Source organism: Chinchilla lanigera, unplaced genomic scaffold, assembly GCF_000276665.1.
Source record: "Chinchilla lanigera isolate Chin_1 unplaced genomic scaffold, ChiLan1.0 scaffold00048, whole genome shotgun sequence".
Taxonomy (NCBI): domain Eukaryota; kingdom Metazoa; phylum Chordata; class Mammalia; order Rodentia; family Chinchillidae; genus Chinchilla; species Chinchilla lanigera.
This window is the reverse complement of record NW_004955449.1, coordinates 9,332,932-9,446,459: the sequence shown is the minus strand read 5'-3', so window position 1 is coordinate 9,446,459 and position 113,528 is coordinate 9,332,932. Positions and strand designations below refer to the sequence as shown.

The 113,528-nt window shown below is 37.3% G+C and overlaps 1 protein-coding gene across 1 annotated transcript; it reads right to left on the bottom strand.

The window, feature by feature from the left end:
- Positions 1–46,410: 46,410 nt before the first annotated feature.
- Cobll1 (cordon-bleu WH2 repeat protein-like 1) lies at positions 46,411–105,744 on the bottom strand (the record flags this gene model as incomplete). Its single annotated transcript, XM_013518787.1, is given in 13 exon segments — positions 46,411–47,077; positions 52,872–53,048; positions 54,874–56,426; positions 59,445–59,539; positions 60,552–60,783; positions 64,357–64,494; positions 65,897–65,971; positions 66,411–66,564; positions 83,271–83,507; positions 83,618–83,715; positions 90,020–90,248; positions 92,052–92,253; positions 105,556–105,744. Coding segments are annotated over 13 exon segments (3,460 nt in total), but the record flags the coding sequence as incomplete, so codon positions are not given.
- Positions 105,745–113,528: the final 7,784 nt, after the last annotated feature.

Sequence of the window (113,528 nt, the reverse complement as noted above, 5' to 3'; positions counted from 1 at the left end):
ATTTTTCATGTGTGTTAGAATTTGTCTTATATAGATGGGTGCTCCTATATTTGGTGCATAGATGTTTATGATTGTTATCTCTTTCTCTTGAAGCTTCCCCTTCACAAGTATGTAGTGACCTTCTTTATCTCTTTTGATTGTTCTTGGTTTGAAGTTCACATTGCCTGCAAACAGAATAGCTACACCCGCTTTTTTCTGGGTTCCTGTCATGTGGAATATTGTTTTCCATCCTTTAATTTTCAGTCTTTGAATTTCCTTTTGAGTTAAATGTGTTTCTTGTATACGACATACAGTTGGGTTTTGTTTCCTAATCCACTCTGCAAGTCTGCTTCTTTTGGTTGGTGGATTGAGACCATTTACATTGATGGTTATAACTGATATGTACTGGCTTATCTTTGTCATGCTATTCTCCTGCTGTTAGATCCTCCTTTTTCCCTCTGTTTAATTGCTTGCTCTACTTGGAGGTTCCTTTCTGTTGTTGTTCTTGAAGTTGTGGTCTGTTTTATCTCTTTCTAGTATATCTTCTAGTACTCTTTGTAGGATTGGTTTGGCGCTCATGAATTTCTTCAGTTGTTCTTTATCATAAAAATATTTTATTTCTCCATTAAATTTGAAAGAGAGTTTTGTAGAGTACATTAATCTGGGTTGGAAGTTATTTTCTTTAAATACCTGAAATACTTTACTCCAAGCTCTTCTTGCCTTGATGATTTATGTTGAGAAGTCTGCCGTGATTCTGATAGGCTTTCCTTTATAAGTGATCTGTTTCTTTTCTGTAACAGCTTTTAATATTCTGAGCTTTTGTTGAGTTTCTGGGATCGTGATTGCTATATGTCTGGATGTAGATTTGTTTTGGTTTTGATTAACCAGAGTTCTATATGCCTCACTTACCTGGATGTCTGATTCTTTTCCATGCCTGGGATATTTTCTGTTATTATTTCTGCAAATAGTCTTTTTATGTCATTTGTGGTGACACTTGCTGTTTCATTAATACCTATTAATCTGACATTGTTCTTCTTTGCTTCGTCTTGCAGTTGTTGAATTATTATTTCCTGGTTCCTTGTTGTTTTTAAGTGATCCCTCCTTTCATGTTCATTAGTAGCAATGGTGTCTTCAAGGTCTGAAAGTCTATCTTCAGCTTTCAATAGAATTTTAATTTCCTGGATATCTGTTTGCATCTGTTTCATACCTTCTAGTTCTTTTCTATATTGTTCTCTGAAGGTTTCCATGAGTTGTATATGTTCTTCTATTTTCTTGTCAGTGTCATCTTTGGATATGCTGAACATTTCTTTCACTGTTGTTGTAATTTCTTTTTTCACCTGAGACATTATTTCTGATCTGATGTCACCTATGGCCTGATGGAGTTGTTTCTTTACTTCAGTTGCTATCATTTCAGAAATTTCAGGTGTTTGACTTCCAGGTTTTTCTGTGTTGATGTTTCCTGGACTTGTTTTGGGTGGTGTGGAAGTCTGGGATGGCATTTTGTTCCTTCATTTAATCATTTTTGAAGATCCAGAGGCTCCCTGGAGTGCAGCCTCACTCTCCTGATTGTGTGTGAGTGGAAGAGGGAGAGTCTGAAGATTCCCAGTGCTCAGTGTAGCTCCTGTGCTGGGGAGTGGTGGCAAGGTGAGGTCCCAGATGCTCCCAGCCTTTCTTGCATTCATTTGGCTCCCAGCAGTTTGTGGGAAGGGCTGGGGAGGCTCACTGGCATTTCTGAAACTGTCTGGGGTTCGACCCGGCTTCCACAAGAGTAGTGGGGATGCAGGTTGTGCTCACTGAGGATTCAGATATTGCCCAGGACAGAGCCTGCTTCCCACACTGGAAGGGGAGGCATGAGGGTGCACTCCCCGAGGCCATTGACTCTGTTCAGGTTTCAGCTGAGCTCCCAGGGGGGTTGTGAGTTGTTCTGGTAGTGACCACCAAGGCCCCAGAAGTTTTCCAGAGATTCACGTGCCTCACACACTAGTGGGGGAGGCACCAGACTGGCTCACCAGGGTTCCTAAAGGTGCCTGGCATTCAGCCCAGCTCCAGCAGCCACACTGTGGGTGTGGCCAGTGGCCACCAAGGCCCCACAAGGTGCCCAAGTTTCCACCTGCTTTGCATGCTGGTCAGAAAGGCGCTGCCGAAACTTACCGGGCTTCCTGAAGATGTCCGGGGTTCAGCCCAACCCTGGCAGACACATTATGGTGTGGCATGTAGCCACCCAGGCCCCAGAGGGTGCCCGAGGCTTCACCTACCTTGCACACTGGTCAGGGAAACGCTGCTGAGACTCACCAGGCTTCCTGAATATCGAAATTCATTTTTTAAATTGAAAAGAAAACTACATACTTCCCCAGGGAGTGAACTCTATTCATCGATCGAGGAAGCACAACATTTCTTGGATGCTTCTCAGAGTACCTGTGTAAATTAGATTCAAACTGCATGCACTGAGGCCTCTAAGCTCCAGATGGCTTTTCATGATTCTTCCACCAAATTTTAATATGAAAGTGTAATGGAGCTATTTGATATCTCAATTTCTATTTCTTTCAGTGGCTGGATATAGTTCTTTTCTCATTGATTTTTTGGGGGGAGATGTGAACAAATTACGTATCTCATATTTTAAAGAGCAATCCCAGTAAGTCTAAGAAATAACTCACCTTTGTTGAATATCTAAAGAAGAACCAGGACTAGATTTTAAATAGATAAAAAGAAGCAGAAGCATAAAGATTGGGTTAGTAGCAAGATAAAATAGACGTAAAAAATCCCCTTAAAGAATATTCTATAGGAATTAATAATCTCAAGCAACTATTTTAAATCAGTAATATGCCACTGTGTGAGACCTAAGGAAATAGGACAGTGTACCTAAAGAAATGCTAATGTATTCCTCCTTCTCTCCAGATTCTCTTGGCTTCTTGTTCTAAGAAAGTTGAATTTTCCAAGGAAATAGAAATACCTGCAAAATTCCAACACTTATGTAAGAAAACTCAGTGTTATTATTTTACCCCATTTATAACAAGTATACAGATCCTTAAATCCTGCATTCTGTGGATGAATAATATCCTTGGCTTCAGTTTATTTTTTCTTGTCCTCTATATTGACCTTAGCTTCACTCTGTAGATTTTTGCTGTTCCTGTTATTTTTATTATTATCTTGCTGTGTTTGTACAGGCCACCCCAAATCATTTTTAGAACCTAGCAATGGACAGATGGCCATTAACAAGAGCTGTAAGAAGGTATAATGATTACCATATACTCTTCAGGTTTGTGAGGGGCTACATGACCCACAGAGTGAGAAAACATTATTTTGTTAAGACTATCTTGTTTTGTATTTTTTCTCCTATTCATGCCTTGCCTACGTGTCCTAGGAATTTCTCTTATTTGACATTAGAATGTCAGAGGGGTAGAAGCAAAGTACAGATAAAATTGCAACCTTCCCTCTGGTTCCAAACTAGTACTCTTTTAAATCACATGTCATATAAAGTCTGCATTTCACACATCCCTTTTCAACCTCAAAAGCTGTATAAAAGGGGAGTTTATCCAGTGTGCAAATGGTGCCTAAATATTATGTATGCTTTTTGTTTAGAAATAAAATGGGGAATTCATTCCATTCTTAAGCTATAAGTAAGAATATACAGTCTATAACATCTGATATTCTAATAGCCTTGTCTCAGCCCACAAGAAATTTAAATTGTATATTAACAAACATAGGTATACTTTATAAAACTATAGTACACAATTTAAAAATACACATGGAAATAATGATATTTCTTTTATCTTGACACTGAAATCTGGTTTTGATTCTGAGCTGCTACTTTGTCTAGTAGCAGATACCCAGCCAAGTTTTTTCTTTCTTATCCAACGATTTCCCTTTGTCACATAAAGATTCATAAATCGTGCTCAAAATGTACCTCTCAGCAACATTGCCAGCTTCACCAAGAGACATCACTTTGTGCAAAGATCTGTGGTAAGCATCCCTCCCTTTAAGACTGATAGGAGTGTTTAGTAACCTCTCCTACAAATTCTTTAGGGAGTCAAACAAAATAGCAGAAGAGCATTCTAAGCAGCACCCTGGGCTTGATATTTCATACGCTGTCATTCTTCATTTGTTTGTGAAGAAAGTCTATCTTCCTCTTTTAGAGTTTGACCCATCAGGGTGTAAGGCCTGAGTTCATCAAGCATTTGAATCTTCTCATGCTGATTCTGTATTGCTACTTGGCTACACCAGTATAGAGGGTTCAATTACTTTGACAGTATACCAAAGACCTATTTCTCTGGTTTCAGTTTTTGGTCACAGAGGTGTCAAAGTCATGAGTTTTATTCATTCATCTAAACAATTCTAAGTCAGGGGCTGGGGATTTAGCTCAGCAGCAAAAGTGCCTGCCTGGCAAGCGCAAGTTCGTGAGTTCGGTTCCCGGTACCGGAGAAAAACCAAAAAAAAAAAAAAAATTCTAAGTCAAATTTCTGAATCTGCAAAGTAGAGGACTAGACTGGGCCAAGGTGTTAGCTCCAGGACTGTGAGCTCTAGCAAGGCAGAGACTGTTTTCTTGTTCATTACCCTTTATTTTAAAGTATCTGAGCCACAGCTGACAGTTGATATAGCTGAGTGACATACTTTGACACACTTTCTCAAGCTTCTTGATACCATCCTACTGGCTCTCTTCTACTGACAGCAATCACCCTACACAGAGTTCCTGTTCAACTCCTTGGTGAACTGTATTATTCCTATTTTATAGGCAAGAAAGCCAAGATTTAAAGTAGCTGTTAGGTAGTGGTGGCAAGGAGCAACAGTCAGAGACTGAGGCTGTGAGAAAGATCAGGTTTTATTCACCTACATGCAGGCTGACATCACAGTGATATTAGCAGCTATCTGGAGGGGAACTGGTGTGTATGTAGGATTTTGGGGGGTTAGGGTCAGAATCTCAAAGAGTCTGGGTGAAGTATTTGAAGTCAAAACCATACACAATCAGTGCAAGTGTGTATATAGAACTGGTGCAAGTACGACTTCAAGTCCCGTCCTAAATGTCTTTATTGCCCTTACTTCTTGTTTGCAGAGGGCAAGCAGTTGCCAGTAGTGTCAAGTCTATTGTTTGTAGTAGTCAGCCCAGGTCTCTCTCAGGTCACTCTCAGGCCAGGACAGACAGTAGCTAAATAGCTCTCCTCTTATCACAAAGCTAGTAGAGACTAGAATCCAGCTTTATAAAATTCCAAAGTTTATACCCTTTCCATTACATCATTGTTAACATTAAGATAGAGATCCTGGAAAGCTGAAACTTCTAGGTAAACCTTCTTGAAAAAGGCATAATTTGAGCTAGGTTTTGAAGATTGTATAGAACCTCAGTCTACAAATAGAACATATTATAACAGCAGATTTTAAGGTGCAAGATAGTGTATGCTATGTGGGGGGAATATTAAGTGCAGGGGTAAAGATCGTCATTATTGTATAAGCTATACATTTTAGAATGATGAGAAATGAGCCTAGAAAAGTTTAAACTTTTGAAAATCATCCTACAAAATCTGAACATTCTTCTATATATGATCAGAAACAAAGGTGCTTAAAGAATATTTGAACCATGATACCATCCTCTAGAATGCTGATTAATGTTAATATATTCATCAAATTGGAAGTAAGGAGACTAATTAAACTATTGAAAGCAGTACATGTGACAATAGAACAGAGGGGCTGCAGCTAAAAAGGAAAGGGAGGATTCAAAAAAACTCTGAGCTTCAAGAAGAGCTAAGGGGAGGAATGAAGTATTAACAGACCTGCAGGAGTTAAATTGACAATAGAGGAAGTTCAGGCTTTTAGTTTTTTAAACATGAAGTCTGCAGTGCTTATAGAATATCCAAATGTAGCATGCATTTGAAATGTGAGCTTCTAGCTTGGAAAGTCTCAGCTACCATCATCTCTTTGGGACCTTTCTGCAAAGAGGCAACGATTGAAATCATGGTGTAAATAATATTATCAGAGGCAAAGGTAGCAAAAGTAAAGACTTGAATAAACCTCAGGAAGGAATATTTAGGAGGCAGAAAGAAGAAGCCTCAAAGTAGACAGAGAAGGTGTGGTCAGGAAAGTAGGTAGTTATTACTTCCCTCAAGGGGTTATTTCTGCTAGTTTCAAGACTGAGAACTACTGTCTTAGTTTAATGATAGAAGATGATGAAAATAGCTAGAAGGAAGGAAGTCTGTAAATATGGATTAGGCCAAGGCTAATATGATGAGCTGGGCAAAATTTTTTTTTGACCCTTGACTTTTAAAAACTCCATTTTACAATGCTACATAAAATCTGGCTTATTTTCCCTGGTGTTTTCCTCTTATAAAACTAGGTTGGCTAAGGCTAGGAAACACTTATACACAGTGGATTTCTTAAAAAATATTACTAAAAAATGTTTAGAAATAGTATGCTAAACCAAATTTCAGACTTCATAGAATGTGAATCGGGTTACTAGCAATTGTAGTAATAGTAGATTGGATTGAAACTGCATGACTTTAACTCAGCTACATCACTTTAATTTCAGCTGTTATGGTGCTCTCTTATTTTCCTGCACCAAACTTTTGATATTATAAGTTTATAGTGTGTGGAGTAGGGATACACATTAAATATAAAGCACACATCAAAGTTTGAATTGTGGTTTTTTTCCTAGCATGCAATATTGTCATAAGATATACTATCATGATACTGGGCAGTGGAGATAAGGTTCACCTCCCAATCAGCCAGGCAATTATGAAAGTGAAAAACCCATGCTGTACAGTATACTCTATTGGTATACTATGATGTGAAACATGTTCTAAATGTATTAAATGGATTTTTTTACTTATATTTTCACCTTATGATGGGTGTTATAATTTATATCTAAAACATCAAAACATCCCCTGTAAGTCTTATCTGTTTAGAAGATGATTGGCTCATGGGATTGCTATTTTTAACAGTGGATTTATCCACTTATGAATTCATAGCCAAATGTGCTGTTGAGGATGGGTTGTAGGGGTAGTCAAAGGAGTTCAATTATTGGCTGTAACCTGGAAGGGTGTACAATTATCCCTGGCTTCTCCTGTACCTATCAGCTTTCTAGTCACCGTGGGGTGAGCAGCTCTCCTCCCCTATGCACTTCCACTATGCCAATTCTGTCTGAAGCCAACCAACTAGAACTGAAGCCTCTTAAAACCATAAGCCAAATTTAAATCTCCCCACCTTTAAGTTGCAGGCTTCAGGTATTATGACCAGCAATGGGAATGTTAATACACATAATTGGTAAGAAAAGTGAGATTACCACCTGACCATGTGGTTCAGAACCTTTGGAATTGGTTTAAGAAAGAAGTTTGGGAAAGTTTGGAATTGCCAACTCTAGAACATTGTACACCAAGCTTTATAGGCAATTCTGGTTGGAACTTATGTCATAATACAAATATAAATGTGGACAGTAAAGGCCAGGCTTACGAGGTTTCAGATTCTCAGATGGGAATAAGGATTTTGTTGGAAACTGCACTAGAGACCATGCATATTACATCATGGTGAGGAATTTATCTTCATCTTGCCCATGTCTTGAGACTTTGAGGGAGACTGAGATTAAGGGTATTGTATTAATCTCACAAAAATTTCAAGACATATGTACTGTGGGCTGCTTTTAGCAAGATCTATAGTGAGAAGAGGAAAAACACAGATATAAATGATTTGAAGAATTTGCACTTCTGCCAAAAACAAAGTGCCCATCCAACTGGGGTCAAGGAGCACGAAGAAATGGTTGTTAAAATAATTAGCATTTAAAAAGAATACTTTGCATCAGAACAATAGAAAGATGCCTTGGGGGCATCTCAGGAAATGACTAGACCTCACCCTTCCTGGACTCCAGGATCTAAACAGGTGAACTTCTCTGAAAGACTGCCTAGAGGAGAGAGTGCTCTGAGTCCTTTCCACATTCAGGGCAATGTAGGGATGTGAGCACCCAAATTCTGCCATCCAGTCACTCAGAGGGTACTGCTACAAGGGTCCAAGAGGATTCATCTTGTTCATACTGACAGTAGTCCATAGCATCATCTAGATGATGCTGGTTTTTCATACATGCAGACTGCAAGAGCTCTGGGTTCATAGAGTCTTCCATTCAGATTTTAGCAGAAGACTGGGAGACCAGGCAAATGTATGGCAGGGTCACAGTCCCTGCTAGGATCCCCTGAGAGGGTAGCGCTTAAATGTATGAGAATGTAGCCAGAGGTACAGTGGAGAAAACAGGAAGTGAGAAATCCCAGGACTGTGGACTATCTGCTGAGGAAACTGCCATACATGAGTGGAACCAGCCCAGGAAAGAGGTCACATGAACTGCAACAAGCAAGGCCATACAGGTGGGACTTGCCAAGCCCTTTGGAACTCGCACTTATCACAACTTGCCCCAGGGGCAGACATTCAGCTACAGCATCAAGTGCTTGCCCTCCTGGCTTTTGGTCTAGCTTTATTCTGATTCCTTTCTATTCCTCTGTTCTCCCTTTTGGAACGGGAATGTTTACCCAAGGCCGTTGTATGTTGGAAGAAAGTAACTTTCTTTTTGTATTGGTGCAGGGTCTCAACAGCTAAGAGTTTACCTTAAGTCTCAAAGGAGTCTTTTGATTTGGACTTTTCAGTGATGCTGGACCTGCTATAACTTTGGCAACTCAATAAAGATGGACTACATGCATTTTGTATAATGAGATGGATCTGAGCCTTTTTGGGGTAGAGCTATGCAAAATGATTAGTACTTTAAATGTCCCCCAAATGTCTCACATGTTTGGGAAGAGAATAGATCATAGGGCATTGTACTCATCAGTGAATACATCTACAGATGAGTTCATAACTGAGCATGCTTTGTTATGGTTTATATCTCAATGTCCCCCTAAATCCTCATGTGATCATAGCTGGGACCTCTGGAAAGTGATTGCATTATACAGTATTTACTGCTCATCATATGTTCAGATACTATACTGGCATGTGTTAGTTTTCCATTGCTACAACTAAAACCTAAAATAATCAGTTTATACAGAGAAAAGGTTTATTTTGACTTCCAGTCTTTGAGTTATTATCAGTCCACAATTACACAGACGCACTGCTTTATACCTCTGGTGGGGGTGTTCAATGGCAATGGTGGGATGTAAGTGGCATCATGGCCAGCAATAGAAAAAGTAAGAGGTAGAGTCCTGCAAGCATCTTTAGGGGCACACCCCGAGTGACACAAGGCCTCCCAATAGGCCCATCTCATAAATATACCATTTCAAAATGTTTTAGTTATTTTTTCTCTTGTTGCTGACAAAATACCTGACCCAAAATTAAGGAAGGAAAGGTTTGTTTGATTGCTTATTTATTTATTTATTTATTTTCCTCTTTGAGACAGTGTTTCACTATGCAGTTCAGGCTGGCCTTGAACTCACTTTGTAGCACAGGCAGGCCTCAAACTCACAGCGATATTCCTGCCTCTCAGCCTCCCGAGTGCTGGGATTATAGGCATGTGCCGCCATGCCTGGCATGAAAAGTTTTATTTAGCTAACAGTTTGTGGAAGTATCAGTCCATAATTAGCTGTCTCCAAGGCAGGATGGCACATGGCAGAGGGCAACAGTTCGTGGCAGTGGAAGACAGTAAAAGGGGCAAAAAGGAAGGAGCAAGCCTATATCTATCCTTTATACTGTATGAAGGCTGCCTTCCCTAAAGCTACCTGCACTCACGGCCCCAAATCCCAGCACTAGACAATGAAATGATTGCAAACTCTACATTTAGCCACCTCTGAAAAGCTCACTCCCTTTTACCACATGAAGCTTTGGGGGAAACATCCAGACACAAACCATAACACCCAAAACACTACTATTTGGGGACCAAACTTTAACACATGGACCTTTGAAAGACATTTTAGATCTAAGTTATCACATTAAGCTTTAAAGATATGAAAGTAAATGTCAGAAATCATATCTATTCTTGGACAGCATGTAGTCTGGATAAGGAACAGAATTACTAGGCATTAAAAAATGTTGAAGTGGATGTGGTGGTACACACCTGAGATCCCAGCTACTCAGGAATCTGTGGCAAGAAGATCACAAGTTCAATCCTAGCCTAGGAAACTTAGTAACTTAACAAGACCCTGACTCAAAATAAAAAATTGAAAAGTGCACCAGGGGTGTAGCTCAGTGGAAGCTCTGGGTTTAATCCCCAAAACCACACCAGTAAAATGAAATAAAATAATTTGAACCCTAAAGGACAAAATATAAGTACAATAGGCAAATCTAAATAAAGCTTATTCTCCAAGTAGAAGAGGAACATTTCAACCAAATGAATAAAGGCATAAAGAAAAAATATTGCTTGTTTGTGGACTTTGAGAAGACTTGATTAAAAAGAAGTCTGTGTTGGGAAAAAGTGGTAAATGTGGTTGGTCAGCAAATGTGAACATATCATCAAGACATTGAATGTTAGGCAGGAGCATTTGTTTGAGCAGAAAACTTGGAATTATATTTACTCCCATCTTTTTCCCCATATCCCAATTTGAACAGAAAATAAAATACTTCTTTTTGTTGAATAGTTTCTTTCTGAAAATCTTCTATTTGTAGTAATGACAGTCAAAAACCCTCTGAGGGGATGTTAAGAATAGTGGCTGAAACCTCACACTAAGATTTTTAGCATTTATATGAGGCTTTTTTCTTTCATAACTTCCCTCTGCTATTTTTAAACTTAAATAATTTGGTTTGGAAGAGTGAAATAAAGATTTTTAATGAGAGGTAACTTTTTCTAACAATGAATGGATTTCTCATGTCAGCTCATCTTAGAACACAGCGACTTTCTCAAGTAGCATAAGCAGCTTGTGGTTTGTTTAAGAATTTAGAATAAGAATATATTATATGCACAAAACAAGCTTCTAGTGCACATTAGTAAAATCTTCTATGACTTGACATTGAGACATTGTGCTTCATATTTTTTTTAGTTTCACAGAAACTTTAAGAAGTATTACCATATACCTTTTGCAGATGAAGAAAAACTGAGTGGTATGGCAGTGCAGCAAGCACTTTAGGTCAGAGGTCCTGAGTTTGAATCTTCTTTTTAACATCTACTGCTTGTGAGACAAACAGTTGTCTTAGTTGCATTTCTCATTGCTGAGACAAAATACTCAACACCCAAAGTTAAAAGAAGTTTATATCAGCTCATAGTTTGTAGAGGTTTCAGTAGATACTCAGCTGGCTTCAACACATGGTGGTATGGCAGAGGGGCATTGCAGAGGAGAAACAGTGCATGCTAGAGCAGGCAGGAGTCAGTAGCAGCAAGCAGTAAAGCAAGCCTCCCTTCGCTTTTATCCTATCCAGGCTACAAGCCTTTGGGGGTGCACCCACACTTCCTATTATCCACAAACAGAACTACGTTAAAACAATCAGTGAGCTAATTTAGTATCACACCCTTAATCCCAGGATCACACACCCTAGATCCAACCAGCTCTGAAAAGTCAGTGCTTTTGATATATATCCAAAAAATTACTGCCAAATCCAATGTCGTGAAGATTTCTGTGGGGAAATTTCTACTAAGAGTTGTAAAGTTTCAGGTCTTGCACTTAGGTTTTCACTTTATTTTGAGTTCATTGTTTTATATGTTGTAACATAACAGTCCAACTCCACTCTTTTGCATGGTATTATTTACTTTTTTCCCAAATCTTTTGCTGAAAAGCCTGTATGTTCCCTCTTCTATAGCTTTGGCACCTTTAAGGAAGATCGTTCAATCATTATCCATTGAGATTCCATATGAATATTATATTTTTAAGAGTTTGTGAAGGGTTTGTGAAGGGTTAGGTTAATTTGATCATTTGGTAGAATTCTCCAGTAAATCCACCTAGTGGAATTTTGTTTATTTGAAGATATTTTGTGTTTACCTTGTGACTTCTCAGCTCTACTGACTATTCTAGATGGTGTTATTTAACATTTACATAAATTTATAAATATTTTTTTCAGCTTTCTTTTTGCTGTTGATGTCTAACTTCATTTTAGTGTGATCAGAAAAATACTTTGTATGATTTTCATCTACTTAATTTTTTAAGACTAATTTTGCACTCTAACCTACAGTCTATGCTGAGAAACCATACAGGTACACTTGAAAATTATGTGTATTTTGCTGTTGTATGGAGTGCTCTTATATGTCTGGTCTAATTGGCCTATGTGTTTTCAAATCCTCTGATGTCTTGTTGATCTTCCAAGTGTTTGATCTAACTCCTACTGAAAGTGGTGTATTGTTATCTGTATCTATTATTGCTGTCTATTTTTCCCCTCAATTTTTTAATGTTAGATTCATATATTCACTACTCTTCTGTTAGATACATGTATATTTATAACTGTTATATTTTCCTGGTAAATTGACCCTTTTATTATTATGTAATATCCTTTTTTGTCTCTTGTGATGATCTTTGACTTAAAATATATTCTATTTTCTATGCTAAAAGAATGACCACCTTTCTTTCTTTTAGTTATAGTTTGCATGCAACCATTTTTTCCATCCATTTGCTTTTATCTTGCATATGTCATCATATGTAAAGTTAAATTTTTATAGAGAGCATATAATTGGATCCTTTTAAAAATCCATTGAATTATGCTGTATCTTTTGATTTTGGAGTTTCATTCATTTATATTTAAAGCAATTACTGAGAGAAGGATAGAATAAAATGGCTGGATAAAATTATAATGATAATCTTTACAGAGACATCAATTTGAACAACTATCCACATATGAACAAAACCTTCACAAGAGCTAAGAGAATAAAGTGCGTAACCAAAATACTTAGTTTTAGCATAATAATAAGAAAAGGTGCACTAAAAAAGGAAAGAGAGGATAGTTTTACATTACCCACATTAGCACTCACTGAGGCAGCACTGTGGAGAAAGACTGTCTCCTTCAGGGTGAAAGGGAAGTAAATGAAGGACTGTGCAAGAAAATTTATACCAAACCTGCTACAGGAAAACCCAGTACCAGGTAGAACACCTTAGACCTTGACACCAAGCCAGAACCTGCTACAGTGTCTCCAGAATTGCCCTGGTATGAGCAAGAATCCAGGGCCTTGATGGGATTGACTAGAGTTTTGGCCTCTATCATCAACAGCTGACTATGGCAGCCTTGGATCTTGACTAAACCTCAGCATCAGCCCAGCCATATAGGCCACAGGCCTTAAGAGCATTCCAGTACCACTAGCCTCAGTGGCCATGGGGTTCTGGTGTAGCAATGACCAAGGAATTTGACATTGGCAGCCCTGGATTAGGGTGTTCCCTTGTATTTGAACAACTAAAGTGGTCAGAGTCTTAGAGACCATCTAGATAGTTAAAATGCTGCTAAAGGAAGCTCTTAAAGCCTCACTGTGAAGACTGGATTAGGTATTTGCAGACATCAGTGTATGGCTATAAAGATCAAGATCCATCAAGAAAAAAGAATATCACCAAATAGACAAAATACAATAATGAATAACTCAAAGGAGATGGGGAGAGTACTGCCTGACAAAGAATTCAATGTACCTGTCTGAAAGAAGCTCAGTATCATTCAGGAAAATACAGAGAAATAATTCAGAAATTGATGAGGAAAAAATTGTAATAATAATAAAAATAGAAATCCAGTGATTAAAAATGGCAGAATAGAGACCAACAGCAAAAGGGAGCCTTTCTGGTACCTTAAATTGATACACCTAGAAAACAATAATTTGGTGAAGAAAATAAAAAAGTAGCTGCCCAGGAATCAGAAGAGATCTGACAAGAAAACTAGAAACTATGGAGAAGCTGGAGAAATGGGGCACAATGCAGAGAAAAGAACAAAGCAGTCTGGAAAGCTACTCTTGGCTCCCATGCACTGGGAGTTTTCTCTGCTGACACAAGGTAAGCCTGGAGAGGGTTACAAGCCCCAAGGATAAACTATGGACAGGACATAATTGGGCAGAACTAGCCCCCCCAAAAGTCCTTAGCTATTGTAAACTACAAAAACAGTGTGGAGTTTTGCTCTGAAAGTGACTTTTTCCTCATAGCAGGCTACAGTTGGAGAAGAAATCCAGTGCAGCCATATTTGAAGGAGGTTAATCAGGAACCATTTTAGAAAGGGATTAATTATTGAAGACTAAACTACAGAACTACAGAACATTTATACTTCAAAGTTTCTGGAATCACCCTATTACACTGACAAGGTTGGAGATGGCCAGATCAAGAAAGACAGGAAAGATATGGGACCTCGCCCCTTTGTGGTGAGAGGCAAGGCAGGTCTTTTGTGGCTCTCAGAGGAATCTGGGTCTGCAAATGATTTCATTACCTGCAGGACATAACATTGGGTTAATAAAACCCATCTCATAATTTTCTACACTAAATTTGTACTTTAGCATAATAGTAGCCAGGTGTGCATCACAGTGGCCATGTTTGAAGGATATAGGAAGCAATATTTTTGTTTATTCACTTGGTATGATGAACAGCAATATGTGTACATGTATGCAAAAGTGTCAAACCAGGATTTCTACCCATATTTACGCTCCATCTAACAGGTTTTGTGTGTTTACCTTAGCATCATCGGGGGTAAAATACACCCTCACCATTCTTCTGCTATGTGGACATGTACTTTACCATAATAGAATGTGGGTTTAGTTTGACTTTTTTCTGGTACAAGTAGCCCAGTTCAGTACAATGGCACACAGAAAACCGGATTTTCAAGTTTTGGAGGAGATCAAAAGTGAATCATCAGATCATTCATGCATGTAAGATGAAGATGATAATGACTGATGTTGCCATGTGAACCAAGTTGCTATGATAGTGAAATGGAGCAAGAATTGACCAAAACAGACACAGGGAATACAGACATTCTTGATTTACACAACAAAGAAAACAGCAATGTGAGTGCATATTTGACTAGTTGAAATGTTGCAAAATGATCATGCAACTAAAGGGAATAACTCAATGTTAGAACTAGGTCCAAAAATATAGTGAGGATCTTGGCAGTAGTAAAACCTATTGGACAGAATGCCAGCACTGCCATTCATTGTTGGAAATTGTAACAGACAAAATGCTACAAGATGTAATGAAATACATAAATGCTGAAATACCAGAAAATATGTTCTCTATACACCAATAACCATACTCAAAAATGTATTTATTATGACACCTCAGTAGCTGAACTGAAAGCGCTCATAGGTCTGCTATCCTTAGCAGGGCTTTCACATGGTCATCATAAGAATGTAAAAGATTTATGGAAAAGTAATGGCCATGGGCTTGCAGTTTTTAGAATAATGATTACATTGAGGACATTTGGTTTCCTAATAAAACCACCTTCCAAAAAAGAAAAAGAATTTATAATTCGGCTGCTATCCACTTATTGTTGGGGAGACGTGTTAGTAATTGTTAAGCAATTTACACCATTTGAATGCATGACTATTGATGAACATCTTGTAGCATTTCATGTTCACTGTAGCTTCAGGCAGAATATTCCCAAAAAACCTTCAAAATATGGCATGAAAATTTATGCCCTGTAGATGTGAAACTTATTATGCTTTAAATTTAGAAGTTTGCCCTGGAACTCAGCCACCATGTCCTTATTCATATAGTAAGAAACTAAAATGATGTTGCAAACAGACTTGTTGCTCCCATCTCCCAAAGTAATTGAATGTAACATTTGATGATTGGTTGTTGATGAGTTATGCAACAACTATGATGTCATTTAAAACACAAGCACTAGTCAATGGTTGTGTTTTACTCAATTCTAAACATGTGTAGCATAAATAGTTTGATAGTTTGTAAAGAAAATCACAAGTCCAAAATGGAGAAATTTTCTTAGAAAATTGGGTGTGAACTAAAGAGATCATTTACAGCAGAGGAAAAACAGAATGTTTCTGCCCAGGAAACTATGCCAAAACAATTGTGATGCACACTGGTGAGCTGACAGGTGAACAGGCAGAGGCAGCCTCACAAAGATCTACTACAACACCAGTAAGACCAAAAAGATGTCAACTGTTCCCTACAGGAAAGGACAGGGAAACAAAACATATGTGCTATCAGTGTAAGTGATACTTATGTATGGAACATGCTGATTTCATGTATGAAGACTACCTTGGTTGTGACAGCTGAACTAAAGATTATTTCTGTGATAGACATTTTTGTATTTACATTGAAATTCACGTAAGCTTTTTCATTTCTGATGTTATCTTTTAGGTTTTGTAAGCAGGTAAGCAGCTGGTGTAAAAATATTGATATCCATTCTAAGCACTCACTACATATTTGATACTTTATTTTATTCATATATTATTTTCCTGCAAAAATGTACATTGTGCAGTAGAATAGGAAGCTCCTGGCAAAATAAGACAAGAAAGGTAATAAGAATAACCTGCCACATAGGAAAGAAAAGCTAAGCACATGTGCTGTCAGAGTAAGCAAGGTGTGTGTATGGAACATGTATGAACATTGTCATGTGTGAAGACTGCCTTGGGTGTGACAATTGAAGCATAATATTTTTGTTGTAGAGGTCTATTGGTATTTTTATTGTAGTTTATATAGGAATTTATTTCTGTTGTTACCTCTTAGGTTTTGTAAGCAAGTACATAGCTGATGTGAAAATGTTGATATTTATTCTAAATATGCAATACATATTCAGAATGTAATACTTTATTTCATTGATATTATATGTTCCTATCAACTGTATGATATAATAATGATATAAAAAGAATGTCCTGAGAAAACAGGAGCTAATAGAAGACATTAATAAAAAGCTAGCTGAGCTAAGCAAAATGATACCAAATTACTAATTTAACAAAGAACTAGAGTCTGTGAAAGCATGCAAAAGAGAAATCCAAGACATTAAAAAGTCTGTTGAATGTATGGGCAAAAGAAGCCACCGGTGTGAGAATAGAGGCAGAACTAGAACTTAGGGTTGATGCAGAAGACCATATACTCAGAGAAACTTTAAAGAAAATAAGAGTTCATGTTAAGTAAATCCAAGAGTCGCTAGGTTACACAAAGAAGACTAACATTAACTGGTATATGTTATAGTTAAGAAGATAGAATAAAAGCCTTGAAAAAATATTTACAGAAATAATAGCAGAAAACTTTCCAAATATGGAGAAAAGGTTTAACACAGATAAGGGAGACATAGAGAACCCTAAATAACCATGATCACAATAGAACTACTCCATGACACATCATAGTCAGAATCTCTGAAATCCAACGTAAGAACAGAATTTTAAAAGCTGTTAGAAAAAAGCAACAAATTACTTATACAGGTAAGCCCACTAGAATTACAACACACTTCAACAGAAACATTAAAGGCCAAGAGATCTTGGAGTGAAGTGTTTCAAGCTTCAAAAGAAAACAACCTTCAAGTCAGACTGATATATCCTCCAAAATTATTATTCAAAATTGATGGAGAAATAAAGTCGAGGGGCTGGGGATTTAGCTCAGCGGCAAAAGCGCCTGCCTGGCAAGCGCAAGGTCATGAGTTCGGTTCCCGGTACCGGAGAAAAACCAAAAAAAAAAAAAAAAAAAAAAAAGAGAAATAAAGTCGTTCTACAAGAGAACCTTAAGAAATTCATAGCCACCAAACCAGCACTCCAAAAATTCTTGAGTATATCCTAGAGACAATAAAGCTATAAATGTCAAAAAGTAAAAGAATAAATACACAAGGCACAGTGAGCAATTAAGCCAAATGGGGAAAAATGAATCAACATCAGGAAAATGATGCAATGACAGGAATAAATCAGTATCTTTCAGTAATAATTCTCAATGTGAATAGTCTTAATTCCCAACTCAAAAGACACAGATTGGTAAAATGGATAATAAAAACTGAGATGTACTATAGTATTATTAATGTCATAAAAGCAATCTGAGAGTTGGCTTACAGAGAAATAGCAACAAACATGTGACCCTGTTAATATTAAGCAAAACAGCTAAAGTAGTATCACCCCAAGACAAATTAGATACTAAATACCAATAACAAATGCTAGGAGACTGTGAGGAGAAAGGAACCCTTTTTTTTTTTTTTTTTTTTTTTTTTTGGCTTTTTTCCAGTACCTGGAATTGAACTCATGACCTTGCGCTTGTCAGGCAGGCGCTGTGCCACTGAGCTAAATCCCCAGCCCCAGAACCCTCTTTTATCACTGGTGGAATGGTAAACTGATACATCCACTGTGGAAACCAGCATAGAAATTCCTCAAAAAACTAATAACAGAAATTCCATTTGACCCAGCTATTCCTATTCTAGGTTAGAGACACCCAAAAGAGTTAAAGACACCATACCACAGTGATGCATGGAAACCCATGTTTATAGCAATGCAATTCACAATAGCTATATCTTGGGAAAAGCCTACATGTCCGTCAACAGAAGAATGCATGAAGAAAATGTATCTATATACAACAGAGTACTACTCTGCCACAAAGATGGATAGCCTATGGATGCCCCTTAAGACCATAATGTTAAATGAAGTAACTCAGGCACATCAGTTTAAATACTGATGGTGTTATAGCTTGTGTCTAGATGTCCCCCCAAAGCCTCTTGCAGTTATTATAGGTGGAGCTTTTTCAGAGGTGGCTGGATCTCTTTCTGGCAATTTTAATTAATTAATTAAAATAGTTATTGTTGGAGAACAGCTTACTGTACCACTTGTTGTTTTCTGTATTTCATGTAGTTCTTTTGTCTACCATTTACCCTCTTGCTACCTTCCTTTCTATTTAACTGAATTTTTCACAACAATACACTTTGATTGTTTTCTCATTTTTCTTTGTGCATTTTCTATATGCTTTTTCACTGAAGTTACCATTGTAATTATATAAAATATCTTATAAATTTAAAAATAAATAAATGAAAATAAAAGTTACTTATGTATCACCATCATAACATTACAGAATGTAATCCCCATCATTCTACTCCCTACTAGCCTATCATATTTGCTGATAAATTCATTTATAACTGTGTAAGACCTGTGATGAATTGTTTTTTCTTCTTGTTTTCAAATTTTCATTCTTATTTCTGGTGGTGTTTTTGGACACCTCTTGTATAAAGAATTTCACCGTGAGCATCTTTGCATTTATCAAGAGTAGAGTCCTTTGAGATTCTTGAATTTGGAAGACAATTTCCTCCTTCAGAATTCGGAATTTTTTTAAAAAGTAAATTCTCTGTCCCATTCTCTCTCTTCTTCTCCTGGAACTTCTGTATTGCCTTTATTGTTCTGTCTGATGATGTCCCGTAAGTTCCTTAGGCATTAGTCACTTCATTCTTTTGATATTATCATTCTTAGTAATTTCAAATGACTTGCTTTTGAATTTGCTGATTCTTTCTTCTACTTGGTCAAGTCTTAAGTAAATTTTTAAATTGTTATTTTGTGCTTTAGCTCTAAAATTTCTTTTTGGTTCTTCTTCTAGTTCCTATGTCTGCTGCTTTCTCATTTTCTTTGCATTGTTTTAAAATTTTTTTAGTTATCTGTTTTCTCTTATAGCACACTAAGCTTCCTTAAGATAATTATTTTAAATTCTTGCGTGAGTCACATGTTTCTCTTTCTTTGCAGTTGGTTTTTGAAAATTCATTTACTTCTTTAATTTAGCCATGTTTCCCTGTTTCTTTATGTGCCATGTCTTTTGCTGACTTCTTCATTCAAAGCACCTCCACTTTTCCCAGTCTTTGCAGGTTGACTTCATTCAGGGGAAGATCTTTTCCAGTCAACCAAACTTGATATTCTGGTGGCCTCACATACCTTTTATAGAAGTTTCTTTCCTGGACTTGTGTGTATAATTTCTCAGTAAGCAAGGTGTGTAGGTTTCTTTTACAAGAATTTCTAATCTCTTTCTCCCTCAAGTGTCTATTATCTATTTTTAATATTGCACATCCTCTGGCACTGCCATAATAAATTGAGTTCTCTTTTGTTCTCAGTTACCCAGGCATTAAAAGTGTACTAGTTCCCTATCACTGCTCCAAATTAGTAGAGACAGAAACCAGTTACTCTGGCAGCCTCCTCGGCAAATTGGAGGTTGGATGCATAGTCCATTCCTAGGAGAAGCCGTATACGGGCTTTTCCCCCAGATCATATGTAAACTATCAGCTTGGGGGCGGGCCTAGCATGGGTGAAATGAAATGGCTTTCTTACTCGTTCAATGGGGCTGTTCTTGAGGTTGTGCTTGGCTGGAGTAGTTCAACTTCATAATCACTTCCTAGCATTGTCACAAAGGCTTTCTAGATTATATATTAAGTCAGTTTTGCTGTGGGAAAGTGACATTTGTGGCTTCCTCTTCTACTACTTTCTAACTTCACTCCTAATACTACTAAAAGTTATAATAGTAACCCTTAAAGCAGATACAGAGAGCTTGTGTGAATGAAAAAAGAAAATTTCTGAAAGGACTCATCAAAGTCCTGCTAAAAGGGCTTTATCAAAGGATAAAAATGTTAATTCTTTCTAAAAAAAGTTTTGTTATTATTATTAAATAGAAAAGTTGCAATTCTGTGCAACTTTCAAGGATAAGGCACTTACTAAGAGGAAAGCAACAAAAGTTTTTAGAACCTAACTTGGAAAATGTTATTTCACTCTAAGAAAATACCTGATGTAATTAACTTATAAAGGTGAAGGTTTTTCTTGGAATGCTGCTTCAAGTCTATGGTTGGTTGTGCCCATAGCTTGGGACTGTGACAAGGCAGAAAATCATAGAAGGAGCACAGGGAAGAACAGAACTGCTTTACTCATGGCCAGCAAGCAAAGAAAGACAAGGTGTCAGGATCCCCACAACCCCCTTTGAGGGCTTTCCCCCAGTGACCTTCCGCTAGGCTTAAGTGCACCTCCTACAGCGCCTACCATATTCCAATAACACTACTTGGAGGATCAAGCCTTCGAAGCACAGCTGTTGGGGGATGCTCACTCCCAAAGAATGTAGACCTAAAATGGTCATGAAGGTTTGTCCCTAGTGTATTAGACTTTGCGTGTCACATTCACAATCACATATTCACTTTCACCTCTTCCACAAAATCCAACACTTTTTCTCCTGTTCCATCCTTCATTTTGAGTAAAAACAATGCTATTTTACAGTAACTGGTTTACAAACATCTGTGCATATCTCCTCTTTTACCCTCAACTGTGAGTGGTCAGGGATCTGATCTTTTTCTGTTTTCATCACATAAATGTATTGGGGAAATCTATATTCTTTTTTTTAGTTTTGCTGTCCTTACCTTCATACTGTCTCTACCACATACCTTTTTCAAAACTCAGCTATGAATAACAGATGGACATACTAAAGTAATGCGGGCCTTCAGCATCTCACATACGGACATTGCTTTCCCCAGAAATTGTTCATCTTGCCACGTGACACCGAGGCGTGCAATGTCTTCTCATCCACATCATATCTATTCATACTTGTTGTCTAGATACAAGGGTTGATCAAGACATATGGTGAGTGTTTAAATAACAAACCTTATTATAGTAAAAGAAACATTGCCATTAACCTCCCTCAGAGTACTTCCTCTCACTTCACACTGACTCATCCCATCATTCTTGCCACTTTCTGAACCAGTCCTGGAAGTTTCTTTTGTGTCTTTTGCGGTATGATGTGAAATATGGAGTGCTGCTGCTGAGCATCATCCAATGGAAAGCCAGGAGCCTAAAAACACTATGGTGGGCTCACACCCACCTTGTTCCCCAGCTCTGGCACCATGCAACTTCTGGCTCTTCCCCAAAGTTAAATAATAATGAAAGGCAAACATTTTCAGTCAACTCAGGACATGACATCAAGGCAGCCACAATAACACAAATAAAGACATTCAAAAGAAGGACTTCCAGAACTGCTTTAGAACCTGGCAAGAATGATGGGATAAATGTGTTCAGGGGAAGGGGAAATATTTTACTAGGGGTTAATGGTCATGTGTCTTTTACTGCAATAACATTTTAAAACTTTCAGCATTCACTTTTTGATCGTTCCTCAGATTTTCTCTCTTCTTAAATGCATTCAGAACCTTCTTTTCACCTTCCACTCCTCATCTTGCAAACCCATCATTTTTTCTGTGGAACCTTCCTGGTTGATTGCTTGCTTTTATTCTTTGCTTTGTTTATATCTCTGCTCTTGCCTTTCAAACAGCGGTCCATTGATCAACAGTATCCAGAGCCAGGGCACTTTAGGGGAATCTCAGGCCCTTCACCAGACTTGCTGTATCATTACCGGTGACATAAGTGACATAAGGGGGATGCCCAGGTGCCTCCATGAAATATGGAGAGCCACCGCAATTGACATTACCCAAATTTTGGATATCAGTCTTGTACAGTGAACTCTGAGTCCGTCTAGATGAGAGCCACTTATTTCATCTTTGAATCCTATAGCACAGTGTCAGTTTATGCCAAGCAGCACATGTATGTTCCATCAATGAAACAAAAATTGGAAACAAATGGTTCAGAGGTTTCCTAAGGACAAGCAACAAAGCTGGAACTCCATGGATCACTGTATCGAGACATTTTTAAACCACTGTGCTATATCACCGTGCTATATTTTTTACAAAATGTCTTTCCATTTCAACATCCCATAAATGCTAAATGAAACACTTACAGTTACAATGCTACTTAAGTGTCAGAAAAGACTCTAGAACATGAGGGTTTCATTTGACACTCAGTTGAACATCTTTCTATTGTGTCATTTGGCCTGTAATAGAAGGACAAATTGAAGCTGGGTGTGGTGGTATATGCCTGTAATCCCAGGATTTTTTTTTTTAATCCCAGCATTTGAGAGGTTTAGGCAAGAGGATCTCACTAAGGCCAGCCTAAACTGCATAGCAAGGCCCTCTTTCAGAAAAAAAAAAGGAGAAGTGGAAAACACATTAGTGGAACTTCTAACTTCTCTTGTCACAATTCAGACTTTAAAAAGCATCTCCCATAATGAATATATTCATTTGTATTTCTTGGTGTGTGTCCTTTTAACAGGCCCTGGATTACAGTGCAGTAAACCAAGATCAATGACCATGTTTATTTTAATGTAAAGGCAGAGGCACTAACTAAAAGTCAAAAACAAAAATATAAATTTAAGAAATAATTAGAAATATGTTCAGTTTTCCAATAGGTTTTTTCTTTTTTGGCACAATATATAATTTGCTTGTATCATTACTTATATTTTTATAGTACATTTGTTTGAGTGTGTGATACATAGTGAGTTAAAAATTATATTTTCAGTAAGGTACTCCATTTTGAATATTTTGGTAAAAGTATGTTTATATAATTACCACCAATGTATTTTGATTTGCTTTGTTTCAGTTTTGAAATTACACACTTAGTATGCTATAAATGGCCTATTAACCATTATTCATTCATTTATTACATGTGCTTTATGTCTCAGACACTGAGATAGTCTCAGTCATCACAAAATTCTACCTCCAAGAATCTTATGTACAAACAGGGAAGATGGTCAAAGAAGCAAGCAGCTACACAAAGCAGGACTTACACAAAACAGGATTAAACACAGGTTACCTGCTTATGGTGTGAATGTTTGTGTTGCCCCCACCCTCATATGTTGAAACCCTAACCCTGCACGGGATAGTATTAGCAGAGATAGCCTTTGGGAAACTAAAAGTCATGAGAGTGGAACCCCCACAAACAGGTTAGTGGCATTATAAAAGAGGCCCCAGAGAGACCCTCACTCCTAGCAGAGAACTCTTCAAACCAGATAACACACCTCACCAGGCACCGAATGTGTCTTGATCATGGAGGTCCTGGGGAGAATTTCCATTGTTTGCAAGCCACTCGATCTATGGTATTTTGTTGTCGCAGCCTAAATGCACTAATATAGTACCCAAAGGCATCTAGTAAGAAAAAGGAACTGGCCGGGGTTTGAAGACCAGAAAGACAATTTTCTTGGCAGAGAAAAGGATTATGAAGCTAAGTCCTAAAGAATGGGTAGAATTTAATAAGCCAAATTATGTAGAGTAGAAGACTTCTCAGAGAAGAGAGTTGCATGTACAAAGACCCAAGACAAGAGGAAGAAGGAAACAGTGAAAATAACTCCACACTGTTCAGGAAGGGTAGAGCGGAAGTCTGTTGGTCCTGAGGAGGGAATGTTATGGAGAATAGTCGAGGCTGGAACCAGACAGGAAGACAGGAGCAAGGCACACTGAGTGCATGCAAATGAACTTGTGTGTCATTCTAAAGAATGTGAGTACTCACATGAGACACTTGTAGTGCTCTTCCTTGCTCTGAACTTACCTCATTATTACAACCGCCATGTGTTCTGGGGACTGTTGCTGTGCTCATTGTGACAGATTTTAAAAACCTGAAGCAACAAGAATAAAACTCTTTGCCAAAGTTGCAGTTATGTGGTAATGGAGCTGGGATCCTTAAGGCAGCAGGGAGTGGTGTGATGTAATGTTTGTTTTGTAAAGGACACTCTGACTCAAGCATGAAGAAAGTACTGAAAAGACATTTCAATAATCCAAGTGAAATTGGCTGAGACCTGAACTAAGTTGAAGCACTGGAGAATAAAAGAAGTGATGAGTAGAGAGTTATTGAGGGACAAGGACAGGATTTAGTGATGGGCTGAGAACTTCTGAGGTCAACATGGACTCCTCTACACAGAGCCTGTGCTCCAAGTTTGAGGACTTAGACAATGAAATATGCATGCTTCTCTGGAGAGTTCTTTTTTAGGAATATGTAAGATTGGTCTGAATACATAATGTGAAATAAAAAACCCTGGAAAACAGAGTAACGAACTGACAAAAGAGTCTTCATAAAATGTTATTTGAATAAGACAATAAGACATGTCCCTTGGAGGTTGATATGATGGAACCCTCAAAAATGACATGTATTTTTCAGCAAGTTTACCTTGCTAGACCAATCTTGATGCTGGTAGGTAAAGGCCATTGAAATAGTTCCTTCATGAAATCTATAATGTCCATGTAAGTCATTAATGCAATCTTTATCTTCATTTAGCCTTATTAAATTACCAAAAAAGAGTCTTTTGTTTATATACTCATAAAACCTGAACCACATGTGCAAAATTTAACAGCACTAGACAAGTCATATCTATATCAACATTTTTGTTACCATTTAGGAATACTGTAATATATTTTGCTAAACTGGATAGATGACACTAATACAATAATTATTAAGTATATTGGAGTATAGAAGAGGTTTAAAGAACAATAATTCTAGAAGTAGTTATATAATTTATGCATTATTTGTACATCATTTATACAAGTAGTTATATTGTTTATACATATTACTTGTTTATTCTGTATAAAGTATATATTTATACACACTTCATCCTTCACAAGCAGGGGTGTAGCTAAACACATGTCCTCTTGGTTCCAACTTCAGTCCCTACTGTTTGGTTGAGTGTAATTGGGTAACACAACTGATGTTTTTCTTCTTTTCTTGCATCTTAGTTTTCACCTCTAGTAATTGGGAACAATAATATACCTATGCCATGAAGTTAACCAATATATATATGAGTTCATTGTTATGATGATCATATTATTCCTGGCCCCCTGAGAATAATTTTAATACAGGAGAAGCATGCACATTTAATCCTCTTGCTTTTTTTTCTCTGTCAGTTTATTATGCAGGTAACCATTACTAACCCCTCACCTACTTTTTTGTTTTTTGTTTTTTTTTTTTTCTTAAATCTTGGTGCATTCTGAGAAAACTAAAATTTTTTCATAGAACAGTTAGGAAGTTTACCCTTATCTGTCTGTAGTAAATCTTCAACAGGCCAGTAATCTTCAGTTGTGTTTGTGTGATAAAATACAACCACTGTGGGCTGCCATATTGGAGCCCTAGTACAACTGGTTGCAAAACAATTTCTGAATGTATATCCTGCAGAAGGAACTTCTCCATAACCAGGGAGGCAGTCCCTCAGCCAGAGTGTGGTAGATAGTTTGCTGTAAGCTTCACTGAAGTCTTGTTTGGGTCTGGTGTTAGTTTAAAGAGATTGGAGCACACCCAGGACCTCACTGGGAATTTCCCTTTTACACTGACATGACTCAGCTGGGATAAATAGAACCAAAGGTCTCCACAAATATCATGCTGTTTGACATACAGCATTGGTGAATGGCTATTTCAGTGATATGATTTCTCTCTCATAATCTTTTTTGGAAGTTTGGACAAATTCAACCTCAAACTGTATAAATCTTGGCAGAATATCATTTTATAAAAATGGCAGATATTATCCTCCGAATTAACAAGACACTGTTTTGTTTTGAAAGTTCTGTGTTATTCAGATAAGAAGACTATGGGAGCCACCATGAATGAAATTTCTGAAGATTTAGTCTTGGTTCAGTATATGTTTCCAAAAGCTTGACTCAGGAGATTCCCTGTATTTCCCTTCTGAAACTCCTTAACAGATACACTAAAGGGAACACCAGCCAACTCTAGAGTGACATTACATTTTCCTCCAAGAATATTTGTGTAATTTCTCAAAAAGGAGAGGAAAGATTTCGTGTTGGCCTGAAAAGTTTGGATCATCCGTATAAGTGACATGTAGGCCACTGAAGAAATGACTCAGATGAGGTGAGTTAAATGGAAAGTCCCCAGATTTCCTTATAAAGAACCTTGGAACTAAGTCTTTCATGAAAGAATTTCTGTAGTCACTCTTTTGGGATTTCCCACGTCACCCTGTTGGGCAGGGCGGTTCCTGAGTTTGTTGTTCTCTCGTCTACAGGCTCTCTGCAGACCTGTGTTGCAGTTGAGAAAGAAAAATAAGACTAAATGAAAAACAAATTTCCAATTTCCTGCTCTCACAATGAGAAATTAGATGCATTAACACTAAATTTAACAACTTTTTCAATAATCTTTAATTTTATTTGTTTATACACACACACATGAAACAATCTATTGGAACTTCAAAAAGTTAGCCAACTCAGTTGATTGAGGATTTCTTTAAACTAGTGCACTAGGTACTGCCAAGGTCCTGGGCATATGGCTCCACCATGTGCATGAGCTTCTGTGAATAGCACTAATAATAATCTTTTTAAAAGAAAGAGAAGGAAGTTAAAGGTACAATGAAAATCAGAGAGCAGAGGCCCACCCCTCCTTGCAAATGAGAGAACTAAAGAAGATAAACATATCAGAGCTAGAAGTTTGGGGCTCTATTAATGTAGTCTGATGAACTAAATCTTACTTTTAATTCACCCAATCATTTTAATGATTAAATAATCAGATCAAGTATGTTCAAATGGTTTTTGCTTTACTTTTGTGTACACATAAGCTAAGCCTCTTTATTTGGGAGGAATTCTGTTGTGTAGAGGTGGAGAGACAGGGCCCTACTTCCACTGAAAAACTGGAAAGAACATTTATCACCTCCTCTTACCTGAAGAGCTAAGATGTAGCTATGTCATTTAAGTCTTGCCAAGGGATGCTCAATGAAAGAAAGGTAGGTCTGACTTAGATGAGGGAGCAAAGGGCAATCAGGAGTTGTTATGGAAGCAATAGAGCAATTCACTCATATAGTCAACCATAGCAGCAAGTGTTCAGGCCAGCAATAGCAGCAGCAAAGAGCCATTGGTGTTACTGCTACTGCCAATGTCTCACAATGCTATGGCAAACAGAAACACCGAGATGATACCCAAGATCTGGAGGCAGATTTATTTATGTCGACTGGCACTGATCAGGGTCATTCCCAAAATATCAGGCCCTGATCTCTGGTGGTCTAGGGCTTGTATTGGATAAGCAAGCAGGAAGCACAGAGGCAGAATGTCTTGTCAACTGGGGATTGGTTCTTACAATATGCATCATAGTGGCCGGCTGTGTAGCACAGTGACCAACCTTTTCAAAGAGACAAAAGTGACAGGAACTGTAACCAGAACTATTACTGGGGCAACTAACAATCTGAAGTGTACTGCCTGGGAGGAGGGGATCTTCTGCTACAGTGAGACTGTTCCTGATATGTGAGCTTAGATATATGAGCTTTAGATACATGCTTCCCATTCTCTAATTTGGTCCCACTTCCTGAGCTTTGTTCTTTATTCTACTGTAGACACTCTGAGCTAAACTATATCCTTCCAATGTCATCCTTTTCTAGTCAGTACTAGAGTTAGTTTCTCTTTAAATGAAGACTTTGATATAAACAAAAATTGTTACCAGTAGTGAGTTTCAGAATACAACTTGGGAAAGGTTGGCAGGATCCAGGTAATTCTGTTTGGCTTCATTGGGGCAACAGGGATTTCAAATCCTAACCATTTTAGGGATGCAATTTAGATCTACTTGAACCTAACATGCAAAGGTCAAACAGCTAATGTATCTCCTATAATCACCTGGAATGAAATAATAGTACCCTGTGGTTGTCACGGCATGTGGCTTACAAAAGAGGACACGTGTAGGTCCTCCAGTCGCCAGTCTTTGGATTAGCACTGTGTCAGTACCAGACATTAAGCTTTCAAGTGGCTCCAGCCCAAAGTCAGAGTCATCTCTATGCTTAAAGATTGCTTAGCTAAAGCTGCAGACATCACAGAGCAGAAATAACCCATCCCCGCTGTGCCCCACCTCACCTGCAGAGCTCATGATTATAATAAAATGTTTATTTTGAGACATTAAAGTGTAGGTTAATTTTTATGCAGCAAAGATAATAAGTATGCAAACTTACACTGACTGAGTGGATAATAGGTTCATTGGATGCCCAGGCACTCAGAAAAAAACAAAACTGGAGGATTATAGAGGGAATTTGGGAAAAGGATATGTTGAAGGGTTATGACCTCTGTAATGAGCTTAGAAGGCTGACTGTTCAGCCTTCCATGTTTATAAATTCTCAGATTCCATCAACCTCGGATTGAAAATATTTGAAATGGACAACTTGCATTTGTACCAAAAATGTACAAACTTTCTTCCTTGTCATTATTCCCTAAATAGGTTTAAATAGGAGGATATGTATAGGTTATATGCAGTACTGTGCCATTTTATGTAAGGGATTTGATCATCTACAGATTTGGTATCCTTGTGTGTGTATGGAGGGTGTTCCTGGAACTAATCTCCCAAAGTTTCCAAAAGTGACTCCCAATGTTTGCCAAAAATATATTTCTCAGGAAATTATATGTTTACCACAAGGTCTTCAGTGTAAATAATTTGCACATTCAGTAGATACAGGTTAAACTTCTTTCTCAGCAATGCCAGTGAACTCATAAATCAAATGTTCATGATGGAAGGAATGAAGAATTTTCCTGGTTTCAATAACATAGTATTCTGATCAAAGGTGATAAGAGTATGGACTTGATGAATGATCCACTTTCTAGAAGCAGTAACCCATCTCGAGCTCCTGATGAGCATTTTACCTAGGGAAAAAGTACTATTGGGAGACTACCACCTATGGCAGTGGTGAGCAAAAAGACTTCCCTGTTACAGTAGGTATTTATTCTGGTTTTGTATTTTTGTGTGGGATTTTTAAATTGTTTTGCTTTGCTTGACTAATCATTTTTCTCTGTCATTACACTATCTGCTGTCATAAGGCAGGGCTTGATATCTCATGCAAAATTGCTTCAGTTTAAACAAAACAATGTTCTAATTGTTTCTAATGTTTAGAGAAATAAATGAGGTCATGGGCTAATGTTTAAGGGATGGTTTGGTGTTATCACATACTACATTACTCAGAAGGAACTGGTCAGGGAAGATGCAGATGAGTTTTACTCAAAGATAAACATCTTAATGTGTTGTCCTGCAAAATATCGTTTATATTCTGAACAGAAGATGATCACATGGATCTCTTTTTCCCCTCAGCTGTTATGCACAGGTCTGGAACTCTATGGTTGGAAAATGAGATGGACATTCCTCAGATTATACCTACTGACTCACCACTAATTGTTTACTGTCTGTCCTTCTGATTTTGGACTCTGATAGAATAGCCAAAGAAGATGAATTCTCCCAACATGGGACATAGTAATACTCCATGAAATTGGAAGCTAAAGTCTGCCCTGGTGAAGAAGAGTTCTTTATATTCTAGGTAATTGAGTAAAAACTTTTTTTAAATTGTTAATACTGTTAATGTGTGACTGTGTTGATTCATTCTCCTTGCTACTACAGGTAGGAAGAAAATATCAATGGGTTTATACTGCACTTACACCCATCACCTTACCAGATCAAGAACACTGACCACTGAGAGTCAAGGTGAAGGAAAGTATAAGCAGGAAGAGTCATAAAATTCCATTAGTCCCCAGCTGAAGAACATGCCCAGTAATACCTATATTCCGGGGCTGGGGATTTAGCTCAGCGGCAAAGCGCCTGCCTGGCAAGTGCAAAGTCGTGAGTTCAGTTCCCAGTACCAGAGAAAAACCAAAAAAAAAAAACCCAAAAAAACAAAAAACCAGAAATACCTATATTCCATTTTTGCTACATTCTGTTGCTGTGTTGTTGGTGATGGAGACTTGGTTTCTTTTTGCTTTCTGTTTTTGGATTTTGAGGTGTTTTTTTTGCAACCAAGAACCAACTGGTAAAATTTCCTAATTGATTATCAATCCATTTTTCTGGATAATGACACAAAAAAGCAAGTTTCATGTTAAATTTATATCTCATCATAATCATATAAATTTGCATCTCTCATGTTACTCTCAACTAAACTACTCTACTTACAATCATACCTCTTAGGAGAAGCATTTTATTTCAGGTAAATAAACATCACTTTTTTTCCAAATAGAATTTATTTGATCGAAACATTTCATGAAGTAGTGATTTAAGCCTGACGATTCCCCTATTTTCTACATTTTATAGTTGTAGGGACTGTACAACAATATTAAATTGTGTTTTATTATTATTTTATTATTAAATTGTGTTTTCCTAAGTTATTAAATTGTGTTTTAATAACTTATTAAATTGTGTTTTCCTAAGTTTATCTTAGTTTGTTGAAAAGAAAGTTTGTGTTATTATCTTTGTCTTCTTTGTAAGAATCTTTTTGGTTTTTGTTTGTACTGAGTAACCACTTTAAAGATAATGATATACAGTGTAATAACTGTTGTTATTCTATAGTCTCTTGGTTATGAAAATGTTTTATTTTTTCATAAAATAAAAAGAAAATATTGTTTAACTTCATATGAAATCTTTTCTATGCCAACCATAAAAATGGTATTTCAAGCCAGGAATTGTGGTATGTGCCTGTAATCCCAGCACTCCGGAGGCTGAAGCAGGAGGATTGCCCGTGAGTTCGAGGTCAACCAGGGCTACAAAGTGAGTTCAAATTAGTTCAAGGCTTGAATTGCATAGTGAAACCCTGTTTCAAAAAGACAAAAAAAGGAATTTCAACTAGTTTTTACCATGACATTGAACTCATTTCTTAATTATTCTTTTTTTTTTAATTTTAAAGAGTAAAAGAAGGATAACATAGTAATAGGGGAATTTACCGAATTACAGACAAAGTGGTAGGACATTATCAATGGTTGTTATTTTACCTATTGGTATCTTCAAGATAGTTTCTCAGGAAAACAAATAGACAAATAATAGTGAGTTACAGACAAAAATGGTAGGAAATTATCAATGGTTGTTGTACTATACTTTGGTTTCTTCAAAGTGGTTTCTAGAGAAAACAAATAGAGCTATACATGAGTGATCAATTAAATAATCATTGACTATTCTCAGTGGTTGTTGTTGGAAACACATAGTAATAAACATATATCCATTTGTGAAATAGCATAGGAACAATACAAACATTACAGAGTTATGGACAGACTGGTAGGAAATTATCAATGGCTGCTGTAATACATGTTGGTATCTTCAAAGTGGTTTCTCAGGAAAACAAAGATATGCAAGAAAGATCCAACAAGTAGTTACAGCCTAAGGGTTGTGAAAAATAGCAGATTACCTCCTCATCAATGACTCCTTTCATTGAAGTGTGACAGCTGGAAAGAAGGTCAGGATTGAAAAGAAGGACCAAGAGACTAGCACCAGTGTCCAGCAATAGTCTGTTTACTTTTTCCTCTATAGTCATGATTATGCAGGGCTCCTCCTTGGAGATAACGGTCTGGCCAGAGGGAGAAGGCAGAGTATGCCTTAGGCCCCTTCATTCCTGTTGAAACAGCTGGTAGGAGGCGTCTGAACTCTGGGGCCTTCGCTTCAGAGGGCAGTCCAAACTCTAGTGGTCACCTTTGCAGTCAGGACATGGCCCAGGGACCTTCTTAGGGCAGTCCCTCTTGAGGTGGCCTGGCTTTTGACAGCAGTAGCAGATGAATGTAGTTGACAAGTTCTTCTTGGGACCCCGAGAATCAGACTTAGGGTCTGTTTCTCTTAGTGCTGCAACAAAGGCAGCTGTTTTTTCTCTGTCTCTTTGTTTTCTCTCCTTGGCCTCCTCCTCCTCACGGCTATAAAATACTGAGGAGGCAATTCTTACTAACATCTTAAGTGAACTATCTGGGGTAAAAGCCATTTTTTGTAGCTTTTTCCTACTATCTGGGGCTGACTGAGTAATAAACTTATCTTTATGAATAGTTTGACCTCTACTGAACTGGGATTCAGGGAAGTATGCTTTATCAGTGCCTCTTGTCTGAGAAAGCAGAGGGTGTTCTTTCCAGCCTCCCAGTGGATTGGGACCCCACAACCACTTAGTGTCCTCTCCCCAACCATCAACACAGGCGGCAGGAATATGTGGATGAAGTCCTCGGCCCACTAGTCAGTATCAGCACTATCAGTTGCGAAGTGTCCCAGGCAGGTAACCTAGACACGTACCTTTTCCATGAAGGCAGTTCTTCAGAATCTGAATATTGGGCACCCATGTAATCCATGAAGTCTCGGTGCAGACCTCTCCAGAGCTCCACGTGCTCCTCCACCACAGCTTGTACAGTTAGGGGAAGAATGGCCTCCAGGGGGTCTCTCTAGGTATTGCATAATGTCCTCCTGGTTTCTAGCTCCCGAGTGGTTCTTGCGTCCCCAGTCAGCTCTACCTCTGAGTCACCGGGTGTCGGTACTCTCGTGTTCTCCAAGTCCTTGTTTATCAGCTGCTCCTCCGCTGACTCCAGACCTTTCTGGCTCTCAAGGGCAGGGCCCAGAGTGACCAGCTGTGTGGCATGTTTTCCCAGAGGTTTCTCCATGTTGGGATGGTTCATGCCAGTCTCCGGGCAGGCCTATTGTGTGGGTGCTTCTCTGTGGCATGGCAGTTCTCTACCACGTGGCTGCAGTGAGCCCAAGGTCTGGCATGTGTCTCTGTGCTGCTTCCCGGGCGCCTGCTGCCTGCCTTTCTGGGTGCCTGTGTGGCTAGGGGCCAGGCCTGAAAGGGCCAGCATGCCCCAGCCACAGGGCCTCCTGGGCGCCTGCAAATATTCTTTAATAATAAACTAATAGAATCTGGAAGTAGAGCAATACTCCTTTAGTATATAGTTATGTAGCTTATTATTGGGGAAATGAGTGTCAAAGTTTAAGCATTTATTATTGTTAAGAGAGATTGTAGCTCACTATATTTACTACATTAACATAGAAATATTTTGAGCTATAAAAATTATAATCTGCTAGAAATGGAAATAAGCATTCTCTACATGTTAGAATTATTTGCATGGGGTCTCGGGATTTAGCTCAGCTGCACAGCACCTGCCTGGCAAGGGCAAGTTAGTGAGTTTGATTCCTGGTACTGGAAAAAAAATAAAATAAAATAAAGACTTATTTGCATAGAACAGGAAAATAAGTACTTGAATGATAGAAACTTTGGATCACACAAAGAAAATAATACAAGGATTTGGTGTTGGAATCTTCCAACATAAACTAGTAGTTATGTAAAAATATTATTTCAGTATTTAAAGAGTAATGCATAACATAAAAATGTTCAACTAAGTCATTAAAATGATTTATCACAGATATTTTAAGCATATCTAAACATTTCCACATAAATTAAACATGATGTAATTGAGTGTTACATTAAGCAATGTACCACTATTGATTCATATGGAAATCACAGAAGTTTTACTGATTACTACCCCTTCACTGGATATTAATGTAAATGTTATAGGTATTTTCATAAGAATTACACTATAAATTAACTTCCATGTACCATTTCAAAGGTTGACAAAGTCTTTTAATATTATAATTTTTATGTGGATTTGGACACTATTTGGGACTCATATACTATTTAATTTATCAGTAAGTACATTAAGGTTACATTAAGTAAAATCATATATTTAAATCATTCATTTTCCCATGCTAACTTTGTGTTTATCACCACATGAACTGTTGTCTGTTAAGACATCATGCTTTTTTATGGTTATTAATATTCCACTGTTGTATAAAAATAATTATGGGATTAGGCTTTTTCTAATTTTGGCCTTTGGGCTTCCTAAAAACCACAAAAATTATTTGGTCCCTATTTATTTATATGCAGGTATACACCAAAAACAGTATAAGGCAGATTGCTGATTTTTTACATATAGAAAGATTAAAAATATTCTTAGATTAGTGTTTTAAATGAAGGAAAAATAAGAATATAAAAGTTCAATGGTGCCAGCCGGGAAGGTAGCACCTAAAAATCATACACTTGTTAGTGATGAGCGACAAATTTGGCTCCAAACTCTCCAGCAGTCAGATATTCCCTAAATAGCTTGGGACTGTCTTCACACAGAAGCCAAAAGCCAGTCTGGATGACCTTGAGGCTATTCAGCTTTGCTTAGTAAGTATGAGAAGATTATATACACTTGTGTTTTACACAGTACATTTGCTACTGAGAAACTGTGGAAATGGAAATTTCACACATAAAATCATGTTATAAATGCACTGGAAGAGGGACCATAAATATACCTTAAAAATACCTACTAATTATCTTACTTCTGCCATGCATTTAGAATATTTAATGTCGAACTAATGTTGAACTGAATACTATTGTAAACCCATCCTTCACCCAAGTATCACAGTAGTAGAAATAGTCAAGGTATATGTTCAACTTTCTAAAGCATGGTTTTAGTTTATACATAAAACCCTCCAACTTCTGCCTTATTTTATCATTTTTTTGCCATTGTTCAATTTTCTAAGGGCACAGGGCAACCTATATATTTAAATTTGTTTTTTCAAGACACATATATTTGGAAATATAAGTACACATATGTATGGTTATATTCAAATATATCCTTATTCACCAGTCAATTGTCAACCCTAGTAAGTTTTATAAATGCTGAATCATGAATCACTTAGTGTATCTTTCTTTTAAAAAGAGCAAAACTTTTTGCTATTACCAAAATGTGTGATCTTTTAGTATTTTTAAAATAAAAAAATTAGATTAAGAGAAGATAAACTTAGAAGAGGCCTTAGAGTTGAAGTAACAGTTTCCCATTTTGGAGGGAATAAACCCAGAATATGGAAAGGATCAGGTTTTGCTTTTTGTTATATTCTGATGAGTACTGTTAAACAAAGGCATAAATATTTGCATATAACTCCATGATGACACTCCTGAAGTGATCATGTATGATGGTAAAATACTTCCGTGTCAACTATGGAAACCAAGAATCATTCCACAATGTGACATTCCCAGTTGAAGAAGCATAAGTTTCTATAGTAAAATCTGGTGTTCTCAGATATTAAAAGGTCAAAGTCAAAGAATAGAGTCAAAGGAGATCTTCTTTATAGTCAAGACTTGATGACAAAAAAAATAACAAATCCAGTGAATACTTATAGCTAAGTTGAAAGTGCTTTAGGGCAATGATTCACTTAGGAAAGGAAAATGTTCCTATATAAATATCTCAGAAAATAAATCACTAGCAACACAAAATGAGGGTATAATCACTGTAAAATTGGTGGATATCCAACATGGCATAAGTACTTAAGTATTATTCAGTTAAAGGCATATATTTGTACTGAATAAACGTACAGAAATTTAAGCATTTCTCTATTTGTAAAACAGAATCTGAGCTGAAGACAGGAATAATTATACATTCTTAGTGACACAAAACCATGATCATTTAGCTCTCGAGAAATTATTTAACCAAATAAAGTTCTATTTAGGAGCTGGAATTGCAGTACACTTTAATTATTTTTAGTATTGAAAATGAAAATATAGCCAGGATATCTTTAAAAGAGACACAAAACAAAGTGAGAGTAAAAACTACAGTCGAGAATTAACTGTGAATAACTAATAGAAATGAAAGGTAAAATGATAAATTCAAGGCCACAGTTAAAGGAAGGGGTCCTAGAAGCACAGAGAGCATTTTGGTAGGGGAAAGGAGAGCAGCAAGATCACTGTCTACCGTAGTGAAAGAAGAGAGAGGAGAGAGGAGAGAAGAGAGAGAGAGAGAAAGAGAGAGAGAGAGACAGAGACAGAGACAGAGACAGAGAGACAGAGACAGAGAGAGATAGAACTAAGGTTTGCAGTGAGATCTCACTATAATTTGAGGATGCCCTTCTGAAGTGTGCTATCCATCTCTTTCCTCACTCTGGTGGTTGGTTTGTATGTAAGACCTGCACATAGCAGCCCCCTTCACTTTCTCATGTGTTTGGTTAGTTGGGCTTGGTTACTAAGAGTGGGAGAGCAACATTTACCTGCACTTACCATGACAGAGAAACCTCTTCATCCGTGTGTCAGTCTTACGAATTAATTTGCATTCCTCAAGCAACATACAAAGAATTTAAGAAAAAACTATACAGTCTGTACTTTCTTTATTGTTTTTTTGGTTTTTTCTTTTTTGGTACCGTGAATCAAACTGATGATCTCAGGCTTGCCAGGCAAGCGCTTATGCCGCTGAGCTATATCCCCAAACCCCAGTGTGTATTCTTAACACCATTGCTTCTATTCAATACTGCCTGCCAGTTTATTCACATTAGATGATACAATCAAAGAATACAAATCATTTGGTGTGCTGATTTTTAACTTTGATTTTTTTCTTTTTTTAGGTTCTTCATGTTTATAATTATTTGAGAGAGAAAAATATTCCAAGGAAATTTATTTATCTCTTTTCTTGAACAAAGTTTGCTCCTAGGTTTCACTTACGATTAACATTACATTTGAACTTTCCCTACATTTATATATTTTTAAGTATTGCCTTAGTATAAATTCTCAGGAATGAGAGAACTGTGCCAAGCAGTATGAACATTTATAGTACTTTGTAAATGTTGCCAAATTGTTTTCTAAAAGTAATGTACCAATTTACACTTTCCTTAGCAGTATCTGAACATAGCAGTTGTCCCCAAAAGTTGACAGTAGTTTTCTATATTATTTGTCCATTCTTGTGAATCTCAATGCCTTTCTTCTTTTTTTTTTTTCCTCACAAAGGAGATGAACTCAGGGAGTTTGAAATGACTAAGTAATCTTGTTTCTATTCGATAGTCAGTGTTACATCCACTGAATGAAATATTATACAGGAATAAATAAGGAGAAACATGAATGCTACATACACACATAGAAAATACACCCTGGAATTCAGTCCAAATGAAAAAGGAAACTTACAGGCTTGGTTTGTCCTCTTATGTTTCCAAACCCATGCCATCTGAGACACAACTGTCAGCTCAGCCTTGTTTTATGCCAAAGTCTTTCTTACAACACAGCCTGTTTCCAAGAGTAACATAAATCTACTTTTCTAAGAACACAGCTCGCTGTCTAACCCCCTCTAGCTACCCACAAAGCTCAGAAGGAATGGACCCAAGGAGAGTCCCTGTGACCTCACTGGAGGGGTATCAAGGCCCCTGGGAAACATTACAAACATTTTAGCTAGGAGGGTAGGCCACTGCCTGTTCTTTTCCTGGTATTGCCTATCTCTGTTTTCTCCTTATTAATTTTTTTATTTTTATTTTTTTATTTTAAAGATAAAAGAATGAAAACATCTTAATAAACACATACATTTAGAAAATAACACGAAAACAATATAAGCAATACAGAATCTCAGACAAGGTGATGGAAATTAACAATGGTTGTTGTATTACATAGTGATATCCTCAGTCTAGATACTCAGATGAACAAATATAGACATGTAAGATTGATCATACACTTAAATATTCCTCCTTATTAATTATAAATAGTGCTTTTTTAGCATGTTTGATTTTTAACTGCAATATTTACTAATATTCCTGATAAACAGTAAACTCTTCTATATCTATTTCAACAAATTGGACTTCAGAACTAGGGAGATTGTGTCCAAATCCCAGTTTTATCACTGAGCTCTGAGATTGTGCATGTCAATCTGCCTTTGACTCAGCTAACTTATCTGTAAAATAGGAATAATAGCAGTAGTAATAGATATGTGTCCCATAGGCCTGTTGTGTTAAATTATGACATCATAGCATCCAGGGCTGTGTAATAAACATTCAGTCATTTGTCTATTTTGTGATGTATGAAAACCATTTGACTTCCTACACTGTACAGACTCTAAAAGCCCAGGTCACAATAGCTTACTGATTTCCTTCCCTTGAATTATTAATTTTTTCATGTAAAATAGAAAATAAAGGGGGCTTGGGATTTAGCTCAGCGGCAAAAGCGCCTGCCTGGCATGCGCAAGGTCGTGAGTTCGGTTCCTGGTACCGGAGAAAAACCAAAAAATAATAATAATAATAATAAAAAATAGAAAATAAAGGCAATAACAGCAATTAACTTTATTGAAAGTTTACCATGTACCATCCAGTATTATTTTGTTCATTATTTCACTAATCTTCACAATAGTTCTGTGAAGCGGGTATGAGTTTTCAGGTGCAGTGGCAGATGCTTAGAGAAACTACATAACTTGCCAAAATCTGACTGGTACCATAAATGGCAGAAGTTAACTTTGAAAGCTATCCTACCTCTGCCAGAAAGTATACATAAAGAGAGAGAAAGTACACCTAAATATTATTAGTGGCTCTTTGAATGATAAAGTGAGGAGGGATAAAATTATCTCTTTCTTTACGTGTTTTTATGTATATGAACATTTTTTTTTTGGTACTGGGAATTGAACTCATGACCTTGCACTTGCCAGGCAGGTGATGTGCCACTATGCTATACTCCAGCCCAAAGAACATATTTCTTTGATATAAGAAGTTATTTCAATCTATTCTAAGTAGTGCTGAGACAATAGCATTCCTACTTCAGTGTTAGTCACTGCTTACTTTTGTGAACTAAAAAATAGTGTATCTTTGAGTCAGGTTTCTTTATCCTTTGCATAAAGCACTTCTATGATAGCTTTCTACAAATGAATATACTGTTTTAGAACCTGAATTCCACCTAGTTCTTCTTAGCAAAAATGTCTCATTTACAGATTTTTAAAAACTGATGCTAAAATCCAACACAAGTTGGCGTCGGAAGGGCTCCTTGCTCTTACCCTTTGGTTCCCGGAGGGGAATTTCCCCACGGCTTGCATGGTGAGCAGCAAAAGAGAAGAAATGCCAAATGGAGAAGAAACCCAGCTCACAGCCTCAGAGGAGGTAGGTTTGCCCCTCAATCACTTCTCAGAATTTATGAGAAATAGAGAAGTCAACTCACATGCATGCTAGAGTCAGCTAGATGATTTTACCAGCTTGTCCCTCTCATCCTTGAGACAAACGTATTATGAGTTCTGCCTTACAAGTGACAGCAATGAAGCTCTGAGATCAAGCAGTATCCTGGAAAATATATCAATGATAAGTAGTAGACAAGGAACCGGAACTCTGGCCTCCATATCTCCTACTCTTTGCTCTATATGACGTTGCCAACACATTCGTTATTACCGGTTCCCAGAGGTAAGAGTCAGGCACTCATCTATTATTAGAAGCAGTATGTGGAAGAAAGTGTAAAATGAAATATATAATTTTAAAAGACAGTAAATAAAGACACATGGGTCTATTTGCACATCGGTCCTACACTTTCTTTGCTTTTTCTGGGTGAGAACTCATCCTTTGAATGCATGCTTTAGCTTAAAATAGTTTTTGTTAAGCCTATCATCCTTGCTATGAAGTGCAAGGCAAAACTTCATCTAATGATTCATGATAAATTTTATGCATAAAAACAAATTATTACATTCAAAATACTACTGTAAGTAGAATCACATCCTCAAGAGGCTTACTAATTATTCTTTCCTCTGAGGTTTCAGGAAAGATGAGGATAACCAGTTCTGTGACCCATCTCTAAGGCTCTTGGCATCCCTGACGTTTCTGTCAATTTATTTTATGTATCTGTCAACACGAGATTAAAAGGAGAGTGTGGGCTTATACTGCTTCAGAACTTTATGAGGTTAAGCAAATTTAGGCAATGGAATATGTTACTGAATCACGTTAGAAAGATTTTTTTCTTCCAAGAGGCTGAGCTGTCATTTGCCTGGAATGGTTCAGGACAGTTCTGCCTGGAGGCAGGACTATGGACTCATTAACCTCCTAGCCCTGCAACTCTGTCAATCTCAATTCTCACCGCAGTTTCAATCAGATACAGCTGCTGCTGGTTTCATTCTGGCCGGCTTAGGGTGGCCATGTGCTCTTGCAATTTTCTGCATTGCAGAGGGAAAAAGCATCTTCAAAATGTGTCTATTGCGGTGCAGGAGGCAGGGTGCATGGCGGATCTTTCCTTACCAGAAGCCTCAGCAAAAACTGTATTGATAGATGAGTGCACAGTATATTGAAAATTGCCATGTGCCAGATAAAGAAGATTCTTCTTCTTTTTCTTTGCCTATGGATAGATGAACTCATGGTGGGGTGCTCTCAGGAGGCCTAGGAGCTGACTTACTCTAAAGGAATGACTGCTATTTTTGTACTTTCCCTCACATTATTTCTCAAGGCTTGAGGGAATTTAAATGTGACTTACTTGGCAATGACAGGTCCCTGTCCCCTCAGTACCTCCCCAATGAGATCATTTACACAAGTCACTTCTCCACAGCTCATTCCATTTCTTCAGAGAGAAGCAGTATCACTTAAGTGGAACCTGGATTTTGAGAAAGGAGTTTCTCCCCACCTTGAAATTTTTTTTTAAAGGAACTCACTTAATTTCACAGTATTGATCAGATGAAAAACTGATTCTAGCAAAAGCAGCAAAATCTCTCAGCTGTTACTCAGTTTTTGCTATAAAATAAAATTCTGAAACAAGAAAACATATAAGTAGACATAACTATAGGGTAATATAACTAAGGGATAATATCAGTTATCCCTTACGATTCTTATAATATTTCGTTTTTAATGGAACAGTGAAATTTGCCAGTTCTATTGTGAAAAATCGATTAAAATGGAAACAATGATCAATTCAAGCTTAAATACAAAACACACACGAATTAGTAACTATAGCCAGAAGTACTTGCCACCTCAAGAATGATAAAGGCCTGATGGAGAGGAGGGGACTGGTTACAAGCCTAGTACTCTATACAGCGAATAATGAATGAATGTATTTAAAACTGAGTCATGAACTCTTCAGGAATCTCTGTTTGGAAGCCACTGTCAAAAAATACTATGAACGAGTTCTGTGCTAAGGTATTTGTGTGTATTTATAACAAAATATGTTTGAGTGGGATCGTGACAAATTTAAGCAAATTACATTTAAACCAAAATTTCTTTGATGTCTATTTCAGATCTGAGAGACCTCTACAATAATTAAGATTGAAGTTCTGCAATTATCGTAGTACAATGCAATAAGTACTACTGGCGCTGCTGGGTTTTGTTTGGCTTTGTTTTGCTCTGCTTTGCTTCTTACAGAATTTGTAGGGCCGTGGGATCAGTGTTTCTAATGAGAGTCTAAAAGAAAATTCAAATGATCTGTATCTCATTTAGTCCAGCTAAGCACTGTAATTTAGGGTATCATTCATGCATTCTTTTAAAAAATTTTATTGAATACTAAACGAGGCAATAAAGCAGAATGAAGCATCTAGAGTCAAGGTATCGGGTGTGTGTTCTGGTTTTCTGTTTACTAGATATGTGATCTCGGTAATTTGTTGCTGGGTTTCTTTTTTGTTTATGTTGAATGACTGACATCAACAGAACATTTAGAGAAGGTTACAGCAAGGAGGAAAGCTGTTAGTGTGGCATATTACAGATGAAGGCTGGAGGATAAATAAGAGACGTGTGGTCTCTACCCCCATGAAGAGTAAAATTAGTGGGGGAATAGTCATTAAATAAATAAATAAAACTTTTAAACTACAATTGTATTAAGTGCTAAGGAAGACCTAGTAGGATAATAAAACACAGATCTAACATCTCTCTAAATGTGTACAATTTCCCTCTACTCTGGGATAACTAAGGAAAGACACTGCACAATGCTACTTCCAAAATCTGATGCTAGAAGGTGGAATTTCATATCAGGAACATTATTTTGAGCAGGCATAGCTGGAAAAATTTATTTCTCTATTTGTCTTCTCTTTTTTTTTATGATCAGTTAAAAGTTTCAAGACAACATTCCTAATTTCATTTTGCTACATTCCTTAAAGCGCAAATCTCTATGACGCTCCAGGGACCTTTGGATAACAAGTACTTCTGGGAAGAAATGAAAAGACCAACTGCCAGTGTTTGTTGAAAATAGGCTGTTTTTCCTCACATCATGTAACAGATGGCCCCGACAGACTGAAGGGTGGGCAGGAGGAAGCCTACATCTCCATCGACCCAGCCACTATTATCTCAATATACCATGCCATGCAGGACTTACATATTCATGTTTTTTCTTCTAAATCCTCTCAGCCATTTAGAATTGAGCTCATTTGAATAAACTATGAAAATATTAGCCAAAAACAGACAAAACTCATTTTATTACACTTTATTGCACTCTGCAGATTTTGCATTTTTTAACACATTGAAATTTTCTATAAACTTAGATCTCTTGGTGCCATTTTCCCAACAGTTTAGATGACCTTTAGCAGGTTCTTAGCAATAAAGCATTTTAATTACGGTATGTTCACTGTTTTAAGGATATAATTATATTATATCTGTGGTAGACTGACAACTGGTGGGCAGCTTAGAACACCCAGCTGAATTGAGCAAGCATGGTGCTGGTGTGGGAGGCCCACCTGAGGACTGTTGCCAGCAGCGTAAGAGGCAGAACTGGAAAAGAAGAGGAAAGGCTGTTGGGAGCTGGTAGAAAGCTCTAAGGAGCTGTTGGTTGTTTTGGAGGAGCTTGTCATGCTGGCTTTCCTGATGAAGTCAGCTGTTTTTCATCCTTCGAGGAGCGTGGGACCTTGTTGGCACTGAAAACAGCTTCATCTCTGGTCCTCACTCCGAGCATTCTTCCTGGCTCCGGAGGGGAAAGATGGTGCACTGCCAGTTTCCTGGAAAAGCTTGCTGCATTGGCTTTCCTGATGGGAACTCGGCTGTCCTGATCATCGAAGGAGCTCGGAACCTCACTGCTGCTGAGGATGGCTGGAATGCCTTTAGGGGAGCGCTAGTTCTCACTTTGAGCGTCACTTCCTGGCTCCAGTGTAGATCTCTCAGCCAGCTAGCACAGATTCTTTATCCTGCTAGCACAGACTCCAGATTCCACCACTGACCTTTAGGCCTTCCTAGTGCAGACCGGTGAAACAGGCCTGCATGAGACATTGCCATGGGCTCTGGGCCTCCAGTTGGATTCGTGGGAGGCATTGTTATGGGCTCTAGGTCTTCAGCTGGACTCATGTAGAATATTATCATAGGATCCAGGCCCTCAGCTGGATTCTTTGGTCTCTAGCTGGACAGATTTCCTGCACTCTCTCATATACGATTCTTTGGGTGACTATTATAAATAATCTTCTAAAATGTGTCCTGTGTTATATTGTTTCACCTTGCAAAAATAACCCACAAACCATGACAATATCCTTAATAGAGTACATACAGTATAAACAAAGCTTCCATACACATATGGAAACTATTATAAACATTATCCGCTTTACTGTGCTATTTGCATGACTGTTACAGCCCAGAACTGAACATGTAGTATCTCAAAAGTACGCCTATACTCTCAAACACAATTAGCATTTTGGCACTGTTATGCCTAATGTTCCCCCCTCATGTGCTCACTGGTGGAGGTTTTGGAAGGTGAATCGATCGTGTGTGTGTGTGTGTGTGTGTGTGTGTACACTGGATTAGTTCAGGTTTATGGCCGGATGTATTATCTCACTTTTAGACAAGGTTTTGGTGTTCTAAAATACAGGGCTGCCAAATCCTTTATTGTTCCTTTCCATCCTGCATTCACATGTATGTATGAATAGGAAACCTGGGACTCACCCTTTAAACTGGAACACACCTAAGCCTGCAGCCGGGCAAGATGCAGCACAGGACTGCTGTGGTTGTACAGTAACGTGTTAAAGTATTCCCAGTGTGGTACTTGAGTACACTAAAAATAGGCAACCCTGAACTATACTGCAGGTGAAGGACAAGATAAAAATAGGAAATAAACTTGAAAAATAATTGTATAGAGTACTAGGATTAACGAGTCAACCCACAGAACTGAATTCACTAAGATTATTTTTATTGAAGACAGGAAATAGGACACTACTTAAACATGTAAGAGAAATGTTGGCTATAGAAGTGTATTTAAACTGCTAATTTCTCTAATTCAGAATAACATTTCTTTAATCTTTTTGGCTGAGATATCCCTTTATATTTCTGAATCTCCTCCCTCTCTCCCTCCCTCCCCTGTCTGGATAGTATCTGCCAGCTCTAATATATACAAATGACTTTACAGATGTAGCTAAATTACCTTAGAGTGTCAATAAATTATTTGGAATGTCATAGCTTTGGTTCAATTCCTAATAAAGAGTAAGAACTAGTAAGAGCCTAAGAAATGGAGATTTTCCATATTATTTAACATAAATTTTGCCACTATACACAGCATTCAGTGGTTTAAAACTCATGTTAAAAAAGCCTGTATTTAGCATGCTTTCTTCAAGATTTCTAATGTGGGAAATCTGTTCTGGATTATTAACTCTTGGCCTTACGTTTTGGTCTTGTTTTTGCCGTTTTATCACAAAGTGTTATGAATTTCTAACTGTTTCTGTTTCCCTTCCTTTCTCTGCAACGCCGCTGCCCAGCTCTCCCTTGTTATTTCTCAGGTATGTCTCTATGCAGACTCACCACTCTAGCGTGTTCATACTGACTGCGGGATAGAAGTCTCTCATCTGCATCTATTGCCAATGCTGAGCACTGGTGGGCATCCTTTTCTTCGTTACACACAAGTCTGCAAATACAATTCTGTAGATGTCACCTATGCATAAGCAACTTCTGGGGTAACACAGCAAAGGTCATTTAATTTTCTAGACACTAAAAATGATGACTGTCCCCATGTACCCTCACCAATAGTAAGTCCCCACTGCTTCACTTTCTTGATGACACAAGCTATTTTGAAATATAGTTTTGCTAACTTTAAGTGATATTGTCATGTATTTTAAACTTGTATTTCCCTGATTATCAATAGAGAATATGTTTTCCATATATTTGTTGGCCTTTTGGATTTCCCATCCCTGTTTTATAAATTAATCCTTTTATATATAGAAAATATCTTGTTACTTGTGGCTTATCTTTTCGCCTTATAGGTATACGTTTTACATTTCAATGGATTTGGATTCATTGTATGTATCTAATTGTCTTTTTGTTTTAAACAATTTTTCACATGCTGTGTTTTGAAAGTATTGGATATATTCATCTAAGCTTTAAAATATTACTTTTAAAAATTAAGTCTTTAATCTAATTCAAATGTGTTTGATTACGGTTTGAAGTGGGAATCCAAATTTCTTTAAGGGGATAATCAATTATATAAGCACATTTTCAAAAATTCTTTCTCTATTAGTTTATAATGACATAAGTATCCATGTATAAGGGTCTTATCCCAAGTATGATTCAAGGAAAACAGCAATATTTTGCACTAAAAATACCCCTGTTGTATACAAGGAACTGTGTGAAGAATTTTATGTTATTCACCCAGAGATTCTGGATAAAGCCAGGGTTCAAAGGTACACTAGGAAGCCCTTATATGGCAGGGCTTGCTGTTACCTGTTCGTCTACTGGCTGCTAGAGATGAATCCTTCAGGTGAGGTATACAAACATTCTGGTTGCCATAAACTATACTTTTTTGAAAAAAAATAAGAGCACTCCAAATATTCAACTTGTTTTTATTAAACAGGAGGAAACAAAAATCACATTTTTTAAAGAGGCAGATATTCCAATAGCTTCAAGGAAAACCAACTTAATGTCAGCTTGTTTGAAAAAATCTTTTAGAATAAATGAGAAATTAAATTCTTGAAGCAGAGAGAGGATACCAGATACCTTACAAGCTCTAGACCTTGGCAGATTAGGTGCTGTGTAGCTTAAACATTTGAATTTTCATGTAAATATAGTAAATTAGAATAATAGCATCTCAGCAACATCATGACTATTTTATCATTTCATTTGAATTAAAGCAGGATTTCTAGTTTTCCAATATGAATATACACCAATTACTTTTCCTCTCTACACATATCAAATGTGAAATAATTGTACAACATATCAATATTTTCACAGGAAGATTTTTTTTTAAGGCTTCTGGCACATAAAATAAGTAATATTAGTGTGTCAATGTCATAATTATATACAGAAAATATTTAAAATTCTCCTGTGCAACTTAAACTCTAAAGATTAAAACATCAAGTGTTCATATTTTTTTTTTTTTTTTTTGGTTTTTCTCCGGTACCGGGAACCGAACTCACGACCTTGCGCCTGCCAGACAGGCGCTTTTGCCGCTGAGCTAAATCCCCAGCCCCTTCAAGTGTTCATATTAATAAAGTATTACAATGTGCTTCCTCTAAATTTGACACTGATTTGTAATTATAACAGGAATGGACAAGATAAGTCTTGTATACTAAATGATCCATCAATGAAAATAACTGAACTTTATATACTAATTTTCTAGATCATTCTTTCCGCACAAAACAGCCTGAAATGTAACATAAACATTTCCAATCAAACTAACACTGAAGCAGCAAATGTCAGGTCTGTTTGCTGGTGTATGTGTCACACAAATATAAGTCTATAAATCTTCATTTATACTTTAAGTCACCGCTGGAGAGAGTGTGTCATCAATAAAGGGTAATTGTTTCTCATTTGAAAAAAATGAAAGTCATTTATAGCTTGTGTTACAGTTCTAAAGCAGCATATTTAATTTTTAAGATGAAAAAAGACCAAAAATTATAAATTATAAATTCTCATAATTCTTCTTATGGCATTAACAGCCATAGCATAAAATCTCAGACTTTAATAGGTAATATATTAGTGTCCATCTGAATATACATTTGCCCGCATTCTCCATGGGTCTGAAGCTGGTCCGGGAGGTGGAAGCAGAAAGCGCAGCGTGTGGGGCCACGTTTAACAGCCCTCCTGGGCGTCGGAGGACAGGCTGAGTCTTGACCTTCCATTCACAGATATTGTATTGGACGGAACAGTAACCTAAGTGGAACAAACACACTTTGTATCCATCAATTTAAACTGGGACACTTGTCTAGTTTTCAACAATTATCACATTTTAACTTCTGCTTCATTGTAAATGCTAACAGTTAGTATTTCTCGTTCAATAAATTACAAATAATTACGAATAAATATTCACCCTACCATGAAATGAAAAATGAGAGAGTTATTTCCACAACAAACAAGCTAAATAATCCATTAACACATCTTAAGTCTTTATAAAATTACCAAATCAACACAAAGGACAACAGCACACACAGACTGCAGGACAAGCTGTTAAAAAGCATTTTTAGCTAGATTAATTCTGGCTCTCCAGAAGTACTTTGGAAAATGTAAAACACTCAAGTGCATTTCATAATGCAATGATTTTTACCATTTTTATAAATACTAATTTGAAGTTCTCTTCTTAGCGATCCCTTATTTACTAAAAAAAAAAAAAAAAAAAAAAGGCTTTTTAAAATGCTTTCATATGTAAGGTTAAAAAAGGTCAAATCTATGACCGTTATGTCCAAACAATTATAGAATGCAAAGGTGCTTTTGTGATTTTATCCAATAAATAAGCTCAAAGTTTTACAGCAAAGTCTTCTGTTTGCAAACTATCAGCAAATGAAAACAATGAAGAATTTTCTAGATAGCATGAAATTCCACACTTTAAAAAAAGAAAAACCGGGCTGGGGATGTAGCTCAGTGGCACAAGAGCCTGCCTGGCAAGCGCAAGGTCCTGAGTTTGATCCCCAGTACCACAAAAACAAAAAACAAACAATAAAAAAAGAAAAACCATGTGGACACTGAATTGTAAGTATGTATACTTTCAAATATCAAAGATAAAATAATAAAGATACTCTGAAAAACCTATAGATTATAATTTCATTAGCTGAGGCACAGAAGTAAACCTACAATCTTATAAAACAAAAACCAAAATACAGATGACCACTGATTCTTCTGTCAACAAAGTTAGTGAAAAGGAAAATTGGCAAATTTAGTTCCAGTTTTGTTTTCTTTTGCTTTATTTCTTTCCTTTTGCTGAATGACAATGTGATCATCTACAGTAACGAATTTTCTTGAAGGCCTAGTGAATCCAGGGTGGAGTAGAGGGGCTGACATCGCACACCGGAAACAATATGAAGAAGAGCTGCCGCCAGGGGAAGCAAACTCACGGCCACCCACTTCAGGGTACGTGTGGGATTCCTTCCAGAGTGCAGCTAACAATGATCAGGTAACAACTGTTCATTGTATGAGCTTGTTCCCAAAGCCTCTGTGCAAAGGAGAATCTTTTTTTTTTTTTGTAATTGGTGCCTACATTTCAGTTCTTTCAATTCTTTGTCAAGTAAAAGAGAAGATTTATTTTATGCATCTAAAAAAAACCTAATTGCTCTAAATGTCTGAACCACTTATTGTGGGATGCAGTTAAATGTCCATCAATAAGTAGCAAATAAGTTATGTCACATTCACACAGTGAAATACTATGTAGTCATGAAAAGGGTAGTACAGATGTATATGTAATAAGATGGGACACTTCAAAGAGATGTATGTTTATGGATGATTTCCTCAGGATTCCATTTTTACAAGCTAAATACATTCACATATTTTAAAAGTGGTCTGGAAGTAGACACAGCAGTCTATCAAGAGTAGTTACTCTGGGAGCACAATGGCATTTCCTTTGATATTTAAAAATTTGTTGACTAAACTTTTAAACACAAGACGGCATTATTAGAATATTATTCTCTAAATTCTAGGGACAGAGATCACATTCATTTTGGTGCCACTTTATCCCAATGTTTATTTCAGTGCTTGGCCCAGTGACGTTCCTAAGGAGTATTTCTTGAATGGGATATGGTAACTTTTCACAAATATTTCAAAAATAAGCATAAACTGTTTGAATTCTTTGAACAAGGCACACATTGCAGTTATGACAAAGATCTTTTTGTAAAAAGTTTAAGAATTTAACAATGTGAATATCTACTGGTTTGTCATCTATCCTTGAGGTTCAAAGACTTTTCAGTAATATTCATCAACTTTTCTGAATTATAGAACATAACCACTAAACTTTTCATCAACCATTTCTATTTCAAAAACATACACGCAATCATCAACCTGAAACCTTCTGTTCAAATTCAAACCAAAAAAGAGTAAGACCAGGACATGTGAACAAACAAAATAAGCCAGCAAGGTTCTGGGCAGTTTATCCAGCTTTCTGCCTTCCCTCCAGGCTTCTATCTAACCAGATAAAGTTTACATTCAAAAGGCATACTTAGTGTCAAGCAGAAAATCTCATTCATTGGTTTATTTTCAGACTTTATTTTTACAAACTATCCTATTTGTAATAATGGAATAACTTGGGTTTTACTAATTTAGGCACTGTAAGTACCAAAAGCAGCTCAAGTGTTTCTTGGTCTCACAAAGGCCAATTATAATGGGTTAATCTTATTCTCTGTGAATCACTTGCTGATTCATACATAAATTTTAATACTATAGATGATTTATAAACTATTGAGCTAGATTTATTAGTGCTTTATGTGAAAATAAGACTAATGTCTGTGACTATACGGGAGCTGAATGAGGCTAAGATTTGGAAACATTTTTCAGAAATATAAAAAAAGAAAGTAAGGCATGTCCATGACTATACTCACAGCACAGCAATCAACTAAATAAGTGCTCCAGTGTGAGCCAACCATTAGAGTGAAGGTTAATTGCCTGGGCATGAACTAGAGCCCTAAGGCAAGTTAGTACCTGGAGTTAAATTCAACATTCAGATGCCACGAGATACACAAAACACAGAGCCAACTTTCTGATAAGCAATCTAAACCTGCTGTCAAAATTGCTGGAGAATTTATTTAGCAATATAATTACTGTTCCACAAAAGAAATGTCAAGATTTAAAAGAAATCAGGACAGAAATGTGGGACCAAAACAAGATCAAAAGAAAGTAAGAACCTGCCTCTGTCTGTCTCCTTAGCTTTTGCCACTTTGTGAACAGAATACATGCATAGAAAAGTTCACTGGACATTTGCATACATCCTGGTGAAAGCAAACAAAAGTAGGTAAGAACCCACCACCTGGGTCAGCCCCCTACTACAGTTGTCCTTCTTCAAATTTTGATGCTTTATCTAGAATTTTATACTAATTTGGATATTTTACATGTTTTTGCATTAACATAACATTTATTTATTTTTTAGAATTTCCTATTAAGTTTTATGACTGTCCTCCCACAGTAAATCCTCAACAACCTTCTCTCTTTCTGGAGGGACCCATAATCATAATTTTTAGAATTCCTTTCTTGTTTTGATTTTTTGGGAAGGGTACCGGGAATTGAACTCAGGACCTTGCACTTGCCAGGCAGGTGCTGTGCCACTGAGCTAGATCCCCAGCCGTTTTAATTTTTAAATTATTATTTATGTATGTACTGGGACTGAGATTGACCACGGGGCTCACTCATGCCCAGCGTATGCAGCACCACTGAGCTACACCCCGGCCCACATCTGCTTCTAAAAATAACTGGTAACTATGCTGCTATCACTAATAGGAATTAGTTTTGCAAGCTGTCACCCTTCTCACATGTTATTTTTTATGCTTTTGTCTACACTGTCGTATTAGCTGTATTCTGTTCATTTTATTGCTGTACAGTGCTCTATTTTTTCAATACAATGTTATGTATTCTATTACGTATTTGGATGTTAGGGTTATATGTATTGGGCTATTATGAATAATATTTCATGAACACATACCTAACTCATGGAAAATAAAATCACAATTTTTGGAGTATATAACTAGAAGCGAAAATGCTGGTCATGGAGTGTGGACATTTTGAACGTTACTAGATCCTATGTCCATTTTTAATGAAATAAAATGAGTATTATAAAATGTTCATTTAAAAGAAATTAGGAGTTAGCACCCTACAGACTCAGAGCTATCAATAACCTCCTACTCCGAAAGATAAAATTTTATACTCAACAGAAACCAAAGTAATGAGCTTTAAATGGGATACGTTTATAGGACCATCATTTAGGCCTCCTTTTTGGGTTAATTCATATCCTGCTCGTTCCAAAGGCAATGGGAGTTTTCCATGTGAAAGGACTGCCGAACCAGGGCCGGGGAAGGCACCAAGTGCACCACTGCTGCCTGCACAACTCAGCCGGCCTGAAAGGTATTTCCAATGAACACGCAGGGTTCTGCAATTAGTTCACTGAAATGGAACAAAACCACAGACTTAGCAGACAGGCAGTGCACTCAGTCCTTGCGTAGTTCTTTGGCTCTTGTGGGGTCCGATGTGCCACTATTCTGGCCTATGGGTGCATGGGCGGCCAAGGCTTCATGTTATACCTTTTCATGCCCGCTGTGGCAAGTGAAATATTTAGTACTTATGTGCTTAAAATTCCTTGGCAAATTTATTGAGTTTAAAGCTTTACATTGGTAGTTAAAACTCACCTTTAACCTACGAGATTAGAAGCAGAAAAATTTTCATAAATGAGAATGTGCAATTTATCAACAAGGGTGTGTTTTACCCTCAAAAATATAAATTTGTCACGATCTGGGATAAGCCAATTTCAGTATGTTTTTAAAGCTATCCCAAATTTTTAAACTGCCTGGCACTTCAACGTAGGCCCTACAAATAATTTAAAACGACTCAAAGCGGAGCCCCGCAGTGATTCCTTCACCCCTGAAAGCACCTGGCATTCTGCCTGTGTGTGTGTCTGCCCAGGTAGGGCAGCCGATCTGGAGAGAAGATGATCGTCGCTCCCTGCTCTGCACAAACACTTGGAGGAAAATGAGCTTAACCAGCCGAGTATGGCAAATGCTGATGGGCCTGAGAGGGTGCTTTGCTTTTGTTTTTCTTCTATCTCTGCAAAATTTCCATTCCGGTGTAGATTTAATTTCTGTCGAGCTCAATGTTTTGTTCAACACGTTTCTTAGCTCTTCTTTAAATAGTTTCTAAAATGACTAGAGCAGGAATTCCCAAAGTGAAACGCCTAGCTAGTCAGCAGAATAATGAGGACCTTTTTCGTCTTCAGTACTGCAGTACTTCTACGGGGATGAGCAGAAGGAAGGAGAGTAGTTAGGGAGATGACGGCCTCTGGAAGCAACGCTGATGCGGCTGCTCAGAGCTTTGCCCTGTCCCCTTTCAGGTCATGAAGCGGGCAGAGAGGGGAATTCACCTGTGAAAATTCCCTGGGACCCTCATTTAGTGTCTGCCCTGAAGGGAAGGAAAGCTCTGCTCTCCTCTCTGATGCTCCTCTGCATCACCGGTCAGGAGGACCCGGACAACTGGCCAGACATTATGAAGTGTTGTTTCTGTATTAGGTCTCATCTACGGTTTCCAGGTTTTTCTCACTGTTTTATTAAAGCTATGAACTCTCCCTAAAGTCTAATGGTTACTGCGGTCCCCGGAGGAGCTATGACTGAAAAACTCACAGGCTACCATCACTAAAAGTCCTCTTTTTCTGGAATAGGAATGAATTTCCAAATGAACCTTCTCTGCTGTGCTATCAGAATTTCTTAAAATAAGAGTCCAGAGCATTTTCTATATATAGTCATACAGTAAGAACCAGTCATGTCCTGCACCCAGCCTACGTTGTGAAAAAGACCTGGTAATTTTTTAAGTATGTGTAAGACTCTGGATTCTCTCAGTTTAAACTTTAAAAATGACTCTGACATAAAAGAGTAACTTCTGGCACCTTTCCTGTGTAGATTTAAACGGTAGAAAAAAATTTCCCCTTAAGTATTAGTTTGACAATGTTGAATATAAACCCACTGTCACCCATCTGGTAAAGAAAACTTACTCTTTTCAGTTTGGCAGCAGCCTCTCCAGAACGGATTGCAGTCAGCAAACTCTGTCGGATCTGTTCTGGGTCAGAGCTTTGGAATGTTAAGGAACTTTGTCTCTTAAGGGTGAATGATGGGCGGTCAGTTGGAGTTGGCATTTGAGAATTCTGTTCATTATGTGCAGAGTTATTTTGCTACAAAAATAAATGGGAAATATTTATATGAATTCCACGAGAAGAATGGGCCATTTTTTTGCAAAACATTTTCAGCGTCAATAGTTCTTTAAGAATCAGCATTTGCCACACTGCTGAGTTAGACACAGCTCTGTTTCCTCACTCACTGAACTATCCGTGCTGCCAGCGCTGCGCTAGAAGACGAAGGCGCTACCTTCCTTCTTCTTGAACTTAGGAGGCTAACAAGCAAAGGCGAGAACACAATCGTCATTGTACTGTGCTTGGGTCCAATGATGTTGACTTTGCCAATCCATGGAGTTGGCTAGAAGAGCCAAATTAAGAATCAAAAAATTCCACAAACGGAAAAGTAACCCGTTTTCCTGGTTCCGCACAATCTACTGGGAAACAACCATATCTGAGTGTACAAAATAGTCAAGTACTGACAATTTCATATACCTTGTACCCAGTATGTCCCCGAATAAAGGAGGGTTAACTACTTTGCTACACTTAGTGTCTTATGTTGGGTTTCTGGAAGTTATAGGGACTAAGCACTGACCATGTTTTATTTTCCCCACAAGGCTAAAATTAATATTAGGAACTTCCAAACTGAAGAATCAAAAACTTAAAAGTTTATAAGAGGAAGAATTAGTAACTGATTTAACTAGCAGATGTTACATCAAGTAATCCAAAAAGTTTCTTTCTCAAACTGCCAAGTACAGATCTTTATAAAAAAGAAGCTACACAGCGCTCAGGCAATGACTCAAAACTGTATTACCTAAATCAAAGTTCCATTGCTTAGGAATGATATTGCACTTCAAGAAAAAAAAATGCAGACTTTATTCCCAAGTCAAGAATTAACCTGCGTATCATACATCACTCCCTGATACTATACCAACATGATAAACATAAATGTAAAATATATGAAGCGATTCTTCAAGACAAATATTTCTTTAAAATTATAAAATATTTACTTGGCAGTGTAGTGAATGTTCTTTTACACTAGCAATGTTTGAAAAAGTAGTACAAAATACTTCTGGAAGTGCCACACAATGTGAAAGTGTTCTTTAAACACTACGAGAGTAAAAATACACAAAGTATTTCTTAAAAATTGCATGTGATTATCATGATTCATGTCATCAATTTCATCCTCTTCTTTGACTATGTTATCTGATCCTGGCAAAATACAATACTGAGCTCACACATTATCAAATCACTAACACATAAATTACTAAGGTTAGGTACTAGATGATGATCTGGTAAAAGGACAAGTGACTGGAAAAGGTGATATGAAATTAACAAATGGGAAATTAAAAATGACTTTTAAAATTACTTGCAATTTAAGCTAGTTATATGTAACTACTGCTGAGCTGGGGCTGAATGTATGTGGGGGAAAATGCAGAGGGATGTTTGGAAACTTTAGTCTTTCATACTGCTGTGTTTCACAGAATGAAAGCATTCTGCTTATATTATGTAGCACTATAAGATTGGAGGAGAAATTAAAGTAAATCGGAACATCCAAAAAAAGTTAAAAACAAATTAGCAAACCCCAGGAAAACAGTTACAACACTAAACTTGAAAACTATACAAATGAATGCAGAAACTTTAAAACACTTGATAACTATATAGTAATATACAGATGTCTTTACAGTAATAATTAATCAAGCGATCTGAATTACAATTCTGGAGAGATTCTATGTGTTACTGATCCTGTCCCTATAATAGCTTGATGTCCTATTCATATGAAGTCCGAGTTATGAACACACAAACCTACCAACATGCCTGCTATCTGTTACTTTAACCAGGTTGCCTAAGAATCTGAGTGCTCTTTTTAAAAAGGTAAACTTACATTCTCTGTCACAAGCAGCTGTGGGATGTCAGGAAACTTATTTACAGAGCATGTCTTCCCGTCTTCTGCACTGGCCAGAGGCTGGGCAGGTTCTGCCTCACTGGAGGGCTCCGTGCGCGCCTTACTGAAGGACTGCGACCTTTTCACTACAGCAAGGGCAAACGGTGAAGGAGAGGAACTACAGAATGGCCGGGGGGCACCAAAAGTTTTCAAAGTCTTCAGATTTACTGCCGCTGGCTGAGGAGTGGGAAGAGGCACAGGCTTAGGCGCTATAGGAGGAGGAGCAGGCTTCTGGGTGAGGATGGCATCGTCAGTGTTTTTAATGTGGGTCAGTGGTGTACAATGACTTGTTTCACTCAAGGGAGAAAGAGTCTGCTCGGGAGAAGGCAGTGTGTCCCTTTCCAGGTCTTTACCTGGGAGTTCTTTGGGGGCAGGGGCAGGGGCAGTGTGTGTGCTCTTGGCAGCTGCAGACGTGACGTAGTGGCCTGATGCTCGCTTCTGCATCTGCAAGAAAAAGGAATTTGGTTTGGCCTGGGGATTTGAAACCCGAGACTTTATTTTTGACTCCAAAATATTGTTTATGTCTTCCAAAGTTGGTGCGAAAGGAGCTGTGCCAGTGTCGCCGGTCATTCTGGGAGGTTTCGGAGGCTTAGTCATGGCCCCACTGGGAAAGCTCAAGGCCCTGTGCAACTGCTGCTCTGTTCTCAAGCTGGGCTTGGGGGTGAGGTCTTGCTCAGGCTCCGCTGGGCCTTCCAAAGTAGCAGTGTTTTCTGTTTGCATGGAAGTTTCCTTCACATTCTCATAAGCGTGCTTTTTTCCTAAACTATGTAACTTTTGGTCATCTTTCAACACTACAGTTTCTGACTCCCAGTCTTTCAGTATTTCCAGGGATTTGAGAGGCACTATTTTGTAAGTTGTCATTCCAATTTTGGGTATATACTCTCTTGTAATTTCGTTAGAAGGCTTTGGTTTGGCATTGTAGTCCTGTCTATAAAGTGGAGAGTTCTGTAGGTAAGAAACAGTTGAATTTTTATCAGTTCCATCCACAGGAGACGAAAGATCATCATCACCATAGGCACACACTGGATCTTTCCGGGCAAGTCTATCTTCTGAATGTACAGTTAGGGTGCCCTGACTTCTCAACTTGCTCGAGGTATCTACAGAACCGAGTAGGCTTAAGGATGAGTGTTGAGTTGATTTGTTATTTGACATTTGTACACGTTCATCAACTTTGAGGTCGGACAAATTATGATCTTGGTGATTCCCGTCAAAGCTGTTACAGGAAGGGGTGGTCTGAATCGCGGCATCTTGCGTTTTTGTCTTTTCTGCTCTGTGCTGACTCAGTTTTTGATCTGGCAATGATGCTACCGCTTGATGGTTTTCCTTGGAACTTAGAAAACTCTCAGTGTCACGCGCGCGCCACTTTGACGGCTTGTCAACTTCTGTGTTTACTTCCTTACTTTTGGCTTCATCTTCTACACAGATTTCTGTTCCCCTCATGCTGTTTTTCTTATCTTCTGTTTTTGTTGCAAGGACACTGCTTTCATTTTGAACTATTAAGAGAAAAAATGTTGTTAGTATATTTTAAAAAGTATAAAAATTCAGGTTTTCAATGTCTATCTTACCCCACCCACAATGAGCTGGAGTGTCACAGATAAATTTTAGCTCCTTCATTATAAAAATGCAGGTAGCAGCTCACAGAGAAAATAGCGCACCCACAAACACTTCAGTTTGGAGCCCATTTAACTAGTGGCCAACATATTAACTAATAACCTCTGGGAGCCTCTTTTTTCTCAGATATAAAAAAATAAAACGGTAAAAGTTTATATTATCTACATATAAATAATTTATGTAACAATCTTCTTAGGATAGGGCATTACCTGGAACAAGCACTCCACAGAAATTTACTATCTTCCTCTGTACTGTAAAAACTTCCTATTTCTTTCATTTTTCTCTCCCCGCCCCTCCTTTTGTCCCTGCCCCTCAATACACGGTTTGCCTGTGTATTCCAGGCTGGCCTTGGACCCACTGTGCAGGTCCTTTTAGGATTTTCTTGCAGTCACAACATGGGTGATTTCATCTACACAAAAACAATCGTACTGGTTTTGACTTTTCTGTATCAGCAAAAGGTATCCTTATTCTAGTGTTATAGCCCAAGAAGGAAAACAGTCTCCCTTTTCCCTGCCTGACTTTTCTTCTTGATTCTAGTTCAGATCTCCTGAAAATGAAAATCACTTGCCAGTGTCGTGGTTAACAAAGCAGTAGCTTCTACTCAACAAGAAGATGGCAAAGACCTCATGTGGGGTCCTGGAAACATGCGTCAGCAATGTGCACTGTGCGTCTAGTGTCTCATACCTAGCGTTCAAGTGATTTCTGTATTGTTCCCCCAGTGAAGCTCCTGTGCAACTACTTCTCACCTTCAAAATCTTAGTGGTCTCCCTTTCTGGATCTGCTAATAGTATGCAGTGTACAAGTAAATTGTCTAATACGAATATTTGGTAATGACAGTTAATATTCTTTGTTTGCACAATTCCCATATTCAATATATAATTTGAAATGCAATTTATCTTTAGTCTTTCCAAATGAAATGCAACTGTTATCAGATCATGTGTCATCTCTTTGAGTGACTTCTCTCTGCAATGAGCAGTAACTATGAACTTTTGTGATTTAAAACTTAAAATTGGGAAATAGGCAAGAGGCAGATTGCTGCTTCTGCTCCTCCTAACTTACTTGGTTCTTAAGTGTTTAATATTTATATGAAAAGCACTACTTTGAACACTATTATAAGCACAGAAGAATTTAACAAATGGTTTCTGGCAGTGGGAAATGAGCCTAAATGTACTTCTTCCTCTCATTTATTTTTCATTTTCCACTGAATGTAAGTATTTCCAAGCTCACACAATGGAAACAATTTCCAAGAAAAAGTAAATCAATGTATTTTAAATTAAATCCCCTATAACAAACACTAATTAATTTGTTTTGGGACTTCGAATTTCTGTTTTTCACATTTTCACTGGGTCACACTTACTTAGTTATTGTCTAACTCTGAATTTCTCAACAACATTTCACAATGGGTCCCACCAATTATCAGGCCAGAACCTAAAACGATCCCTGAACTTATGAGCGACCATCCTCACTCATATCTGACAATGCTGTTCGCTGAGTTTCCCCGCATGACTGGGCCGTTTTCCAAGGATGGAAAAAGCAACCTTTTATACTGTTCCTGCCCTTTCCCTACTCAAAGCCAATAGTGACATCCACAAATGGTTTTAAAAAATGCATCTGGGAGGTGAAAAGGAAAACAGAAAACTGCTTGAATGATAACAGAAGTTACTTCTTTTCATATCACCTAAAAGTTGACCGGCCATTAAGAAGCATACGCAAATCAAACACTATGTAAATGTACATGTAGCACTAACTTGATGTCAAAATTTATTGAGAATTATTTAATTTGGCTATTATTTAAAAAGAAAGCAGCAGCTTTTAAATGACTGCTAGAGAGGAATGCTATGCTACAGTCATTACATCTCCTTCTTAGTGTATTGCAGAGTGGTACTAAACATGGAAAAAAATAACTTAAAGGCATCCACAGATGGCACACGCATATATGACATGAACTATCCCGCTGTATTAGACCCATTTTCTAGGAATTTTAACTGTATATATTGACATATATTAGACTATGAACATTCATAAGCCACTGCCTCCATACTCACTTGAAACATATCACTGTGCATTCCTTGAATTTCCTACTGCAAAGTGGTATTTTTTCATTGAAATTTAATCCCAAGTATATATTTTAAGTATATATTTTAAGGGTATCTCAGTAGGCTGTTGGGTCCTACTGAGATTTCATACAAAGTATCCGTTTAATTTCTCTGATCTAAAATTGCTTAACTCAGTTGAAGACTCAGGAATATAGAATTACATGGTTTCTAGCAAACAAATAACAAAATAAATGAAGTGATAGGATTTGAATAGGAATGGGTGATATACTGTAGATTAAAGTTAATTTTTTTATGCAAAGACATCATGACCATAGGGCAAATTATAGCATTAAGTGAACTGTGTCATGAGAAAAATAAGAATCTCTTGATTTGGGGCTGAGAACTTGGAAACAGTGATTAATAATATTACATAGTTAGAACATTTGGTCCCTGAATATTAGGTAGACAAATTTCATCCAAAATGTAGCAACTTGGTAAAGTAAAATTGGCTTGCAATCAGGAGTCAGAAGAAAGAAGAAAAAGTCACAAATGCATGCAGGATACAATTTTAAGATCCAAAATTTAAGTTAGAGAGCCTCTAGGAATTAATAACATCAATGTACTCATGATAATTTAGAGCATACTTCGCAATAATATTGCCTGGATTCGCATCCTAGGACCACCATTTACTACTCATAAGATTTAGTATCTTTGTGGCTCAAGCATCTGTACAATGGGACTAAAAATAACAGCACCTATAAATGAGTCAATATACAGGACTAAATGAGCCTATATGTTTTAATAACAGTCTTTGGCACATGACAGCTTACGACAGTGTTGGCTACTGCTATTTATATAACTCACCTTTCTTTTGATTTGGGCCCAGTGAATGCAAGTTCTTGACACCATCAGCTAACATATCTTCACTGCTTATATCATGCACAACACTGTGTGACCCTCTGGAAGATGTGATACTGTATGTTATATACTATTCAAACAAATAAGAAAAGAAGCAGTAATCTCCAAAGACAGATGGACTGAAATAATCATCTTTATCTGCCAAATACTGGAAATGTAATAGCAAAGAAAAAAATACAACTGAGAGGAAATGCTATTATCAAACGTTAGGTTTCATATGATGGTCCTATTCCAAAAAAAAAAAAAAAAGAAGCTTAGCAAAATAGATACTTCCCAAGCAGTGCCATTATCTTTTAAAGAAAAAGGACGTTAAATGAAACATTTTAGGCTTGTATCTGGCCAAATCAACTATATAAATCAGGATGTGGATTGACCTCATCATTTGTTTGTCTTTTTTTTTCCTGGTGACAGGACAGTTTAATTTGGAGACAATTCCATGCAAATTCTGATAAACCTCTGACAGATATTTATTTATTTTTCTTGGTTTATTTCATCTTTTCTCATGGTGTTGCATTTCAAACATCATAAAAGTGGTCTAGACTATAGCTTTCAGTCCTTAGGGTCAAATGCAAAGTGCATTCTTTGCACAATAAGGGTGACTATCAGAATAATACTGGTGATTTATCCTCGTGCTCTAATATAAACTGTTTTCATATGTTTTCATAAACAGTTTCATATGTTTTCTAATATGAAACTGTTTTCATATCCCAATCAGGGAAAATCCTTCAGGAGAATTTGGTAAAAACTGAAAACTGAACGTTTCATTTAAGTCAAACAGGCAAAATACACAAGCAAACAACTTTAATTTTTGAGTTAGACAAGTTATGGGTAATCTGACATGGGGATATTCGAACGGTTACTTTTTATTTTCTTTGAATACAACTGTATGCAAATAGGCACTTTACTAATAAACACATAATATAGTGGGAGTAAGAAGGTAGAATCTAAACAAAAGAGCCAACTACATTTGTGCTTAAAATGTCATATCTATACTTAACAAGAATGGTATTAACTAAAAACTCTGCCAACACTCCTGGCAGATAGACGACTTACTGTCCATCTGTGCTTCTAGCTTCTTGTTTCTTCTCCTTGGAGTTTTGTGAAGCCTCTCCACTGTCAGTGCCAAGGGCTGAGTCAGGGTCCTTCTTCAGTGCACTTATTATATCAGTGGATACGAAAGACATGTCTGGTGACCTCAGAGAAATACTGTCCGCCTCCTTAGGCACCTCACTCAGTTCTTCCTTTTCATCTATCTCTTCAAGGCTATAATCCGAGCTTATTCCAGCTACAAAGAAATGCAGATATGTCCTCAATGTTAATTTACTTTATTCAACCTGTACAATCCTACAAGGAATTTTTAACTGAACTCTTTTCAAAGCTGGTTCAAAATTAATAGGGGAATACTTTTCCAACAGTGAATACTCATGGTAATATATAACCAGATTATCTCAGACTCATACAACTCTAAAAACAATTTGCATCATTCTAACTTTTACTCCTGGAAGTTTAGTTAATCCCACATACTTCAAGTTAATTATTTCATTTAGAAATGTATATTCAGGGCTGGGGATTTAGCTCAGTGGCACAATGCCTGCCTGGCAAGTACAAGGTTGTGAGTTCAATTCTTGGTACCGGAAGAAAAAAAAAATACCAAAGAAATGTACACTCAGTTACATGATTTTATACTTATATGATAACCCAGTAATACAAATTACATGCAAATTAATCATTTTTAAAATGCAAACTAAAGGCACATGAGATTTTTGTATTATCAACAAGTACACGTCCAGTTTGATTCAGCAGTTATCAGTATTGACAATATCTGGGAATTACCCAAGCCTCTTTTGAAAATACTGAGGTTGATACCCTATTTCATAGCTATTAAATCAAAATCTCTAAAGGGTGGGTCAAGAAATTTTAAGGTTCCAAAGGTTATTCTAATATAAAACCAAGGTTAAGAGTCACGGATATAAGTGCTTTAAAATAATTTAAACACACAAAAGAACAAGTATTAAACAACAGGAATTAATTTTCATTCCTAGTTTGATTCTCAGGGGCAACTTCCTTTAACAATTATTTCCTGTTCGTTATTAGAAAGCAATAATAAGCATTCATAAGCAGATATCCATACTCGTCCCATTTTCTGTTAATTTAATATAAACAGGAGCATACTATACCCAATGTTGTCTACCTAGTTTTTCTCTTTCGTTTTATTTTTCTTAAATATTATCCCATTATATGTATATAATTCTTCTTAGTACTTATTGTAAAGATAATCTGTAAAATTTCACACAAACACTGAAGGTCTAGATCTTTGCTCAAATAAAGTTGAACATTTCCATTTGCACAACAGCATTTTGATGAAGTTCAATTTTACCTCAAGGTGTGTATGTATAAGATGACTAGGCATTACATGTCATTATAGTGATCAGTACATCTAGAAAATTTGAAACACATGTAAAATACTGAAAGGGTATTTCCTTAATTTTATCTCTAGGTATACAGGCAGCAAAGTGTATTATTTATGCTTTTCATGAAATAAATATGGAACTGGGCATCACAGTGTCTGCCTACAGTACTAGTACCCAGCTACTCAGGAGGCTAAGACACGAAGACCACTTGACCTCATACCTGAGGCCAGCCTGGGCAACATAATAGGACAGAGATAGAAAGAAAGGAGAGACAAGGAGGGAGGGAAGGGTTATTTTAAAGACATTTTATTGTTAAAAATTCTCAGGAAAAATATTGAGGAATTTAAGTGAATTTTCAAATATACATATTTTGGCAAATGTTTTATCATGGTATGTGAAATACTGTGATGTCATCATGTAGTTTTACGTGCTGTGATGTAACCTACTGTACCTACGTAGCCAGCGTTAGTTCCACAACGTGACACTGTGTATTAAGTAACAAAAATGAAAGGCGCCATGGTTTAGATGTAAATGTGTTTTATAAATGATTATTCAGAATATATTGAGCTTTTCTGACATTATATTAACTGAGATAACGTTTAGCGAATTATTGGTCATTATGCTTATTCTACCATGTCTATCACAAGTATTTCAGAGATATGCAGTTTTTCTTTAAGTGCACATCCCTTACTGAGAAACTGGTCTCAATTCAAGTATCAAAAATCTTTTCAAATTATTTTTACAGATTGTATAACTTGGTAACTACAAGAATCACATCAGAGTTCTTACATACACATACACACACACACACATATATATATATAAAATCTGAAAAGCATTATTGTTATAAAAAAATCTTAGAAATGCAATGATTTTTTTAAAAAGAGAATTCATTTTGTTGTTTGACTAGCATAGATTTTTCCCAGACTTTGAGAGGAAAAAAATGAACTTTGCTTTGTACCTGTTGACCAAAAAATATTTGTGCATTGTTTCTCATTTTTGGCAACTGTAATATAAACTCTCGGACAAGTCTTTGTGGGTAAACAAGTTTTTACTTTTCTTGGGAAAATACCTACAGGCAGTGCTGCTGGGTCATATAGAAAATGACTATTTAAATTTCACTCAAAAACCTCTGTCAAGGGCTATGAATATAACACACCAATAGAACACATGCCTGGCATGCAGGACAGCCTGGGTTTAATCTCAGTCACAAACCCATCCAAAAATAAACAAACAAAAATAACAACAACTAAAATCCCTGCCAAACTACTTTTCAAACCAGCCACACAATTCTGGATTCCCATAAGCAGTGACAGCATACTAAATGTAAGCTGCCGGTGGGAAGTGACATAGGCTTTTTCTGAGTCACTGAAAAATTGGGAACAATTATGATAAAATTCAAGTACTACACTCAGTTTTCCTAGGATGTAAACAAAATAATTCCAAATTTTTGAGAAAGCAACTGAGAATAATATCATAGACAACAGCCACAACAGATAAACAAAGGAGTATTTCACTAAAGAATGTATGTAAATATCTTTAACAAATATATATATTTATATATAAATATTTATATACATTCATATATATTTGTATATATATATATGAATAGCTGGGATAACTGTATTGCTGATGTCTGATGGTATATTGAAAGGAACAGTTAATGCTTCAAATTTTTTATGTTCTGACCGATTCTGCATGCTTATATCTGGTAATCTGAGCAACTGATTTGAAGGAACTACCATGAGCAATGGAACTAAGCAATGGAACTACCATGGTGAATTCCTACCATATTGTCTAGTGAAACTCTGTATTACCTCTAACGTTTCATCTAATAATTATTTTCTTTGTCTCTTTAATGGTTTGAACAATCTCCCCTTCTTAAATCTGGTAATCTGAGCAATGCAGTTGAAGATAACAATATGCAATAAAACAACCACTGTTAATTCCTATCATTTTGTCCTGAAACCCTGTATCACTTTTAATGTTCTTGCTTTGGTTTGCTTATGGTGCTGGTATGCTGCTATTATTCTATTTTTTTTTCATTTACTACTCTCTTTAAAATAAATATATATATATACATATATTTTAATATAATGTAGTAAATATACTATTTAATATTATTAAGTATATTTAAATTTTTATATTATATTACATTATATCATATTATAAAGTTAAAACAGTTCCATCAAAAAGTAGAAAGTCAAATAGAAAAGAAGGGGAAATCATTTAGAACCACTGATTTCATTAATCCTACACTGTCATGTTCAGGCATACAGTTAAGGAAAACAGCATTCCAGATAGATTTGTCAGAGAAAAGAGAAACACTTATTTCTTTGGGAAACATTTTTACAGATTTTACAGGTTTAACCAGTAACCAGCTCTGTACTTGGTGATGTCTTAATCTGCGTAAAACAAAGCACCAGCCGAAAGGCCTGAGCACCTACATGTCCAGGATGCTACAGCCGCCTCGGGGGTTCCAGGACCCTCGGAGAGAGAGGTTTCGTCAGGCAGTTTGGGCGTAGTACACTGTTCTTGATGAAGGAGCCCAGGGCCAAGGCAGCCTTCTGCCAAAGAAGTAGAATCTGCAGAAATATCACTTAGACAGAAAAGTTAAGGCAAGCAAACCGAGAAGCATTTCAGAAGAAATCAGAGTTGTTAGCTCATAATCATCCATGTATTAAACAGGAAGAGCAAAACAGGAATGAAGGGAGAGAAACAGATACCGAAGTTTGAAGAGCATGCACATTTTAAAATATTTCAAAATCTAATAATTTCATTGCATATTTTAAGTGAACAGTACTCAGTGTATTTCTTTTAAAGAATAAGATAGTATCACTGATACTAGTTTGAGAAAAACCATTACTTGTTATATAATAGTAATATTTTAAATCACAAAATAGTGAAAAATTCTTAGTTAAAATTTCAAACTCCTAAGCATCACATAAAAATTCACAATTACAGTTTAGATGCTCTCGTATCTTTCCAAATTTATAAATAAATGACAAAAATGAGGCAGTTACATGAAGCAGTTTTTATACTTATCAAGTTATTCCCACACTAAAGTAGTGATTTTTTTTTTTTTTGGTACCGGGAATCGAACTCAGGACCTTACACTTGCCAGGCAGGTGCTTATGCCACTGAGCTATATCCCCAGCCCTTTTTATTTTTTTTTTAAAGCACAGTGATATTCTGTTATGATATGACATTATTGGTCTATCATATTCATCTATCTCTAACACTAACTCTATAAGAAAATTTTCATCATATGTATAAGACCTACTAAGTACCCATCATTGAAAACATGGGAAATAGTATTAATTATTCAATTTTTAGTAGAACTTCATTTATTTGGGGAAAATCTACAAGAGTTAAATAATAAAAAGTATTTTTATAGTAACAGATTTCTAGTCATTAGAGCAGGACACCTAATATGTTGAGTTCATACTTGGGACAGTAGCCTAATTAGATTGTGCTTACTTTTTTTTTTTCTCTTTTTTGAGACAGGGTCTCACTATGCACTTCAGGCTGGCCTTGAGCTTACTATGTAGCCCAGGCTAGTCTCAAACTTGCAATGATCCTCCTGCCTCAGCCTCCCAAGTGCTGGGATTACAGGCGTGCGCCACCATGCCCGGCTGTGCTTACATTTTAATGTAAGTTTTCTTTTAAATACACCAAGGCACCTTTCTAATGATGTCATTACTCTTAGGGGGAAGGAGGTTAATAAATGTCAACCTGACACTGCATAAGGAAAGTAGGAGACCAAACAGGGAAAGTACTCAAAGTACAATTTCTGAAATGAAATCTTCATTCTAATCTCAAATCCTAGGGGGAGAAAAACAAGGAAAATTCATTTCATCAGATAAATATTGGGAAATGAAGCCAAAGAATCTCTTTCATATACAGGGCATTCTAACTGGATTCATTTCTCTATCGTCAAGAAGCTCTTTTTCAATAATGACACAGGGTGGAGGGGCAGCACCGTACCTGGGCTGGGGAGGCCCTCGGGAGAGGTTGCTTCCAAAACGCTGTCTGGGGAAACCCCGTCTACTGCCTGCAGAGCTAAAAGAAGCAGCACAACTTATGCACAGGTCATAGGCACGGCGGAAGCAACTCTTGAAGTTAGCTTAGTTTTTTTCACGTAATTTAGAAAGAAATGAACCTTAACCTGGCTAGAAGCCTTCTGCTATCTATCCAGCTATGAAATGATTACATGTTACTTAGATTCTCATTGTAAGTGTGGTCCATTCTGGAATGGCAGATTCTTTCCAAATAAACTTCCAAATTATAATAAGCTCATTTAAGAATAACGAGCCTGTACAATATTGTCATTTTGCTTTGTCACAAATTTTTAAAAAGTAGTTCAGAATGTGATAAAGGATGATTTAAAAAGCCTAAGTATTAAAACTTAATAAAAAGATACAAGTTATGACATATCATTTCTCCTGTCTCCATTAAATAAAACAATACAAATATCATGTCGTGGGAAAAGTAACATTACCAGTGGCGTGGCCATTTTCATCACTTTGATGCAGGGGTATTTTGGAGGGTGGGGAAGGTGCTTTCCGCTTTGTCCTTTTCAAAGATAAATTCCCTTCAGATGTGGTGGTGAGCGGAAGTGAGCCCGTCCTCACCCTGCCCGCCTCACGGGGACTCTGTAGAGAACAAAACAAGCAACCTATATTTAGAAATTAACTGCAAACCCTAGGAAGACACCTGAACTTTACAACAAACATATCATGTACCAAAATGGAACAGAATAATAATTAATTCAAAAAAATGTAACAAAAATTCATTCAAAAACCATTCTGTTTGTGTTCAGAAGCCATACTGTGGGAGGGACATATAAAGAAAAATAAAATATAGGCATTTCAGGACATCTAGGTGAGGAAGGGAGATGACGTGCAAATAAGGAACTGCTGTGCGCATGGTTAGTGAGAAACACCGTTAAAAGCTAACTTTCAAAGAAAAGTTTGAAGACATTATCGGATGTAAAGCACAGGATGATTAGCCTCCCTCTGAAGCCTAGTTTATCAGTGAAAAACACTTCAAAAAACAGTATGTTTACTGAAGGAAAGCGCTTTGATGTCACCAGTCACAAACAGCTAACGTTCCCACTCACAGCAGGTGACCGCCAGCAGACCCTAAGACAAGTCCACCTCAGGAAGCTGGCTGATCCTTGCTGGCCAACTGCCATATTATTATCTGTGCTCTTCACAACAAAACTGCTTGAAAGAATTTGTACCCAGTTTTTATCTGCAACTTCGCTTTTCCCATTGAGTCTCTCCAGTTAAACTTACCCAACCTTTGATCTATTGAAACTTTTTCCAGCAAAGTCACAGTGACCTTGGCCACAAATACACCAGCAGTCATTTCTCAGAACTCACTTCTGTGATCTGTTAGCAGCATGGAAGACAGCAGACCACACTTCTACAATCTTTATCTTGCTTCCAGGATACTGCGCTCCTTCCTGTCCAGTGAGTCACACTCTCTAGCCACTCAACCTCCTTTGTTCGTTACTTTTCATCTCTTGACCAACACTGGTATCACTCAGGGCTCGGTCCTAGGACATATTCTCCCTCATATCTATGCTCACTCTCTTGGTGATCCACTCTATTCTCTTGTTTATAAGTATTATTTACATGCTTATGAACTCATGCCTCCATCCTGGACCTCTGTTCTGATCTCCACTACAGCTCCATAGGCAGTTTCATGTTAGAATGCTGAAAACTGAAATCATGACAATATTATCCCCTAACCCTTTACTATCATCTTTCCAAATGCCCTTATCTCCTCTGTCTCACACTGAGTCTGTCCCGTTGGTTCTGCACTTACTAGACATCACCAATTCAGCTCGATTCCTACAACACCGTCTAAATCATTAAAACCCTCTGATGGCTTCCCACATGGCACGGAAAACTCAGCGTCTTTAGAACTGATGACCCAGCCCTGAAGGCTCTCTGATCTTGTTGAAGACTGGCTGGCTCTCTTGCCATCCCTCCCATGTATCAGGAGAAATCCTATGTAAGGATGGCTACCTTTGCTGTCTCCTGATCCTGGGAATGTTTTTCTGATAACTCAATGTCTTACTCCGTCGTTTTCCTCAGGTTGTTTCTCACATGGCACCTTCTCCATGAGCTCCTCCCTGACTCGCTACTGCTGTTGTCCCCTGCCCAGCTTTAGTTTTACGGTGGCATTTAATACTTTTCTAATATAGCATCTGGTTGGTTTATTTCCTCATTTATTGTCACTCCTCTTAGAAATGACTGAAATGGAAGGGGCTTCCCCCCCCCCGCCCCCCCGCACTCTTCTTTTGCTCATTGTTGTACTTCTAAATCAGTGTCTGGCTCTTGGACGTTTCTCAATAAATGCTCCTTGAGTAGATGAAAGATGAGTTAGATATTGCATTCTTCTTTTCTCATAAATAAGAGACCTTGGTGAGCTCGGACTAGGAATCTGTCTAAAGCTTGGGCCACTCTAATCTTACAACATAAGTACATCTAGGGAAATTAAATAATTCATCAGAAATTTTCATTATGTCTTGCCACACATCAAGAAAAATTTGACAAATTTACTATTTCATAACTTTCTAACTTTTCTGGCAGAAAAAAAGGAAACCTTCCCCAAAAGAAACAACAAAAAAAACCTCTCTGATTTTGTTATCACGACTGCTGCCAACTGTGTGAGATACTAAAGAGGAAAGCGGGTCACCTCATGGGACGGTGGCAGGGGCTTGGCTGCAGAAACCTCCCACTCACCATTCCTCTGACAAGGCAGTATGACACGGTGGTACCAAGTGATCTCCCCAGAAGTCAAGACGCTGAACTTCCTCCACACCCGTTATAAAGGACTAAGCCCACCCTGCTCTACCTATTGGCACCATAAGACTCCAGAACTCTCCACAATCCAGCGAGAGAGCAGCTAAGACTTGCTATCCAAAACCTAGTTTTCAACTAAGAGTCACCAAAGTCTGTTCTGATTAAATATTGTAATTACTCCCTTGGGGAGGATCCTCAATGGACCTTTGAAAAAAATTCAAGAGTCCCCTGAAACAAATAGCTAAGAAAGAAATGCAGAGGAATTAACATAATTCAATGTTAAGTAGAATACAAAAGTAAATATGTGTTCGGAAACTTTCACATCTTTTTTTTTGAGACAGGGTCTCATTATATAGCCCAGGCTGGCCTCGAACTCCTGGTGATCCTCCTGCTTCCACCTCCCACATGCTGGAATTACAGACGTGCACCACCACATCCAGCTTCACCTGTTATCTTATAAAAGTAATAAATTTAGAAATCATTAGAAGGCTTAAAAATTCTAAAAGAGTATCATTTCACTTGTTAAAACATTTATCTAAAAACCAAAATCAGTAGATGTTATTTCTTGTTGAACCTACTTCTACGAAGTCCCATTAAAGCAAAACTCCTGCTGTAGTTTCTTGCTCACGAGCAAGAATGCAGTAGGTAATCAACAGGCAATTGCTGAATGCCCCCAGAAACAGCAACTTTTGATTCTCCCCTCAGTTTCATCCTTATGTTTTGACTGATTGTTTTCATGAGGTGTGTAATAAAAATACTTTCATCTTTAGGTTACATTTTAAACACTGTCACATATGGGTGTTCCCCATTACCTGATAAAAGCAGTTATGATATGAACTTCTCAAGCAACAATATTCTTAAATTTGGGATACGAAAAATAAAGCAGATAGCACAGAAATAAAGAGGGAGGAATGTTTATACAAAGCTTCAGAAATTCATATGGTCCAATCCATACTGTGAAGATAGAATACCCACAGACAGCTATTTATCAGTCTAGAAGTCTTAAAATAAGCTAGCATTTTTTGTACAGGATGTTTCTATGGATAAGGAATTCTAAACTTGTCAAAATAGATTCTGATAGTTTTACAAATGCTAAAAGTTTTTCAGTAACATTTATGAAGACAGTTGAGGGAACGCATGTTGAAAGGGCACAGCCATGGACATCTCGAGAAGCATATGTTTTATAATCTTACTCATTAAGATTCATCGCCTTATGCTGATGTGCAGATGTAAATATATGTACATTTCCAGAGCTGCCATTTTGATCAAAGACACTAAGAAAGAGGACAGTAGCAGAGAACATGACTATTACAAAGAGATAAGAACTAGATTCCATGCTGTGATTAATGGTTAAAACTTATTAAATTTAATATAAATATAACTGCACAAGAGATGGTCCTAAGGCAGGAGTGTAGAATTAATAAGAACTGCGAATTTACATAATCAACAGCAGATTACTGACAAACGTAAGTTTTATTTTGAGATATGAGTGGCATTATTTAAGGGAATAGTTTTCTATTATTGTAAGACAGAGAGGTAAGCAGTTTTCAGAATGAGACTTAGAAACAAACCTCAATCAGCTGAGGTACTGCTGAAGAGTGTCAATGTAATAAAAGTCAAACTTGGGGTTCTTTTCTGTTGTCTCAAATGTCACTATACAAATGACATGAAGGAAGCCCTAGGCCTAGAGGAAGAGATTCTGATCTACTGGGGGAGTCTGCAGCAGAAAAATGTGTGAGGGGGGGTGGACTTCAGTGAGAAGACTTCATTGTTTCTTGGCTAGACTGGAGTCAAGAAAGCTGACGTGCACATGGAATATACACAGTACACACACACCTAACACACTGTTAGAGAGGCGGTCAGTCCAGGAACGGGTAATATTAGAGACCAGACACACTGAGCCATCACAGTCATTAACACAGGAGTTTCCATTTAGAATGTTAATAAACGAAGTCTGGGGAAGTTACTGGTGCCCAAACAGTGCCATTTCCTGGGAACTTGAGGAAAACGACCCTAATAATCTCTCAATAGTCCTACTCTTAAACTGATCACAGTTAAATCCCTCTGCTTTTAGTGTGAATCTGTCTAACTGAGGAAGGCATACAGAGGGCTTGCAGGTCAGCAGGGAGCCCACCAGAACAGTTACCAAATAAATGGGTTTTCGAGTAAACACCTGGGATCCAAGCAGGAAACGTGCCATTTGATGTCTCTGTGACCTATAGCCTTCTCATCAGTGAGAAGGGAAAGTAACTGTACCTGTGTCAAAAAAGCCTGGGACGCTTACCGCGCTTATATGTAAAACAGAACAGGGCCTAGCACACAACACACACGCCATAAACACTAACTGATACCGCCACATGACTTTTATCTATTTTAAAGTATATGAGTGTGTTCTCTAAATAAAGTAAGAAAATACTGTTAGTTTTTGAAGTTAGAATAAAAGTATGGACAGACGGTCGTTTCTCTCTGGCGGTAGTGAGAGTGAGAATCCTATCCTGTAGGGATCAACCGCAATTACAATCAACCTTGAAAGGCCACAGTGCTCATGTTCAAGCACCTGTGCTCCACCCACTGCATGGGCAAAGTACATCCCCAGGGGGCACTTCATCACTCTCTCAAGGAGTCTAATAAAAGTTAAACCTTTAGCACTACTGTGTGAAATCTTGGTGATAAGTATATGGGTGTGCTTTATAGTAAACAAATTCAAAATATTTCAGAGGTAAATTTAATGTGAAGAATTAAGAATAAAGAACTGTTCGTAATAGTCTTTGGCTTTTCCCACCAAGAGACATTTCCTTTCATTAAATTATGACCACATTTTTAAAAATGAATTGAGGTTAAATTGTTTTTAAGTCTGAAGGTTTTGCAAAATGAGAAAACAGGTTTTACTTACTAGCAGAAACTGCTTTGGTTAATCATTAGAGGTACTCAATTATTTACTTTAGAAGACTGAGCCTGTAACAGGAACACACCTCACTGAACTCTGCGGGCTGTGAAAGGAAACAGCCACAAGGAAAACCAGAACAAACTAACAAAAGACAGTGGCAGCAAGGTCAGGCTGAAAACCAGGCCAGGTAGTTAAACCCCGAGAATTCGTATCTCGATCAGAATATACTGGTTCAAGAGGAAACGAAGTTTTACAAAGAAAATGGAAATAAATGGTGTTAACAGATTTACTCTACACTGGTTCTTCAATCATTTATTAGTTAGAGTTGAATTATAAGATGTAGGTAATTGAAATCAATAGATCCTAGGTAAAGGAGTTCAGTGAACGATGACAAAAAGGAAAAAATTTTTTTAGAAGATAAAAATACAGTAGCTCAACTTCAGTGATGTTTTAAAAGGTTTCTGTTGAAAGCTTTTGGAGATTCCTGTTTCTAATGTGATTTCCACACGTGGGGAAGGGCAGGGTTAGTGGAGAGATCTTAAACCCTTAAATTTATCTTAAAACTCATGTTCTGCTTCTTAAAGGACAGATTCACATTATCCTACTCTAACCTGAACATTCCCAACAAGAACTATGGAATGGTATTAAATATCTTATGATTAACATTAGGTTTACACAAGCTGGGCATGGTGGCACATGCTGGTAATCCCAGCACTCGGGAGGCTGAGGCAGGAGGATTGTTGTGAGTTCGAGGTCAGCCTGGGCTACAAAGTGAGTTCAAGCTCAGCCTAAACTGCAGAGCAAAACCCTGTCTCAAAAAGACGAAAAAAAAAAACCATTAGGTTTACACAAATTTGCTATAAATTATGTCATAGTAGCTGAACTTTCCACATAAATGAGGGTAAAGTTCTAACTCTTTGAACTCTTGATGCAAAAAGTCTAAAATAGTTTTAGAATTTAAGCAAGTCAATTTCCTTAAATATCATTTAACAGTCATTTATTATACTATAATAAATGGAATACAGAAGAATGAGGTATTGCTGGGCACTGCAACACATACCTATAATCCCAGGTATTTTGTAGACTGACAGGAAGATTGCAAGTTTAAGGCCAACCTGGGCAATTTAGCAAGATCTTATCTTAAAATTTTTTCAAAGGGATAGGGATGTAGCTCAATGGTAGAATGCTTGCCAAGCATATGTGAGGCCCTGAGTTCAATCCCCAGTACTGAAAATAAAAAAGTATGCAGTATCAAATTTACAAAGTAAGCAAATTGTGAAGGTAAGTATAAAATATGAGATGTAAGTAATGCATAAATTTGATGAGAAAAGGAGAAAAATCTGTAAATTCCAACAAATATAGATCACCTCATAGAAGTTTTGGTGTCTACCATTTTGTGCACATATTTTATACCTATATACACATGAATACATGCACACAGATTTTTCGTCATATTGGATGAAAGTGTAGACACAGATTTTTTCCTTTGTTATACACCTCCTTCAAAATAAAATGTTAACTTTTGGTTAGGCAGGGCAAGTGTATTTCTGATGTTCTGAACCTCTGTTCTACACTTAGTTCTTCTTTGGGTGGCCCTTAGGCCTCACTCTTGAAAATGTAGGGCCTATATATCCTAATTTTGTTATTCTCTCTTTATAAATCTCTTTCATATTCTTCATTGATAGCACTGAAATTCTTAGCTTGTCTAGATCGATTTACATTACTAGAAATCAGACCCCATCCAAGTGAAGGGGTATGAGAGACAGGAGTGGCTTGTCAGGTACCAAACTATAATGAGCGAAGAGAACTGGAACAGTCATATCAGAGCCAAGAGCTCTTAAATTCACACTTGGTAAGTGGTTAACTATTTTGCTATCAATCTGCTGAAATAAATACCACAACAGAAAGCAGTAAGACTAGAGCTGAATTTACTTACAGGTGTTCTAGATACCTCCATCACCACTGAACAGTGCCTTCTGGGATACTAACTACAGTTACGCCTCTTTAGGGGATTCTAAGTGGCCAAGCTTGCCACTTGATCTCTTTATCAAAACTATGCAGTTTAAAATTCATTACTGGTCAACCATAATTCTTATATCGTCTAATTAACAAACTTACTCACCTGAGCACATCTTTAACAAAGCACTCTCATCTGTTAAAAACTATTTTTAAAAGATAACAAAATGATAAAAAAATGATAACACTAGAGCAAGAAGACACTTGGAAAAATTAATTTTAAAACCTTATTCTACAGAGGATAAATCAAGCCATAGAGAGAAGTTCAATGAAGAAAATAATAAAAAAAAAAAGAAAAAGACAAAATAATAGGCTTAATAGTAGATTCTAATCTCAACTCAGGCCAAAGTGTATTCTACCAAAACATACATCCTTTCCAACTCCTCCCCATGCAAAATATCTACCTACTTACCTGCCTATCTACCTACCTATCTATCTATCTCTTCATCTGCATTATGCCCTTGAAAGATTTTTACATTTCTTTTCATAAAGCTATCTCTGCTTTCAATTCATCAACCTTAAGTTCCTTTGAGAATGTCTTATGACTGTTTATAATATTTGTTTTTAATCTCCCAGATGAGGGCCTAGCTCATTAGTACTTCTTAGATTTAAAAAAAGAAAAAAAAAAGGGGGGGATGAATCAGGAGAGAGCTGAGCGCATGATCAAGCCTGAAAGCCAGGCAGTGGTGACGAGTCCAGCTCTCTGCGACCACAGTGATTAGGATAGAAGTGTCTCTACAGACAGATTAGCAAAATAGGAAATACCACCTACATCAGAACGAAATACCAACCAAAGGAACAAAATACACTGGGACCAATTCAGTTCATTCCAGAAAAGGCATCAAGGACGTACAGCAGGCTTTAGCCAAGAGGCCTCCTCACCTACCCTCCCCGTACCATAAGCTTATCGTCGTGGCTTCAGGGAAGAGGCCTGCTTCCCCGCTCCTTTCTGACCTGCCCTCTGCTAACAAGTGCTGGCTGTCAGAGAAAGGCAAGTCCCCACTGAGGTCCAAAAACCACCAAGTAGACAAACGAGTAAACACAGCGCTCTGCGGACCACAAAAGGCTGCCTCCCAACACTAATACTTTTCAGTGCTCTTCTATGAACTCGGTGTGCAACTTCAGAGACACAACTTTTTGCATACTGATACATAAGGAAATCTACATTAATTCCACAAATGACCTACTGTTATTTAATTATTTTTCTTTAAATTTGAACAAATATAATGAGCATAGTTCTTTACTTTTAGGTTAGAAGCAAAACTGGCAGAAAACTAAGGCATAGTAATATAGAGGATTTTTCAAGGATTAAATGAATAATGTTCTTAGAACATTGTCTGGAATATTAATAATCAATATATAAGCATTTACCACAACCATTATTTTTGTAATTATGACCTTTGAAATGAATCTAATGAAAATTACAATGACAAAATATGCATTATATCCGGGAAAGATTATACTATGCTGGTACATTTCTCTATTGAATGAAACCAGTCATATTTTTGGAAGTACAGACAGCTGTAATCTGTACATGTAAATGAAAATGCCATGGTAACCACTGTTCCCAGGCAATTGTAGAATTATGTGTGGTCCACTTCCTATATAATAAATATGAGAGAGTAGAGGAAAAAACAAAATGGTTGTGTCATAACCTGGATATAAAATTAAAACGAGGTACATTTATTAAAGATTATAAACATTACAACAGAGGAATATGACCCTAATTATTCTGTAAAATGGTTAAGATAAAAATTTATTATGTAAAGTAAGAACGAAGATATGCCTATTTCATAAATATATGACAATGCATCATCTATTTATAAACTATGGTGTATATGAAAAAGATAAAATGGCATAAAAGATGAATAAACATTTAAGAAAAATAAGTCAATTGTTAAAAAACTAATACTGTAGGTATTAAATTTCACTTGCATAATACTACCTGGCAAAATGTTTCAATTTCTCAATCTTTGAGTGTTTGCAGCGAAGTGCAAAATAAGACCAAATGAAATGCCCCTATTGCTTACTGTGTTACCAGCCAGAGTCCAGTATCACAAGTAAAATGATGTATTACATTAATGGCCAGGAAAACCTGCTTGCTATTGTAGGTATGTGTAATTCTAATTAGCAAAGGCATATCAAATATGCCAACTGAAAAATTCTTGCCAAGGTTATGTGAATTGTACGGTTCAAGATCGCCTACAACTTTTCAATTCTTTAACCTCTTCTTCAAATATAAAATAGGCTTCAGAGGATAATTTATCAATAATAGTAGGACATCCTTTGGCCAGTGACCTCATATAATGTGTTCCTCATAGCTAGTAAATATGGTGGCAGAGAAACTAAATTTTTGAACTTAGTTTCTGTTCCCAGAATTCAAATCACTTTCAATTTAAATCGATGTCCTTGCATTTCTGAACTCCTGTTTCATAAATGATAATTTTACTATACATAACTATGTGCATCTTACACATCAATGCAGGCAATATGGCTCACAGAAATAACGGCATGGGTCAACTACATCTTGTTGCGCAAATGTCATTTTACACCATTAGAAACATACTCACAAAATGCTTTAAAAACTCCAGGAGAAACTATCAGAAACTTTTTAATAGGAAAGTTTTCTTTCCAAAGGAGTATTTTGGTAGAAGATAATGTTTTACTTCTATAGGGAAATAATATGAGGCCTGAAATTATGTGAGAGTGGAAAAAAAATTCAGGGATACCAAAAAGACAATGCAGCAACGATAGCGAAATGTGTGTTCTATCAAATATATTCTTGGTGGAGAAAATTTTAGACGCAGAAATATTCCAAGAAAGGTTAGGCTCAATTATTGTACTAATTTAGATCATTACTGGCTCCTCCTTGGAAATGCCACAAGCAGCTGTCAAAATCAAGTCAGAAAAATCCACAGCCTGTTATGTGACTAATTTCAGTAAGCTCCAAAACCACTATCGAAATATTTTAATTTGCCAATATTGAGAAACGTCTTAGAGGAATGAGGCAAACTATTAAATATGGACAGCCAAGAAGTATGAGAGATGTGGTTTGGCAATGTTTTTTCCAAGAAACAGATAAATTAATCAGTCAGCCTTGACTAAGGCAAACACAGTTTTGTAACTACTTTAAAGAACACGAAACTGAAAAGCTCAAAATGAATAAAACTGCTAATTGTACATCACTTTGTCACGCATTACTGATGTTATCCCTCTAGCTATATTTTCTATCACTTCACTCATGCAAAATAAGCATTTTTTGCTATTTCTAATCAAATGTAGCTAATTCTAATATTTTCTTCTTGCTTTATTAAAGGATGCTTTAAATGAAAAATTGGAATGCTATACTTCTGTTCAACAGCGCACCCTTGTGGTTTATTGTGCATTATAGACAATAAAAATTAAAAGATAAAAGTCTACCCAAAACTCTTCATGTACTTAGAATAGATTTGGCCATTTATTTTTTTCTTCTGGTTACATATTTCACAGCACATTAATACTTTCAATCAGTAGAGCCAAAGGCTTATTAAATTTTCAAGTTCAAAACAAAACTGTTAAAGGATATAAAATGTTTAGCATGATAGTGGATATTTTGAGTTTAAAACAGGTAAGCAGTAAAATAAGGACAATTTTCCCCTAAATTGGTATATTTTGCTAAACTTCTTGAATATGTGCATATAAACAAAATCAATTTGAGTGTTAATTGTACCGATATTCACCATATAATGTACTGTAATGTTTTGGTGTCTGGTCCTTAAATTTTCCCTATAACTTTTTCAAACTTTGAGCTTTTCTGTAAAAGTTTAAGAAAAACACTGCTAGGAATTGTGTGGGCCGCATGCATACTTAATTGTTTCATTAGCTTTGTCTCCTCCACGATGAGAATGCCTAGCATCTATGGAAGACCAAAAAAGTAAATAGAAAAAGTACCAAACACATAGTTTCAGAGAAAGTAAAGATTATTCTGTGCTGGGTTCTTGAGAAAATTCTTCTTTAAGAAGGTAAAAGAATGAGTCAACTGAATGGATAGTTAAAGATGGAGGAGAGGGTGGAGTCATTCCACAATGAGTCAAATCTTCTAAAGTTAAAAGGATCCTAAAAATGAAAAGGAATTAAAACTTATAAGTAAAGTGATGGTCAGTATGTAGAGGAACTTAAGAGCCAGAAAACTACAGCTGACTGAAGTTTCTGAGTTGAGAAATTCAGAATAATTAAGAAATATAAACAAGGCAGTTTGCCACACTCAGAGCATGCTGAAGACAAGTTAAATGCTGGTGCTCTTCTTAGTCTCTGCCCTGGATTTCTGCAGGCCTGACTTCAAGACGGGATGGAAGACATAAGGAAGTGAGACTGCAGGAAGAACTGGTCACTAAGTGGATGTGAAAAAAGTCAGAAAAAAAGCAAAAGTAAGAAAAGCAAGAAAAAAATAGCAGAGCTTCTCAGTTAGGGAGAAAAACAATGAGTGTGATTCTAAACTTGCTGATTTCCAGGTACTGATGAGTCAGTAAGTATCCAAGAGTTCAAACTGCAGTACGAAGTATATTAGGACAGGAATTACAAAACCAACATATTAGTATCCTGGTGTTGCCACCGTAAATTACCATGCTTGAATGGCTTAGACCACAGAAAGTTACTCCCCAGGATTCTGAAGTCCAGAAACCTGAACTGAAGGCATCAGCAGGGCCTTTTCCCCTACAAAGGCAATAGGGAGTCTTCCCCGGGCCTCTTCCAGCTCTTGTGGGCTCCCAGCGCTCCCTGGCTGGGCGATGTCACTCGTCTTTGCTTTCACCTTCACATGACCCGACCCTCCAAGTCTCCACACCTGTGTTTCCTCTTCTCACAAGGACACCAGCCCCAAACCAAGCTCTCTTCTCTAAATCCTTACTGTATCTACAAAAACCTATTTCTAATAAGGTCATATTAATCATAGGTATTGGGGACGAGGACATGGACACATCCCTTAGGGGACATTCTTCAGATCACTAAAGTTGAGATCCATAAATCCATGAAATTGACAAAAAAAAACCCAGACACCCTTTCCTAAAGAGTACAGTAAATATAAGTAAGATCACAGATTCTAGTACCTCAACTTAGAAATTGAATAAAGGAAATAGCAAGAATAGCAGAGTTGCAATGTAAGAAGAGTACCAAGACCAAGACAGTGAGAAAAATCAAGACCCAAAGATAATTAATCGTATTAAATATGGCCACAAACATAATGAGATGCCTAAGAAGGCACACGTTCACATGTGTGCTTGTGCATATGCTCACACTGACAAACATAACCACAGCTTAATTAAGAACTTTTGTAATGAATAAATAAAAATAGAGCTTTGCCCTCTCTAAGGAAAAACAAATAATCCTGGGTCCTGGGGAACAGTATATCAAAGAACAATCCAGATGTCCAGATCAAAAGAAAAAATAATTAGAAAATTATATAAAGATGTGTAGTTTGCCAAAGGCAACATACCAAAAAACAAATTTAAAAAAAAAAGATTACTTAACAGAGGGGCACCAACTGCTCACAGAGCAGAGGGTGAGAATCAAAAGAAAGCTTTCAGCGAGGTCACCGGAAGCTGAATTTTAAGACGCAGACTATTAGATAGACCAGCTAAGACCTCTTGGGGATCCCAGTACAAAGGAAGTTTACTGGAACAGACTGAATGATGACAGCTATAATAAAGACTTGAGAGCAGGAGCTAAGAACACTTCCATACCAATGCAGAAATACTGTGGTAGCTACTTGAGAATAGTGTAATCATTTACACCCTTATCATGTACTTTAATGGTAATCCAAAGTATAAAACAATCCTGAAAATGCTACTATTTCCTATGAAGAAATTTACAGGTACTACAAGCACAAAATGAAGTCTTCGGGAGCCTAAGTTGGACCGTATCTTCCCTGCTTAGCATCAGTCTGTTTCTTGCCCGTGCCCTGGCATGCTGTGGTCTCACCATTTCCAAGTCTCTGACCAGCATGCCTCTCCTGACTACAGTACGCTCCTACACATATTTTAAGAATGAATTCAAGAATCATCTCTCTCTGTCTCTCAAGCTTCATCAAAAAACGAGCAGCTACCCAGAAGACTAGAGTTAATTCTTTCACTAAAAGAAATCATTCGCCTTCTGATTTATAAAATGGAATTTTATGCTACAAACACATTATACAAGAAAATCTTAACAGAAAAGAGAAGCAAGTTTAAAGGTGATTTTCCAAGGAAATGTTAAAGGTGAGCATCTTTTTTTTTTAATTTTAAAGAGTAAAAGAAGGATAACATAGTAATAGGGGGGCTTACCAAATTACAGACCACGTGGTAGGAAATTATCAATGGTTGTTGTTTTACATATTGTTATCTACAAGATAGTTTCCCAGGAAAAAAAACAGACAAATAATAGTGAGTTACAGACAAAAGTGGCAGGAGATAATCAATGGTTGTTGTACTATACTTTGATACCTTCAAAATGGTTTCTAAAGAAAATAAATAGAGCTATACATGAGTGACCAATTGAGTAATCATTAACTATTCTCAATGGTGGTTGTAGGAAACACATAGGAATGAACATACATCCATTTACCAAATAGCATAGGAACAATATAAACATATTGCATAGGAACAATATTAACATAATAATAATTATGTTAAAATATTAACAATATAAACATAAGCATAGGAACAATATTACAGAGTTATGGACAGATTAGTAGGAAAATAGTGGCTGCTGTAATACATGGTGGTATCTTCAAAGTGGTTTCTCAGGAAGACAGAGATACACAAAAAAGCTCTAACAAATAGTTACAGCCTAAGGGTTGTGAAAAATAGCACATTACCTCCTCACCAGTGACTCCTTTCACTGAGGTGTGACAGCTGGAATGTGGGCCAGGATTGAAAAGAAGGACTGAGAGACTTGCACCTGTGTCTAGCAACAGGCTGTTTTCTTTTTCCTCTATAGTCATGATTACCCGGGGCTCGTCCATGGAGATGACAGTCTGGCCAGAGGAAGAAGGCAGAGTATGCCCTGGGCCCCCTCATTCCTGTTGGACTAACTGGTAGGATGGGTCTGAGCTCTGGGGCCTCTGCTTCAGAGGGCAGACCGAACTCCAATGGTTGATCACATCTGCATTCAGGGCATGGCCCAGGGGCCTTCTTAAGACAGTTCCTCTTGAGGTGGCCTGGCTTTTAACACTGGTAGGAGATGAATGCAGTCATCGAGTTCTTCTTGGGGCCCCAAGAATCAGACTTAGGGTCTATTTCTCTTAGTGCCACAGCAAAAGCAGCTGCTTTTTCTCAGTCTCTTTGTTCTCTCTGCTTAGCCTCCTCCTCGTCACAGCTATAGAATACTGAGGAGGCAATTCTTACTAACATCTCATGTGACCCATCTGGGGTGAAAGCCATTTTTTGCAGCTTTTTCTCTCCAGCCTCCCAGCACACTGGGACCCCGCAACCACTTAGTGTCCTCTCCCCAACCATCAGCACAGGCAGTAGGAATCTCGGTGCAGACCTCTCCAGAGCTCCCCTTGCTCCTCCACCACAGCCTGTACAGTTAGGGGAAGAATGGCCTCCAGAGGGTCTCCCCAGGTATTGCGCAAGGTCCTCCTGGTTTCCAGCTTCCGAACAGCTCTCATGACCCCAGTCAACTAGACCTCTGAGTCTTTCGGCATAGTTTGTATTCTCATGTTCTCCAAGGCCTTGTTCAGCAGCTGCTCCTCTGCTGACTCTGGACCTATCTCGTTCTCAACAGCAGGGGCAAGAGGGACCCGTTGTGTGGCATGTATTCCCAGGGGTTTCTTCATGTCAAGATGATTCACACACGTCTCCAGGTGGGCCTATTGTGTCACTGCTTCTGTGTGCCCTGATAGTTCTCCACTGCGTGGTGGCAGCTGGTGTGAGGGCCAGTGTGTGCTGCTGCACAGCTTCCCAGGCACAGGCGCCTGCAAGGCTAGTGTCCAGCCCAAAGGCCAGTGCTCCCCGCTGCGTAGCTTTCCAGGCACAGGCAGGCCCCCTCCTGGGTGCCTGCGTGGCTAGGGTCCAGCCCAAAGGCCGGTGCTCCCCACCCCGCAGCTTCCCGGACACAGGCGGCCCCCCTCCCAGGCACCTGCACAGTTAAGGTCCAGCCCAAATGCCTGCGCTCCCTGCCCCGTGGCTTCCCGGGGTGGCTTCCTGGAATGGCTTCCCGGGCACAGACGACCTAGGGTGAGCATTTTAAAAGTGCATTTCTATTTGAGTTGCTGTTTTCCAAAGACATGTAGGATAATTTACAAACCACATTTAAAAACTACAGAAAACGTATTTTTTAGTGAAAGAATATACAATATGCATTACATGTTTGGAACCTGTTTGTTTCCTTGAGTACTGAATTTATTAGACTTTCAAAACAGAAATAGCATCCTTCAACTAGATACAAGAAATGTACTCATTATCTCAAAAGTATCTCAAAATAAAATTTATTTTCAAAGTCATGTAAGTCATTCTCTCTTATACACAGCAACAGAATATACAGTCTCACTACCACATCTACCTAAAAACTCACTAACATTCTACATAAACACAGGAATGTATAGATTGTTTAGGCCGTGAAAGGTATACTCAGATTAAAGGAAAGAAATAGTAGTTAACAAAACTTTGAAGAAAAGGTACACCTGAAACAATGCTTTGAACCTAGCATAGGAGCTATTATGTTTTATACCTGGCTGTGCCCCCACAGCTGCCTAATATTCTCACAAATGGGGGTTTGGGGGAAATGACTGGGTCCCAGGATGTGGTAATCATCACTAGATTAGTTTACTGATGAGTTTATAGCTGACCTGCTGTTAGGAGCTGGGTCCTGGTCAGAAGATGTGGGTCTAAGGCTGTGGCCCTGGAGAGTTTATCTCTTTCCTGCTCCTCCCTTCACACTCTTTCTGCCGCCCTGCAGTGAGCAGCCATCCCCTGCCATGCCTGCCCACATGCCACCTTGCTTGGAGCCAGGGGACTGTGGACGGAAGTCTCCTCCAGCTGTGAGACAGAATGAACCTCTCCTCACACACGTTATGGGTGTTGGGTAGTTTGTCCCAGCAAGGAGGACAGTAACTGACACAGAAGCATATAAGGGAGCTACAGTATTATTACATATAAGGGAGGTACATATTACATATAAGGGAGCTACAGTATTATTACAGTATTATTTTATTTATTAAAAAGCTCATTTGAAAAGTAGACTATGAATATTCCAGGTAGACACCACAAATCCCCTGGAGAATCTCAGAGTCAGGCCAAGAAGGTACATGCAGGTAGAAGCCCATGAACATAAACAAAGGTTGCCCTGTTGTTTAAAAAAAAAATTTATTTGAAAATGAGAGTTTCAAGTGCACTAAGCAAAGGCCCCTGTTGAGATTTAGTAAATAAAGACTAGATTTACAGACCATTTATCTGCCTAAAAATGAAAGCTACTTAAATTGATTATTTGTTCTTTACTGTATGGCAGAGCTAAACATAACCACTTCCTATTCCTGATATTATCAGGAACTAGTTGTTCACCTTACTACATACTAGTAACTGTTACTAACCATCTGGAGAATGTGTGTAAAAAGACAGTTAGGTAAAAGGAAAAACAAATGATCCCCTGCATCCTAAAAACATACAGACAAAGCAAACCGGCCCACCTCATCAGCTTTCTCCACACCTGTGGACTTCTGCACAGAAGAGCCTGCCCTCTCCTGGGGCTGCTCAAGGTCCTGGGGTGCAACCTGCGACGCCAGCATGGGTGGCAGCGGGGCCCGCCTCTTCTTGGGCACATCCGATGGCAGGGTGTTGGACACATACGGCCTGGAGACGGTATTGGACCTCACAAAAGTCGGGCGGTGCTTATTTATTAGAGGGGTTGCAGGAGCACTCGCAGTCTAGTAAAGGAACAAAGGCAGTGTTTGCATGTGATTTCAAGATAAAAAGGACTAATACTTTTAAAAAGACTTGGCTAATCTTAGGCAGCGCTACATAAGAAAGTACTTACTTGCTCCCGCTTTTTCTTACTGCGTTGAAAAAAGCTGAAAAACCCCTTACTCTCTTTCTCCTTCATAATATCAAGGTTTGGTGATATCTGAGAAGACTCTGAAAAAGAAGAAAAGCATCTTAGTTTTCATGAGCAGGACTGAATGCTCACTTCCAAGATTGTCTACTCTTAGTTTCCCTTTAAAAACATATGTAATGATAAAAGCTACTAATTATAGTCTGCTATAATCCAGGCTCTCTGCTGTATCTTATTAAATTCTCAAGGCAACTGGCAAATATTGTTCTACCTCACAGCAGAAGAAAGTGAAGCTTAAAGCAACTAAGATCTACAGGCATTCAGAGCCAACAATCACAGTTAGGATACACGCCCAGTTCTTCATGACTCGATCTGTGTTACAGAAGTAATTACCATTTCCTAAGTACAACTGAAAAGGACTAATTAAAGGCAGTATGACATTGCTACCATTGTCTTTACTTTGATTGTAATTTTGTCTCTGCACTAAACTGTCATGAAATAAATTATACACAGTAGTTGGTCTTCTTTGTCTGCAGGTAGCACATTAATGAATTTAAAAATCCTGATGTAAAACTATTTGGGAAAAAGTTGCATCTGTACTGAATATGTGTTGTCATGATCCCCTAAAACCGTAAGAACTATTTATATAGCATTTACATCGTATTAGGTATTATAAGTAATCTAGAGGTGATTTAAAGTATGTGGGAGGATGTACACAGGTTATAGGCAAACACTAGGCCATAAGGATTTTGAGCATCTACAGCTTTTGGCATCTGCAAGGGAAAAGTTTCTGGAACTAACCCCCATTAGGCACTAAGGGACCAATGAACCTAGCTAGTACTTTGTAAAATATTTCATAGATGTTATTTGTTTAATCCAGTTGTTCTAGAACTAGGTGTGGTGGCACACACCTGTAATCCAGCACTCTCGGGAGGAGGACCATCATGAGTTCAAGGCCAGCCTGGGCTACATAGTGAGTTCAATGCCACCCTAAACTACACAATGAGACCCTGTCTCCAAAAAAAAAAACTTAAATAAATAAATAAATTAAATAATCCAGTTGTTCTTAACTAGGGCCAATTTTGTTCTGCAGACAACACTGAATAATGTCTGGGGACAATACTGATTGTGACTGGTGCTGGAGTTGGGGGAACGTGCTAAGGGCACTACTGGGAGAGGCCGGTGCCGAGACTGCACACGGTGCAATGCACGAGACGGCACCCACCGCCACTGCAGAATTACCTGCCTCCAAACAGTATGAGTGAAGTGGAGAAGACACAACTTAATCAGAATTCAAAGGTTAAACCTCAAGAGTGCGATGATATTTTTTTTACATGCTTCCAAAAACAAGTGCCTGTGTCAATGAAGGACCCTTCACACCATGACAAATCCACCAGCACCCAGCCAGCGCGGCTCAGGGTGTTTCTACTTCTACTTCCCCTAAAAGAAACAAAGGCTTGAGAATGGCTGCTTTTCCGCTGGTATCAAGAAATGCACAAAATGAGTTTGAAATGAAGTCACCCCAGAAAGGAAGCCGTCGAAGTCCACTAGGGGTGGCGGCAAAGGCACTCAGGAAGCAGCCTGAGATGGTTTCTACTGGTGAAAATCAGGACTGTTTGAGCATCATCGTCTGACTACATCAAAGGAAACACCACAGAGGATCCACTCTATGCGCTCACAAAGCTAAAAAATAACCACCAAAACTCAGCCTTACTGTTTCCCTATGTATTTCGGTAGAATGTCAGTCCATTACTTTAAAAACTAGTGGAGAGAAAAAAAGACATCTTTACTTCCTCCAATAAAATATATGAGCAGCTTTGCTTCTGTAGAGATATCTCAGTTAATAATTAAAGAAATGTTTGCTACGGACTATCACTCTTTTTCAATTCCTAATCAAGATGCAGGCACAATTAATTACCAATAGTGCCAGGTAAGGTAACTTGTTATTTAAGTGTCTGCTAATTGAAGTATGATATACCACCTATGAAATGGATTTTTTTTTTCCTTTTTTTTCTTCTTCCTCTCCTCCTCCTCCTCCTCCTGTTCCTCTTCCTCAATATTGAGATAGTCTCATGAAGATGCCCTTATTAGGCTTGAATTTGAGGTTCTCCTGCCTCATCCTTCTAGGTGCTAAGATTACAACTAGTATCAGCTTTTTTTCCCCCTTGAGGCAAGCTATGTTGCTCAGGCTGGCCGTAAACTCTGGGATTTAAGTGATCTTACTGTCTCAGCCTCCTCAGTAGCTGGCACTACAGGTGAGTGCCACTGGTTGAGCTTCTCTGAAGTACTCTCAAAAGTGGTATCTCCAAAACCTGACCCCATCTTCATATTTAAGAGTCAATTCACAAGAACTAGAGAAAAAGAAACATGTGAAGTGATACCGCGGGACGCAGGAATAAAATTCTGAATGAGACCAACTGTAAGAAAATGACCTGGTTTCCTCAATAAATGAACTGCAAACCTCAAAGAACTGACAAGGAGTACAATTTTATTTTTTTTTTTGGTTTTTCTCCGGTACCGGGAACCGAACTCATGACCTTGCGCTTGCCAGGCAGGCGCTTTTGCCGCTGAGCTAAATCCCCAGCCCAGGAGTACAATTTAAAAACATTACTTCTACAAAGAAACATTGGATTTTATGGCAAATGACAATTTAATTTCAATGATATTGGAAACAAAGCACTATGTATCAGAATCAGATCTTACTAAAGCAGAACTGAGCAGTAAATATATATTAAATGCTTTTAAAAATGTTTAGAAAACTAAATACATTATGACAATATAGGGACTCCTCTAGGAAAGCAAAGACAGTTAATATCAATACATACAAGGAAAATTATTTTTAATAAATTAAAACCGAACTCTGATAAATATAAATAAGCAGCTTGCATTTTGCACAAAGAATGTGACCATGTTACCAGTAGTGGGGAATATGTGGACATCACTTTGTGGTTAAACATTTTTACATATACCCGATTTATTTCTTACAATAACCCTGTGAAGGAGGTACCATAAGCTGTTCTGGGCCCTGTTTCTCATTTGGGAGATGCCAGTCTTTACCCGCCATTGTATATAAGAAATGTTAAGTAGTAGTTGACCCCATTTCAACTCTACGAAACAAGGGACCAGAGCTTTGAATAACTTAAACATGGAGGTATTAAATGATAGAGCTGAAACTAGCATCCATTTAAATATTATTTACAATGCCTGTGATTTTTACTTTTTATGTGATTTTCACTTTCAGATAGAATCCTACTAAATGAATGTGGATATACAATTAAATTTCGTTAGAACAGTAAGTTGAAAATTCATATGGTGGCATAGTAGGATAAATATAAGAATATTTCAAATGTCAATTTCCAGACATCTGGTCATCCCCCACACAAATTGATCTGTCTTCACTTACAGCTCTATGAAAGGATGACCGCAAGTGAGAGTTAAACACAAGTCAAGTGAATACTGAGCTTACTTAGAAAAATAACTCAAGTACTCCAATTTCCTCTTTCTAGAAGAGAGGGTAAAAGCTACATGCAAGGCTCAAAATCTTCTGATATCAATAAAATAAAATAAAAACAAAAAAGGAGGTTAAAAACATTTACAACATCTGAATTGACATTGTAGGTCCTGTCTCTGTAAAGGAGCTGTCTTACTTTTACTATTTCAATCTCTTGAATAGTGTTCACATTTACTTCCATGGCTGAAAAGAATTTTTTTTTTTTAAATTTTAAGAATGAAAGAAGCAAAACATATTAACAAACAGACATCCATTTACAAAACAGCATAAGAACAATACACGCAATACAGAGTTACAGACAAAGTGGTGGGAAATTAACAATGGCTGTTATGTTACATATTGATATCTTCAAAGTGGTTTCTCAGGAAAACAAATAGACATTCAAAATTGATCAAATAATTAATCATTAACTGTTCCTTTCAGTAAAGCAATAGAAGTCAGTAGTAAACTATGTTAGCTATCCTGCACATACATACATAGTTTCCCCTTCTTTCTTGAAAAGAATATTAGAAACCAATGCATTCCACAGCACCTGCCTGGCAAGCGCAAGGTCCTGGGTTTGATTCACAGTACCAAAAAACAGAAAGAGAAATCAACACATTCAACACTCTCAAAATGAGCACTGAAAGATTACAGAATTTGCTTAGGGTTACACATGTAGAGAGTGGCAAAGTCAAGACCAAAAGCCAAGTACAAGTTACAAAATATTGTTTCTGGAAAGAACCACACACACAACTTTTTCCAAATTTTAAATTATTCCTATAGAAGTGGGAAGGCAATATCCAGACAGACAAAGCTATTTCCCCTAGGAGCTTGACAAAGTCAATGTAGTCTTTGAATTAAAATGCCTATTTCTGATTCTTAGCTAGTATACAATATAAGGGCCTAAGAACATTCAGCCTTGATGACAGTAGTCTACATGATAGCCTAGGATAATAAATAATCACACCATTACTCACATGGCTTAATTCTTGGAACCAAGTATTATCGGTGTGCTTCAGGAAAATTGGAAATAATAAAGAAAAAGATTGCAATAATATGTAATGTGTAGTTTATTAAGATTCTTTTTAAAGTAGGGTGGTAATTATTAGAGTAATCAATTATGTAAGCCTGCCCTTTTTAATGGGCAAAAAAAGACTTTCAGAGTGTATTATTGGACAATTTTTAATAAAGTTTTTTTTTCCAGGAAAGTAATACACTTATTATAAAATCCTATAATAAAGGAAAGTAGTTCACAGCCCTATCACCCAAAGGTAACTACTATTAAAATTTTTTATGTATTTTCTTTCAGATTTCACACAAAAAGTTTTTTTCTATGTTGTATTAAACACATTTATATGTTGTAAAAGCTACCTCTAGCATAAGTATTTTCCATGTTATTACATAGTTTTCACAACCTAATGGCTGCAAAAAAAAAGTCCTGTTGTCAGAGCATTGTCATTTTTCTAAACAAGTGCTTGGGGGAAATGATCTAAGATTCTTCCACAGTACCAAACTGTTAGCACTTGTACCCTCCCCTGCAAAATCCTAGCAAAATCATTTCTCTTCTGGAGTGTAAGGAATATGCTTTCTCACACATTTAGGATGGTGTAACTATTAAGCACTTATTGAAAGTATAATAATTAGGAAATCAAGGAGGAGGGGAACTTATAAATTATTTTTCAGAAATAAAAACCAAAGCTTTTCTAAGAATCTCTTTCAGAGTATGCATGTTAGTAATATTAAGAAAGCAGGTTATGTTAGAAGCTGTTTTTTCAATTTACTCAAGTGCATGCTACAAGCTGCAGTCTCTACTGGCTCACGTCTTACCTTGAAAAGATGATTTACTGAAGGCAGTGACAGAAGTAGCTATAGGAGGAGTGGGTAAAAAGGTAAATTGCACAGATCATGCTTGTTCAAGTACAAAACAACACTGGGTCGAAAAAGTAGTCTACGGATTACATAATGGCCCAACATAAGAATAATTTTTGAACTTCTCTGGGCATCAAGTAAGTAACTGTCTCCGCTGGACTTTTCTTTATCCTAGTGAAACAGATTTGTGCTGAATAATAAGACTGCCTTATTAGTTAGATACCATACAAAGCAACATTATCTAAGATCTCCAAATTTTAATACATTACATTGTTTCTATAGATTAAAGCCATGAGTTATTTGGAAACTTTGGGGGGTGCTGATTCATTTTATAAGCCTGTTTATTTTCATTTATTCTTAGGAAAAAAAATTGGTAAGAAAGTTCCAGCCTTTAATTATAATTAAGCCAACACAAAACCATAGTGACTGTACTTGATTGAAACAATGAATTTACATGTAAACTTTATTTTCTGTCTAAATATAAAAACCACAAGGAATTATGCTGAATGAAACCAAAAAAGCCAGGCATGATGGCATGCAAATTTAGTCCTTGCTATTTCGGAGGCTAAGGCATGAGAATCCTTTGAGCTCAAAATACAAGGAAAGCCTGCTCAACAAAATAAGACCCCCATGTCGGGAAGAAGGGACACTGAGGAGGCGGAAAGGGGAGGGGGGGACAGATAGGGAGAAGGGGGGGGAAAAAGAAGAAAAAACTCCACAAAAATTAGAATTTATAGGTACACAGAAAACTGTAAGACGTAAACGGCAGCTACAAACACAAGTTTTATTCAAATTTCAGTAATAAAATCACTTAATTTAGTTATTTATCTACATTTAGTTTTTCTTCTTACTCCCAATGGCATGTGTACAGGATCAATTAACTTGCCATTATGAACCTGAGGACACACACACACACACACACACACACACACACATACAGTGTATATATACACACACAAATAATGCACATGCATACCTGTAAGGATACATTCAGGCAAATGAGTAAAACAAAACGTCTAACTCACCTCCACTGACATCCATGGCATATAATTCTCTCAGTCCCAGGTCATTAAGAGACTTCGTCAAGTCAAGGGGTTCCTGAGATTGATAATCTTTCAGCAACAGCGTGTGCAATGGGTCAAACTCACACTTGCTACATATCGTAGGAACGAGTTCTTGAAGCGATGCATGTGGACTAACTCTCACTATAGTCTTCTGTGTTTTCTTAAAATTGATCACTACTCTCACCGTTTTCTGAAATGCAGATAAAGCCACAGTTTTATCAGAATGTTCTGAAACCAACATTCTATAACGATGTCTGGAATAAGAAGTTAATCTGCAATAACATATCTATACAACAAACAATTTCTCCCTGTTCTGGTGTAAAATTCTTTCTCAGTAATGTTATTTCCTAAATCTAAAGTAAATTCTAAGAAAAACTATTAGCTTGTTTATTAAATCATCTAAATTAAATTCACAACCCTTGTATAGTAAAATATTAAGTAGATTTAAATCCCAAAAAGAACAAAACCTCATATCTAGTATTACTACTATTTCTACATTTTTCTTAAAATGCTTTCTTTAAAATTACAAACTTTACATAATAATAATTACTCATACTTTATTCTTTCCTTTAAGCAATATTTGCATTTTGAATGGCTTGTCAGTTGTCTCAATAAAAAATGGGGTATTTTGAAAAAGAACCACTAAAATTTTGTGTTCTCCGCATTCAAAGTAGGACAAAATAAGACAAAAAGAGCTTCATAATATCTATCATATAGGTAGGAAGCTACCAATAAATGAAAAGTAGTGAGTGCGAGTAGCTTTTGTTGTTATTACTATTATTACACTTTGGTTAATTTAAATATAATAACACTACTAAAACTTTTATTTAGCTAATACTAATAATTCAAAATTACTAGGAATCTTTAAAGTATCTCATCATCTTGATGTAAATAAATTAAATCCTATACATATAGAACCTTAGCAACATCTGCGTATGCTAAGTGAAATTAAGTTTGCAGATCCTCAAAGACATTTATTCACAAAAACCTTAAGTATGATTGAGGGGCGCTGAGATTGACAATCTACATTCCACAGCATAAATAAACTATTTCCAGCATGATAAACAGCACAGATATATAACAGATAAGAACATACCTATATAGTAGCAACCCAGTATCTTAGATAATATTTAATATTCAGTCACATATTAAAGTGAAATTATGATTATAAAAAACCCTGCCAACTTTTTTGTAACTGTTTCATAATATGAAGAAAATATGAGAATTCAAATCATATGCAAATGAACCGTTATTTAAAACTATATATAAATCTTCATATATTTTATGACTTGAAAAATGGTTGAGGTTCATAACAAGAGAGGATTTCTTAATACCAAAACCTCTACTACATTCTAGCAACAGAATAATTTTATAAGGAACTCATTAAGGGGATACAGATGGAGCTCAATGGTACAGCATTTGCCTAGCATGTGCCATGTCCTGAAGCTAATCTTCCAAACTGCAACAGAAAACATATATACAGACACAAAATATGCACTTTTGTATATATAAAGAACTGATTATACTAGAATAATTTTTACTAAAAATCATACTTTAAAGAAAACTGAGCCACTGTGTAGTATAAATAATACTAATTTGGACATGAGAAAGTTACAACTGCCATTACTAGAGAGAAGCCAAAATATTATTTTAATAAATTCTTAAATACAATTTCATTAAAAATTCTAAAACTTGAAATATAACATTTTTAAAACAACTTAAAACATAGCACATCCACTCGGGTTAGCCTTTGATGTATTACAGCTCGCATTAAGGCATTCAGTATCTACAGTACGCCCCAATTCTAGTTGATCCAAGGATCAATAACCAACTACATCTTACACTAAGTGGCCTAATATAACATGGTAATCATGTTCAGACCATATCTGGTCAGAAAGCTAATTTTTATTTCAGTTATATTTAGCTTTAGACACTGACTAAAAAATCAACTTAATATCTTAGTCACTAGCATAATCTCTGGTGGAATCCTTACCTCTGGTATTATAGGTGTAGGTTTCTTCTTATCCAAATTTTTTGGCTTTAAAATCACTTTCTCTACGTCCAACATTCCTATTGGTGTGTTTGGCTTAAATTTAATGTTATTCTTCTCAGCTGATAGCAGGTCAATTGTGTAACTTGATGGATTTAAATGATACTGTGCACACAGGAATATCAACAAGTCCATCATAGGCTTACTGTAAAACAAGAGCAATGCTGATCATGAGTGTCCATAAAACGATTTTATTAACTATTAAAGTTGTTTGGAGAATTATTCTTAGGCTGTGTTTATCTTCACTAGATAAAGCAAGGCTATTATATAGTAACTGTGAAAGCATCTTAAAAATATAACTATATTTGAGCAAGCTGGGTGTTATGGCACATGCCTGTAATCTCAGCAGTCTGGGAGGCTGAGGCAGAAAGATTAGGTTCCAGCTGGACAAATGAGCAACTCAGTGTCCCTATCTCAAAATAAAAAGCAAAAGAAGATAGGTCAGTGCAAAGGTCTGGGGTTCAACTCCCAATACCAGGAAAAAAATAGTAAACAGACAAAATTATAAAAGTTAAAAAGTCCTACATAGTTTGGAAGAGACTTAGAACCTAATGTTGGTTCAACAATTATGTCTTTTATTTGCTTTATTATGTCTTTATTATTTGCTTTTTTGTCACATTATAAATTGGAGGCAGGGGGCGGGGGGAGCCACTGCCCTTTCCTTAGCCGAGCAGACATTTAGCTGAGCAGGGACTCCTTCACAAAATTGCTTGGGATAATGGCAGCCCTTAGCGTATGAACTGTGTGTACCCCAACGTTCTCATAAAATGAAGCATTTGGAGCCACCACCACCTTCTTGGATTTAGAAAGAGCAGATACACTCTCTGTAAGGAGGCCCACAAAATCCTAAAGAGCGCAGTACGGACTTCTTAAGTCAAAGAATCATTACGTAATATTTCTTAGGCTCTAGCATCACAACGAAGTATTATGGAGTAACTGTTCTCATAGATCTAACACACTACTAGACAGACTACACCAACAGTCAGCAAAGTACAACCTGCAGGCCAAAGTGGGCACAGTGTATTGTTTAAAATAAAGTTTTATTGAAACACAGCCATGTCTGTTTCTTTATATAATAGCTCAGATTACTTTTGAGTTACCATGGAAGATGGAAGAAGACATGATGTGGACTGTAAGGACCACAAAACCTAGTATTTCTACTGTCTGAAGCTTGAGAGAAAACATTTACAGGCCCTTGTGTTAGACGACAAGAAAGTAAAACAAGCAGAGTACAGTGGTGCATGCCTGCCATCTCAGCACTGGCCGAGGCTGAGGCAGGAATTTGGTGACTTATCAAGATTCTGCCTTAAAGTAAAAAATAAAGGGGTTTGGGATGTAGCTTGATATGAAGACCTTGGCCTCAAATCCCAGTGCCATGAGAAAAAAAATTAATCCATGAAATCATTGCAAATAGTGATTATTAAATACTAATGGTAATACAGGACCTATTTTCATAAGAACTTACAGACCCAACTGGAGATTCATTTTATTTAGTAGTATATATTTGTCCTGTATAATTACATTCATCTGGGGTAACTGGTACATATGCATATTACAACCTCACTATTTTTATTTGCCTTTCTCACTGCAGACCTTTCTAGATGTTTCTCAATTCTTTGTTTTGCTTTCCAAAGATGTCAATTACTGACACAGACTTCTGTTTTCATTCACTCTGTCAAAAAGTCAGTGTGATCTCTGGGTCTTTGTCAGCCTTTAAAGAACAAACACTGAAAACTCTTTTGTATCACGTGGTTTCCTTACATGCCTGGCACTCCTAAATTGTCAGTTCACACTAGGAAGAAGGCACTGAAATACCACAGAGAAAAGTCCTGTTCTCATAGGCGCAACTGTAGGTCCACGGTTTGGGGATAATAGACAACACCATTTTGCCTCACCAGGACATAGACATGTCAATAAAAATGAGACTCCAATTTCTTAACTGAAGCTATAAACTGAGTCACAGGCTCTCAGGAGCTCAGCAAGGACATGAGGCTAGGAATCTCACCCTTCAACATGGCCCCTCTCTATCCTCTCCGAGGCAGAAGATCCTCTTTGGGGCCCTCTGTGCTTTCATTTTTCCACAGAAGGAGCCTCCTTCCCAGATGGGGAAGGGTCAGCTGTTTAGAGCTGTGTGACCCTGAGGTCAGACAAAATTGTGTACAGATTTTCAGGCTCTCCCTTGTGATCAGCCCCTGCACTACCCTCACCTTCTTGGTTGACTGCAGTTCCTAGGCCACTCTAGCTCCACGGCACAAAGTGGTGTACGTCTTAATGGGCCTCTACTCTCCCTTACTATATATATCCAGAGAAGTAAATAAAAGACTAAATCCTACCATTAAAAAAGCTCTCTAGAATACAGTTCATGCTTCAAAATATGTTCCCTGTCTTCTGTTACAAAGCAATATGCAGGAGTTTTATGTTTTCCCTGAGCAGCATACTATGCCCATATATAAATGTGCTGACAGTTGCCTGAAGTTTGGTTTTGGATAGAACATTCTAATTTCATTCACAGAAAGACTAGCCTAGTGGTCACATGAAAGTTTATTTCTTGCTGATATACTCTATGGGGGCACCTTGATGCTATATATCGATTCTAGATTTGGAAATGGTAGGAAGAGTTAAAGAAAATTGGATGTCTAGGTAAATATAACATAAATCTGTTTACGTTATATACAAACTGGAAGAGGCTGAGGCTGTTTGCTGTTGTCTATTTGTTTGCTGTTTGCTGTTGTCTATGTGTAAGTGCTGGTCTATTCAGATTGCATCTCTCTTTCTCTTTACACATAAATATGTCAAGTAATAAACGGGAAAATATTAAAGGGTACAACTCCAGCACTTTTTACTTTCTAAGTACAGAGCTGTTTATAAATCTGTCAGAAATGTAAGTTAGAACAAAAGCTGTAATGTTAACTGTTAGAAAGTATTTAAGGATAAGAACACTGCTTGAGTTCTAAATTGGTGGGACTGAGAGGTTCCATACCGAGGCGCTGGTACTGGGCCCACCACCACCACAAGCCTCCAGCCTCTGCCCGGCGACCGCTCTGCTGCGTGGGAAGGGGTGGCAGAGGCCTCACAGGCGTCTTCTGAATGCTGTTCTGTGAGGACGGCGTTCCCCATCTCCTCTCCAGGCATCTACACCTCCTAATGATGACCCTTTTTAATTTAGTTTATTTTTTATGATTCAAAATGCAATCGCTGAACATTTTTGAAAGTTGCAAAATGCAGATAAGCCAAAAAATTAAAACATGATGTCGTTATTGAGCAGACAAATTACAACTATTATTAATATTGTGGGATTTAATCTAGTTGCATAAACATCAATGTATTCACATACTGATGTATGTATAGGTAGGTGTTTTTCAACACCAGTATGGCATTACACTGTCAATGCTTTCTTGTAACCTGCTTTTGTTCAGCTACGGCTTTCCAATCTTCATGACACTAAAATTTTACTGTACCTTTTCTCTGTATTCAAATTGTGCTACTCACAGTGAGATGTTTATGGTATTTTGTTTTTATAAGGAATATGTGTATGTATTGAGTAGGTATGTTCTTAAACAGTTTTTGTAAAAGCAATGATTTATATCTGCCTCTGAATAAAACATTCAAGATAAATGACCAGTAGAGTCCAGTGCACAGTGGTGACTTTCACAGTTTTCCTTTTATAATACTGTGTCCAGGGGCTGGGGATTTAGCTCAGCGGCAAAAGCGCCTGCCTGGCAAGCGCAAGGTCGTGAGTTCGGCTCCCAGTACCGGAGAAAAAAAAACAAAAAAATAAATAAATAAATATAATACTGTGTCTGTTTTCACCATTTAAGAATTTTATCAGCTTAATAATAACCCAATCTATTATCTTCCAATCTTAATTATTTATGTCACCTTCCTTAAAATGTTTCTTATAGTATAATTGTTTTTAAATTGGTATACATTTATAACATGATATTTACAGTCCTTTTGGGGAATCAGGATGCTTACATATCATATGTTGGTCATTTCTGATCCTCCCTCCCACCATGAGCCACTTATCCATTTCTAAAGAGTCCAAATTTCTAAAGAGTTTCTCCTCTTCTTTTATTTTACTCTTTATTTATATTTTGAGTTTCTCATATAAGACAAACCATACTGAAAATAGAAATTCCACTTGACACAGCTATACCTCACCTGGATACACTCCCTAAGGAGTCAAAATCACCATCATACTGTAGTAATACATGTGTACCCATGTATATAACCAGCAACATAATTCACAATAACTAAGCTCTGGAGGGGGCCTACATGTCCATCAACAGATGAACGGATAAAGAAAATGTGGTAGATATACACAAGGGAATTTTATTCACCATAAAGAATGAACTGATGTCATTTGCAGGAAAAGGGATGGATGTCGAGTGTAAGTCAGACACAAACTTCTAGCATAATTCAATAAGCATTCAACTTTGAGACTAGATTGATTTTATGTATTGGATTCACTGGTTGATAAATTCTACAGTGAACTTACTGACGTGACCTTGTTTAAACACTTGTAGGATATGGGAATTTACGGAGGTAGTTTGTGCATACCTTGCATGCTTATTTTGTTGTTGCTGCTGTTTTGCAGTACTGGGAATTAAACCTATGGCCTTTGCACTGAGCTATATCTTTGGCCCTTTTGAAATTTTTATTTTGAGATAGGGTCTTGCTAAATCACTAAGTTGCCCAGGCTAGGCTCAAACTTTCAATCCTCCAGCCTCAGCCTCTCAAGAGTGCTGGGATTATAGGTCTGCACCACCACACCCAGATTCCCAGGTAGATTTTGAAAACATAGAAGGAGAAGACTTGTCCACTTATCCACTAGATAAAACAAGAGGGCAGGGTTACCACTAGCATGTGTGTGACGAATGCAGTAAGGGCCACCAACAATTTAGGGATAACTTAGCAAAATCAACCATCTATAAAGTTCAGCTGCAGTCAATAGCCGGTTTCAAATCATTGGTTCCATCCTGATTGGAGTACTTCAGTTACTATGATGCTAAAACGTATTGGAAAGTGAGAAAACCCTAACCCTGACTACTCCCTGAGTTCTCCATGTGCTATGCACAGTCTGGTCCTCTAACCTCTCCAACCTCAGTTGCTTCCCTCAGAAACCCAGAGGTTGTGGTGGTTGTGAGCTCTAACGCCCTAACAGATATCGCAGGGTTCTTAGTTATTTCTAAAAGGAAATGCGAGGATCTTCCATAGAATAGGTTTAAAGAGCTAAAAAAAAAAAATGGCTTCCCAAGAAATCATTTTCCTACAAGGAAAAAAAAAAAAAAAGACCTCAAATAATAATAATGCAAAGCTGACTCTGCTAATTAAGTAAACCAAAAATCAAAGTAATGTGACAATAAGGAGGGAGGAAAAACTGGCACGCACTTGAATGAGGAAGTACTGATCAAGTTTACAAACTCCTTTACCCACTTTCAATGATTTGTCTCAGGTTTCAGGTGGTCTGCAGGGTGCATTCCTGCCTTAGATCACGGGAAGACAGGTGTCTTTCCTGTGGTAAGCCTGTGGTCCACCCTGTCAGCCAGGTGCTGTCAGGCACCTCAGTTCAGAGTAATTATCCTCAATCCCAAATTCTTATCATTGGCACAGGCAGTCAGCATCCGGGTGGATAATTGGAACAACTGTATCACAGATGATTTCATTTTCTGTGGGTGCAATTTGTGCCTAGTTAGTCCCAGCGGCAACCACAGGATATAGGACCAGCTTCAAAGTTAATAACCCACTTTTCCAAGGTTATGGGTCCTTGATGGTAGCACTAGGTAGTCTGTAATTCTCATCCTCAAAATCCTCTGATCAGCGTCAACTTTTCTGGGCTTTAGGACCAAATGCTAAGGGCTCAATTAAATACTCTAAGCATACAGGTGTGAGGCTATGCTTGGGAAAGGTCTTAGCCCTACTAAGTGCTGATGTCTCACCTATGCATGCTGATGGCATTGCTTTAGAGACTGTCACTTGTATGTGTTAACATAACCCACAGTTTTCCAATACGTACTTTCTCTAAAGCACATGAATTTGCTTTCAGCAACTATGGTTTCTCATTCATCAGATATTTTTGCAGAGATCTCAGATGTACATAGCTTGCTGTGTCTTGAACACTAATGTCCAAGCTGAATTACCTAAGAGAAAAAACTCAGTTTCTCTAAATTCCTTGCTCAACACTGACATCAGCATGTTCCTTTGGTCCTGGGAATGGAGACCCCAAAGAGAGGTCAGGGCTGCAGCTCAGTGGCAGATCACTTTCCTAGTATGTGCAAGCACCCGAGTTCTTCCCCAGCAGTGAAAATAAAAGCAAACTGCTAAATTGTGGTCCTGCACGAGAGGCATTCACATTTATATACAAATGGATCCCAGATAACTGTCTTGAGGCCGCTGTGTCCCTGAAGAGCTAGATGAGATTGGCCTGACCACACCTCTCTTCCCGTAGAAGATTCAATACTCTTTGTGATCTTCTTATGAATTCCTAGCTCTATATACCTGGGGCCACCTCTAACTCTCAATTTTACATCTTAGCATTTCTAGGTTCTGATTTTTCAGCCTCTGTTCTTTCACATCTCCTTTCTTGATTTAACTCCTACCCCAGCCTCCGTGATGGTCTGCAAGTCCCCACGGTGAGGGTAATAAGCACATGACATAACAAAGTCTTGCAGTTTAGGCCTCACACTGGGGCCTTTCACCAACCCTGCCACTGTGGAATGTCCCTCCAGCCCGACCCCCTTCCGCTGTCTGCCCATCCCCCTACCCTGGTCTTGTTCTGCAGTGGGGTTAATCCTGTAAGCTCACTGGAACGGCCTGCCTAACCCACCCCCATCTCCCAGCTACGCTTTTGCAGCATCCTTGTAACTGCTCCTGAGGCTACTCTCAATAGAGCAGTCAGAATATAATCCTTTGAAAACCTAAAGTAGATCACAAGACTCCTCAAGAACTTTTGTTGGCTTTCTCTGTCCCCCTTAAAAATCTCAGGTCTCCACCTGAAAGTCTGTTAAGTACTACAAGATTATCAGTCTTCTTTTGTGCCTACTCTTTTCATCTTAGCTGGCTGCTTTATCTTCTTAAAATACATGAGCACACTTCTGCCTCAGAACCTTAGCATTCCAGGCAGAGCTGGTATGTGTTCTCCCCCTAGATATCCTACGCCCTTGGGTCTCTGTTCTAATGCCACTTTTCAGTAGGACATCCCCTCCCTCTTCTATCACTGTTGGGTATTCTATATAAGTTACTTGTTTATTTTTTTCTCTCTCCATCAGTGTTCTGCAAATGGGCTAGAGTGCCTGTCAAAGCAGAGGCTGCTGAGCCTCACCCTCAAAGTTTCTGATTTTGTGGTCCTCACTGGGGTTTGAGAATCTGCACATCTTCCAAGTGTCCAGACTGATGGTGCTGGTCCACGGATCACACTTTGAGAACCAAGGTGCCTACAACTACTCTTGTCTAGTACAGGAGACACTCATCATGTGGCATCTATTTAAACTGAATTTAAATTAAAAGTAAATGAAATTTACAATTCCATTTCTTAGTCCACCAGCTCAGTGCCCACTGTATTGGCCAGCACAGATTGAGAACATTTCCATGACTGCAGAGAGTTCTACTGGATACATTGCTCTAGAAGACAAACTACATAAAAGTTGATTTCTTTTTTGTTTTTATTTTTATTTTCCCTCCAGCATTATAATCTCATGTTTAGGTATCTGTTTATATATTTGCATAAGCATAAGGTGAATACACAAATTTTACTGTTTGATAGCTAGTCAGTTTTCTATTTAAAATTCTGTTCTTTGTCCAGAAATCTGATATACCATTATCATATGCAGGATGAAGCAGCTACAGATTCATAAGGATCTAAACCAAAATATAAACATGGATTAAACAGAATTTATGTCATGCTTAGATTTCTAGCAGTTTTTCTAAAAATTAGCCTTTTACTATGTATTAGTACACAGTAAGTGTAAGTATATATTTACCATGTATTTGTTACAATTTCACTTTTCAACAAAATATGATATGAACTTTTGCAATTCTGAGATCCATACTGTAGTATTCCTTTATTTTGTTTTAGGACAACACAAAACACTCCAGCACTCTTGTCATTTTTATGTCCATTTCTTTCCAATAGGTGGCACTGTGCTCCACATAAAATGCTCCTGGGCTCCTTAGCTGACCCAACCTGTGCTAGTAAACTTCAGGTGGTTCTAGACAGACAAATCTGGCCACAAATCAGCATTTCTCTGAATGATTTTACAGCACAAGCTCAGAGGGGTGAGGCAACTTGTTTGGCATCACATGGCAAGTTATCAAGCAAAGTATAACTTCTAGTCGGAGCTTCAAGCTTCAAGTTCTATTTTTGTGTTTTCATTCATGATATCCTCAGGTTTGCTCAAATCAAAACGAATTCCCATTTATGGTGGACAGAAATAACCTGCACTACTATAAATGGTACTTTTTTCCTTCCTCTCTATTAATGTCAACCTTTTATCAAGTTTATTGAATAATTTGCTTTAAAAGTATAGCCCAAGCAGGAAAAAAGAACTAACATTTATTCACTGATTGATCACATGAAGAGCAAAGTATGACTATAAGGATTGTTTTTAAGATGTTTTTATTAGTACATGTTTGCAGTGCATAGCGATTATATTCATCATACCTACATACTCTCTTACTCTGTGTAGTGTCTGTAACAGTTTAGGCTGTCAACTAATTTTCATTAAAAATTATTTTATTTTTCATTAAAAAATAACTTTTGCCAAGTACTAGCAGAATTTTCTGAGGATAGTCTTTAGGCAGCTTGTCTATAACAGAAATATCCTTTCTTGGTCATTTTTAATAAGGGGAAGAACTGCTTTGGTGAAAGTGGTAAATTTCCAGTACACACACACATGCACAAATGCACATCACCTATACTAGTATGGTACACTATGTGCTTCATATGTATATATAAAATATTTTAACTCTTCTTTCCTTCAATCATCTATGATAACAGAATACACAGAAATGCTCCAGAGTTTTCACTTTAGTACAGCAAACAAAATCATTGTAAGAAAAGGATCTCAAAGGTACAATGGCAGAGACAGAGTGACTTTTAATCATTTACAACGTGGGATCACTGAGCTTTGATATCAAAAATTTTTGAGCCAATAAAAGGCTACCAAAATTAGTTCTGAAAAACAAATTTTTAGTTTCTCCTGAGCATAGACTTCTACCATCTCCAACCTTACTGTGTTGCCCATAAGCTCTTTGGTGAAAATCTATGTGCAAACAAGGGCATTTTTCTGAAGATAATGCTGGCGTGTGCTCGCGTTTCCACAAATGGAACTTTCTGAGCATATTTCTGCATTACAGGTACAAGAAGACAACATAGGGGAACTTTCTAAAAATCTTTCCTCATGATACATGGTGGGGGAAAGACATTTCTGAAAAGTTAAGTGAAACATGTACATCTTTTAAGTGCATATCTCAGTCTAATGCTGATGTTATTCTTCACAGCAAATGCATAATAAATACTATCAAAATAAATATGAGAAACAGACAAATTCAGAAAAGATGGGCCTCAGAATACTGTATTAGAGAACTTTTAGAATATGATTCAGAAATCCTTATGCAGGTGAACCAATTATTTAAAATTATCTTTCCTAGTCCTCCTCCTGTTCTAGTATTATCTGGAGAAATTTTCCCTATTTTGGATGATGATAAAGTCCTAAGACACTAATCTTCATCACTGAGTCTTCACATCAGTTAACTAACATTTCTCAGAAACACAGAGCATTTTTCTATTTGAACACTTTCTTATTGTTAAATACTTTTCAAAACGATAGGCCAGCAATAGCTGTAACTGTCAAGGTACCTCTAATTGCCCTACTAATATTTCCCAAATCATACTCTTATGATATTCCAAAACATGCTCTTAATGTACCTCAAGTTGTACTCTAAGATATCTCAAATCACTTACTAACCATATTCCAGATTCCTACTCTTAATATATTCAGAATCATGCAAAGACTTTAAATCATAAACACAATATAAAAAAATAGAGTATCTGCAAGTCATTCTTAGACGACTGAACTATCAAGGACAAAGTTCTTAAACTCTACAGTGAAAACGCTAATAACAAATACGCTGTACCCTCTGAAAAACTCTTCAACCATAAATAATCTGAAAACAATAAAAATTGAGAGCCTTACTATTCTGGGCATTCCTATCTTGCTGTCTGTGTAAAGAAAATATTTTTTCTTAAAAGATTCTGGAAAAGGAATGAGGTTCATTCCAAATTCTAAACACCATTTAAGTTGATACCACTAACTACATATAAGAGTTTATAGGGAGATAATATTTATTTCAATAAATTAAATGCCTGCTGCACTGCTAGAAAATGTTTTAGGCATTATAAAGAGAAACAACGGCATCCACTGTGACTCTTATGGTTTACTCAAGAAGAGAACACATACATACGAATGACAGCATAGGAGAACATTCAATAAAAATAATATGAGGAATCAGAAAGGAAACAGTTGCAAGGCAGCCAAAAGAATAGTTGATTCTGGGAACTTAGGGAGCCTTTCTATAAAAAGTGTCACTTGAGCTATATGAATTAACTGGAGAAAATAGAGGTGATAAGTTCTGCTAGGTTTAAAAAAAAAAGTTCAAAAAGGTATGCAAGTGAAAAACGTAGCATATCTGTAGAACAAAGAATCACGTGAAGCTTAAGACATACAAAGGAGAGCAGCAAAGGAAAAGCCTACTTAATTTCAGAGAAGTAAAATCACACGTCCCAATCTCCATAATCAGTACTCTGAACTTCCTTAGCTTGGTATTGAATTCCTGTCCCTTGCAGTCTTTTATCAAAGGCAGTTCCACAAAATGAGAAGTGCTTTAGTCAGATTAGTCTGTGGGCGCAGAGTAAACGGAAAGACTCCCCAGAGAAGGAAAGCAGCCCCCAACAGAAAACAAACTCTGGGTTCTATCTGTACCACCACACACAAAAAAGCTGTAATAAGTGCCAAGCACTGATAGTACTTAATTTAATCTTAGCAAAATTTTCATAGATAAGAATACAGTCATTCAATAATAGGTAGTGGCCAAGGGGAAAAACGTGATTGATGGAAATTTACTCAGGTGTAGGGGCTTGGAAGGCAAACATGCTGCATGGTCAGGAGAGTGAGAAAAGTCTAGCATCCTGGCCAAGTAGAAATGTAGTAGGAAGGACTAATATAAACCTATAATTAGATATGAACAAAAGTTAGATATGATGACAACTTAGACATGAAAAAATGCAACAAAGAAAAGTCATAACTTAGGCTTGGGGGGGGGTGAAAAACATTAAATCATGAAAGAGAAAGAAGCTATTAGAAAGCCTGTATTAAAGAAGACACCCAAAAATCTCAGTAATGGGATGGCGGAAAAGTGGTGAGAACCATGATTCATTCTCCAGAGGACAGGGCAACCTAACGGTGGATAGAGCTTCCCAGGATTTAGGGCAGCATGCACAAAATCTAAGAAAATCGTGATAGGTAAGTCAGAAAGGAAAACAAGAATTCTGAAACTAAAGTCATTGAAATTTAGAGGGAAAAAATCCAGAGCTTGACTGATAGCAAACAGAAAAGATAGCAACATAGGCAGATTTCTTCCAAGAAGAAATATAGAGATGTATTGGTGATAAAGCCAGTATAACCTGTAAGCATCAGGGAAAACTAGGAAAATGCTTTTTTTTAAATTAACTAACTTGATAATTCAGGGAAAAGAAGAATAGTCATTATGACTCTCAATCATATACATTCTCATTATTATTTAAAACCAGAGTAATGGCCTTTTGTCAAGATTGAGATGACAGTCATAATCTCTAACTTCCAAGATGCTTTTGTCACATAGAGATCTAAGGCAAAGTGTGGTGCAGGGAGGGAGCTCACAAGTTTCAACTCCATAAATAAAGTTTAATGCATAATCTCTAAAACTACTTTCCATCTAAACAAATGGCAAAATGCAGTCCATGTAAATTTAATGAGCATTAATACATAACACCATGCGGTATTTGCTAAAACTGAACTCCTTTATTGTCACCTATATTCATAATTTGTAAAGTTATATCATTTTGAAAATCTTAAATTTAAGGTTGAGTTTTCTAAAAAAAAGATTATAGAAATGTAATACCCAAGTTATTGCTTATTCTTTTGTCTTCCATATGTCCATACACATCTATACTAAGCTCCACACAGCTTCCGTTTGTCAAACACACCCTTAGATCAGTGAGCAGCTGATGGGAAAAGGTGGAACAAGAATGAGTACAGAGATCATGTAACTTTCCACTTCAGAATGAAATGGAAAATTAATTTGGCTTTGTTCTGTTTTTCCAATTTTTATGCAGGTATCTAAAACTACCAGTCTCCCAAATTACATTTTCACTCCTTGCTAGCTTAAAGTTTGATTTTACACTTCTATTGACCTCATCTTCACTTTTAAAATAATCAAGTTGAATTGATGAAGTAAAAAAATATCTCAGGCAGATTTACCTGCTTTGGTAAGTAAGAGAATATCACATTTCAGATGTGGTAACTTCTATAAATCAAAGAATCAGATTAAAGCGGAAAGAACAATTTGGGCAGGGATGTTATTATTATGGTTTATACCTAAAATGTACACCAAAATCTCACGTGTGCAGAAGTGGGGCTTTAGGCAGGTGACTGGATCATGTGGGCACAACACTCATCAGTGGACTAATCCATCAAGGATTTCACAGCTATATTTGCCATTAGGAAGTAGGGTCTGGTTAAAGGAGGTGCATCACTGATAGGTGTGACCCGGAAGGGTATATTCTCATCCCAGGCTTGCTTTCTGTCTCTCTCTGCCTCTCTCTTTGCTTCCTGGCTGCTGCAGGTTGAGGAATTTTCATCTACCATGTTGTTTCTGCTTTGGAGACAGTTAGTCACGGACTGAACCCTCTGAAACGATGAGCAAAAATAAACCTCTCCTCCTTTAAAATACGTTTTAAGGTTTGAGTGCTGGTATTTTGTTCCAGTGATGGAAAAGGACTAATATAGAAAGAGAAGTATTTTTTTTCAGATCACTGACTTACAAAATCAAATCAGTAATTAGAAGTCCTCCAGGAAAGGCTTATTTTGAGTAACTTAGTAAATAAGAAATAACTTCAAATTTTAAGCGTCATTGGGGTTTGTGGAATTAATTCATTTAATAACTTAATAAATAAGAAATAACTTCAAATTTTAAGAGTCATTTGGGTTTGTGGAATTAATTCATTTAGCCTTGATGTTAAAACATTGATAAAAAAACTTTAATGCCCTTTTAGCATTTTAACTTTTAAAAACATATAACTGAATGGTGAATGAAGTATTTTGCCACATTAAAAAATATTTAGAGATCTAGTACAGAGGGTTTGAATGATAAAAGAAAGGAAGGTGCTAGTATTTTACTTTCTCCAACATACCTGCCGCGAACAGTAGTGGACTTGACGATATCCCCAGGTAAAACCACTGTAAGGTCAATGTCCTTATCAATTACGTTTTCTTTGTGTTCCATGATGAAAGCAGGAGATCCTACAGAATCATCAACTGCAGAGACATCCACGTATTTTGTGTCAGCTGGAGGAAGTGGTGCCTTGGCTTTTGTTTTTCTCCTAAAATAAAAATAAAATGCAGAAAATGAAATACATTTTAAAGTAATTTTATGAAACTCCCAAATACATATATGATTTCTACATTCCCAAAAAGCACGATATTAACTTTGTTTTTCCCTTTTCCAATCCTCATTTTGTTTTGTGTTTTGAGCACTACGTCTATATTACTTGGTAATAAAAAAAAAGGATAAGGAGATTTCAGGTTTGTCTCCATTCAGTTTAACAAATGTGTTTGCTACTATATATTAAATGAAGAATATAATTTATTGTCTTTAAGAAAAATTATAAAAATCCGTAAAGTCTCTGGATGGAGATCAGTATTTTACTTTCTTACCTCATCACACCTACTGCTTTTGGTTCTTTTCTTCTATTTGTTTCCAATCTAGTATGTTCCACCTTCCACCTCTATCCATAGAAGTCATACCTGCCCTTAAAGTCTAGCACATACAACTGATTCTATAAATCTTCTGTTACAGTTCTGATCAAAAATTCCCCCAAAGTGTTCACCTGTCTAGAGGTGGGACTTTTAGAACGTAACTGGATCATTAGGGCACTGGCTTCATCATGGATTAGTTCATTCATAGTTTTAACAGGTTCTTCAGGAGATGGGGCCGACGTGAATGAAGCAGGTCACTGAAGGTGTGGTTTTAAAGATTATGTTATTTTCCCACCCATGCTCTTCTACCTCCTCCCCTCTGTTTCCATGCTGCCACGAGGTGAATAGCTTCCCTGTGCCGTGTCCTTTCACTGTCATGTTTCTCCCTTGAAGTCAGCTTACCGTGAACTGAAACCTCTGAAACCATGAGCCAAAATAAAATGGCTCCTCCTTGAAAGTTTGTATGTCAGACACTTCGTCCCAGCAACAAGAAGCTGAATAATATGTGTACCATTTTTTATTTTCTCCTTGGGTACCAGTTTCTTTTATTTTTTGTGGTACTGTCGGTAGAACCTAGGTGCACAGTACTCCTCCGCTACACTCCCAGAGTGTTTTTTCCCCTCATTTTGAGACAGGTCCCGTTAAGTCACCCAGGCTGGGATCAAACTTGCAACCCTCTCACTTCTGCAGTCCACAAGTTTGGATGATAGGTGTGTGCAACCACACCCAGAGGGTACCAATTTAAACTCTCTACTATATTTCTAACTCCATAAACGAAAAAAAGTACCTATAGATAGCTCTACTTACCAGTGTACCTAACAGTGAACAATGAACAATGAACTGTGGTTGGCTATTTGATAAATTATACAGCTGTTTCAATGAAAAATCTTACAAATAATTACACTAAGAAATATTTTTCAGTGTCACTTACTAAGCAAACCCATTAACTAATTTATAACAGTAACAGCAAATACCCTGGAAAAAAAAAAAACTTACAAGGCCAATTCAATGATGCAAAGGTGAAAGAAATGAAATATGAAAAAAATAAGTATGGGTAATGACATGTTTGTTTGTATTTAAACACTAAAAATTAAAACTTTGGAAAATGTTACTTTAATGAAAGGCTAACTGCTTCAGGAAAAATGAATCCTTTCCTTTCCTCTTAGAAATATAGATTTTAATTTCTCTCTATTTCTTAGGGAAAAAAATAACCAAACAAGATAAAATGTGTAACATCCACATATTCAGTATTTTCAAAGTTTATGATCTCACAAATCTAAGCACTCCTGGGCACTACTCATCTTGAAGAGACAGATGCAGTACATTTTAAATTAACATATTAAGGTAAGACTTTAATTTTAGTAATATAATTAGATATACTGGGTTGTAGAAAAGTCTTCTACAATTGCAAAAAAAAAAATTTTAATGCTGTTATAATGATAACATAAGAAGTTTATAAAAATCTATATGAAGAAAAGTGTTACCCAATTTCAAATTTTAGTTTTTCATCTTCAGAAATTACTCACTCATGTATAATAAATATTTATCCTGTAACAATTACTGCAGCAGACTATGCTTACACACTGGAGACATAAAGGTGAGCGACTCAGTTCTTAACACCTACAATGTTTGTAGGCAATGGAATGACAGACATGTACAAAATTACAATAAAGTTTGATGACTGATCTAAGACAGAAATAAAAATGATATAGATGAGAACCTAACTCTTTCAGGAATTCCACAAATAATTTACATATGTTAAGTATGAACTGGGTTTGGAGGAGTCAACTAAAATACACAGGAAAAGACTAGAAATAATTGATAGTTCAGGTAGAGGAAAGAAAATGAAGTCATCTAAGAAAATGCTACTTTTAGAGTTGAGCAGTTTAGTAAAATTCTACAGAGAAGTCACAGAAGACGAGAAATCAGTGATCAACAGAAAATCTTTTATAACTGAGAATTCAGTGAAGTCCCTTGGTACCAAGTTAATACGCTAAGAAGTCCATAGCATACACACACATAAGCAAAAACCAATCCAGAAATATGAGGAAAGAAAAATTCACTGTGTAACAGTAACAGAAAGGAATCTGAAAAGATTCTCCAAGTCTTCTCATCTCAGCAAATCAGTTTTTTTTCAGTTACCTGAGGCTAAAAGTCTTCTTTCTCACCTATGCTTCTCCAGTCCATAAAAATCTATCAGGTCAACAGTATCCACCTCAAATATTTCCTTGTGTTTTTCTTCCCCGTCTCCTCATCCTTCCCATCATTATGTATACTGTCTGTTATTTTTCAAGATCCAGATCACAGTGAAATTCTTGCAGATGTCTCCCCTGTTTGACGAACATCACAATAAACTCACAAGTGTGATGCTCTGTGTGTGTGTTATTGTCTTAAGCCCTAAAATACTTTGGGTCTGTACTGAAAACCACCTATAATGGTTGATACATTGTGTCAACATGAAAAGTTTAGAAGTCTAAGTGACTCAGCAGGGGTCCAGGGTCCTCACTTTGTAAACATCCTCATCCTGTGCAAGAGGAGGGCACAGGGATGGCTTGAGTGCTACACACCTGCCCCAGGGTGGGTAGCCTGCGTATACTAGGGAGTGTACACTAGGGAGGAAAAGAGGCTTGTTCTCCTGCCCCCTTTATACTCTTCTTGCTTTTATGTCTTCTACCACCTTAAACTGCAGCCCCTCAGCCGTGCCACCCTGCCCTTGGAGCCAGCTCATTAGACTGAAACCTCCATGAACTGCGAGCTAAATAAACCTCCCATTCTTAATTTGTCAGGTATTTTGTTTCCACAACGAGAGAAAAGTAACCAAGACTCCATCTCTAATTATTAGCAATAAGCTTATTAAACAAAGAAAAGCAGAACGAAGCACTGGTTGCTTCGTTATTTACACAGAACTTCTATTGAGAACACCTTACAGTCCTGTTATTATTTTAATTAATAAAACACTTTCATGCCCTTGGTACTGAAAACCCCAAAGTACCTGTGAGTGAGACCAAGATCCTTTCATAATGAACATTCCAATGGGGAAGATGCAAAAGATACAAAGCAAAAATGAAGTATCATAAAATAGATGAGTAACCTTGACAATTCTGAAGGACAGAGAGCCAGCCAAATCTATCTGAGTGGGAATGAGAATGCAGGGATCAAGGTAAGATTTACAGAAGCGAGAAAAGTGATTCAGTTCTTAAAGAAAACTACAGCATAGACAGGCAAAGTCTAAAGGGTCACTTACATGTTGGTGCCCAATTGCGATCCAGTCACATCAAACTTAGGAATGTGCTTACCTAGTTTATTTACAACACAATCCAATCTAGTGAAAACAATAGCAAGTGGAGGTCTGGATTTGACCTGAATCCAAAAAAGCTTTAAGATTTAGCTAATGTGACCTCATATTCATCAGCAATTTTTTTAAAAACTACTTTGTTTTTCAAAGAAGGAAAAGCAAAAGGTATATATATGTGTGTGTGTGTGTGTACACACACACATACACGAAAGATATTAAAAGTTACTAATTTCTCTCAGTTCACTGAAAAGATAGGTATGTGCTAATATTTTTTTAACAATTAAATGCTGATATTTTGTATTCTGAATAATTTAAAAATAACAATATGGAATATATTAACCATTGTTACCCTCCTATCATATTGTTTTGGAATTTTGCTTTTTGGGGTTTTGTTTCTTTTTCTTCAAAATAAAAATTTAAAAGTACCACTTTCTGATTGTAAAAAATACTTTGTTTTTTAACCTATTCACATCTTCTAGTGTTCCTAACTTTTTTGGTTAGATGCTCTGAAGCTGTAAAAAAAATTAAACGTCACCCAAACCTAAGACTATACTGAAGATAATCAAATCTAGATGGATTATCTAAATATAAATGTAAGGAATCTACCTCATATTTAAATTTAAATGTAGAAAATTTGGGTAATGTGGGAGGCACCATCATTAGTCAATAATGATTATATTACCAATAGGAGCTATAAATATTAGTTATGATTAATATTTTAAAATTAGCATTACTACCAAAGGCCCCTCACTTCTTTTAAGCAGGAATAGTTATATCACTTCCCCTACCAAGGTGTTTTTTTTTTTTTTTTTTCTTTTTGAGACAGGGTCTCTCTACGCAGTTCAGGCTTGCTTTGAGCTCACTTTGTAGCTCAGGCTAGTCTCAAACGCACATCGATCCTCCTGCCTGAGCGTCCCAAGTGCTGCGATTACAGGCATGCACACCATGCCCGGCTCAACCACCAAGGTATTATTGGGCAAGCTTTTCCTCAGCAGTGGTCAAGTGTGACTATCAGTATCTGTCATGTAGAGACTGCTAATATTTGGAGAGGAAGTTACACGAAAAAGGCATTTGACACAGTAATTTTCACCAAGTCGAAGCTAAACATATGTAGCAAGTGTTGCTTAAGCAAATTAATGCTTTATTTATATTAAAATTATATTATGCTTGATTTTCACAATAAGTTAAGATATCACCTCACATATACAATATATTTAAAAATAGCAAAACCTCATTTTAATTCATCCGTTAATAGACATCTACTTTTATTACTGACTTTTTTTATCATTTTAACTTACATACAATTTCAAACTCTTGTGTCTATTATGTTCAAAACTACTTTACTGTCAATATTCACATCCTTACAACAGATGGGAAAAAAAGTTCAGCAAAAACAGTGGAATTTTAATCACATTTTTTTCTTGGCTTGAAAGACAAAAATCTTAAAATTTTATGAGGCATAGTTATGTCCTTTATAAGGTGCTTAAGCCCAAAGAGATTTCATGTTTGATTTATTTATAGTATTTTTATACATGCAAAGTACTACAAAAAATATAGTTTCACTATTAAAGACAAATATACAAAAAATAAATTATATGTTAAAAGAATACCCTTTTAGGGTTTACAATCTAAGAACCAAAAAGAAATTTAAAACCCACCCCAGAGGAATATCAAATTTAAAATACACTGTAGTTAGTGTTCATAAGGCAGTATTCCAAGGTAGTATTCCAAGGTAACAGGAAATGTTTTCTAAGCCCCTAAATTTGCATCTCAATTATGAAATGGAAACTGATTTCTTAAATTTTGCCAGCTTATCTGAATGTAATCAAACTAGAGACTCAGTTAAATAAAATTTGTTCCAAGTTGGGTATAACACTGTGCTTTTGAGGGAATCCAGTTCACAGCAAAACTCTCTTTGCCTGCTAAGTCTAATTTCAAATCAGAGTGAATATGTCAAAGTGGTTTCAAAAGATATGCCACAAAGGATAACAAGAGAGAACCGTGACACCATATGACTCACTTTGACATTTCTCTTGTCAAGGTTACTAATGACCTATGTGGATCCAAATCAAACAAAATTATCTTTGCCATCTTGGTCACATTAAACCCCATTTCACAACTGTGCAAACGCACTGCTTTGGACTTTTTCCGTTTTGTTTGTGTGTGTGGCAACACAATGTTTTCTTCCTTCTTCACTGCCACTCCTCAGTCTACACTTTTATCTCCTCTGCGTGATTTCTCAACGCTGAAGCACCTGAAGCACCGGAGGATCCCTTCTGTGCCCATTCGTAGTCTATTCCCCAAGCCCCACCCCCAGGTGATTTAATCATGCCCCAAGACTTTCAACATCATCTATATGCAGATGGCTTTCAAGTTCACATTTCCAGCACTTACTATTTCTTTAGCTCTAACTTGTATGTCCAAAAATCTTGTAGCTGTCTCAATTTGGATGTTCACAGGTATCTCCAATTTCATATAACCATCTCAAGTTTCACATAACCGAAACTCTTGATCTCTCCTATGTCCAATTCTCATTCTCACACAAACCTCCCCGTTATTCTCTAGCTCTGCAAATGGCATTGCTAACCACCCAGTTAACTCATGCAAACCTCCTAAGCATACACTGATTCTCTTGGTCCCGGATTTCTTATTTCCAATCCACTGAAAATCCCATGGGCTTTTACCTCAAAAACATATCCTAAGACTGAAACGTTTCACTGGCGCTTTAAGCCACCATCTCTTGCCTAGACTGTTCCAATAGCTTCCTGGCTGTTCTCAGCAGTTTTGCCTCCTGTACGCTGAAATCCGTTCTCTTCTGTAGTAGTGGTAATTTCCTAACATGTAAGTCAGATCATGTCACATCTCTAATCCTTCACTGGCCTTCTGATGTGTTGATAAAATACCCTAAATTCCTTTTTGTGGCTCACCAACATCAGCTTAACTATCAATACAATGTCAGAGCACCTGAACCCTTCTTCAACATGCAAATATTCATCCCCTCACCCAACCTACATAATCAGACATGCTGAGAGCAGGGCCTGCTAACCCATATTAACAAGCCTCCAAGTGACTCTACTGCATGGTAAGATGCAAGAATCACAGAGCTAGCCTCTGCCAGCCTCCAATCTCACCTCTTACTGCTCCTCATTTCATCTCCGTGTGTAATTCCTATGGACACTTTTTCCTTTCCTGAAACAGACTGTGTCCTCACATGAGGGCATTGTCCAACTTTTTGCTTGGGGTGTTTATAACCACAGAATACTGTAGTTTTGCTCAATATCATCAACACCTAACACTTGCGTATTAACCTAGCGTTAAAAATCGTCGTGTCTTGGAGTGGTGCTATGTGGGTGTGTGCCTGTCGTCCCAGCTGCTTGGGGCGCTGAGGATGGAGCATTACTGGAGCTCATATGTTCAAGACCAGCATGGGATGAGCAATAGTGAGTCGGTGTTTGTCTGTCCATCTTTCTATGCGTTTTCACATGCATTTTCTCATTCTCATGACACCACATAAGGCAAGTGCTACCTACCATCCTCACTTTCCAGATGAGGAAACTGGTGGATACAGGTTGAGAAACTTGCCTAAGATCACTTGGCAAGAAGTAGAGCTGAGATTTAAACTCAAGTTGTCTGATTTTAAAGCCAGTGCTCTTTACTACAGTGTATCATTTATTTGGGAGTTCAAACAGTGATACAAAATAAGTACCCCCCCACAAAAAAAGAATGAGCAAAAGCTGAGTGGCAGTGCAGAAAAATGTAAGTATTGCACATGTACTGCCAACTCTTGTGCAGACTCTCTTCTTAACTTTTAATCTCATGAGGCGCTTTCTAATCATGCTTTACAGAAGTAAAGAAATTTGTCTCACGCACTGTCCCACACCGCACGGTACAACAAACCAACCCACCAAATCCCCTCCCCATAACTTTTTTTTTTCTTTTTAATTTATTTTATTTTAAAGAATAAAAGAAGGATAACATAATAATAGGGGGGACTTAGCAAATTACAGACAAGATGGTAGGAAATTATCAATGGTTATCGTTTTACATATTATTATCTACAAAATAGTTTCTCAGGAAAACAAATAGACAAATAATAGTGAGTTAGAGACAAAA